Here is a 144,179-nt window from a genome sequence, read left to right as displayed (position 1 = left end):
TTGTATAGTTCACTGCTTAAATTTAGTTTAAACTCCAGCTACCGCTTTTCAAAAGTTTGTGGTTGGAAGCTGCTGACATAATTCAGTCCTGCAATTACTGCAACATGAATCAAATCACATACACTTGTTATTTTGCAACTCAACTCTCAATTCAGGACTGTGTCCTCGCTGCAGTATGTCAAGATTTAAGGCTTAAAATAAATATATGTATGATTCAAAATGTGGCCAAAGTATCTGGACACCTAATCAAAGCATGTGTAACCGCTCTCTGCACGTCAATTAGTGCTTCTTGAACGAAAGCCGTGCTATTCTGGACTTATGCCTCCGTCATCTCTCCTGGCTTTTCACGAACCTGTGAATAGAGAGCTTTTTCTTTTCCATTCAGCCGCACAATTATAAGTGAGGTCAGACGCTGATGTCGAGCGATAAGGTCTGTCTCGCAGTCGACGTTTCACATTCACCCCGAGAGGTGCTGGAGGGAGTCGAGATGAGGGCTCTGAACAGTCCAGTCAAGTTCTTCTGTGTCAGACCTGTAAAACTCTTTGTTAGAGGACTTCTATTTTTGCAGAGGCGTGTTGAAAAAGCGTTGGCATGATGATGGCAGTGCCTTAGTGTTTGAAATATCATCATCTTCTATGAAATTAAGTGGAAATAAGGAAAGTGTATGAACTCTTGTGGCTGTAGTTCCCTCCTTCTTCATATAGTCTATGCAAAGATGGAAGTAAAAATGGCTGATCCCGTATAATTCTTTACAGTAGTGGATGTTGGTTGCATTTTTATATGATCTGAAATCATCATTAATCAAAATGAAATCAAAATTATGTTTGAGGGCTGTCCTCAAAGCCCAAGGGATAAACCCATATCGTCAGCAAATATATCTGTTGGTCTCTTGGTTCCATAAAACCTAGACACAAGAATTAAAATGTGATTTTGAGAGATAAAGAAGAAGAAAATAAAGGACGCTTTGATCTTGAATTTGAGACACTTTTCTCTGAGACAGTCTTCAAAGAAACCCTACATCCATATCCTGTCTTGCCCACAGGCTACAGTCGCGGTTGGAACCCTCTCGGATCATATTTCTCCCCTTTATAGTGCAATATAACCAAAAATAATTCAGCCAGTGCTGCACCAAAAGGTCAACATTTGTCTCGGGATAATTAAGCTGCTCCCACTGAACCTCCAGCAAAACCTTTCTCATCTCACCAGAGAAAAACAATTGGGCTGCTTTTGTGTGTGTGCACGCACGCATCCGTGCACGTGCGCGCACACATGCCCACATCCACACGCACCCCCGTGCGCGCTCAGAGAACGAACGAACTGAACATCAAAAGGAAAGAAATAGGCTTTTTGCTAAATAAAACCATCACTCCGTAATGGCTGTAATAAGACGATAAACAGTGCAGGAGCTATCTTAAAGCTGTGGCATATCTTTCTGCCCCCTTTTTCTTCTGTTTTGCAACTTCCTTCAGTGTGCACTTTAAAAAAAATAGGCTTAGAGCTTCCCTTTTCCCCCCATAAGGGGGTATTTTTAATTCTAAAGCGAGGGATTGGTCACACTTCGTCTCATTAGCATGAGGAGCTGTATAAACCCCGCCACTGCAGAATTTTGAGCTGTGTTGAAGGCGAGGCAACAAGCGTATCTGACTGGCTGCGCGTAAAAGAGCGAGTAACTTTCACTTTTCAGCACAGTTCAGTTCATAAAAGCGGGAGCTGTATGGAGAGCTCGCTCCAGAGGTGAACCGCTCTCAACTGTTCGGCACACAATGAGGCTGCTTACCGAGGGGAAGATAACAAGGAAGATGATAACTTATTGGCACCGGTGGATTTTTATATTCTCAATCCATCTGTTTTTATTTTCCTCATGGGCTCAGTCTGAAGGAAATACTATACGATACCAAACCAGAGAGGAGGACGCACCAGGTACGGTCATCGGGAACCTTGCCAAGGACATGTCCTTGAGTCTGTCTCATTCCTCCAAGACCAATTTCAGGATGATGAAACAATTCAACGATTCATTCATCAGGGTAAGAGAAAGCGACGGGGAACTCACTGTCGGGGAACGAATTGACAGGGAGAGAATCTGCAGACACACTCCACAGTGTCTGATTACTTTTGACGCGGTTAATTTCTCCAAAGATCGCTACAAATTGATTCACGTTGAGGTGGAAATAAAGGACATCAATGACAACTCTCCCGAGTTCCCAAACAAGGAATCTGTAGTGGAAATCTCGGAGAGCGCAGCGGTTGGGTCCCGTATCCCTTTGGACCCAGCTGTGGACGCAGATGTCGGCTCAAACTACATCCAAAGCTATCAAATTTCTGTAAACAGTCATTTTACCATTGATGTGCTCCTGAGAGCGGATGGGGTTAAATATGCGGAATTGGTTCTAATGAAAGAGCTAGACAGGGAGACTCAGTCATCATACACTGTGGAGCTGATCGCCACAGACGGAGGAAACCCACACAGATCGGGGTCAACAAAGATAACTATCAGGGTGTCAGACTTTAATGACAATAGTCCTGTTTTTGACCAGAACAGTTTCTCAGTCAGTCTGCCCGAGGACGCACCGGCTGGCACTGTTATACTGGACTTAAACGCAGTTGATGCCGATGAGGGTTTAAACGGAGAGGTCGTCTACGGGTTCGGAAAACAGGTTTCTCATGAGATCCGAGAACTTTTCCAAGTGGATAATAAATCAGGTCGTCTGACTCTCAGGAGTCCTGTGGATTTTGAGGACAAAAGGACCTATGAGCTAGACGTGCAGGCGACTGATCTGGGACCCAACCCGACCCCCTCCGTGTGCAAAATCATAATTCACGTCACAGACGTTAATGACAATGCCCCAGAAATCAGTATCACCCCGATGACCTCCATCACGACGGGCATTGCATACATCAGCGAGGCGGCAGACAAGGACAGTCTGGTCGCGCTGATCAGCACCTTGGACAGAGACTCTGGTGTTAACAGCCAGGTCCACTGCACATTATACGGCCACGACCATTTCAAACTCCGTCAGGCTTACGAGGACAGCTACATGATAGTTACAGCAGCAGCCCTAGACAGGGAGAGGATTAGTGAGTATAACTTGACTGTCATGGCTGAGGATTTTGGGTCACCACCGCAGAGAAAAATCACCCAGTACACCATTAGACTCAGCGACGAGAATGACAACGCCCCTCACTTTGCCAAAGCTGTCTACGAAGTTTCAGTGCTGGAAAACAACGCCCCGGGCGCTTACATCACCACAGTCGAGGCCAGCGACGCGGATCTGGGCAACAATGGGAAAATCACTTACAGACTAATGGACGGTGTTATTATGGGATCCCCAGTTAACACATTTGTGTCTCTCAATTCGGTGTCTGGCTCCATATACGCGCTGAGAAGTTTTAATTATGAAGTCATGAAACATCTAGATGTGCACGTTCAAGCAAGTGACGGTGGGTCACCACAGCTGCAGAGCACGGTTGTCATCAGATTAAAAATAGTAGATCAGAATGACAACCAGCCTTCCATCATAGAGCCCCCACTCTACAAGGGATCTGCCGAGGTTTTCCTGCCCAAAGATGCACCTGCAGGTTATGTGGTAACCCAGATAAAGGCCACAGATGCTGATGAAGGCATAAATGCACAGCTGTCCTATAAAATCACCGAGGGGGGACACCTGGGTTTCTCGATCAACAAAGACTCGGGGAAGGTGCACGTCAGTCGACAGCTGACGTATGATCTCACAGACAGTGTCAAAGTCACAGTGTCGGTCGTCGACCATGGATCCCCCGCGCTCACCTCCACAGCCATTATACACTTCAGTTTCATAGAAGGTACTCTACCAAGTTTGCCTTCCTCTGCTCAGAATGGCAATGAGGAGCTCTTTGAATGGGACATGTCTATAGCCATAATTATCGTCCTGGCAGGGAGCTGCTCTCTCCTCCTGCTGGCTATCATTCTCATCACAACCATATGCAGCCGCCGGAAAAAAGAGACAAGGGAGGGGGGCTTTGATGACAAAGACGACGTACCGAATGTGGACAAAGTGGAAGGTGGTCATATTGATTCGGTGATTGTCAACCACAAAGGCAAAGCGTTTGATGCCCACCCTTTTCCCGAGAAACCCCCACTGGCCGGCAGCAGCACGACAGAGACAGGCTGTGAGGATGGCAGGCAGACAGCAGGCATCTTCGAGTCAAACAACAGAGTGATGGAGGGTAAATTAAAGGTACGCCAATAGTCCCAGACATTACAGCACACTGACTTTGTTGTCTTTTGACTCAAAATGTGCATGTGTTTGTGCCTTTTGCAGGGTTATTCCACTCTACCAGGATATGGGAAAGAAACCGTCAGACCAATAACAATATGGAAGGGCAATTCCTTCACAACCATCTCAGCCAGAGATCCCCACATCAGCGGCAAGGACAGTGGCAAAGGGGACAGCGACTTCAATGACAGCGATTCTGACATAAGTGGAGATGTGCACAAAAAAGAGTCGCCACCAACGAACAGTGAGTGTCAGGAAAATATGATGATACATTTATACTGAAAAGAAGTCAAATAAGAGTATTTGCGGGTCAAATCCATGCAGTGATGCATGATTTATTTATGAATACAGTGCAAATTCTAAACCGTGCGCAGAACAGACTGTATCAAGATACAGCTATATATTTTCCAATACACTGGATACGTTATGATTGATTTAGCTCACTGGGATTTATTTTTTTTTTCTTTCATCAAACATCCTAAAACAGCTGAGCTAGCAACCGTATTCGTGTTACATCCTGACAGCGCTGCTGTTTTCCACAGGTCTCTGGGCATGTACAAGCGAGTGCAAAGTGTTGGGACACTCGGACCGATGCTGGAGCCCTTCAGCTACCAGGCCCAACACGAGCCTGGCCTCTGGACCGCAACTGTCAACGTTCTCCAAGACAGCTTCACTTCCCCGGGACGCCAGAAGGGAAAACTACTACCCAGCTCACATACCAAAAACCAACGGCCTGCAAAGTGTGTACGAAAAAGTTCAACACCAGGAATTTGATTATATTCTCGTCGGCCCACCGACGCCAGCCAGAATACAGGAAACAGATGAAATATCCATCCCAGAGTATACAAACTCTTAAGACAGCGTTAAACAAAACATTAGTCATTAAAAACAAAAAAATCACTTTGTCTTTATACTGTACAGTACCTTTATCTCAATTGACTCTATGTTGGATTGTTGCTGTGTTTTGTAATGTGTCACGTGTCTTTTGGCTCATTTAAGACTGTTCATTGTATCATGTGTAATATGCAAGATTTTCTACATTGATAATATATTTTTCATAATGATTCAATGTATAAAAGACTTTTATTATGAATTTTTAAGAGCATGTGTTACTATTTAAGGGGCATGACCTATGAACATTTGGGCTGAAAATGGCCTTTCTGCTGTGGAAAACAATCAATATGAAAAGATTCCAATGCCATGTTCGTGGTAGATTTTATCACATTGTTGCACAAATAAACATTTAAAAGGAATACTGCTTTGCCGTTCCATGACAGTTCAAAATGGACCAGCGTGTAAGCTTACAGGAAGCAACCGTAATATTATAAGCAGAGTACAACCTATTGTCCTGAGGAAATATCCACAGAGCACACAGCAACCTCAATTAGCCAACTGAATGCATTTCATTTGCCTTAAAGGCTTATAAACCGCAGTAAATACAATCTGCTCCTCCAACCATCACAGCTAAATTGATAGCAAGCATTAGCCAATCCCATTGTCTTCTCACTGTACACAGCGTTGCTGCCGCTGCCTTGATTTGCATGCAAATGTTGCATCGCTGATCAAATTCTCCCACAATTACATGTTTTTCAAAGGTCAAAGAATCCTCTCACCTTTTGTGATTGCCTCCCAGCTTACCAGAATCCAAAAAAAACAGGATTTAATCTGTTTCCAAGCAACAGCAGCACTGAGCATTTGAATCGCTTTTCTTAGTGTTTCTTCTTTTTAAGTTACGATCAAGACCTGGTAACCTTGACCACAAAACTCGCTTTCTCCTGCTGTCAAATTAGAAAATTCATAATGAAGCAAAGGTTATGTCTGTGTGGCTGTGTTTGTGTGTGTGTGTGTGCCTGTGATTGTGTCCAGTATTGCAGTATCTTGTAGCGTGTTGTAGGAATATGAAGACGTCACTGAGACCACAGGGTTTTAGAGGTGGTTATTGAAGATATAAAATAGCCTCTGAAAGTCTATTTGACCTAAGGTTATGTATTTGCCTTCAAAGAATCAACATCAACATCATTTTTACTGCACCTCTGTCTGCGACACAAGACACCAGACACCAGACACCAGACAATCTCTGGTGAGGCACAAAAGTCTAATTATAGATCGGTACCACAGGGTGGCCACCTTGCTTTGGGCAACTTGGAGACACAGGTAACATTCAGACGAAGAATTTAGCCAAAGTAATTTATATCAACTGTACGTCATTCACACTGAAGTGTCAGGGAGCCTTCAGGTGAATAACCAGACTCTCCAAAAAGAGAAGCAGTTAGAGAAGGAATCACAGAGGACATCATGAGGGAGATTATGGAAAAAGTCCCAAATCCAGCTCACGGATCTTCCTGTTTTGAACACTGCAGGCCTCCGGTAAGACAGCCTTACTAAGTGTTTGATCGGAAATGCAGCTGACACCCGTGAAATGTTAATAAAGCCGTACACTTGCTGAGCTTTCCAGGTTATGTTTAACGCCTCGCCTTACCCTGTCTGCGTTGAACTTTAGGGACAAAGCGCATCGAACACGCCGACCTCTGCTACAGTCGGTCGTCTCTTGAGATCAGGAGCTGTGGTTCTTATTGTCGGTGCGGTCTTAATGCTGTGTGCATCCATGGCTGCTCTCTACCTGTGGAAAGTCAGCGATAAAAATGTAAGTGTCCACGGAGGACTGCTGAGGTTATTGCAGTGCCTGTTCAATAACAAATATCTGAAAGTGAATGTGAGGGCAATGCTTTCAGTGGGAAACTAAGATGAGAAAATCCTCTAATTATAAGATTTTTTTACAGGTATTGTTATTTTTTTTTTGCTATTTCTTGAGAATATCATCCGAATACATGTGATACTGTCTGCCTTCTCAGCTATCAGTAATTCAGACTATAAAACTACATCTTTAACCCAACAACACACACAAACTACATCCATTTACCCTCCAACTCTACGTCATCTTATAAGAAAGCATGTGTAATGTGTTCATTTGTGTTCTAATGAGCTCACCTGTAGGGCAAACATCCCCATCAAGGCCTGCAATAGCATCTCCTGCGGTGCTTTACTCTAATTCTCAGTGTGGTAACACAACAGAGGATTTACTTCAACACAAAATGACTGCGCGAGGGAGCAGAACAAGCGACGAGAACCTCGTTTTCTGTCCCGCTCTTCTTTTGTGTTGTGATTTACATAACTCGACTAATCAGTCATTTTAACGTCCCGCTTTGAATGTTGCCAGGTTTATAATGTTCGTTACAGTGTGAACATCAATGGGGAGGTGAGGCAGGGCTCCATGGAAATTGATTCTGACAACAATCTGGAGAGATTTAAAACCGGGAGTGGAGCGGAGGAAGCTGTGGAGATTCATGACTTTCAAATTGTGAGTGAGTTCGTCCTTGTTCTCTCTCTTCCTCCTGAGGTAGTTGAGCTGAGACCTTCTGTGTGCTCAGCAAAGTAGCAAAGCCGTGAGTGTAAACATGGCATCTCTGTGATTTGGTGCAGGGAATAACCGGAATCCGCTTCTTTGGAGGAGACAAGTGCTATATAAAATCCCAAATCAAAGCCAGCCTTCCACACATGGGAGTTCACAACAAAGAGACGCCGATGCTAGACCTGGTATGCGCACACTACTTGATACAGAACGCTGCAAATGTGAAAGATGTAGAAAAAGAAAGAGATTACAGCATTAATTTATTTTCCCATCTGAGTAATTCAAGGACACTGTCTTATCTTTCTCCTTTCAGACAGAAGAATTAACGGCGGTGAGGTTTGATGAAGAGTTCCTCATATGGGTGGCAGCAGAGCAGCCTCTGACGGAGACCAAGTTTCTGAGTAAAAAAATTCTGGATCTTTGCGGGAAACTTCCTATTTACTGGCTCCAACCTGCGTATTCTAAAGGTTGCCTTCTACTTTTCTTTCTAGCTAGTGTTTCACACCACACCACAAGGAAAACTGACCTTCTGTCAAGCAGGGCGCTCTGTCCCGTGAGAAATATTCCGCTTTTTCCGCAGCTTACAAAAAAATCTTAGCTGCGATTGCCCTTCTTATCTGCTGACACACTTGTAAAATTTACAGCCTTGTCTAAGAAGTTAGTGAAACGCTTCTCAAACAGCCACTACATTTAGAAAAAAGAAAAAACACGCTCACAAAGTCTTGTATTAAAAAAGAATGATCTTGAAATATGCAAGGCTGCTTGATATCTCTGCTGCTAATTGAATTATTCAGGACATCTGAGACAGCTCCAGCTATGTAGGATTGAGCTCTGAGGACATGTATGGCATCTTGTGGATGTTGACCCAATACTCTCGCCTCTTGTGGCTGCTGGAACAGATGGGGAGAGGAAAAAGAGAGACGTGCGGCAAGCCGAACGGCAGCCCAGCGTGGAGGAGTCGGAGGCAGCTGCCGAGGAGAGGGACCCGGTGAGTCACGCGGAGCCCGGCACCTCCAGAGCGCCGGTAGAAGAAGAGGAGGGGTCACAGTCGGCTGCGGGGTCAGCTTTCAACCCTGAGAACCCCTACCACGTGAGTGCCAACTTCACCAACAACGCTGTTTATGATAAACAAGACTGCGGAGTTGGCGCATTTTCGATAAACTATCGTGAGGCATTTAGGCCCTGAAGGAACCCTTAAAGTAACGTTGCTAACTTCAACTTGGTCCTTAAGGTGCCAGCCTTGTTAAAAATGTATTCTCGCACAAATAGAAGTGGTTTGGAAGCGTGTTAACCTCTTACAGCTTTCAGTCAGCTGTGAAGGTGTCATACTGGCAGCTTTAATTGCAGGTCACTCTCTGCCATTCAAACCAAGATGAACTCATGAACTGAAGTGAAAACTCCCACTGGTTATAAAAATTCATTTTGCCTTAAGGAGCCCGAGTCACATGTTTGGGAAGATGAGAAGTTTTCTTTTTTTTTTTTTCACAAAACATTTGAATTGCAGATGAGGATACATTTGAAAAAAAAATAAATAAATAAAGAAAGTATTTGCTGTCGAAAATTAACATCGCTTCTCATAACTGCAGCGCAGCGGCGGGACCACGGAGGAAGGCGCCATGACCTTTGACACCATGTTAGACCACCAGGGAATCTGCTGCTCTGAATGCCAACGCAGCTACACTCACTGTCAGAGAATATGCGAGCCCCTCCGCGGCTACTGGCCCTGGCCTTACAACTACAGAGGGTGCCAGGTAGCTTGTCGGGTTATTATGCCCTGTCGCTGGTGGGTGGCGCGCATTTTGGGTGTTGTGTAAAGAGAACACGCTTACATTTCTGAAAGGTCTCTAAATGTTCAGCTACTGTTCGGGTAGAATTCATTTTCTAAAAGCTACGCCGTGATATGCACGCTGTGGAATATGATTACTTAGAGTGTAACAACTAACTTTAGATGCAAACTTCATTTCATACATTAACGCTATAATGCATACATGTCACGTTCTTGTTTGGAGCTCACAAATGAGCACATTCATTTTCCTGCCATGTGATGCTAAGGCTTTATGCGCTGTACGGCGTTTAATGGAAGGTATGGGACTGAATCCAAAGGCTCAGCAGATGATGTACCTTTTTTTTTTTTCTGCCAGGCTGAACAGGCTTCAATAAATTCTAATTACAGTACATGCTGGCTCGGCTGTGGATGTTTTTTTGTGTCACATGTTGTTTCCATGGTTCCACCGGGTGTTTTTCTGATAAAACTGAAGTGACAGCGATGGTTGCCATAACTTCCATTCACAGCTCGGAATCGGTTCGAGGGCAATACAATTTGTGCACACTGACGTCTGCATTGATGTGAACTAATGTGAGATGAGTGTCATGGCGATGATGGAAAATATTTCCATAAAAGTGACATTCTTATTTTATAAATAAATCTTTTTCTTTTTTTTTTTTTCGACAAAAAGACAAGAGTGTGAACACGAAGCTACCAAATAACATGAGCACAGGGAAGGGCTTTTGGTGTTATTGGGGCTTGTGGTGTAGGCTATTCTGAAAAAATAAAAAACTAAATCAAAAGAAATCAGATTACTATCTCTAAAGCCATATGCCAACTTTCTAAATAATTGAAAGGAGCCATGTTGTGATCAAGACGATTTCACAGAGGGTGATCCAGGCACATCAAATTACAACAGATGTGAAATTGCACCATATCTGCCACTAAAGCTGCATTGAAACTCGGAGGCAGTGTGAGGAAACAACACAAAGAGATGCTTGTCTTTTTTGCTCTGAGATTTTTCCTGGTTTTCATGGGGGTAGAGGTGCTTATCACATCTGCAGTGCTGATAAGACGGCCTCTGTGCTTCCGTAGGCTATATAATATTAATCCCTCTCCCACGTCTGCAGATACACTTAAAGGAAGGTGACAAGCATGACATATCCAGGACCTCCTGATGGCTCGTGCTCTGGAGTGCAGCCGCTAAAAGAGCCCCAAGTACCCTCAAGTGATGTAAATTTGCAGGGGGAGTCCAATTTCCATCACAGTGCTGTCACTGCCATGGTCATTAAACTAAATCATCCCGCTGTGTGTCACACAGCTCCCATTTTAAAGTCCCCTCAATAATGGAGTTATACTTGGAGTGCAGATTGCAGCACAACAGTGAATGTCTGACCTGACAGCAGCTGTAAGACTATCCTGCACATTATTTCATATTTCGAAATCACAGGCAGACAGCTTGTATGGCTGCATGAGAAACCATGGAGTTATTAATTAATTGGGAAACCTTTTTGTGTACTAGTTGCACCTGCCTGCGGTCCAACAGGGCTATCTAACAATATACCGAATATACATTTATATAGATATGTATATAAACACAATCAGGCATAACATTAAGACCACCTTCCTAATATTGTGTAGGTCTCCCTTGTGCCTCCAAAACAGTTGTGACTCATCAGAGAATGGACATGGGCCTTCTGAGGGTGTCCTGTGGTGTCTGGCAACAGAATGTTGTTAGTGGGGTCCTATGGGTCTTATGGGTTGAGGGGAGGGACCTCTGTGGATCAAGTTTGTTCCAATGCATCCCACAGATACTTGATCAGTTTGGGATCTAGTGAATTTGGGTTGTTCCTAAACCGTTGTTGTGATGGCTGCTGCCATCAAGGAGTGTCATTGCTATGGGGTGGGGGTGCCTGGTCTGGTCTAGGTGGGCGGTACATGTAAGAGTTTCCCAACAGAACACTGAATTGTCACAAGATGGTCAATGTTATTAACGTCTCTTCGCAGTGGTCATAATGTTATGCTTGATTGATGTGTTCATACATATACAAACAAACTGTGCAATTTCTAACTCTGCAACTGAAATTTAAATAGGGCGTCTTACGTTCATGTTGTTGTTGGCGGCTTTCTCGGGTTTCACTCTGAATGTTGATACAGCAGCACAAGACAAAGGGCTCTGAGTTAAAGCTAGACAAAAGGAGGTAAGAAACACAAAGCAAAGAGAGAAAAAAAAGACACATCACCACAAGCAACGACTCAAAATGGCGTTTAAACTGAGAAAAGATACATAGCTCAGAACAACAGCGGTTTTGTTATCCTGAGGCCCTGTTTCTAAAGAACTTGTTTCCCTTTGCCCCTCCTCTCCTAAGAAGAGAAATGTACCCCCGTTGAGTAGAAAAGACAAATGTGTCGGAGATCAGCTTCAGCGCGCGAGACAGTGGTGCCTTTTTGTTTGTTTCCCCTCTGGAGCCAAGCTTACCCTGGGAGCCCTGCAGGCCAGGGAACAAACAGAGCTTTGTGAGCACTGACCCACTGTGCCCAGCAGCCAGACTGCAAACCTCCACTCCACTGTGCTAATAGGAAACCGCAGATGAGGAGTCCGTTGCCGACGAGGGAGGGGAGCTTTCTCGCATCCACCTGTGCTTTCATCATTGCCCATCAAAACAAGCATAGGCGGGCGGGGTGCAGAGGCACTCTGGTGATCACTGAATTGAAAGCATTTTTATTTTTTTTTATTTTTTTTACCGGTGGCACCAAACCCGAACACAATGCATTTGTGAAACCTGGTGATTTATTTTGTGGCATGGATTTGTACCAATCAAGCCCACGCACTCACTGGGGCCGCCTGTAAATATGTCAATAGGCTGTCATAAATTTGCCTGTTGTTGCCCAAGAGACATTAGAAGTGTGAACGGGAGTGTGAAGTGAACCACTCTAGCCAACGTGTCCTACATTTGATTGCATGTTTTCCATTACATCCAGACATGAATGAAATAAACAGTAGTGACAGTCCATTTTGCACCTTAACCAGAACACAGAAACCCTTTTAGGCTAGCTCATTATGTTTTTCTGCAAGAGAGCACTGCAGTACATTCATGGACGCTGGCGTGGTGGAAAACCTGTAACCCACAGTTTTGCACCAGCCGTAACAACCCAGGCTCCCAACGTTTGTCTTTTCTTTTCTCCTGAATGGTCAGAAATATATGGCTGGATGAAGCTGGGTCCGGGTACAAGGCTTAAATGCTTTTTAATCCCATGGTTGAGTGACCACTTGCAGTTTTGCCCAGTAGCATGCCATTTGCAGGTCTCTCTGAAGTTTCTTTGCCATTGGCCAGAGACTCTCTCTTTCTCTCTCTCTCTCAACACAACCCGCTATTTTGTATGCAAGCTCCAAATGACCATTAATTAAATGCCTGCTAGTACTGTATAATGAAGTCTGCCTTGTTTATTTCATGATGTTAAGACACCAAATAATGCCTATAGACCTGCCTGCATTCGGTGAATTACTCTCTATGTAATGAAACATAGCAATTCTCCTGGGTCACTCAATTACTCTGCACACACTGCAGGGTTTTTTCTCCCCCCGTCTATTGCACTTGGTTGCATGGTGTCCTTGTTACACTCAAATAGAAAACCTGTAGTGTGGTGTAGGTCTAAATTGGACACAGTGCTGGAATTTGCACCACTGTTTTCCCGGGGACACACTGTATACGTGACAGTTAGTGTCGCGGAGGCATCCAGCTCCGCAGTGGCTGTCAAGAGTTTGCTCCACAAGACGTGGGCAGTTATCTTTAAATCACAGCAAGCACAAGCTCTCCGAGAGGATGCTGTATAATCAACAACATAAATTACACTACCTCGCCCATATCATCGCTTTTTATTTATTTATTTATTTATTTCCCACAGCCCGTCTGTGAAATTTAATTTGAAAAGCCGCGCCGACGGGATCAATATTAAAAGATCCTCCATCAAAATTTGTATAAACTTCAGTCACTGAAGGAAACACCCCACGCACACACACACACACACATGCTCTGTTGCTTAAAAGGAACTATAGATAGCTCAAAGCGGAATCAAATCAAGACTTCACATCTGCAAACTGCAAAAAGAAAGAAAAAAAAGATCCTCCACAAAGCAATGTCAGGAGGCTTGCCACATGAAAGCAGAAGTAGTCTGAAGAGTTGTGGGAAGTACTGACAAAGTTTATGAAGAAAAAAAAGTAAATGTGTTTTTTAATCCTCAGCAGCACGTGCAACAATGACAGAGCCTGAGTGCTTAGATATGCCACCCCGGGGGCAGGCTCTATACTTAAGGCTTACAACAGCCTCATTATCTCCCTCAACTCACATCAGATCCTAGCAGTAGTTTGTCACAGGCAGGCTCCTCACTGCCAGTAGGCATCAGACCAATCCTCCTGCAACACTACTGTACATAATTGCCATATGGACAGCATTTTGAGCCAGACTGAAGACTAAAAAGCCCTCCAGGCAGATTCCCCAGATAACTAAATGAATATTTTATCTCATTTCCATCTAATTTGCACAGCATTATTATACAGAACTGAAAATTTTAATTAATTGATAGAACACATCAAACACAGGTTTACACTTTGATTTTCGGGAGCTGTTATTTTGATAATTTGCATGACTTTTCTCCCATGCCAAGCTGCTTTTTAATCACTCAGAATTACAGCATCTCTATATAGAAACGCTATAATAAAACATACAGCAAATTAATAACTGTCAGCGTACATGAAATGCCTGTCTCGGTTGTGTGAGCGGTTCCAGTGAGAAGTTCTTTTACCTGCCACCCCACTGATTAATTAATTTCACACTGTTTAATTAAATCCACAGTCTGGGGAGTCTGGGCAGCACCGTGGGGAGCCGCATTTGAGCCTTGTGTGCGTACAGAGATTACCAAAGAAGGTTTGAGACTCCTGCTCGCTGATGTTGACGCTGACGTCACCCTCCTCTGGATACCCGAGCCGGGTTGTGTCAGTGTCATCTGGCAGTTGCGAGCTTTTACTGCTGGGGACACGATAGCACTGAGCCATTTGTTGATTATCTGCTGGCATTTACATTAACAAAGGACAGTTGAGCATTTGACAGCACTGGACAAATTAGCATGTGACAGGAGAGTCTGATGAAGTGTGCAGCTGCAGTATGCAAACCTTAGATTTCCCTGAAGCCAGTTAACTGTGCAAATACAAATTAAAGCCATCTAATTTGTCATAGAAAAGAAAACGCAGGAGATTAAAAAAAAGAAAAGAAGTAGGAGCACACAACAGAGCTGATTCGAAAATAAAATATGTGGACCATATTCTAGATCAAAAACAGTACAAATTGGCTTCAGAGTAAGTGAGCATATTGAACTCCCGTATCCTGTCCAACGTATCCAACAGGCAGAGCCTCAGAGGCACAGTTTCTCTTATGTCAGAACAGAAAGAGGTGCACGAGTGTGTGTGCACAGCAGGCAACACAACTGTGTGGGCTGGAGAAGCACGCATGTTACTTCTCTGTTCTCCTGAAATGTATTTTTGGCACCTCTAATCACACAAACAAACATATTTTGAGTCAGGTGGCTCAAATTTGTGGTTACGACGCAACTTAGAAATGCCATTTAGAGGCTGCACGTTTCAAGACCAATTTTTGAGGAGTGCCACATGTGCGCACAGACAAATTTGAAAGGATTATAGTGATTCACACCCCCTCCTTAACACCTCAACCTGATTCTAACTTTGGTTTGCTCAATCTTAGTTATTTGACATAATAATGGCAGATCTGATTTGATGCGATGTGCCAACAGACCATCTTTGTGCTTTTTACTTGAGGTGCAAAGAACTATTAAAGGGGAACTACTGTTTTTACAACCTGGACCTTATTTTTGGCATAAAATATGATCGTTTACTCACCGATATAACTTTTGTGTAATTTGTATTGGTTCGGGAGATTATTAGATCAGCATATATCCATATAGTGGGAGTGAATGGGGCACCGAAACTCAGCCTCTAAATAACGCATTATCTGCCACGAAACTTGTCCATTTCACCAATATTTTGTTATCGTACGCTAGTGCTATTCCCTGTTGAGTCCAGAGTTACCTGTTATCATCATCCGGGGTCTGTAGGTCAATCTACAGACCCCGGATGATGTCTTCTGACCTCGATGGTGTCATCTCTGAGCGCCGCGCGCACGCGTCGGTCGGCTTGTTTACCTGTAAATGGCTACTGCTATTTTTTTGCAACATGGCTGAACATTTTTCCGATTCTGAGGTTGTGGACGAACCATAGCAGTAGGTAATTTAGAGGCTGCGTTTCGGTGCCCCAGTCACTCCCACTATATGGATATACGCTGATCTAATTATCTCCCGAACCAATACAAATTACACAAAAGTTATATGGGTGAGTAAACGACCATATTTTATGCCAGAAATAAGGTCCAGGTTGTAAAAAAAACAGTAATACAGCAAATGTATTACAACCTGTAGCCAATATTTATATGGCAAGGTTGTATTGCACATTTAACTATATTTTTATCCAACTCCTTGAAAATAATAGAAAGCATTATTAAATTGATCGCTTATCAAAAGTATATAATCTAATGTAATATACTGTGCATATAATATATCTTAGCAACATCATAAAGTTATGTCTTTATTTTATAACAGCATTTTCAAAAGCGTTGCACACATTCACACACTTTTGTTCAACAAACGACTCGATTTTTACAAACCGTTGAGTTTACTTAGACGGTATAAAGTTTTAATAGGCATTCCAGAGCACAGCATCAAGACAGTTTTGCAGACTGATACAGCATTCGCTGGAAGAACAGCGCTCTATTTGTGCTTGCCTTGTCCTGTGACAGGAAGACCTATCAGGTGCCCCCCCTCCACACAGACACTCACACACACACACACACACACACACGCATATATACACACGCAGACGCACACCCACACACACACACTCCCCCCCATCCCTCTCTCCTCCTGACCTCATTCTGTCATCTTCGTTTTCTTTCTTCCCCACTCTCAGGTCTTTTATAAAGTGTCTCCATGCATTACACATTTAACAATGCATTAAAAATAGGCCACCATCAATCAGTCATTCAGTGGTGGAGACAGAATCTACTTGTGGCACCAATTTGATATGTTTCTCAAGGTTCAAGGGGGAAGGGAACGCTGCAAACTCTTAAGATGCTGCGTATGAAACTTAACAGAGATGAAAATAACATTTATGTGCTAATAATACACCTTACCCCATAAAACCCCACCGTAATAATTTGGAATTCGCTCCATTTCCTTGCGGCACGGTGTCTTTCCACAATTCCAGAAGCAGAATTAAAATAATATATATATATATATCTATGCAGGCAGTTGGCTGTGACAAGATTTTTGTTGATGGATGCCAGGTTAACATCGTGCTCAAAACAGTGATTTGGGAACTGTGATGCATGATACAGGATAGGTACGAGGTAAAAATCTGATGTAATGTTTGGGAGTGAGTCAAGCCTCGAGGGCAAATAGTCTGACTCCAGGTTGCTCATGCCAAAGCAGATGTTCAACTGACGACAGCATTACAAAAGACAGTGCTCCCTGTTATTCAGAAGGTATTTTATATTATTAGGATGGCATGTCAAGGTTGCTGAGCAACGGACAGAGCGGCTTTGGTAGTTGTTTTGATAGCCCTATAAGAAATATTGACAATCTCACAAAGTCTATTCACCGTTCCATGGTAGTTTTGTTAACACGGCGAGGTGTTCTCCGACTAAGGTAGAGGTGATGAAGACTGCTTGTGAGCTTTGATGTTGCAGCTCTGCTCTGAGGCTTGATCCTGCATTCTGGACTTCAAAACAGACTGCACCTCGTCACGGGTAACAGCTTGAAGAGGTAGACACCAACTGCACAGACATGCCTGAAGGACCACACACAGAAATTTGGTCAGGGGGCAAAACAGAAAAATCTCCTACCGGCTTCACATTAACAGAATGTTAAAAAAAATCTTATTTAAATGTGGGAGTATCCATAATTTAATCTATAATAGAGCAGTCTTGTTTTTGTTGCCTGTCTTTTAATAATGATCCACAGTATGAGCCTTCATTAACTCGGAGAGGGCATGCCAGGAGAAGCCTCACAGAAAATAGCTGTGTTTTATTACCCTGCGAAGTATTTGTTAAAAGTGAGTTTTTTATTTTAACTGAAATAGAACTGATGACTTAAAGCAAAAGGCATATGATTTTCTTTTACATAAATATTACATAAAACCTGAGGAGGAATAGTTCTTCATGCACTGAAACATGATGTTTGCCAAGACAAATAACGGTGTTTTAGATATTGTCTTCTGAGCTTGTAATACAATAAAGGCTTTTAAATTTCCTCCTTTGGAAACTGCCTTGGGGCTATGTTTCCTTCTTCACTGCAACACATCACTTTGATTCAGTGACCAGCTATCTGGTAGATTGCCAAATGTCTGGTGGGTTTTTTTTCCCGGTGATGTTTTTCCAGACCATTTTCACTCATTACCCCCTCGGGTCATCACTTGCTGCTGTCTGGTTATTTTACAGACGTGTCTCCATATGTCATTAATGACGCACGTGACAGCTCATCAAACGCGGACCGCAATGTTTTCAACATAAAGCCAATCTGTATAAAACTGAATCTACATTAATGTTGCCTGGGCAAAGGCACTCACCTTGAAGCATCTTTTGAATCTTTTGCTGACTATGTACAGTGCGATGGGGTTGATGCAAGAGTTCAGCGATGCCATATTAATGCCAAAATAGTCAAGGACGAGGAAGACACTGAAAAGAGGGAAGCGAGAGAGAGAGAGAGAGAGATAAGGAAAAATTATATAAAAAAAATCACAGGATGAGTAGGAAAGAGTTAAGAACAAGGTTCATGCTCACCTCAGTAGCTGACATCTATTAGGATCTTTCTGATCATAAATAGTTAATTTCAAGATTCTGCTGAGGTACAGAGGCATCCAGCAGACTGCAAACACAATCACCAGGCAGAATACAGTTTTTGCAACTTCTCGTCTCTTTAAAAGAAAAAGAAAAACATCACGTTAATATTAACAATATATGGACTTGTTGATTGCTGCGAAATGTACTTTGAAATGGAATGGTTATCTTGCAACCTGCTTGATGTGCTCAGTTAATGTATTCTCGGTGTTCCTCAGCATTTTCCTGGCCATCAGCGTGTAGAAGACTGCGGTCCAAGCCAGGGGCATGCAAAAGTAGAATCCGAAGAGCCACCAGTCTTTTACCTCTTTGTAAAACTGTTGATTAAAAATGACAGAGGCCCCCGGTCAGTCAGTGCTCTGGGCGACATGATGCTCGGCGGTTGCTATGATACAGCATCCATGAAATCATTGTTAACACAAACATATGTACGTTTACCGGCACATCAGTGAGAATGTGGATGACATCTGTGCACTAATCTAAGATCCATCATTTCGCTTCCTTTCAACACAAACAGTATTGCAGTGGCGGATATTTAAATATAACCAAGCAAAACACATGTTGATGAGCTGATTTCAGCCTGTTGCGCCGAGGAGGGTGCACAATTACATTTACCTGCATGAAGTGCGTGGTTTGCACAGGATGAAGCAGACATATTCTCAGATGCCTTTCTTTATAGTCCATCGTTATCATATCAAAGCCGACAACTTCAGGCACAGCCAGCAGGAGAGAAGTAACCCATATCAGAGTTATTTCGATTGCCGTCCACACCGAAACCCAGATGCCTTTGATTTGATTCCAGGATACTACGGCTCGGTATCTGCTAAATCAATGAGAAAATGTTATGGCTCGGGGAACTTTTTGTCTGTAACAATGATGTGTTTTTTTCCCCCCCTCAGTTTAAGAACATTTCAAGGGCTAATGCTAAATAAATCTGTCTGCACAATGAAATACAGATAGCAGCAGATACTATTTTCCTGGAGGGCACGGGACAGCGCCGCTTATCTCCTTACCTGTCAACACTCAGAGCACACAAGCTCAACACAGTAATTCCAACAGAGGTTTTTTGTATGAAGGGGACCAGTTTGCATAGGGCTAAACCAAAGGGCCAATCTTCCGCCATGAGCTGCAACAGAGACAACAGAAAACACCCAATCAGTTCAAGCTAAGATTGAACTTTTAGAATAGATAGGGTGCATTGCCTTCTCATTTTAACTGCGCACCATGAGGCAAATAACTCACCCTGTATGCGTTGATTGGAATGTCTATCACGATGTGGATTAGATCCCCCAAAGCGAGACTTGCGATGAGAATGTTGGGTCCGCTTCTCATGCTTTTGTTTACGTATATGATTTTAAGCAAGGCCGAGTTCCCCACTATTCCAACGACGAACACGAGCACCGACACCATAATATTGACATATTTGAAGGTGTCTCTGATTCCAGCCGACTCTAAGCACATGGGAGGGTGGGATGTTTTTGGTCCTGCTACCCGGGGTGGATGAATTGAGCTGTTGGATTTCTCTTCTTCCGGCGTTAGGAAACCGGGGGAGGCCGTTTCAAAGAGTCCAATCGCAGGGGATGGCTGTGAATGCTGATCGGTGGCCTCTCCCATGACGAGAACATTCCCCAAGCACAGAACGAGTGCCACGGTCCACATTGTTGACGATTTCCTCTGAGGATCCTGAAATGTTTTTGTCAGAGGAGAATGAGAATTGCCATCGTTAGCACAGAACATCGGCCTTGCACTTTACAGTATTTAGAGGTACAGATTAATTCAATTAACTGATCAAAAGGCAAGAAGAAAACTGCACGGACACAGTATGATACGCCAGCTTACCTCTAGATGTATATATACAAACTCTGTGTGAAGTGAGTCTGTTGTTATACCTGGAGAAAAAAAAGTGTTTCATATAAAGGACCACTCTTTGTTGCAGTGTCTGCTATAAATGCTAGAACCCAGCTGAGGGAAATCCAGGTTTTATAGACTGAGGCTTTGTTGTCAGCATTAGTCATCGATCTGTCTGTAGTGACTGTAATTACTTCCCTTGATGCATCACCGCGAATGAAAGGACGGCGTTGAAGTGTACTGTCTGTTATCGCAGTGAGATCATTTTATGGGCCTCAGTGGGGGTATTATGCTCCAGCGTACCCCCCGCCCCCCTTTACTAAAATTTGGCCATTATCTTGTTTGACATAAAGGTTCCTCACAAAGTCTAAAAGTAGCGAAATGTCTTTTTTTTAGAGAATGGAGAGATTTTTTTCTTTTGTGCGCGCAAAGTCGCAAAAGCCTCTATTACTCTAAGACACTCTATCAAGTCATGACTAATGAATGTAAGTGTTAAGCTATCTTCTGCAACTACACGGCATTGTAGCTGTGCACGTGCCTGATGCACAAATACTGCTGGAAAAATTATACAAATGGAACTGCAATATTCAAGCGAGTTTCCTCCAGAGCTTTTGCTTCGGCTGACATTATCACGTTTTGAAAATATGAGTCGTCTCCCGCCTACCAGAGAGATACTGCCTCTGCATCTCCTGAGAGCCCCGGAGAAGGTGACTTCTCCCCTCGACAGCTTTATGACAACGTGAAGAGCCTGGAGGAAAACGAGACATGTGACAACGAGAGAGATCCCATTGTTAATAACGCGGCTCTCCTTTGAACCGTCGAATCTGCGCTTCACTAGTGACAAATGACCTTGGGAAACTGTGTGCTGGCATGTTTCCACAAGAACTACAGATTAAGAAAAGCGAGCTGGAAATGAAAAACTATGACGACTGTTCACGGCCAGGATGCTGGTATTTGAAACATTAGCACAACTTTTTGTTTCTTTTCCATGCAGGTTGCTGGAGAGGAATGAAACTGAACTGTAGGAACTATTATTTAACTGGCTAAACACAGGTAGAAATCTTTTATTTTCAGACCATCTTTCATTTTAATCTCCAGCAGTAAACCTGATCTGAAACAAGTCAGTGGATGCATGGCCTTTGGTCTGTCAGATTTTTGTGTAATTGCTTACTAAAGCCACCATTGTTACGGTGGTATAGATGCTGTGAACACAGTTTCATCTGAAAACGTGAATGGTTTGGTGTGTTGCATTTTATAATATCAATGTTCATGGTCTGTTATGTAGATCCCTAAATACTGGTACATGGTAGCGGGTTGCAAAGCATTTGCAACAGTACGAAGCCACGAGGGGATGATTTAGCAAAAACACTTAACCCTTTGTAGGGCACTCATTGAAATACTTCAAAATTTCAAAATTTCATAATGAGACTTTTTTACTGTCGGACATTTTGCCAACCTTTTTAACTTTCATGTGGAATACCAAGGTCATTAAAGTTACCATATATGATTCCTTGCCTTTAAAGGGGAACTACTGTTTTTTACAACCTGGACTTTAATTCTGGCATAAAATACGATTGTTTATTCATCCATATAACTTTTGTGTCATTTGTATTACTTCGGGAGATATTTAGATCTGCGTATGTCCATATAGTGGGAGTGACTGGGGCACCAAAATGCAGCCTCTAAATAACGCATTATCTGCCGCAAAACTCGTACATTTCACCAATATTTTGTTATAAATATTTTTGTTAATGTCATCTCTGAGCGTCGCGCGTACCTGCGACGGTCAGCTTGTTTACCAGTAATTTGCTACTGCTGTTTTTTTGCAACATGGCTGAATATTTTTCCGATTCTGAGGTTGTGGACGAACCAGGGTTATCCAGGGTTTGTAGGTCAATTTACAGACCCCGGATGATGATGGCAGCTAACTCCGGACTCAACGTGGAACAGCACTAGCGTACGATAACAAAATATTGGTGAAATGAACGAGTTTCGTGGCAGATAATGCGTTATTTAGAGCCTGCGATTCGGTGCCCCAGTCACTCTCACTATATGGATATACGAAGATCTAAATCTCTCCCGAAGGACTACAAATGACCCAAAAGTTATATGGGTGAGTAAACGATAGTTTTTTTTATGCCAGAAATAAGGTCCAGGTTGTAAAAAACAGTAGTTCCCCTTTAAGTGGTAAAAAAAGAAAGTATTTTAGACCATTAAAACATAAGTGCTGATTCAGGCGTCAACATACACATTATCACATTAGACAACATTAGGCCACTTCTTCGTGGTACCTAATAAAGGAGTTACGCTCAGCGTTGATGACCACCTCGATCTTCGCTGATTGGCTGGGTGAAAACCACATGCTTCTCGAGCTCACTCAGATCCCAGGGGATGCAATTTAAAATGTGTGCAAGATACCAAGCATGGTTCCTCACCCCACAAAGGGTTAATAATTACATTTATATAATAATACTATAATATTAGGGACCATGTCTGCCTGTCTGAAGCTGCACCTTTGCTCATCGCAAGGAGGAGCTCACTGTCCAGGGTTTCTGAGCTGCTACAGGTACTTCCTTCAGAGGAAAAAGTCACCACTGTCACCACAGTGGAATGGATACTAAAACTCAATTACCTGTGTCACTTCTGTGACTTGCTCAATGAACTCAATTTGTCACTTCATGGGAGAATGACAACCGGCTTCAAGTTGCCAGATAAGAAACGTTGTGCGTTCAAAGCCAAGTTGCAACTGTCGGGACGGGCGCATATGTGACATGTTCCCGACATTAGCAGGCTGGATCATTCTTACACCTGGCTCAGACTGTGGACAGAATTTGCAGCTGACCCAAGGAAGGCAAAGGAACAGATCTGTGACTCACTTTTGAATTTATGTCCAGGAAACATTCACGTCAGCGCGGGAAGATGATCAGCTCAGTGTTGAGCTTGCAAATGACAGTTGGCTGAAAAGTATATATGAGAGCACTGAAAACATTGCAGGGTCAATCTAGTTGGCGAGGGGGGGGGGGGGGGGGGGGGGCACAGTGACATTTATGGGTTGCAATGTATTTATGTCATATGTTCATGTATTCATTAAAACTACTCTGCTAGTAAAGCATTGGCGAAACTCTTTGTCTTCTGCGTCCTCTGAGGAGACCAGTCTCACCAGAGTTCAGGGGGGTTCGTGTGGTCGATGGAAGATTAATGACTTCGGCGAGAGCTCGAACACAGACAGATTGGGAGTGGGTGGAGCAGAGCCCCTCTTTCAGCTGTCAAGGTAAGCTGTGTCATCAGTTTGGGTGCGAACGGGTCACCTGCTCCTGCCCCCTCTTGTCTCTCATGACTTAGACATCTGTCAAATTCTTAATTATTTCTCTCGCTTGTAGTTCAAAGGGAAATTGAATATCCCCAGTTGTTGCAAGCCGAGGTTAACATGGACACCATGCCCGAGTCTGAGATAGCCTGCTTGTAGCAAAAAAATGTGCATTATGACAAGTCTTTTTATATATATATATATACAAAATCTGATTGAGTAATTAAGTATATTTACAGTTTTTAGGTACAAGTAATTACATTTTCTTCTACTTTTTCTTTTATCTCATCCACTATATCTCAAATAAGTCAATAATTGATCTTTTAACTCTCCTTATGTGACGACTTTGAATACTTTGGAAATTCATATAGCACAATTCAAAAGAATAACCAAGCAATAATTCAATTCAATTCAATTTTATTTATATAGCGTCAATAACAATACAAATCGTCTCAAGACGCTTTACAAAAACCCGGCCTGAAACCCCCAGAGCAAGCCTGAAGGCAACAGTGGCAAGGAAAAACTCCCTTTTAACAGGAAGAAACCTCGAGCAGAACCCAGCTCATATGGAGGGACCCATCTGCCTAAGGCCAGCCGGGTACAGACAGAAGAAAGAGAGAAGAGAACAGCAAAGAGAGAAGAGAAGAGAACAGCAAGATAAACATACATCTGTCATAGATACACATATCTGACTAAAGTGTACATGTGGAATCTTATGATACAAACTGATGATGTTACATGACAGTTTGAAAATGTAAGAGGAATCATAGGCAGGTTGGAGAATTGTTCATTCAGGTAGGAGTGGATAACTGCAGGATTCCATGAAGACTGGGCAGGCTGATGAGACCACGACAACAGATGTAGTATAGAGCTCCACGGGAAACACACCACTCCAGGCCAGAGATACTCACAAGAAGAGGGGGGAAGGGGGGGAAGGGGGGTGGGACACACACAGCAGTAAACATTCTACATAGTAATAGCACAGAATTGTATGACTAGTAGTATATAGGAAATTAGAGGGCAAGAGCTCTGTGCCAGAGAAAAGAAAGTGGAGGATGTGAGAGAGGAGAGAGAAGAAAGAAGGAGGACATGTGTTTGGTGCATCGTCCCCCAGCAGCCTAGGCCTATAGCAGCATAACTAAGGGATGGTTTAGTCCAGCCCTAACTATAAGCCTGATCAAAAAGGAAAGTCTTAAGCCTGACCTTAAAAATAGAGAGAGTGTCTGCCTCCCGAACCCAAACTGGGAGCTGGTTCCACAGGAGAGGAGCCTGATAGCTGAAAGCTCTACCTCCCATTCTACTTTTTGAAATTCTAGGAACCACAAGTAGGCCTGCACTTTCAGACCGAAGTGATCTGCTGGGATGATATGGTACAATAAGGTCTTTAAGATACGATGGAGCTAGGCCTTTAAGGGCCTTGTATGTAAGGAGGAGGTTTTTAAATTCTATTCTAGACTTTAAAGGGAGCCAGTGAAGAGAAGCTAAAACTGGAGTAATATGATCTCTCTTGCTAATTCCTGTCAATGCTCTTGCTGCGGCATTTTGAATCAACTGGAGGCTTTTTAAAGAGCTATTTGGACAGCCAGACAGTAATGAATTACAATAATCCAGTCTGGACGACACAAATGCATGAACTAGTTTTTCAGCATCACTCTGAGACAGGATGTTCCTAATTTTGACGATATTACGCAGGTGAAAGAAGGCAGTCCTGGTCACTTGCTTTATGTGACATTTAAAGGACATATCCTCCTCAAATATAACACCAAGGTTTTTTACAGTAGTACTGGAGGCCAAGGTAATGCCATCCAAAGACACCATGTGATTAGATAATGAATCTCTGAGATGCTTAGGACCGAATACAATAACTTCTGTTTTGTCTGAGTTTAAGAGGAGGAAATTACAGGTCATCCAAGCCTTTATGTCTTTAAGGCATGCTTGGAGTTTAACCAACTGATTAGTTTCATCTGGTTTCATAGATAAATATAGCTGGGTGTCGTCTGCATAGCAATGAAAGTTTATGCCATGTTTTCTAATAATCTTGCCTAATGGCAACATGTATAACGTGAAGAGTATTGGTCCTAGCACAGAACCCTGAGGAACTCCATAACTTACTTTTGTATAAGTAGAGGAATCATTATTGACATGAACAAACTGGAATCTGTCAGATAGATAGGATTCAAACCAGTCTAATGCAGTTCCTTTAATCTTGACCTCACTTTCAAGTCTCTGTAGTAAAATATTATGATCAATAGTGTCAAATGCAGCACTAAGATCTAGCAGAACAAGTATAGAGACAAGTCCACTGTCTGAAGCCATGAGGAGATCATTGGTAACTTTAAGAGGTGATGAATTATTTTAATCTACCCAGCACTGCACAGAATTAGCCAAAATTAGTCTCACTTGTACCGGCAATATCAAAGCGCTACTTAAACAGTAAATGAATTAAAATCCAATAATGTAATATGGAGTCTGCAAAATGTATATGATTAGTTACATTACTCCATATGTCGACGGTAATATTTATGTTATGTTTATCTTTGTAAGAGGATTCTCAGACATAATGACAATAAAAACTCCTTGAATCCTTGAATATACAGGCAGAGGCATATAGATGCAGATTACATGTAGCTCACATCCAACAATTGTACACAAGTCTTGGTTTGTAATGCACACATCAGGCGAGAGAAGATGGAAAGACGTCATGGAAAGAGCATGATAGACTTCGGGTTAACCTCATCTCATAACACTCAAGCCAGAGCCAAAACAAACTCCTCACGCTGAAAAGGTAGTTCCAGTGCCTGGAAATGACAGTGATGGCCTTTTTTCATTTTCCCACAGTAATAGCAGCGTGCAGCAGCTATAATATCAGAGGTGGAGAGGTGATTGTGAATCTGTTTTTTTTTTTTTTTTTTCCTGCAGGTTCCAGAGGTTGAATTTAAAAAGGATGTTCATCTTGCTCAGTGTTTGGCTATTGCCAGCAGCTCTATGAGCCCTTCACATAGAGTGAACCACGGGAAAATGAAAACCCACTTTGTGAGCGCAGTTTTATTTTACTGAACGTCAATTCATTAGACAGAATGTTAAGATAACCTTTACAGAATGACAGAATCACCCCCATTTGTGGCTGGAAAGGGTTTAGAACTGAGGAGGGACTTTATGTAAAGATAAATTTGAAATGTTGACAGCCTTTTATTTCTCTCTTTTGATGTGAGCAAGCTAAACAAATGAGAAAAGCTTATCCAGGAAGAGACAGACAGATTGATGTGAACCCTCAGCACCTGTCATGAGTGACAAGGAGGGGGAAGCTGCTCAAGAACAGACGAGGGTTAGTAAAATGCACACCCTATGCAAATTTTCCCCACTCGTGCAGAAAAGAACTTGTATACAGACTTAAGTATTCATTCAACCTGGAGCCTTGTCTTGACAAATTAGCACAAATAATGAAGATATTAAGTATGCAATCTTTCATGGCTCTCATTTAGAGGACATGAATAAATGGATATTATTCCTTCTTTACTCAGACCGTATTGAAATCACACATAAAACCTCCCACAGGCTGTCAGAGAAATCTGTGATGAGCCTGAGATAAACATTGCAAATATGCACAGATTTTTACACCACAACAAGAGGCAGCTGATGAGCCAAATGTATGCTTTTGCAATGACATTGCTGTTTTTGTGGTCTCTCCCAAACCATAATCAGTGTTGGATTATCCATCAAAGAAGGTAGAAAGATAGCACTGCTAAATTGAGAAAGCATTATCAGCATCCAAAGGAGAGGACAGACAAAAGTGTCAGTTGTATTTATGATAAATAATAAATAGCTTTTGTGTAACAGCTAAAGTAATTGTGAAAATCTACCTAACTGGGAAATGTTTTGTGACCTTATGTCCAAATGAAACGGGTAGCGTTTGAAGCAGCACATGCAGTGGCTGATCTAGGTCAAAGTACAAACTGAAGGCAACACTGGTTCCCTTTGATGAAAGGTTTGCACAATGTTAATGATCCCTAATAGACAAAGTTGTCCTTCTGGTAAAGCAGCCATTAAATTAACATGTACAGGAGGTGCTGATTTCACTTACATAATCTTTGAGGACAAGGACGTAGCGGCTGGCATCAAAGGCATTTTCACCAATAAAGGTTGCTCAGCATGCTTCCATCCCAGCGGAATAATATGGTAATTACTCCATAAAGTTACGACTTTAATTTTAGAAAAGGCATTAGGCAGTGGTTTGACATTTTGAGGAAATATGCTTGTTCACTTTGTGGTGGAGAATTAGAATGAAGATTGATACCACTTTCTGGGTTATGGTGGTATGCGGCAATTTAGCTTAGCTTAGCAGGAGGCTAACTGTCTGAAGGCATCAAAACCTACAACGCGAAATTAGCTACCAGAAAATAGAGGTTAAACTTTAGGGGGATATGTGTTTTATTACTCCCAAGCACAGGCTAGCTGTTTGCTTTGTTTAGTCTTTAAAGGAGCAGCTTGTACAATTTAGTGACATCTAGTGGTGAATTTGCATATTGCAACTCCCTTTTCAAATGTGTTGGAGAAACTTTATCGTAAAAAAAAAAAAAAAATCATCAGCATTTGATGTGTCCATTCTGGGCAACCATAGAAACAAGGCAGTGCAACATGACAGACTCCGAGGAACAGGATCCACACCCTATACGGATATGAAGGGCTCGTTCTAGGCTAAAAAAGACAAAAACAAGACAAAACCTAACAATGAGTAGTTATGGGTGATTATACACCGATGAAAGTATAATTATAAATACTACATTTATCTTCTGCTCACAGATGCCCCTAAATCCTACACCATGGACCTTCAATCTAAGCAAAAAGCAGCTGATATGCCCTATATTTAGCTGATTAAACAAAAACGAACAATTATAAATAACACTGTATTCCATGCACTGGCCAATTTTTGAGATTCTGGCCCTATTTTGCTTCCGTAACATGTCCACATTCAGACTGGGGGAAGGACGACATCCAAAATACACGTTCACATGTTTAATCTACTACTGCTTCTACTGGAAATATATGCAAATTACCCCATAGTTAATTAGATGAGCCCCAATTTGCATATTTAAACACAACATGTTGCCTACGTGTAATACAAAAAAAAAATAAAAATAAATAATGTCTGAATGTAAGTAATCAGCTGGGGATGTTTCACATTAGTTAAAAAAATTACGGTTTTTCTGAAGTGTCTTTTTGTAGACAATTTTTGAAGTTTTTGTATCTTCACCAACAAATGGTTTCTTGAGAGACTTTTTTTTCGACCAGCTATATCATTAATCTCTGAAGTGTGTCCAAAGGTTGAATCTGACCCCTTGTGGAGGTCTCTGCTTCAGAGAGACTGGAGATTTAAGAAGGCGGTGGAACTGGTTGTGTTTTGACCCCCATGTACGTAACCTTCGTTTCAAGCTTCTCACTATTACCCAGGGGCCACACATCACCATGCACATACACTCAAAAGAACGCGTGTATGCCACTTTTGCACATCAGGAAAACACTGTGCGCTCCAGCGTGGGGTCAAAGCTGGAGGTAGGTAATGATAAATGCACTTCAAATTGAGCATGCTGTGATTTAATGTGTTGCTCTTATGTAGCACATGACAAATATAGGAGCCTCCGTGGTAAAGTTTGTGCAGCAAATTACCGCAGCCATTAATGATAATCAGTATGTGCCCTGGAAAAAAATAGAATACATTTGAAAAAGGGACAATGTGTTGTTTCTCTCTTAATATAGCTAATTTGTCCGGAGGGCCAAGAGAGGCCAGGACAAGGCGTTCTGGAGAGATATATAATGAAGAGCAGAGATTTGTTCTCTCTGCTTGGCCAGATAAAGACCTGTGTGTCCTGCCATTCCGCAAATATGCGCATTATGCAACATTACAGATTCATTGCCCAGATGCAGAAGCTTAGCAAACAAATGAGGGAGAAGAAGTCACCCGAAAAGATAAAGGCCCATGTAAATTAAGTTGGAACGGCAGTGCCAAAGTTTACAACAATGTGTTATTTTAATCCTCTGGAGTATCTACTGCTCATTGTCACTCACAGTTATAATCAGCCTGCAAAGAGTTGTGAGCTTTGTAGAAGAAAAAAGATTCACGGTTCACTTGTTGTGATAATGCACATGTTTCAGTGAACACCCGAAATAAGTTCATATGAGAAAATAAAAAGATATCTTTGGGAGGAATGCCAGCTTGTTGAATAAAGACCAAAAATGTGTTGAAATATGGGTAATCATTGTTCCTCTGACATCTTGACCAAGACCATAGGCATTTAAGGGGAGCAAAGTTAATATTTAGATCACTTGTAGCTAATTCTCATCAATTTCCTGAAACAACTCCACCTCTCATCTCCAAATAACACCCTACCTTCCCCTTATTTAACTAGGGGTGACTTGCCATTTACAGTATATTAAATATATAGTGTGTTACCATTCAGTTGGACACAATCACAGCACCAACCTGAAGTAATTACCAAGGTTTTCTTAAGGATTTCAGACTCAACCAAACATGTGATCATGTGGGAACTCACGTTGCCTTGGGAAGAAAATATGGAGGAAAGTGAGCAAATGCCACAAGCTCATGAAGGAGTGCAGAAACCATGACTGGCCGACTCGCTGTGACGCCATCGAGGTGGGCTACCGAGGCTTCTCGGGTCGGTCTCTCTGCAAGACTCTGATGGTGCTGGGAGTGACTGGAGCAGAAAAAAAAAGGTGAGCCATACAGTCCATCACTGAAACCGCAAGGTGGGTTTGGATTACGAGGGGAGACCCGTGGCTTGTTGCTGCTGGGATGCAAGCCGGGACTTGATCAACCTTTGCAAGTTCAACTGAGTGTGGGGGTCGGATAGTGAAAGATCTGAAACCCCTGATGACTGCAGGAACATTACTGATTCATCACACAGAGATGTATCTTAAAACCAAACCTTGAATAAAAATGGCATGGACTAAGGAGGTACGTGTCAGAGACAATGCTTCGGGGCTCCAAAACTTCCCAATAATCATTTGAAGATATATGGTCCATGCAATTCAGTGTTTAATTGGTCTTGTTTTCTAGTCTGTTAGAATTTCTTTCATATTGATAACAAAAAAGAAACAACTGTACGTTGAACTTTCATAAATAATTATTTTCCAGTCAGTTTCCTCCGTTACTCTAACGATATTTGTTCTTCTCTACCAGAAGTTTGGCGCTTTTGTTCTCCTCTGTTAGATATTCTTGAAAGGGGTAAAGGAACACGTATCAACACGAATCCCTCACATTCTTGTGATAAATAAACCATCTTTGCAGGATCCTTTAATAATATAAATCAGATACATCATGAAGAACATAACACAGGCCTTTCGGTCTCGATACATATTCATCAAAAGGTTCCTGCGCATGTATACTGATAGATTTAGACAGATCCGTCTGAAACCCATTTCAATGGATTTCCAATTCACTTGCAGCTTAATTTACTCCACTGCAACCAGCCTAGTCTTCTGGTCAGTTGCAGGCTTTGGTAGCGATTTATTTCCATTATCAACTTTCTATATATGGCGCCTGGGACACTGTTAATTAGGCGTTATTCCCAGACCTTTAAATTATACAGCCACTGAGTGTATAGCTGATTTAGACTCACACTTCTATGGGACTTGCAGATTTTTGAGAACACACTCCTGGGATGGGAATATTTTATCCGCTTCTCTTGCTTTCACTCAGTCAAATTTACATTTGCACGAGAATAACAAAGTGCAGTATTTCCAGAGTAGGTTCCCAGAGCTTTGCAAAAAACTGTATATTATTATATTTTCAAAAGACAACAAATTACTATTACTTTAGTAGCACTAAAATATAACCAAGTACACGCCTATGCAGCATCATTAAAAGTGTCAATGATTTAAAATTGTACTCTTAGTTTTGTGCGCGTTTGATCTTTTAGGGTCGTTTTAGTCGTTTTTAATTATACATAAGATATAATTGCCTTCGCTTGAACTTTAATATCATACGATTATATACACTTGCACGGTTTTTGCTGAAAGTAGGTTGTTTGGTTGCCGTGGATTTCGTCTGTTTTTTGTTTTCTGTGTCTTCATGTAATCCCACACTTATTGAGATCAGGACTCTGTGTGGGCCATACCATCTGTTGCAGGGTTCATTGTTCTTCTTCTCTACCGTGGATGGTTCTTTATGTCTCTTTATGGCTGTATGCTCGTGCTCACTGTCAGGCTATAGAATAGATTGGGAGCCAATCAAACGCCTCTGTGATGGCACTCTTTGATAGATAAGAATCTAAACACCTAAAGAGCTCTGTACTGTATACAGTACATGCATTAAATACTGTGTGCAGCGCTGCAGAATAATGGCTGTGGTAAGTACTACAGAAGAAAAGATATCAAATAAAAGAGGGGGTGGATTTTATTTTTTTCAACTACACTTTCCTCTCTTTGTATTACGTCTGCTGAAGATATGGTTACTTACCTTTCTATGGTTGCTATGGTACACTAGTAGGAGCAAAGCATGCTGCTTTTATATAACTGTTTTTGTATCTCATTCTTCTTTGTGGATTCTCTGCTCAACCCCTTTTCAAAAAAAAAAAAAAAAAAAAAAGTCAAGGATATCACGAAGATGATGCAAACACCTGACTATTCGGGCAAATCAACTGAGATGGATTCAACAACAAATGCTGGTTTTGTAGACAACATGAAACTAAAGGAGGTCAGACTAAAAAAAAGAAAAAACATATATATAAAAAATCTAGCCTGCGTCAGATGAAGTCACGTTTCACCAAAAGAAACACTGCAAACACACTGTGTCTGTTGATCTGTAGCAAGTTTAGTTTGAATAGCCACGCAAGGCTGCTCAGTTTTAACGCAACCATGTAAATAAATCTAGCTTCAACAAACTGACACCTGTTTACTTGAAGCGAAAATAATTGAACATTATGTTTACGCCTTTCTGCATCCCCACCAGCCTTTCAGTGGCAGTGCAAGTGTCTCTGGGCGGTGCACAGGCTTGATTACCTTGTAATCAAAGCCACCCTTGTTAACATGCGGATACAAGACGGGAGACACGAAGGAGTCACCACTCTCAACTCAACTCTGATGTCTTGTCTACACCTTATGTCACGCCAGCTCATGACAAGTATCAGAAGTCCCATAAATAATTCTTAAAGCTGGCGTGTGGGACTTTCACATGTAAATGAATGTTCATTACATTCAAGCCCATGCCAAACATGCTCACGCATCCTTGATAGAGCCTGTCAAAGGCTGGTATATCAGAGTTCTAACTCTAGGTAGCCAGGAGTATGACAAAGCTAACGGCAGCATCTGAGGAAAGGATTACAGCCTGGAAAAAGAAAGCGATCAAAAAGAGGGCGAGGACAAATCCAGAATACCACAGGGGTGGCTTTTGGTTTCTTGTCAATCGAGAGCACTAGAAGAGGAAAACAAAAATTCTCTGCCGCAGCTTTAATGCAGAGAAGTCGCATTGGATTAGATTGTAATGTACTGGTGTTTGAATACGTAACAATCCATGCACTTGTCAGGAGAGTTGTCACCAGAATCGGCGTTGGTGCACACAGACTGGAGATGGGAGAACGAGAGCAGTGTCTTCACATTTCATTCTTAAGAGTCTCTGACCTTGGTTGTTGAATGACTGAGATTATTTTATTCATAATCTGTAGACAACAATCAAATGACTGAACCACAAAGATCTGAGGCTGCTATTTGACCATGTAAGTGTGTTTCAGTAGGGGTGTATGTCACGGAGAATGAATAAGTTATTTCGGCTTTCTGAATTACAGCAATGTTATGTCCTTGCTAGGACACCAAGAGGGTAGAAGAGACTATTTTTTTTTTTATATTATTAAACCCCTTTACATTTGTAATGCACTTTTAGAGAAGCCTGTGAAATGGTGAATAGACACAATTAGCATATATGAAGCTCTCTCTGTGTGTTTTAGAGATAATTTTCCTATTGCCCAAGAAATGCTGGATTTGGGTTTTCACAGCCTTGTCTATCCTTGTCACAGTGTAAGTTTTATCTTGTGAAAGACGGTATGACATGGTATCCAGAGACATGGAGTTTCACCGTTTTGATTTATTCATGAAGCGCGAGTTAAAGAACCTCAAAGAATTTAATAAATTATGAAGTGCCTTTGTTTTTTCTCCTCAGAGTCTTCCTAAAAACATGAAGTCTGACTTGGAGATATCCCCAGATAATGAAGTGTTGGATTTGCTCAGCAAGGAAACTCCCCGAACTCCTGCAGGCTGCCAAGGATAAACTGAAGAGTCTTTAACAAATCTGGACAAGGTACGGAAGAAGCTGCCACTTTCAAACTGCTCCTTTTCCTCTTCCTCTTTTCATTTACGGAACATGCAATTAGTCTGCATTTGTTTTGTATCCAAACTGTCACTGCTGCTGCTTCTTTTATAACGTGTCAGACTTTGACTGTTTCTGAATGCCTCATTAACTGCAGGAATATTTAGATGCTATGCATTTCCAACCGAGCGTCGCTTCGCGGGGGAGAGAGTAAAGAAAGAATTAAAAGCATCCAGTCCGATAATGTTTTCAGATCCCAGCCTCAAGTGGATCAGAGGCGATGCTCCAGACTGTGTTGAACATTTGCTGTGAGTGCTGCCAGCAGTTGAAGGAACCCCCAGAGACCAGCGATCAGATAGCCGACAGTGTTGACCCAAAAGAGGTGAGAGACAAAGTGTGCTGCTAAAACCACAGTTAATATGGTGACACAGTCATGTTCAATAAAAACCGAGTGAACTCAAAAAAAGTGCGATATTGCTCATTCTCACTAGCTACAGTGTGTAGGAGTTGGAGGCATCATGGAAACCCACCAACATCTCAGAACTGAACCGCTGTTCAGCAGACGACTGTTCAGCAATTACCGGAAATGTTTACTTGCCGTTATTGCTGCACAAGGGTGTCACACCAGATACCGAAAACAAGGGTTCAAATGCATTTGCAACTCGCAGATTTGTAAAGTGGTACATTTCTTGCATAAATAAATGCACAAGTATAGTATTTATCTTTCATTTGATTGATTTGGTTCTTTGTCTGCTTTCAAGACTTCAAAATCCGCTGATGCTTTGAATCGTTATTATGCAGAAATGCAGAAATTCCTGAGAGGCACAAAAACTTTTCAGCAGCTATAACCCTGTGTGCCTCAATTTAAGTGGTTTGCCATTCCTCTCCAACATTTCTAAATAGTAATTTTGAGCAGTGCGGTTTCAATACTTGCACCGCAGCTCAGGAGATAGTAATGTGTTGGTTTGTTAACCACTTTGATTCAGGCTGAAATGTCTCCAGGAGATAAGCTTAAGGGCTTTTGAAGATCCTGACTGTCATTAAACTGCATGCAGATATCCACTGGGCAGACCGGACTAATCCTAATGACTCTGGAACCAAAAGGCAGGTTAAATTTGTTATCTCATATTTTAGTTTGAGGCAAAAATACCAGCAAAACTAATCATATTCCAATCAACCTTAGCTGTAGTTCAAACACTGGAGCTGGGGAATATGTTCAAAATTGTATGTGTGCAACATTTAGCTCAAAGCGTTTGAGAGCATCAGCCGCTCAATTTTTTTGGGAGATTGCAAATTCATCCGTTCAATAGCAAGTGGTTCGGGATAAGCAACCACGGCGGAATTGACAGACTCAAATCTTGCCTATCAGGCTACAACCTTTCAGTCACACTGAATTTTCCAAACATCCAACCTGTCGAAAGCACAAGAAGGAAAAATCACGAGGAGCCCAGATGTTGGAGTCTGAAACCAGTTTGACCATCTGATTATTTATCGCTTTGGTTCTTACATCACTCCTGAGAAACACTTTTCTATCTGAATTATTAAAGTATGTCAGTAACCCCTATTGAAGCAAACTGAGTCCAGACAGACGGCTTACAAAAACAAAATATATGCTTTAAATCCTGATTAACTTTAAAATTAGGACATTAGCTTCGTTAGCAGACGAGTGATAATAACTAAAGGTGAATAAATAATGACTGCATGTGTGCTTGAAATTTCTTCAGTGAAAATAGATGGAAGATATCAAGAGACTTTGCCGAAGGGTGTAGCGGTTATCACTACAGAAACTGTGACTAATGGGAACCCAGCGATGCAGACAGATCAAAAGGTCAGAATTGTCAGTGTATATTGCTGGCTTCCACCATTAAATGTTTTTTTTTTTCTCCTTCAAATTAAATGTCTGTGCTATTGAATCTGTGACGCTACATTTTTCCACGACACACCGCACGATGAAAGGTTTGGAGTCCAAAGGGGGTTCAGATCGTCAGACAGAAAAAAAAAAAGCAGATTACACACACCATCGACCACAGGCGGATATCTCACGCAGATCAAATTTGCTTTTCCTTTCCTTTTGTTTGGCCGTGTCCTGACACCTTTAACTACATCGCGGGACACAAACAAAGTACATGCCACAGCACATAATCGACTCTCAGATGCTGCCTCGACTGCCAGGGAGGAAGCTTCATTCCCTGAAATAGAAATCATGGACAACAGAAAAGAAAATGTGATTCCAGTGTAAAAAAACAAAAAACAAATGCTGGATTATAGGTACCATCCAATGTTTTTTACGACTTACGGTTTATGCGCTATAGAATATCCCACATTACTCTACGCTACAGCAGTTTAAAGCAGCAGCACATCTGGAAAAGGGCAGATTTGGCATCCTTTAAGGCGAATCTGACAATTTACTGACAAGACATCAATTCAACTTGATGTTTGACTGTTCATCTCAATCATACTTGAAATCTATGTAAGGGGGGAAGGCTGCTATTCTGCAGACTGGATTCGCGTGATGGTCCTGGAAGACAAACCTCGTTACCACGAAAACGTCTCTACTGGTTAGGAGTGACGGTTTCATCGGTAGTAATACTTCATACCGTAAATATAATTGGCATAAAATCTGCATTTTATTTTATAATTAAAATCTATTTTATTATCTACAGCTCCCTGTAGCAGCATTTTTGAGATTAGTTTTTCAATTATTGACTAAATTGGCAGGATACAGAATTGACAGAGTATCTTGGTGAGACAATAAAACCCTGAGGGGCTTATTGTTCTCAAGCTGCTTGTCTTTATTAGTGTGAATCTGACTTCGTGGGAGGGCACCTACCGCGGTGACATAAGAGAATTTAAGGAACAGTGGAGCTTGCTAGACAATAGGCATCATGTTCCCTGCCCTCCCCCTGCCTGACACATTCAATCCCGAGAGCACATCCGCATCACTTTCACCTCTGAACAGTACAGCTTTAAGCAGGGGCACAACTTAAGTAAGTTACTGATGTCGGTGGCATTAACACACATTCGTAGCAGCAACAGAAACACAAGAGATGGGGCAAATTTAATCATCCATTTTACTCTGCGTTTCCTTGCTGTCGCTGATGAATCGCTGCAGAGGTTTGACACTGGCAGGGCCTGACATGCTTCAACAGTGTCTGCATCAGAAGAGCGCAGAGATCAATGTCCAGCTCGAGAACCTCCAGTCCCTCATCGCCTATCAAAAGACTGTCAGTCCAAAGAAGGTCAAGCCCCGGCAAAGCCTCATCTCACAGATGGGAAGACGGCAGCTGCCAGTGAAACAGCAACGGTCTGCCAAGAAGACCCCCTAAAGCTGAGGATGTCCTTGAATGGCAGGTTCTCATTTGTGTGTTCCGACTGCAGCGGATCCCTGGATTTGAATTCGATTTTTGGAAATAAAACCAAAAAGCCTTAGCAACCTTTTTTTTCTTTTTTAATCAGAATGTCCATAAATAGTATACCTGTACACATCATTTTACATGGGACACACCAAAGCAAGAGTCAATGGTCTGTTATTTTGCCAGAGTATGTTTGTTTCAATCAACCCAGTCGTAAAAGAAAAAAGTATAAAACATAATCTTTCAATCGCTCTTCTTTTTTTTTCTTTTTTCTATTTTTTTTACACATTTGCAACGGGAAAACATTTGCAAAGAGACGGTGGATGAATTTCAGAAAAAAGCGGCTGTGTGGATTTTGTCAGAAGGGAGAGCCTTCAGGACCCGAGACACCCTGTCACAGGTCATCACTGGGCTTTAATGAGCGCGTTACAAAGACATTTTTTAAAATAGAGGAATAAAATATTTTGCAGCGTTTTTCTCTCGTCGCCCTTCCAAACCTCTCAGGGGACTCTAGGCGATGCAGACCCCTTTACTGCCCATTAGCTACCTGGCTGATGAGGAGCAACAGTTTAGTGCTTCTTTTTTGTGCACCTCAAGTGTGCTTGTGTGAACTCCCCCCTCACCCCTCACCCCCCGAGCCTCACATAGTGTGCCAATTCCTTTTATCCTAAACCATTTGGTGTTAATAGAGATGCAACTATGAACACAAATCCACCCTGGCCGAAAATGGAATTCTCCTACGTGAAAGCAACCGTAACCACACCACCACAAACAAAATGATCAAGTCAGAACCCCAAAGAAGTTACTCTCCGCCTCCCATTTGTTGTTGCAGACTTCACTGAATACCTGAAACTCTTCATACTTGTAGCGCTGTTGAAAAATCTTTGGCCTTGTGCAGGATTTTTTATTTTTCCTTCAGTTCAGAGTTCCTGGTCCAGCATGTAGCTCAGGTGTGTTTTTCTTTTTTTCTCTCTAGTCATCTTGCTTACTCAACCTCACGGCTCCTGGTCATGGCTGGAATTGCAGCATCATACTTCTATCCGGAGGGCGTTCACCACAACTGAACATTACTTATTCACAGACAGCAGCAGGTTGATCTGAAAGAGAGCCGTGGAAAATGATGAGCGCTTATTGTGCTTTGGCCGGTATATGTTATTTAATGTTTATTCGAAGTTGCTCTCAGCAGCTTTGGACGCTACAGGAGTGTTATTAAAATGACGGCGTGCCCCTTTAGGCTCTCAGTGCTATACCTGCTCCATAGATGGGCATGCAATGATTTGAAGGTCTTCTCCGCTGTATTCCTCCTGAAGCAAGGCGTGCAGTCTTTGGAATATCTGCTGGATGTTATTCTGTTGGAAAGAAAAAAAGCCATCCTATTACCGAGCGCTGGAAGGAAATTAATACTGCATTTCCATCTGGCCTATGTCCCCTCACTATCTTGTTTCCATGTCAACCACAAAATTTTGTTTCTCTCTCCCATTCAGGCTCACCTGGGACCTTGATGAACAGTACACAGGCAGCACAAAGATTTCTCTATTAGAGTTCAATCACGCTGACAATTTACCGCTAAAGGCACAACCTCTGAGCCAAATTTAAACAAAGGCACCCAGTGAGCACATTTCAGATATAGGTTTGAAAACTCGCCCAAATTTCACAGACAGACCTTTCCCTACAGTATCCCAACGTTCTCTGATTAATAGATTTATGTCAAAGATGAGCTCCGACTCTGCAAGACGTTTGTTTACATGGTAGCATAAGCAAACACCTCAGTACAAAAGCGACAGTAGCGACTCTACGGTGCATAGAAGATAAATGAAAAGGCTCCGAGTTTAGATCTTCAGTGATATGTGTGCATAAGGATTGCAACAACAAGGTGTCCGCACTTTGAAAAACGGATAATTGGTTTCTTTTGAGGTTTAACAATGACTTAAAAAGAAAGTGAGCCACACAGCGCATCGCTACACCCTAGCTTTTCTGCCACCCACCCGGACAGGCTTGAAAAGGATGAACTCCGTGTCTCTGTTGGCTAGGTACAAGGACATGCTCTGTAAAGTGCTTGGCAGCTTGCTCTTCATCACCCGGTAGGTAGCCATCACTATATCGTTGATCTTTGCTGAAAAGAGGGAGGAAAAAAAAATATTACCAAAAAAAAAAAAAAAAAAAAACAAAAAAAAAAAGCATTGACGTGCCCTCTAGCTTCTGCCGTACAGGTTTTGATGAATTACACTATGATGCTTGTGGCGGTTCCTGAGACAAATCTTACCTGGCTGGGCCCAAGGTTGCTGAGACAGACTGTACGTGGGACCACCTTGGATAGCCATAGTTTTGAGAGCCGCAACCTGAATGCAGACAAACAAGAACATTACAATTCGGGGGAAAAAAATGTTTTGAGATGTAATAAGACATGCAAAAAAGCACAAGACACTGTGCTTTCACTTCAGCCAATTCAGCTTTGTCTAGAATTAGTAGTAGTAGTAGTAGAAAGCTAAGTGTAGTGGGCAGAAAAGAGCAAAGGCGGTCAGTACTAACAACCAGCACCTGAATCACACATCCTCAAAGAAAAACAACCTTTTTATCTTCACTTGTCAGTTACAATCAGTGATATGTGAATAAGCAAATTATATTTTTTAAAAAGATTTTTAAAAGGTAAACGCAGAAAAAAATGAAGGTCAGGACGAGCCGCCACTGCCTGAGGCTAAGTATGCCTCCGCTCTAACAGTTACCTTGGTGAGAAACTCCTCAAGGTTCCCCACAAAGATCTGAGTCTGCTGCTGGATAAACTGCTCACAGCTGAACTTCAGGTGTCGGTCCACATCCTTCTTTGAGTCAATGTAGTGCTCCTTTATCTCTGGTGTTCCCTGGGGGCCACAGAGGAAAGGGGTTTTAGCACTAGCGAGTGGTTTCCCTTAGGCTGGGAGCTATCAAAGTACATAAAATGTATGGTATGTGTAGTTTAAAGGAAAAGGTGAAGAGAAAAAACGCTACCTCCAACAGGAATTCAAGTATGGCGTTGTGACTGTTGAGTCTGAAGAATTTGGGAACAGCCTTGGGGTTGAGGATTTTGAAGGCAGCATCTTAACACAAAGCAGAGAGGAGATTAAATCTGGACTGGTGTAGAATTAGAGTGCCCTCTAGTGCTGCAAAGTTTAACATGTCCTTGACTGAGATGGGGGCGATGGGAGGAGCGACTCTGCCCTGTGAGCCATCGGTTAATGTACATTATGGTGTTGGATTACAATTTCCACATTAATTGTTGCCACCGGTGCATGTGATAGGCACAAGTTGCTTAATGAGCATGAAAATGTAATGACTGGCTTTATGAAGCTGAACGCCAATGTTCCCTCCACCTTTAATTATCTTACCTCGTGTTTTTTTCAGGTCCAGTGAGATTTCCTTGATGGCAAAATCAGTGTGAAATGGGGCAATCTGTTCACGCATTATCAGCAGGTGCTTGATCAGGAAAAGTTGCCCGTCTATTTGTGTCTACGGAAAGCGAAAGCACACTGTTAAATCCACTCTGCAGGCTGCCAACCCAAAAGGGCATCTGCTGAGTAGCCAAACTACAGAGAACAAAAAAAAAAAAAAGCACAGGCTCTGTGACGATAAGGAAATACGTCTAATTAATAACTGCTGATTAACCATAGCCAGAAAGGGACGTGTTACTGTGACAAATAAGGCAGCTGAAATCATTTATTGCTCAGCTAGAGGCCAAAACGTTGGAAGAAGATGTCGTCATCAACGCGGGAGGAGGGCACGTATCCTCTGAGATTGATGCGGCCGCTGCTGCTGCTTTAATTTGAAGTGTTAGGTTGAAGCGGGCCAGTTAGCACAGATATTGACAGCAAATCTGAAGGTGAGAGAAGCCCGTAAATAGAGAATGGTGTGCTGAACACTCTGTAGAGAGTAATAAAGCATGTATTAAAATAAATTTTAAATGACATCCCTGCTGCTTTAGCTGAGGATCCTGTAGCCTGAACGATTTCTTTTTCTTTTTCAAAGAGGGAACAGATCTTATTTAAGATCTTAAAAGAAAGGCACTTTTCTGGCTATTTTGATAATAATACATTTTTGAACAGTCTGGAAGAGAGACACAACCACAGTCTTTACTTAACCAAGAGTGCCAACCTTGTTTTTAAGGATGATATCAGATGCTTTAAGCAGCGACTGGATGCAGGCAGATAAGGCTTCTTGAGATAAACCCTGGAAGACCGCTCTCTGCAAACAGACCAAAAAAAACAAAACAAGAAAACACACGAATAAGGAACGGAAAAGTGGTAAAACTTTGTCCTCCACGTCTCGCCGCTCGTACGATAAATTAGCCACCAAGAAAAACTGTAAACTCACATCTATGCACCTGTAGAGCTTGGACAGACAAACAAGTGTTCGCCTGACAGTAGGGTACCACATGCCGTGCAGATCAGCGGGAGACACAGACGTTTGTAGGCGAGACGCTTCCACGCCGCCTGCATTCGTCGCACAAAGGAGAAGACGCCATCAGGCAAATGACAATAACACCAAACACAAAAAAGCAACTGTCAAAATCTGGAAACACAAACCGGCATTACTGTTTCTTCTACCGTCGGGATCTTCAAGCTCTACATCAGAAAACACGGGGCCTTGTGACGCCTGCTTCATCTGCTCTTCCTTCAAGCTCTGAGCGATTTTCTATTGACGACATGAAAAGTAAAAGAGTCGGCAGAGAGGAAAGACAATATTAAGATTCTGGGAAGTCGTGTCTTTTTTTCCCCGTTATTGCTTCAACAGGTTTACGAACTTATAAAACAAGTTTGTTTACAGCAAAACAGTCAGATCTGAAGAAATATCAAGAGCATCGAGGAGATTAAGATTAAGAAAATAGATGCAACACGTTGAAAAAGCTGTTAAATATAGGTTAAGACTCAAAGGCATATTTAACAACATATGCAGATATTCACAAGACCAAAGAGCTTCCGCGGCTGCAAATTAGCATAATTCAGCTTAAAACATAACAACTTTTTTATGGAGCTGCGGAAAGAACGTGTTAGATGTTGGAAAGATGCTTTTTTTTTTTCTTCTGCTACAGAAGAAGTCTACAAGTCTTTGAAAGCTTAACATAAAATAAAATGAAAAAAAAAAAAGTCAAAAGAGGCAGACAAAAAAAAAACATATATAAAGAAATGCTGGAGAATATGCCTGCATTGTCAGGGTGTTTTGGAGAACGTAGTGTGTATGTACAACACATTTAAGAGCTTTAAATATATTAGTCCAGACCAGACTCTGGCATATTCAATAACATGTGCAGACATTCACAAGACCAAAGGACTCCTGAGGATTAAATTCACACTTAAAGCGTTGAGCGTTTTCAAGGACCTGCAGAGTGTTTGAAATGCTGTGGTTGAAAACATTGCCATGGGAACATTTGATGGCCACTTTAACATCCATTTATGATATTTTACCGACTAAAAAATTATCAGCTTATAAGAAATATCCAGGTTATATCCAGGTTGACATGTATAGTATGTAACTGTGACACAAACAACAGCGTTTGTAGTTTGGCAATATATTAAATAAAAAGCCTATATACCTATATATCAGCATACACGACTTACCTCCATCATCTCCAGTTTTTCAGGGTAGGCCAGATCTCCCGGAGCTGGGTTGTAACCCGAGATGTCAGTCTGGATGTAAATGTGAGTCCTGTAGACCAGCCTCTCCTGAACATCCTCCAGCATCTGCTTCACTAATACATCAAAGGCCCCCAGCTGCGCAGCTACATAAAAGCACACAGAGGTCGGTTTACAGCTCAACCAATAGTTTGTGGCGAATACATTCAGCACATACAAGCCCTTTAGGGTCACGACTATACACTTGTATATTCTGTACGTGATGTGCAAGGATGTCGAATATGATGGGAAATCAAGGGATTCGGTGCCACGAAAACATCCTTGACCTCAATCTTTTCAGAAACAAATATTGTGCTGCCTTTCTTTTTTCCAAAGTTTCATTGGAGGTTGTCTTGCTGCGCTTGCTCTACCAACGGGAAAGCAACAGGAAACATGTCTCATTGTGTGGTTGTCCATAAATATACATAACGTGTTATTTCGGATGAACTTAATACATACACATAGTTCAGGCATAACATTATGACCACTGACAGGAGAAGTAAATAACATTCACCATCTTGTGATAATACAATATTCTGCTGGGAAACTTTTGGACCTGACATCCATGTGGATGTTACTTAGACATGAAGCACCCACCTAGACCAGATCAGGCACCCCCACCCCATAGCAATGACACTCCTTGATGGCAGCAGCCATCCCCAGCAGGATGCAGTCTGACGCAGGCACACACACAAAAACGGTTTAGGAACAACTAAAAAAAACATGAAGAACAGCACAAGGTGTTGACCTGGCCTCTAAATTCACTAGATCCCAAACAGATCAAGCATCTGTGGGATGTTCCACAGAGGCCCCTCCCCTCAACCCATTAACCCCCACTAACAACATTCTGTTGCCAGGCACCACAGGACAACCTCAGAAGGCCCATGTCCATTCTCTGATGAGTCAAAATTGATTTGGAGGCACAAGGGAGACCTACACAATATTAGGAAGGTGGTCATAATGTTATGCCTGATTATCCCAGTATTTCTGAAATACTTCCTCCGTCTCAGGTGCTTTATCACTTTGTTTTGTCCAAACTTATGCATATCTATTACCGAGCTCCAACAACTCTGCACAGCTGCAACCTCATAACTCAATTCTAACCACACACATGCCATAGGAGAAGCTCTGCTGAGAACAACAACCTCTGACCTACCATTGTTTTGAACGTGGTCCTCCAGCATCTCATTCTTGAGGATGCTGCAGAGCTCGGACAGGGTCTCCAGGTGGATGATGTGGATGATGAGAGGCCGGAGGACATCATACAGTGACAGACACAACTTCTCTAGCAGCTCACTGCATTGAGATAAAAGTGATTTCAATGCTTTATGGAGCTGAGAGACTAAACAAAATCGGATTAAATTGTATTCAAGTTAAAGAATAAAGGAAACAAACCAAAAAAACACGCTCTTAGATAGTTATACTACTGCCCATAGTGTGAGAATTGGTATTTCCAACACGAGTAAACACAATAAAAAAATAAAAAAATTGGCTGTTGTGTATTTCAAAATGTCACATCCCTAACAAGCACAGTGTGCTTATATAAGTGCAGCAAGACGACGGCTCTCTGTGTGTTCTAAGATCATGTTACCAGCGAGGCGGGTGCCACTCACTCTAGTTTAGGTGTAGGTTTGGAGAAGAACTCGTTGTACAGCTGGTGCTCATCCTGGCACACATGAACCATGAAGGCACAGCCACTGCGTACCTGCACAAATGCACATAAAAAAAAAAAAGCTGCAGAGCCAGCAAATACTTCCCCAACATGAATGATGCAGGCGCCTATTACAGCAATCATTAAAGAGGTGCAAAGCCTTTGATTAAAAGAACGATCTGGACAGGTGTCATTAAGTTTCATTGCAGAATTCTGACCTTTAATTACAGCTTCAAGCCAATTAGTGCGAAGTATAAAATGCTACAAGCTCATCAAAATATAGTATTGGTGCAAAAAAATGGAATAGATTTCTCTGAAGTATCACATTAAAAAATAAAATATAATATTTTGCCATTAATTATTCTGCCAACCTTTAGGTGTATTAGATTTTCAAAAAGGAGACGAGTGAAATAACTCACAGTTTTATAGATGACTGAAACTAACAGCACCCAGTCTCTGCGCGGCAATTCAATTGCGAACAAAACAGGAGAAATCGCCTGCTGTACACAATCTCAGCTTGTGCTCATTTATCATGTGCACAGCTTTGTGTCTCTACCAAACACTGCAGCAAAATGCCCCAGAGGGCCCACGCTGTCCATTCTCTGCAAGCTCAAATGTCACCTTACTCTATTCTAAAGGGCAGCTGCAGCTTTGAACTAGTCGTGCCTTACCAGGGCGCAGTGGTCTTTGCTGTTTTGGTTGGTCAGGTCAGAAATGGTGGATGTAATGCAGGGGCTGAGGAGTTGCTGTCTCTGGTCAAGATAGCACTGATGGACTTCATCTAAGAGCTGATGGTATCTGCTCAATATGAAGAGAGATGAGTTCATTTAGCACAAGAGCTGCGGGAAAATATATTGATAGAACGGACCATATGCTGCTGCTGCTTTGTTGTGGGAGAAAAAAAAAAAACACTCACTCTGGAATCTTCGCCGCTCGCTGCTCAATCTGTTCAATCAGTGACTACAGGGGGAAAAAAAGTCAGTAATAAAAACAACTAAATAATAGCTGCAGAATTATTATTTGCATAAATTTAGCCTGCAACAAACAAGCGTTATACTCACTCTAACTTTCGGTGCAGCCGCTCTGAACTTAACATAGTAAAGTGTAAAGGCGTTGTCTGCGTTAGTTAAACCCATCGGGTCCTGGAGGAGACAAGAAGAAATAAAACCAAACATTATTATCGGCCTCACCACATACGGCGTGTCTCTATTCATAGTCGTTTGTTAGAAAGAGATATTTGACATCTTCTCACCCTTTTTGTTAACTGGCTGGTGAGACTCTGCATAGTGTTCACAATGTGGATCTTCATGAAGTGCATAGCTTTAGAGAGGCATTGTTTAAACTTGGTCAAATAAACCGGGTAGTCCTTGAAACTGGGCTGTAATCAACAGAGATTGCCAAGTGTTAGACAGCTTTGAAAGACATGCATATAATGTATTAAAAGAGTAGCACAATTCCGCTGTAACTACAGGTCACCGACCCGGTTTCAATTACCAATTTAAAATAAAAAAACTAAACACAAAACTCTTACAAACTCAAAATATGAATCAACTACACACAAAGGCATTAAACACTTTTACTGGCTGCAAACATGTTCCACCACTGATTTCTCTGCCTCTATTCACCGTTGCAAAAGAGGCTGCATTGCCAAAATTCATCATTTAAAAGCTCAAACTACTTACGTGTGAAGAAACATATTCAATGCAGTCGTCCAATTTGGACAGCATCGGTATGAAGCCTTCGCTATTTACAGACAAGGTTGGTGAGTTCAGTTTCTGCAAAGAAAAACTCAGGTTTGAAGCAATTCTACACACGGAAACACTGTCTGTTGATCTCTATAATCAAAACATATTTTACAAGTCAGCATGGTCACAAACATGCTGCTTTTACTTTGAAATAAGAAAAAAAAAACTCTACTTAGAAACTTATTTGTGATTTGATTTATAGAAATATGCTCTAAATGTAGCTGGCATCCAAGCTCTTTAGAAATGTTCTTAATCTAAGACACTGCTGCCCAAGCCTTAAGAATAACTACAATTACAGTATATCTGATTAACTGGCATAAAGCTTACAGTGCATACTTTTAGTTATCAGTTCCTCCAAGATCTACACAATAAGAAACCCAGCCTACCGTGTTTATGGTCTCCAACTCGTTAAAATATGATAGTTTCTGCTGTATGCTCTCGGCCAGGTCAACAAGCTCTGACTGTTAAGGGAGAAAACAACAAACCACAGTTAAATCAATGTGGCATGGCGGTTTAATTTCAGTTCAGTTCAAGCTCCTGACAAATTTGCAAATATATGCGAGAAGCTATCCACAGGAGTTGGGAAAAAAATCAAGAGAAGGGCTGCATTAATACGTTATGTAATATGCCACAGGAGGTGAAAACAACAGTAGTGCTGTCAAATATTTAAAAAACATATATGTTCAATTAATTCAATTATGCATTCAAATATAACAGCCCTGCACTAAAGCTTTTCTTCGTGAAGGTTGTGCTATTTTCCAGCTGCTAAAAGTAAAAATAAGAGCTGTTGATTTAACTATGTTTCATACTGGAAGCTGCGGTTGCCATGTTTCTGTTATATTCATAACCCCGTCAGTGGGCTAGGCTACACGATAGAAACACTTTTCTGTTTAATTAAACCCAGTTTGGCAGCACCACAAACTGCATCCTCCAAAATTATCAAACAGTTGAATTACCATCTTTCTTACACTGTTTCAACATAAACTGAACATTATAAGACATTAAGAAGGATTTACTGCAGGACTGGTGTCTGGTGGTGTACCTAATATTTTGCCAAGTGAGTACAGACCTGATATTAAGTCTTAAAAAAAAAAGCAGTGTTATTAAACAAGGAACAATAAGTATATTTCCCTCGAGATGAAACAGAAATTCATTAAGCTTCTTTCCCTAGCTTATTCATTGTTCAATATCTATTCCGTCAGCAAAGACGTTTAAACTTTTGAAAAGTGTTGATTCAAACAAAACTGAGCTGAACTGAACTATAGCATACAACTTCATCTTTTGAACTGTTCATCTATCAGGTAAGTTCTGATCACACAAGCAGAACAACCACTTCTTGCTTTTGGTGGCAGTGCTCACAAATAGTAAACAATCTAATAAGTGTTACCTTTACTGTAAGAAAAAAAATAATATTTTTGTGAATCACATTTGCACAGATCAGCCATCTGCTTGTCAATAAAGCTCTTAGGACGGCATGCACCTTACCTGTTCTTTCAGGAGCTGCTCACAGGCCTCATGCAGGGCTCCGGTTTTATTGGACACAAACAGATATTGTTTCTGAAGGGAGTCCAAGTGCTCAAGGGCTGCACTGACGTCTTTCAGAATAGCATCGCACTGCTCCTGGTAGCAGTAAAGATCGTCTCTGGTGTTTCTAAAGGAGCGGAGCAGCAGAGACGTTATACATCCATCTGATTTCCAAAACAAATGACACAGAGAGGCTACCTACTAGTTAGACATAGCAGAGTAAAGCATTCATTTATGGTTTCACATTGCAAACGAAACTGTTGATGTACTGTTCTCTGGTGGATAACAATCTGGATCAACACCTTAAAGAGGGATGTTTTGGGAGATATTTAGCATGAGCTGTCAAAGGCGAAACACCTGCTGTGACATCCCAATTCAGAGATGTGGGTAATTCTCAAATATGGGTCAAGTGTTGTAGTGTGTTTCTGATTTCAAGACCAACTTCCTCTGAACAACCACCCAACAACAAACACAGAATGACAACATAATCTATGGTAAAGCAAATAGTGTAAGATTTTAGCACCTGTATTTTGCGTTCTCATCCTGGTCCATGTTTGCCTGTAACTTGGCAAACCAGGCAAAAAACTGCAAGACAACACGGCATTACATTACAATCATGCATCTTATTTTGCTGTGAGTCTGACTGGCTGCAGCACTGTTCACTGCTGACAATGACAGTCACCTGCTGTGCAGTTTCTATCCTGTCATTTTGCATTTCCAGCATCTGGAAACCCTTGAGCAACACGTCCTCTGTTGACGCGGGCACAGTGGCTGTGAACGGGGACTGCAAGGATCGAGACGACAGGCTGCACAGGTCTTCAATGGGCAACTGCAAAACAAAACAGGGCTCCTGTTTCTTTAGACTGAATGAGCCTTCATTAGGAGCTAAGTAGCTGGATAGCTTAACTTAGCAAGGCTAAGCACACATGCAACCCTTCTGAATAACCCTCACAATGACATTCCGTTATAAATTAACTTTTTTACAAGCTTAACAAAGTAGATACGTCAATAATTCACACGTCGGTAGTTTTTTACAATTAGTTAACCCCACTTGCGTTTAGAAAGTAAGTTAGCAACCCTGCTAGCTAGCTAGCTGACTCCAGAGTCTCATCTCACCTCTGATGGCACAGACAGCGTTTCAGATGCAGCTCGGATCTCCAGGACCGAGTCCATCTGTTTCTCCGAGAGGGGAGCCGTGGCATCGGTGCGGCGATCCCATAACGCCAGTTTCTCCCTGGTTTCCTTATCTGTTAGGTCCAGCAGGGACTGTTCTGTGGACGCCATCGTCACTTTAGACAGCAACAACGTCAGCAGCATAGACTGTAGGTACTTCCTGTTCCGGGAGTGTGGGCGGGGCTTGACGAAGTGAAAGATCAGTTGAGTTTAACTCTGGTGTAACTGCCAGATCGCAAAAATACTTTCATCGTGTATATGTATTAAACTTGATATCAGCAGTATTATAAACAACATTTTTATTTTCTCCCGCTTTAAAAAGAATAAAGTCGTGTTATTAAAAGGAATGAGGAAAAAAGAGTTACGTAGTTCTTGTCCTGCGACATGTCTGAATTTAACGCCTTCTTTGTATTAAATGTTGTTGTTTTTTATGATTTATGGGTTCCTTTATTTTACTTTATTGAATATATTTTGTTTAATTTAATTTCTTTTTTGTAGATTTCCTTCATAACTTTCATTTTCCTTCATTTTAATTTATCTTTCTTCTCATTTCTTATTTTTTTATGGTATTATATGGTAAAGTATGCAGGTTATCATAGCAAAATATATTAAAGTGTAAAAATTGATTTAGGGGGCTTAAAAAAAAATGTGTGCTTAAAAAAGTTTCATGATGTTTTCTATGCTTTGTGTATCATAACCATAAAGGGTTTTGCGAAGCAGTAGCTAAACCGAGTTAATTATCCTTCTGTTTATTGCGGTATTAGTTGAAGTGGGACTTATATTTTATTCTCTACTTGCCTTAAGCTTTTTTTTTTTTTTACCTCAGATACTGCCTCTATTGTTGCTTCAGACGAAGTCCATAATAGCGTTATGACAAAGCAAACAGCACAAGACAAATAGACCAAAGGCCACCCATGGCAAATTGATTTTATAGGGTGTGACAGATATGTTATCTAGATGAACATTAATCTATCCAAAAATAAAAAAAATAATCCAGCAGGTGGAGCCCTGGGGAGCATTTAAATACTCTAAACTGAGATTTGTGGCTTATTCCGCAGAGTTACTGTTGCACTCGAAAACTTAAAGGAGAGTTTTCTTGTCTCCAAACAGACAGAGACTTAAATATAACAGCCAGAAGCCAACTCAAGTACGTCTGTCTTTGCTTAGTCATGTAGAAGACAGACAACAAATAGTTTGTTCAGATGTGGCTTTCATGCCCTAACATGTTTTCTACTTCTTAATGGCAAGCAGATACTGATTATGTGTACATGTCCTATGAAAAACATCTTATTTCTTACCCATACTTATGTTTATAGCACCACACACCAAAGACAAATTCCTTGTATATGTGACGATACGTGGCAATTAACCCCAATATGTATAAAAAGTGTTAAATGATAATCTTACTATTTAACAGAGGTATCCTGAACTCATGCCACCAACTAAGAATTTGTATATATTATTTTTGTATATATTAATGTCTGGTCATAAAACACAACCAGAAATCTCTGCCATTTACCATTTTTCACTAACACAAATAGCCTGCAGTATCTCTTTTTTGAACACATCTTAAAATCCCCTCCTGGTGGCATTACACGGAGGAGGCAGCAGTTCACATATTACGGCTTTGTCTCCAGGGTGTCTCATGGGAAGGTCACAGAGAGTTCAGATTTTTTTTTTTTTTTATAATTTATTTTTTATTTTTTTCCTTTTTTGCTCTTGTCTTCTTCGCTGAAAGGAGACGCTACAGAATTCAAGCCACGTTACTCTGGTACAAAAAGAGATGTCAGAGCAAATCTCGTCAAAGGTTGCATTTTGGGTCAGCGCGGGTCAGAGTGAGATTTATCATCTCACTGAGGTGCATTTGAAGCTCACAGTGCATCATAAAACAAGAATAAAACAAGTCACGCGGGTCGTCATGTGATTTATTAGGACTTGTCAAAGAAAACTTAAGTGTGAAAACTGTGATGAAGATCCGTTTTAAAACTGCTACAACGAGGAGATGAGATGTCCTGTAATATTACAACATTGACAGACAATAAATACTTGGATTGAATTCAAATGATACTTTCTAAGTGAAGCTGCTCGTATGTATTGTTACCGCAGTTACTTAAGTGCCTTTTCTGTAGAATGCAGTAACAAGTAAACCTTTGTTTCACCATAGAAGTGCTTAAGGAATGCATTTTATAGTGTCAACCGTGTCTTCTCAAAGTGCTACGACGTTAAAAACCTTTCAAAAAAGTTGTCTGAAATGTACTTACAGAGAGAGAGATCACCATATAAACCATCTTTCCCGCATTTGGGTCAAATAAACCTTTTCACTTGCACTTAACATTAACAGGACATGAATGGAAAATATGTGTGTAATATGAAACATGTAAAAAAAAAAATTAAAAAATGAGTTAATTTGAAATTCTGAAGGTATTTGAAAATATGAAAATGTAAGCAAACCCTTAAAACCACCCAGCAGAGTTATAAACATAAATGTGCAAAGCAAAAGAAATACATTTACAAATGCCAGAAAAATAAAGTCTTAAATAAATCCAATTAATTTCCACAGATGCTCCCAAGGCCGTTTCATGTTTTGTGGTTACTTTTCTCTTTGCCGTCTTTAACAGCGTGGTCATCACAGTTACAAAGGTGCAGGCGGTCCGGTCTCCTTTTGGATGCAAAGAGAAAATCAAGCAAAACAGGTTTTGTCAGTTGTTGTAGTCTGTCCCCTCTAAGTGATCGGGGATGGGCAGTCCGCTGAGGATTGTTAAACACCTGTTCCACACGTTGAACACGGGGCACACGGGCTGAGCAAAGGCAATGTCAAACGTGTACAAGTGCTGAGAGCCGACGGCGTCGTAGAAAGACAGAGATCCGGAGTCGTAGTCCAGCAACACCCCGAGGCGCCGCAGGTGGGGCGACGGCTCAATGGGTATCTCCTTGCTGTTGTGACGCGCCGCCCACGAGTTGTTGCAGCGAGACAGTACCCAGGAGGAGGAGTTCTTGCCAACCCACTCGTGTTTTGGCGCCGACTTGTAAGCAATGCCCACTGCGAACCTGCGTGCCAAAAATTTTAAAATAGGATTGGTGATGATGGAATAAATACAGCTAAAAGTCTTCAGACATGTTAGTAGCTCTGTAATGCTGTAAAGAAATCAGTAGTGGAGGACAAGTAAACACACTCAATGTAGAAAAACATCCTCTCTGACTGAGTTTGTGTAGAATAGTAAAAAATAATTCTTTCTATTATGGATTAATCTGCTGTTTATTGTCTCCAGCTGATACTAAAAGTGAGACATATCATCAGAAGTACTTTAAACAGCCATCAAAATTGTCACCATTCTCTTCAGTCTTGCCTCAAATTTGTCATTAAGAACAGTATTGAGCAGAGTAAATGTGAATAGTTATATTCCATTGTGGAAGCATTGCATGATTGTGCCACATTTAATGGAAATGGATCCAATACGTCTTGTGTGTCTGGACTAAAGTGGCGAATCAGCCAACCGTCCAGCACACCTACAGTACAATGTCACACCGCTGACGCCATATCTGAAAATATGTAAATGTCTTTACCACGTGCTTCCTCCTATCAGAGCCTCCCAGTAATGGCGGCCGCTGTCGATGTAGACGTTTCCTGTGACGCCGTAGCTGCTGTGACTGGAGAAGCGGTCCTGACTGTGGCTCTTCTTGGACGACGTCTCGTCCCTCTCCACCGTCAGGTTGTCGTGGGACAACCTCAGCTTCCGGTGCGCAGACTTTGGATCCAGCTTAAATGGCTGACCTTAAAGTAAAGCAGGAAGCGTTTAAGACGATAAACCACACTCATGGAAACTCTTTCTGGACGGAAGATGACTTACTGTTGGTTTTGAGCTTCCCTGGTTCACTGCTGCGGCTTCCAGCTTGGTTTATGGCCTTCACTATGAAAATGTACTTGGTGCCGCACTGGAGCCCGTGCACAGTGTAGTGGTTTTGCTTGATGTTTGGCACTATCATCCAGCTATCAGCTGAATTACACAAACCTGCAACAACAACAACAGCAGAAAGTCAATGACAAGGAACAATTTACCATAAAGGATTAGTCAAAATGAAGGGGCATGTGACTATATGCAATTATTCAGTCTATAGCTGCTAATTTGTGACTCATCGAATATTGCTGCATTACCACTCGACCAAATGTGCTGGAGCACTGAGGCAGATGAGAATAAATTGCTTAATCAAGCATGTTGTGACCGTATTAGGGCGATCAGCTCAAACAGCTTCTCATCTCAGCCCTGAGATAATATCGAGCTTATGATGACTTATTTTTTTCTTATTTTCTCTATCCCTTCTGAGACACTGCAAAACTGACGGCGTGTTTTGGTAACATCTCATTACCCCCAAGAGCCAGGACAAAGCTATCCTCTCTTGCTGCTGCAACACAGTATTAGGTTTGGATATTGTGGCCGTAGCCTCCAAACAATCAGGTCCTTCACAGAAATCCCTTTCAAATCCCTCCATCAGTCCCTCGATCATTGTCATGTCCTCTATCATAAGCCCTAAGCTTTACTCCCACAAGAGAACCACATGTGGACTTACTGACGACATTAGACTGGCTGGTGAAGATGGCGTACTGAAGTTCATATGATACAACAGAGAATTCATCATCTGATGTCCAGTGAACTGTGATCGTGTCATATGAAGCTGTACACAGTTCCTCGCGGATTGCTGGTGGGTCCGGTGCTGCAAAGAGAAGGCGGAAGGAAAAAGGACAGCAATGAAAGTAGAGCCGATTTCACTCTGTACACAATAACATTTAAAAATCGAACAAACAAACCACCAAAAAATATATATATACACTATATTACCAAAAGTATTCGCTCACCTGCCTTTACTCATTCTATGAACTGAAGTGCCATCCCATTCCTAACTCATAGAATTCAATATGATGTCGGTCCACCTTTTGCAGCTATTACAGCTTCAACTCTTCTGGGAAGACTGTCCACAAGGTTGAGGAGAGTGTTTATAGGAATTTTTGACCATTCTTCCAAAAGCGCATTGGTGAGGTCACACACTGATGTTGGTCGAGAAGGCCTGGCTCTCAGTCTCCGCTCTAATTCATCCCAAAGGTGTTCTATCGGGTTCAGGTCAGGACTCTGTGCAGGCCAGTCAAGTTCATCCACACCAGACTCTGTCATCCACGTCTTTATGGACCTTGCTTTGTGCACTGGTGCACAGTCATGTTGAAAGAGGAAGGGGCCCGCTCCAAACTGTTCCCACAAGGTTGGGAGCATGGAATTGTCCAAAATGTTTTGGTATCCTGAAGCATTCAATGTTCCTTTCACTGGAACTAAGGGGCCAAGCCCAGCTCCTGAAAAACAACCCCATACCATAATTCCTCCTCCACCAAATTTCACAGTTGGCACAATGCAATCTGAAATGTACCGTTCTCCTGGCAACCTCCAAACCCAGACTCGTCCATCAGATTGCCAGATGGAAAAGCGTGATTCATCACTCCAGAGAACGCGTCTCCACTGCTCTAGAGGCCAGTGGCGGCGTGCTTTACACCATTGCATCCGACGCCTTGCATTGCACTTGGTGATGTGTGGCTTGGCTGCAGCTGCTCGGCCATGGAAACCCATTCCATGAAGCTCTCTGCGTACTGTACTTGGGCTAATCTGAAGGTCACATGAAGTTTGTAGCTCTGTAGCAATTGACTGTGCAGAAAGTCGGCGACCTCTTTGCACTATGCGCTTCAGCATCCGCTGACCCCTCTCCGTCACTTTACGTGGCCTACCACTTCGTGGCTGAGTTGCTGTTTTTCCCAAACGCTTCCATTTTGTTATAATAGAGCTGACAGTTGACTGTGGAATATTTAGGAGCAAGGAAATTTCACGACTGGATTTGTTGCACAAGTGGCATCCTATGACAGTTCCACGCTGGAATTCACTGAGCTCCTGAGAGCGGCCCATTCTTTCACAAATGTCTTGTTTCACAGTCTGCATGCCTGAGTGCTTGAATTTATACACCTGGGGCCAGGCCAAGTGATTAGAACACCTGATTCTGATCATTTGAATGGGTGAGCGAATACTTTTGGTAATATAGTGTATATACGTGTGTGTGTATGTTGTAGAAGGCAGTGGTGGATAAATAGCACCATCCGTTTGTGTTCTTTATTCTGACAAGTGTAATTAATCTTTGTTGGAGTTCCTCCAGCTACATCCCCCATGCAGAGTTAAATTCTCCCTGCACAACAGGAGCTGAGCATAAACAATCAAACCTGTTTCATTCGGGCAGGAAATAAAACCGCTGCTGCCTAAAATATGTGAGCTTTTGAGTTTCCTGCCACTCGCTAACAAGCATGTGAAATATAAACTCCCTGCCTCTGCTCAAGCCAAAGCCTTTAAGTTGTCTAAATCCATCAGTCGGGGATAAGGTGTGGATCATTTTAAGTACTTTTGTTGGAGAAAGGAACCTGACAAATCACATGAAAATAAAGTCTGAAGATTTATGGAGTGGACAACAACAATCTCATCAAGCACTATACACTAAACAAGCAGTAGATTGTGGTAATTCACAGACAGACTTTATGCCAAACGATAAATTGTCGAACTGACTGACCTGTTAGGTAATCCAAGCTTTCAAGCATTTTCTTCTCCCTTGAGAAGTCCAGCGCAAAAGTATCAAAGTTATCATTCAGGTTAATTTCTGGTAACAGGATTTGTGAGGACGCCGTTGCCATAGACACTCTATGATGAAAAAAAAGGACATGTATTAAGAGATGACTTCATACGCTGCATGTGTAGTTTGACGTGATGTTCACCGTTTCCTTACCTCTCACAGACACTTTTAGCCGTCTGTAGGAAGCGAGTGTGGTCTGTCTCCTTGAGGGTTTGGTCAGCCTGAGTGATGAGGGAGGAGGACCTTTCGATGCACTGCTTGCAGCTGGCTATCTGCTGGGCTAGCTTCCGCATCCTCATGGACTGGGCAGAAAATTGGATACATGGCTAGATGAATAGCTTCGAAAATAACCAACTGATTTATAACCTACAGCCTGCCAGGCGCCAGATTCGGTTTTACCGTACCAATTATAAAATCCTGCTGGAGAAAGATCTGATATACACCTCTGACAATCAGATTTTTCCCATCACTCTCACAAGACGGAGCTGCAACCCGCTCTGTAAGCTACACATTCATTGGAGGTGTACTTATGAAACATCCCTCATTACACTGCCATAGTAACCAGACTCCCCCAACCCCCCTCTGTGTCTCAGTGGCTTAGCGGCACAAAGCAACCTCGCGACCTGACATGAGGCACGGGGTGAGGAAGGAAAGAGCTCTCCTCCAGTGAAGGCCATCACGGGAAGCAGGGCTGATCTTATTCTGACACTGAACATGGCACAGCATGCCAGCACCTCTCTAAGGGCACCGAACAGGGGAAAAGGAAGGGAAACTATTCACGAAGCGTAGCACGTCACATTGAATGAATCGGCACTGCGTCAGAGGTGCTCCAGCGAGGATTACTGATACCGAAAAAAAAGAAACAAACACGCCTGAGTGTCTCAGGAGCAGTTTACGAGTATGTGGAAACCAGAAGCATACCAATGGGTCGTTATGTTATTTTCATTTCAAACCAAACGTCAATGTTTCGTTTAACTATGACATTTCATAATCCCCTATACACCGATTAGGCATAACATTATGACCTGTAATGACCTAATATTGTGTATTTGGGTCAAGTGGGTTGAGGGGAGTGGCCTCTGTGGATCAGGCTTGCTTCAGTGCACCCCACAGACACTTGATCAGTTTGGGATCTAGTGAATTTGGAGGCCAGGTCAACACCTTGTGCTGTTCTCCATGTTTTTTTGTGTGTGTGTCTGTGTCAGGCTGCATCCTGCTGGGGATGGCTGCTGCCATCAAGGAGTGTCATTGCTATGGGGTGGGGGTGCCTGGTCTGGTCTAGGTGGGTGGTACATGTCTTAGTAACATCCATATGAATGCAAGGTCCAAAGGTTTCCCAGCAGAACACTGAATTGTCACAAGATGGTCAATCTTATTTACTTCTCCTGTCAGTGGTTTTAATGTTGTGGCATATATTGTAATCACAATGGTCCACTATTTTAAACTAAAACCTGGTCTTTTCCTAAACCCTACAAATATGTTGTTGTGCCTTAAAGCAGCCAGACCATTTTTGTGTAGCCAAACGTACGTAATATTCAGAGGGCGGGGACAAACGGGTGGTGCAGGTTGGAGGACTTACGTGTGACCAGACGTGGCTTAAATTCATTAATTTCACAATAAGATTTGCTGCATTCAGTAGCTTTAAAAACATGAACATTGGGCAGCCTGACTGAAAGCTAATGAGACGTAAAGCAGGAAATAGGTAGGTATTTGTCTCAGGTAGGCCTATGACGTGTTTTTGCTTTCGTAATAACGTCAAAATGTTTACTGGAGACTTGCTAAAAGTAGAGTGGTACAATTAGTAAACTGTTATCAATGACTTAATGTCACTTACAAAAAATCATCTATCTAGAGTTTGCTAACATTAGCTTATATTAGCCACCAGGCGATGATAGCATTGGCGCATTGTTGTGATGAGGCAATAATTGGAAACATGAGGTCCAGACTGGGAAAATGCTCCCCCAAGTCAGATCAAAAACATTGCGAAATGTTTTTTCTGCACATGTTGTCGAGTTGTTGGCATCATTTGTGCTGAAATATGGCCAACATACGTAACCCTAGCCCATACTTGGAAAATGTTGCACTTTTGTCGCTTGCAAGTTGCATGTCCATCACTCACGAGCACCTAACGCCATACTTTTGAGGAACTACAGATGTTGAAATTAATCATAGCTGCCTTGATCTGTTTCCTTCCCACACCAATACTCAAGACATTAATCAACATTTTGTTTATACACTTTCCCCACATTCCGACTTAAAAGCACATGAACGCCACAAAGTCGGGGACTTCCCAACTCCGGAAACGAGAAATGCATGTGAATGCGCCATAGGACTGTTGCACCAAAACCCCTGAGTCTAAGGGAAGGCGCATTTTATTTTATGAATTCAGCTTCCCATTTGTAAGAAGACAAATGGTGCCTTTCAAACATTACATGCTCTTTGAGAAAAAAAAAAACATGTTCGAAGATATATATTTTACTCGACAACAGTGATTTGTTATTGCTCCGTTCGCATTGGGACAGAGCGGCCGGGTGCGCGTATGAGGACGCAAGGGGCAAGGTTATCATCACGGGCAAGGTGACAAACAAACAAACAAACAAACAAACAAAATTATCAAGATACAAAAGGCGATAAGCAATACCTTTCCCTCCTTTATCTTGGTAGCTATGATTTGTCTTCGCTGCTGTATGATATTAATCAGCAGGTCACACTCTTCCAGCAGCTTGTTTTCTTGCCGCGATGCGTTTACCTAGAAGGAACAGAAGCACAGATAAGAAACGGTAAAGTAGTGGGTGTTTTTTCTTTTATTATTATTATTAATTTGCTTTGACAAAATGTTGCTCTGCCCTGGCACCCGTGTGAAATTTGAAGTCATTACTGCACGCATTACAAACTGCACAATTAATGCAAACCCAGTGCGACAGAAAACTAGATTAGAGCATAATTCTGTCTTCTCATGCGGGACTGAGAGGCAATCAGCTGACCTTGTTCACAGTTTCTCCTTTTATCCCTCACACATTTGCGACCACAAGCCATGCATTTAAGAGGGCACATTTACCAAAACAAGACATTTAAAATCAGTATGGAGCAACTGTAATTAGACGCCTGGTGATGAGAAATAGTTGATATGATACGATACACCATAATCACTGTAAGTGGATCGGCTACTAGAGGCTATTTCATATAAATGTTTACCTTGTATGTAAATGATTGAATGAATGAACCTGCTCTGAAAGGAAGCCATTAGCCAGCAGAAACTATTGATGTATAGACTAATGAGCACTCAATCTTGTTGACGTGATAAAACGCAGCCTTCAGATACAGTCATTCATCACGGTGTTAATAATTTAATGAGTTGTTGCCCATGAAATGCCACGGAGGCCGGCGGAGCCCCCACCTGAAGGGGAACAGATAAACAACCTCACCTCCACATGTTGGCAGGTTTGGATAAGTTTGCCCATCAGAGTTTCCAACTCACTGGTCCTCTTGATTAGACTGCTGAGGTTAGAATCCAAGGCTTGCTGCAAAACAAGATTGAAAGGGAATATTTTATTACACACGGTCACCCCCATCAAACTGTAAGCAGCTGAATAAATCTTGGAGGAGAGTTTGGGTGAATGGGAACATGGGGAGCGCGTCGGGGGCCCGAGCGTAATGAGCACAGGGGAGGACGTGCGAGGCTGCCGGTGGATTTGACTGGCCGCGCTGGGGGTCTGATGAGTCTTCCCCCGTGTGCCGCGGATCCCATCGTACGTCCTGCTAAGGCCACGGAGCTTAGCGGAGCATCTGCCAGTGATTTGGACAACTAAACCCTGGCTGTGTTAATCACTGACTCAGATCAAAGGCTTATGTTTCAAACTTAATCTCCTACTGTAATTGGGGAGCGCGATAATTGTGCCAGTACAAAATGTCTTTTCAGTGTTTTTATCTTCTTAAATATAAAAGATTGTTTTAGTGACGATCTGAATTAAAATAAAACCAAAAGCAGATAACTGACAGGCAGTTTACGAAGTATTAAACTAGAAGGCCGTATTTTCAACTGGATCAGATAAAACAAAGCTTGTTTTAGTCTATTACTGAATGCCTTTAATAAAACATGTGAATGAATCTTTAATTTCCATGGTTAGAGTTACAGAGCCTCTCTTTGAGATGCACAATGCTTGAAAATATAACGTTTCAGAAAGCATAAATACTATAAGAATTACAAAAATGCCAAAAGGTAATTGGAGATTTTCCTTTTTCGAAAAAGAAAAAAGCCATAGATCAGAGAAAACAGGTGAGAGAAGCCTGCAAAGACCTTGAATGGGGAATCAAACAGTGGGGAGAACTTTCTCATGTTAGATGTTTCACATTGTGATTTTATAAGGGTCGTGCGTCACTGTGCACTAAAATAGCAAAGGCTTTATTTTACTGCTCTCATAAATATGATTTATTCATATGGAAAGGAAAGCGATGAAAGCCATTTCGGATACTGTGCTGCAGGTACAGGTGAGGGCAGTTCAATAATTCAAAACTGGCTCCTGAAACAAAACATATTAAAGAAACCGATGCAGAAAAAATGCACGGGCTTTAACGAGCGTTTGATCATAACACGTGTAACGCCAACAAGTTCATGTCTGCTCACGCTTCGGTTTGCACCTAAAATACAGCTTCTCCTGCAGCGTTAATATTCCTCGCATGTTTAGACAGCTCTCTCTAATGGAGGTCTCTTTCCTAAAATCATTGAAACCTGATGAGAGGAAAGAATAGGGGCTTCCTTTTGTATGTGAATGCTTCTGGTCCCACACCTTTGCTTTGGCCAGTCTCTCTTCCTTCCTCTCAGAGCCCCGACAGGTCACTGTCAGGACTTGGACTTTTATCCTGTGTCAACATTCGAAATTTTATCCCCTGGCTGCCGCTCCATCCTGTGTCCTGTTACACGTCTAAGATTTTTGCTTTGTTGGAAGGCAGTAATAGCTCCAAACTGAATCGGAATCACGCATCAAAGTGTTATACTAGCGGTATCTAGCAGACACATATACCGTCCACCTATGCATTTTACTCAGAACTGCAATTGTGCTGCATTAATTGTCCAATTATTTAGATTTTCAAGCACATGCTGTATAGATATTCACAAGTTGTACATGGTTTACGTTCGGTTTGCATCTGTAAAGACAAATCACTTAGATGTTTATTGCATGTTATCTGGTGTTCTACAGTACAGCCCTTTTTAACACCAGGAACTTTGATGTTTCACATTAATGCATTAATGCCGCTTACACCAATGTTTTCCCAGCTTTGACTATAAAAATGTCAGCTTTAAAGAAGGCCTTTTAACAGACTCGTCAGTCACGGTCGAAGCGAAAGCAGATTCCAAACCCGTTTCAGATTTAAAAGCTTAAATAAGAATGAGAGATTGCAGCTAAATAACCAGCATAGAGTGTGTTTCATACTGTATGTCCTTCAGAACATTCCTACAACGTGGACAACACAATGTTCTATTAAACGTATAAGGCAACTACTGCATATATTCTCTTTTATTTCCACACTTCTGAAGACGTGAATGCCGTAACACACAAGCGGCCTTCTGCTAAAAAGGGTTTGGCAACAAAGGATGTTGTGTATGATGTGCACAAGGTCTATTGACCTTTGAATGAAATTGTAAGAGAAAATTGAGTGTTTTCAGTTAAAAAAAAAAAATCGTTATTGGAAATGTTAACTGACAGGCTGACCCTGCAGGATAAAGGCACAGGTCAGAGAGTCTTTGTTGCCTTTCAAACACAACGTATTGTGCTGCTGTCCCGCACAATATATCAGCGCAATCTTTTTAAACAAGCTTATAAAAGCTTCAAATGGTGTGTTGCGCCATTATTTTCACGGCTACATCTCTACTTTCTTTAGAGCATCACTGATATTAAATATGTCAGCTCGGTGGATGAATGTTTTGCATTGTTGAATCTTTTCAGAACGGGCTCTGGGTCTTAATTGCATTCTTCCGACCTTGTAGCTGCGCCTGCACATGTTCTCCACATGTGTTTATGTGTTTAAGTTTTTATGACACAAAATCAGTTCAAACTTCAAACTGAACGCGAGTGTGACAGTTTTGAATGTTTGCAGTGACTGACTTACTTCAGTCAGTCGGGTGATGATAAATATGAATGTACGGACATTAAAGTATGTATCACGGATTGATGAGTGCAGATATGCAAGCCAGAAACATATCCCGTATTCATATATATATGCCCAAATCGGGATAAAGAAGTCGCACTGCATCACACACACACACACACCCGCGTGCCTTTACAGTGTCACACAATCCCTTTGTGTGAGACTTTCTGAGAAATGCGAACGCTGTAAACATGCGCTTGAAAAAAGCCAACAACTATCAACAAGCTCAGCTGCAGGCCACCTGGGTCCTGTCCCGCATGCCATGAGGAAAAAAACATAAAAAATCGTCTCTCTCTAAGATGGGAATTGCCGTTTCCTCTTTCACTTCTAACAATGCAACTGACTGCACGTACTCTAACGCGAGGTCAGCGAGGTACAAAACTAAATAAATACATGGATTAGGGGAATAGAGGGCACTTTGAGAGCTCACGAAGCAGCTGAACGCTGAGCATGAGCACTTGGTTCATATTGTTCGTCACCGGATCATAACTGGGAGCGGCCTAATGTGATGAAGATGACTCAGTCTGCCTTAATTCCCTCAAGGTTCTAATGCGATAATTAATCTCGAGGATGTTGTCCTTGTTGAAAGAGAAGCAACAATTTCAGAGCGCACATTAACTACTATGTGAAATATTGAAAACACAACAGATTCACAACGCTGGCACATCATTAACAACCGCCAAGGCCACATGCATGTCTCGTTACTTGAGTTGCAGCTAATGTATTTTAATTTAATTTCACTAATTTCGCATCGGGGAAAAGAGGGATGTTCGGGTTCAGGCGGATCCATACAGTAAATCTGTATGTGTAATTAAAAAAAAACAAAAAAACAAAATGATGCTGATCACCTGGTCTGCCTCCTGATGTGAATGATCACGCCCCACACAGAGAAAGCGGCCAGGAGATTTCTGCACAATGACAGCATGATCAAACAAAAGGAGAGAGGTTAAGACTGGTCGTCTGACCTACCTTCCCTAAAAAAAAAAAAAGAAAAAAAAAGAAAAATGCTGCAAAAAGATTGTTTGCATCCCAATTCCACCGTGACCAAGCATTGTGAAAGGAAAGGAGTGGACACAAAAGTCGGTTTGTGCGTTGCTTGTGTTACTTAAAACCATTCTTTTGTGAGTCATGCATGAAAACTGTGAGTGTTTTGGGGGAAAAAGTAGGACGCTTGCTTTTTTTTTTCCTTTTTTTTCATGCAGTTTAAGGCCATGCAGTTCTTTGGACAAACTGTAGGAGAAGGTTTTTTAAGTGAAGTGAAGGGATTTAGTCAGCTGAGTTTAAGATTTAAGCCAAATTAAAACAGTCGATGTTTGAGGTTCTGAAAGTCTAAATCTCCACGGCACAATATAATATGAACCTATGATGTTCCCGAAGCCGCGATTCACACCTCCTCGCCTCAAGATGCTGACCTGCCGAGTCAAAACTTTCTTATCATAGCCGATTCGAGTTTACAGTGAAAAGGGAGCCGAGCCACCTTTTTATATGCTCCAGCTAACACCATCTTCTCATGTCTTATTGATGTCAGCCCATCAGCTGAAAGTGAGCACTTCCACTTAACCTAAAACTGTGAAAGCCGTCTCTGGCCCCTGTGCCATTGCATTTAAGATGGGCAAAGTGAGAGACAGCTTCCCGCCTTCACACTGACACGTTATTGTAAAATCTAATAGAGTAAGAAGGAAGTGATTTCGTGGAGCTATTTATTTCGCACTGGTGATCATAGGAAGTGCCACTGTAGATTTGTGGAAAGATAGCACTCGCTTCACAACTGATTAACAGCGAAGAATGCAGATCTCTGTTGCCGTGACATTACGCCGAATTAACGTACTTGTACTTGAAAGGAGAATCACATATTCTTTCAATTAGCGGGCTGTTCATAGAGTAGCTGCTTATTGAGCATCTGTTTGACATAAATGACATAAAAAAGTAATTAAGATGTTTTACGATTTGCAGATGAGCTGGGATTTAACACAGCTAATAAATAAGCCGTGCGAAAGCTCATCTATGATATTCTAAAATCCACTTGCACGTGCACCTTTAATACTGAAATATGACTTAATTCAGTGGGGCTAACATTAGTGGGAGGGTTTCCTTATAAATCCTCAAGCATTCCTCAAACTTCAAATCTTTCCTTACCTTGAGTTTGTCAAATCGATCACTGAGGGCTGCTACTTGGTGATCTCGGTGTCGGCCAACCAGCTTACACAATGCACAGATCAACTGTTCGTCCGTCACACAGTACATGTTGATCTTCTCATCCTCGTGCTCCAGACACATGAGCCCTCGCAGATGGGAGTCCATCAAGGGCTCGATCAGACGGTGGCCCGTGAAGGGCTTCTTGTTGGGATGCGTGGCCTTGAGACACTCCTCGCAGTACGACACCTCGCATGTGACGCAGGTCTTCACCGCATCCTGCGGAGGGTCCTGCTCGCAGAACTGACACTGCACCCTGTCACTGGGAGATGTCATGGCTTTGCTGTTGGGGGCGGCTCGCTCGCGCCGGGTCTCGTTAGGAGAGTTCGGTCCGCTCAGTGAAGCTTTCTGGTAGCGGTCAATGATGTTCTGCAGGGTCACGTTGCGTTTGAGTCCCTCTAGGCCTCTCTGGCTGAGGGTGATGACATAGCGACAGGTCGGGCACTGAAAGGCGCTGATGGACTGAATTGGCTCGCTGGGGGTGCAGTGGGAGACCAGTATTCTGTGGGCGCAGTTGAAACAAAGGCTGTGTGCGCAAGGCAAGAGCAGTGGGTCCTCAAAAAGCTCCAGACAGATTGGACAGGTCAGCTCAGACTCCAGTGTTTCCATCTTCAGGCAAAACAAAGAAGGATTGTCAGCGAAATCCAGGGAAGCCGATCAGCTATCTGTAAAGATGACAGAGAAACAGCTCAGAAAGTCTGACAGCGAGGAAAGAAGTTAAACAGCGGGAGGCAGCAAGCACTCCTTGCAAAAGTATTTGAAGAGATCACCTTTGGCGTTTAGGAATTTGTAACAAGAAATTTCACTTTATTCTGGGACCAAAGAATAAACTGGTTCATCAGGAAAATAATCAGATAACGAATCATAAAGGAACCGTAGCAGAGATGAAGTGCTCATGTCCACATTTAGACGTGACGCATACTTTATAAAGTAAATAAAACCGATAAAAGCAAAGCTGAGTTTCATTTGATTCCCGCTGCATGCTGAATATGAAAACATGGACACAAACGCTGCGTGAAAATTTGTGAGGGATTATGTAAATGAAGCTAACTGCAGACAAGCTAGCAGGGGGATACATGTGTTTTCTTACACCAAACTTACATGCGGACCATTTGGCTGAACTTACGACTTAAAGAATGCAGCACCAGCTTATTTTAATTTGGCAAAGGAATTGTCTAGCCTGTCTGCATGTGTTCTTCTCTACGCCGTAGTCCGCGGGCCAGCAGGCCAGTGAGGACTGACAACTCAGCCAAGCAGAAGTCTATTGGCCTGCTTGCGGATGGCTGGGGCTCCACACCATCACAGACACTAAGCCTTTGTTCCAGACACCCCAGCTGCGAGCGGACACACTGTGCTCACAGCGTCCCTCTATGTGAACTCCCTACCTCCACTCATTATGTGTGAAGAAGGCAAAAGCTCATTATGAGGACAGTAGCCACAAGTATCCTTTTGAAGCTGCGAGGACAGAGCAATTACCTCTGAGCCACAGACCTGGGTTTGTTCTTTCCATTCTACTCAAATCTTCACAGACACTGTGTGTTGTCCCGCCGAACTGTACAAGACAAGAAGCAATTGTTGCACTTGTCTCTTCTGACTGCGAATCGTCTGTGGGCCTTTGTTCCTTTTGCTATTGCTCGAAACGGAGGATTAAAGACGACCTCTGCGCTATCCAGCCCTAAAAATAAAACATCAAGCCTTGTGGAACGATTTTGTTTTAAAGTCATTCTGTTCAAAAATGTCAGACAGCTTAAACTGTTCTAAGTTGTGTTTGCACTTAATAATGCCGAACTCATCCGTGCATACTTAAGTGTCCTAAAACTAAATGAATCTCCAAAGAGTAAAGAAACTGTGGCACCCTGTTAATCCATTTGTCTGAGACACAAAACAGCATCACATCATTTTCAATAAAGCTACAAGCTGCGACATACTGCCTTTTTCAGGGCTCATCAGACAGGTCAAGTTGGTGATGACCTACATACTACACAAAACGAATAAAGAGCTCCGTATAATAAACACAAGCCTAAGATGCTAATCCTCTGATGTCATGGCCTGTGGTATAAAATATCCTGAAGTTACAAAAAGCTTGTAAAACAAGACCGTGGCAAAGAGCTCCTGCAAACTGCGTTACAGCCTCGAGTACATTACGCACTCATGAAACCTCTCCCATTCATACACAGTTTACTTTACCCACCGATGGATTTCGCCCCACTTTGCGCTGCCGAGACATTTTTGCCGGAGGGAAACTTCTGACCTGAATCATGGAAATATGTTTATAACAACAAATGCACCGGTCATAAATTCCAGCATGCTGCAGAGATACGCATCCAGAAGTCTTCACGGCCCCAGGAATCCTGCAGCAGAGCTGTCATTAGGCAGGGGATTGAGCAAGAGGTAGCAAGCACAACAGGAAAAGTTGCCCGACAATTCCAGGAAAGCCAGCTCCACCTACAGCTGGAGCTCTGGCCAGTACTGGAAGAAGAGAGAGAGAGAGAGAGGGGGAGAGAGCAGGAGAGAGAGAGAGAGAGAGAGAAAGAGAGAGAGAGGGGGGAATAGAGAGAGAGAGCAGACAACAGTAAGAGAGGGAGTCTGCGTGGACGAGAGAGAGACTAAATCGGCAAATAGGCAGAGGCACAGGATCATGCCTCACAGGCAGGTCAGTGTCCTCTCAGCCCTGCCCATTCAGAAATTCAAAGCATTAGGATCAGTTTCAGCTTTCCTTGTGTGACTGTCCCTCTGCTTCAAGTGGCACAATGGATTGGAACTTTTCTTGGCAACGCCACCAGGGATTCAAAGAGAAAGGCTGAAGACACAAACACACATGAGAAGGAGCCTGGGAGGCAGCAGGGCTCATCTGTAATGTGGGGCAGAGGTCTGTGACTCCCCCTGCGTCCGACAAACAAGGTGATGTGGAATCAATGAATTACGTAACGGTCTCGGGGGCTTATAAGAACAATTGGGCTCGGCTTTAAACTAACTGTAACGCTCCTCTGCTGAAATCCCTCAGCACAAATTGAAGGACGCTAAGCATCTGTAGAAAGACTAAAAATAAAGACAGATACTACATCAACATCGTCCGCTACATCAGAGTCTGTCCCAGCTGGCCCTCATGGGGGAATCACCGACGTACCATCTGCCTAGCATGTGCCTCTATTTCCAGACACACCCCTGCTGCGCTCCGTTTGAATTCTCCTGTCATTCAAAGGAGTCCCCAGAGTGACTATCCTCACCGAGAGTCACAGTAAATATTAAATATGTGCTAAAGTTCAGACAAAGCCGTGGATACAAGTTGCATTGCTTCAGATGTACACGAGGGAATATGACGGGCATTCCCCGGCTTCCTTCTGTACGGTCTCCAAATGGGAAGGAATTCAGTAACGAGAGATCGGAGTCTGAGAACTGATCAGTCTGAATAAACGCGTTTTAGGGAAACCAGTAGAAATGATTCTCCTCGGATTTAAACACAAATTATTCGCGTTGTTTCTTAAAAGGTTCTGACTTGCAATGTGGGTTTGTGCTGCTGAGTGCAGATGAGGAAGAGGAAGAGAAGAGCTGTCCTCACTGGGTGATAAATAGTGCCTGTCTATGCAATTCAAGATGTTACATTAAGGGAGTTGGAATTCTGTGCACATAAAGTTTGATTACCTTTCAGGACAGACAGCCACAGAGACAGTAGCCAAATCAATTAGACCAAACATCAATAATGATATAATGATGCTATGAGATGTAACCAGACCTGTATGCAGAACTTGTTATGATCAAAAATGATTAAATGCAACGACCGCAACAATCTGGTAAGCTAACAACTGTAACGCAGCATTTAAGACAAGAGTCACACAAGATGTATCATGGTGATTCTCAAACAACATATAGTATCATGTCATAAAATCAATATTACACCAATGCAACAGCCGTCTTTGTCTGAAAATTGCCTCCGTTTAGAGCACGGCTTTCATTTGCATTTGATCGCAGGTTGCTGTTGCACAGCAGATATAACAACTTAAAGAAACTTAAACTTAAAGATGCTTAAGGCTGAGTATTAGCAGATAGACAGGTGTGTGACAAATGCACTTAACTGTGTGGCTCTGTCACATGATGAACTTGAGTACTAGCTTAACATCTGTAGTTTTACTTTAATAGGAAGTAATGGCTCGTTTAGAAATGGAACAATTACAATGTCTCACAAATGAAGACAATTTCCTGCTCAAGCACTTTCTAATCCTTTAGGTTATGGTCTTTTATCAGCCTTAATGATAGCTCTGAACCACGTATTCAGAGACTGGAAGAGTGTGATTGCTCTTTGTCTTCTTTCCCGGGGCAGACACCTAACATATTTATCTGTAATCCTGTCTTCACAGCGTAGCTGTGACCAATGTGTGGCCTGTTGCTGCTCCCTAAAGCAGCCAGCTCAGCAGCAGCCCACTAAGACCTAATGTGATTTACAGCTGTAACTGCACAAGCCAGCTGATTAGACTGACAAATCTACCTGATCTGCAGCTGCACACATTACTGAGATTAGCTTAATGGAGCCTGGCCCTGACCAGCAACCACTGATACTGTTATTTAAATCATCGTAGCAGACAAGTCAATTACAAACCTAAACGTTTAGGCTACTGAATTTAAAGTGCATCTGTCAAACAAACTGCATGGAGAAGAATAACAGCGCCATAAGTTTTTGCTGTTGTAATGGAAGCTTTGGCTTTAGCCTCTTTCCAGGGCGAAGAGGTGGTTGTATAATGAGATTCAGCTCTGAAAACCTGTAATGTAGCCACATAATGGTAGTAATGAGTTTCTTACAGACTTCGAAATGGAAGCAGAGGTCGACAAGAGGTCAGTTTAACAAGTTCATTTGCTCCTGTTTTCCATCTCTCTGCACGCTTACTGTCTGTGCTGCACAGGTCATGCTGGTCAGCATGAGAAGTTGCACCAAACTCTCATTTCCTCTCTGCGGCTTGGCAGGTGGCATCAGAGGGAAAACACCGTGTCCTCTCCACAACCACAGGAACTTCACTGAATGTGACTTTCCAAGCATGCGGCCGTAGCCTGTTACTCCTGAGGTCCTGACTGGAAAAAAATAAAATAAAAAATAGCCTCTCACTGAGCTCAAAATGATCAAAGTATGAAGGATATGTCAATGTTCAAACCTTTTATCGGCCGTGCTCCATGTGGGAATAAGAATTTGCAAACGTCATTCAACAAGAATGAGGCTTTACTGTGGAAAACACTCGAAGAGCGACATCGTGTGGCCGACTAGTGAAGTACACCCATCTGTCTTTAACTCAGATGACATCCCAAAATCACATGATGACATTTTGCAATCTACAAAATAACTCCAATTCAAACTATTGTGCAAATTTAATTCAGCTTATCATTTTTTCTTTTGCTCTCTTCGCAGCCCGGCCCCCGATAAACCCAACCTAATCTCCACTTCACTTTTAATTACATGCTATAAATACCTCCACATGTGTTGCCATGGTGACAGTTTTACATCTATTTGTCACAGCAGTGATCAGAGGCAGTGCTCGGGTGGGAAGATGTCAAACATTACTCCTCTCAAGAACAAGATAAGTTACTAATTAATGGAGGGCAACCGCAGACCCAAGTGCAATGTCCCAGTTTTACTCTTCATTAGCTCCAGTATGCTTACACATATTGTCACAGGCTGCAGCTGCACTGCCAGGACATATATGGATGTTACAGGGGAGAAATCTTATCACAGGAATAAATGGCATTTTGTAGGTCACGGGGCCGACAGATTGCGGATGAAAGGGTGCTTTTATCTCCCTCAGTGCTGCAGTGGATCTTTAAGTTGAAGTAAAAGCAGAGACACACTTTTATTAAGACCAAGAAAAGATGGCAGAAAAGGTAAAGAGCGGCCTGTACTGCAACCGTACCTTCAGAAATAATGTTTCAAGGTGTGCTACAGTGATTTCTCCAACGAACTATTGCAAAACCAGAATTTTAGACAGTTTGGAAACGCTACAGAGCACACACCTAATAGATGTTTCGACACCGGAAATCTGCTTAGTCTACTCCCACTCTCTTTAACGCTTTTTAATTATGAAATCCCCCTCGTTCCTCTCACTTAGTCATCCCAGCCTTTAAGTATTATCCACAGGAATCTGATAGCACGACAACTTCAGCTCTTGAACGGATCTGCGCCCTGGAGGCTTGGAAACATATGATGACTAACTGTTTTGGAAGAAAAGCGGTAACACACAGTTCAGACCGAGTTAAGAATGACCCGGTGACTTACCTGCCACATGTTTACAGCCATAAAAAAAAAAAGGGAGAAGGAGCAGGAGAAGGAAAGTGCCACCTTTAAAGCTCAGTCACAGCTGATATACAGGCTCTGCAACTCTGATCCACTGCAGCGCTCTGAACTTTAAGCAAAGTGACTCGTCTCTTTTGCTCTCTGCGAGCTTCTGACCCTCTAACCCTCTTCCTCTAAGTCTACTGAAAAGCAGCAGGAGGATCTAAACTTGCCACCCTTTTTCTTCTCCTCTCAACTGAGAGCTGTACCTATCCCATCTAGATGTAGTGGGCTGCAAATTGTTGCATTAGCCAATCGTATGAAAGGGGCAGGACTTCTGCTGGTTTGGTCTATCACTCGGGGCTATCGGAGCATGGCGTGTTGCCATAACTCTTGACAGAGCTTTGTTGTCCTCCTCAAATAAACATCTTCCGAATAGCTGTGCGCCACAAAAACAACATTGCAGCGCATTGATAATATGTCTGATTTTTTCCTCTCCATAATTGATGACGGCTTTTAGAAGTAATATCAACCATATTCAAGCTAAGTTTGAACTTCTTTTTAGTTCTCCTCTGCAACTTAGTATACATTATTGATGTTGGAAATGTGATTCATGCTTAAGGCAAGATTCGATACGGCCTAATGAAACAGCACAAAAACAAACACGGAAATCAATTCTGATGATACTCTACAGAAAATACAAGAGCGCTGCTTTGTCGGTGGCTTAGTGGAAACTCATCCTGGTTAAACTGAGGTATATTAACAGAGCTCCAATAGATAATGCCACGCAACACTATTGGCGAGTGACGTGTTCATTATCGCAGACGCCGATCAAGGCGGTTGCACCCGGCGGGTAACCCGTCTTAGCTTTTATCAGACTGCGTAGCATGTTCTTAAAACAATCACACCCTGTTATTCTTCAGTGCGGACACACTCCCTGAAATGTTAGCACACAGGAATGCACTGCGGCTGCGACAGCTGACTTAGATAGTGTTGAAAGTTGTTGGCATCTGTTCACCAGTCTTGCAGGGAAAACGCTCCCACAACAAACATGTGCTGGCTAACGCGGGCGGCATCCAAACGGGTCACAAAAATGTGTCTCTTTGCTCTGGATCGGGGGTTACTGTTTAACTGAGGTACGCAGCTAGGCGCCGTTAACCTGGGATGACCTTGTCAGCAACGCCAGGTTAGAGTTTTTTGGGGTGTGTCGTTTGTGTTTTACATCTCTGCTTGAAGCATAGTATGGAGAAAACCCACACTGCACAAGGCATGGATTGATTTGGACTAGTAGTAAGCCATGTGTTTCAGTTTATCCTGCAGAGTTCAAAAAAGAATGAAAAGTAATGCGAATGAAAGTAAAACAACTTAGATTTTAAGGCAAGTTAAGGGAAATAATGACTTGAAAAGAAACCTAAACACATTAACATCTCTGTGATTGCAGGAGAACTGATGCAAATCCAATTGTTAGGTCCGCAAAATGTGCAGTGTGGCAACGCACGCAATGAAGCGTAAAAACATTTTAATTGAGCTGCAGAGATATTTTGGTGGAAGGAAAACAGACCATAACCAACCATAACATAACCACTGCTCTTTGTTTGTATTGTGGTCGACAGTTTCCCGTAAATCAAAAAGTATGCAGAATACTGTGAAGCGTGTCACATTTAGGGCACCCCAAACTCTCTCAAAGCCAAACTTAAAAGTCTTAAGGAGACTCAGAGGGGACTTTTAAAGTGTGATATACAGATCATGCCTTACCTCGCAGTCTGTTAGTCAGTCAACCAGGCAGTCCGCAGTCAGGGTGACAGATGAATGCAGAAATAAAGCCCAGGAAGAGATTTTTCTGAGAGCACCGGCTTTCCTCAGAAGCCTCCCTTTAGCTCCTTCTTTCTGTCTGGGTTCTGCTGCTTCATCTGTCTCACTGCTATCTCTGAAATTCTCCTCACACAGCCTCCACTTCTCTAATCCTTTCTAAAGGAAGCCGAAACGGCTCCAAATGGTTCAACCAGGCGCCGACTTCTCAGGCTTTTTCCCTCTTTGTATTATTTTGTTGGCTGGGATCATTAACTTAGTCCCATGAGAACATAAGGAGGTAAATAACCCCCCCCTCCTTCGTGTGGGAGGCTGTCAATCACGTGTGATGATGAGGTGTGGAGGGGGTGCTTTCAGCCGCCAAGGAAGCACTCCTGATTGGTCACCAGGGAACAGAGGTGCCCTGCATGACAAATGAGAGCTCTGGGATAGATGGAATTGTAGGGATGCTCGGCTCGGGATACATGCACATTTATAATAGACTTTTAGGCATTTACATGTCATTTGAAAGACTATAAAGCCATGGAAATGAGTGAGTAATCAAAGACGACAGCAAATGTCTATTTCACGCAGCTGAACTCAACAAAATGTAATTTATTTTGCGCATGACGAACTGGGTAAATGTTAGGGTCAGCATGAATAATCACAGGATCTTTAAATGACTCTTTGGTACAGTCTGGACACTTAGTGGGGGGACTTCGAGCTAAGCATAATGCCTCCGTTGCCATGGCAGTGTGGCAAGAGCAACGATGCATCTTGGCACTCTAGCCAAATGCCACTCTAATCTTTTCACTGGCAAGCCTTCAGCTCTCTCTTCACAGCTTGTTTGTTTCTCAGTCAAGCCTACGGCTGTCTGTCACTGTCCAGTTCCTTCCAACAGCCCATGCCAATCGAAGGTCTGCTGAGTTTTGTAAGGAGAACAAATCTGCAAAGACACTCTTCGCGAGACAACAACGCCTGAAAGAGGTCACTCTCCGCCCCGCGACCGCGACTAAACTCTCGAAGCAATGTGAGACAATGGGCGAATCAAGCATGACTTCCAGTGTGACTCCCATGCTCGGCTCATTCTGGACACGTTACCAACACACTAATGGATTTGTAAAGAGCACAGATCAATTGTCTATGCAAAACAGACGTTATTCTCACACCGCTGCTTAGACGTACACAACCTCTCCAGTCGTTGACGGCAGCACGGAAACCAACAAGCAAGTGCTGTTCCCCCTGCTCAAAGCCGTGCTTATCTTCTCAGTCTCACACTGAGATTCGTTTCAGTGCAATAAATAGCCACAAACTGCACTTGTACTGCTTTTACAGTGACTCTGACATTTGAGGTCAGCGCCTTTCAAAGGTGAAAACGGTGTCCGGGGCAATCCAAAGCCACGCCCCTTTCTGAACTGCAATAAACATTAAGTGGAAAAAATGTCTGCTTCTGTTTTAAGGATTCCATAAAAGACAACTTGTCTGGCCTGTGGTTTTAGCAAGTGTCCCCGCCTCACCCACTGGAAAATCCAACCTGACCCAAGATCCAAACTAACACACAAAGCTTCTGTGGCTCTCGGTACGGAAAATTGATCAAAAATGTTCATTTTTCTTCCCTGGTATTTCTGTTACTTAGTAGCTTAACTTCTCATTCAAAACAAATGTGAATTACCGTTTAAATCCAACTATTTCCCATCAAACATGTCATGATGTATCAACTTTGACAAAACAGAAACAGTTCCAGCAAAGCAAACTGATAAAGTAGGCCTCCAGATGTTGCTGAGCTAACAAAAACCTTTTTTTTTTTTGCATTTGTATAAGTGGCTATCAAGATGCTGACATGTGTTTGGTGTAATCCTCCTAAAATTACTTCTAGAAAAATATGCTGCATTATACTGTACATATATTCCCTTATCAATAAATAACAGCACTGGCAGAATAATTATTCAAAACAAATGAATATTCATCCCCACTAAATAAGGCCGTTTGCTGCCTGAGGCCGTCCTCTTGGTGACGCTTGGCACATCAAGCAGCATTAACAGGAAAAAGACCTGAAAAGGGCCAGAAACGCCCATTGTGAAAAAGCAGATAAGAAGTTGCAAGAAAATAAGCTGTGAAATTGAATATTGCACAAACTTTTATGGTTGAGGAAAAAAAAAACAAAAAAAAAACAAAAACAGGATTGGTTTCCTTAAGGAAACACGCGAGCAGACATGTGCAAACTGCAGCCTCATCATAATGTCACAAGGTATTGCCTCACCTTTGTGTTCGGACGAGTGCAAATTAGTTTCACACCGAACAAAGAAATCCTGAAATATGCATGCAATCTGCAATAGGTGCGCACAGCACGCACAAAGGAGAACATAAGGTGTGACACCCACATGACTATTTGATCAGCAGGAGGACAAGCTGCACATGGTCACAACAACCTCACTACAACCAGAGCTGCTCACTGAACGCAAACGCCGAAAGAAAAGTAGTGAATCTGACTTACATGTTGTAGTCCAAAGTGATCTTCTAAAACACAGACGCACCACTCATAGACAGCGCAGCTCTCTGTTTGAGTAGCACATGGGTGACAGATTAAACAAAACATACAGAAGCATCCTAGCGGGTCCCTTTGCACACTCCCTCCTTCATTATCAAAGCCCTCCACCCTACCCCAACCCCAGCAGTGTGCTCATGCGAGCGTAAAACATGCCCAGGAAGCGTCACTTCCACTGGGCCATCCCATGGATACTGTCTCCATTAATGCTCCGGGCCCGTCGCCCCCCCCCCCCCCCCTCCCCGCCCCTTCTGGGGTCGAGCTCCTGCCCCTGGCTCCCCACCCTCTCAACAATAAGACAAAGAGGTAACAAATGGAGGGACAAAGGGGGGGGGGTGCGTAAACCTTGGGGACCACGATTTGATGAGTTCCTAACCACACGGGCGGCCATTGAACAGATGGGATCGGTCTCCAGGGCTAGGCTGCATCGTTGCATTTAATACGCAGCTCCATACATCCTCACAATAAATGCCGTGTTCTTCTGCCCGCTAAACGGCACTCATCAGATCAATGAGCGCACACAAAGGCAGCGCAGGACAAAATGTCCACAATGTTATCCATTAAGCCCTCAGAAATGAGGGCACTTAAAGTCTGAATGTACATGCCTAATTAAGTTATCCGAGTGCAAACACTGATCTAAGCTGCAATAATTATTTTCTTAACCAGGACAATCCCAAAAACGCTCCTCATATTGCCATAAAAGAATAAGATGAAAGCACGGCCTGCCCCGACTGTGGCAAAGGTTCAAGATTTTAATTGCTTTCATCCCCAAGGCATGCTGCCCACAACTGAGCAACGCACAATCAATCCAGACATCAACCGAACGGACGCGCACACGCTAGCGCCGAGCCAATTAACTCTTAGCGCAATTTATCTTCAACTTTCACGTGTCCGAGCGCTTCACACGTGCAAATTTAAGACGATCCTCATCCTCTTGATTGCCTGAGCTATTTATTTTGCATGTCGCATATGAATGCTGTGCACAAGCGTTCAGTGTGCTGTATGATTAGCTGGCAGAACATATAGGAGCGTTGTGGGCAGTGACCTGGAATTGATTTCCTTCCTTTCCACTTCCTCTGATCTCGCTGCAGCTTTATTGGCGCCCGTGTTCACGGATTTGCCAACAGCAGGATCAATTGTCACCCTTGTTCACCTCGCTAATATGGTGCATCAAACTAGTACATGCAGTGACCTTAAATGGTGTGACAGGATTTAATGGGAAATTGTGGATATAAACCAAACAGGAGGGTGTCATATTCTTCTTCGGCACGTATAAAAGCTGTGTAATCATTTATTATATTCATTCATACAATGGTTAATGTATAATGTAAGAACTGTGACGGGACATCAAAAGGAAAAGAGAAGGCCAAAGGACACATTCATATATCATTTACCGAGAAAGCAGTTATACTTTTACGGCGAAAGAAGCACAATGAAATACTGTTTTTCGCTGAGATGAATCAGTGAAGCAGTTTTGGAAAAGTAAGGTCATCCGTTATGTTTAGTCCTCCACCACACAGCCTCATCGCCTGAAAGTCTTGGCTTTTATTTTTTCCCGAAGAAGAAAGAAGAAAAAAAAAAAAAAGTATCTTTTGAAAGGGTGCGGTGAACGCCTGCTACATTCTTTGCTGCTTGGAGAAGTCTGTAATTGCTTCCAGCTTCTGAAGAATCTACTGTAGAAAACTAGTGTCACATCTTTATCTTGACTTTAGCAGACAACACTGGACCTATCAGAGATGGTGCTAGTGAAGAACTCCAGCGTATCTTACCTCCGGTAACTCCGCCCAGCCCTCAAATGCGGTCTCGTTTTACAAGCAGCAGCAGCGGCAGCAGCAGCAATTAAACAATAGCACCTATCTAACACAGGCAGGTATAAAAGCCACCAGTGACGAGGGTTTTGTTCCTCCGCTCTCAGAGAGAATGAGTCACTATCCCTCTAACCTCAAACCTCCTACACCAAGATCGCTGGAGGAGATATGAACATCTGTTGTGGTGTGTCGTGTTCATGTGTCCAAGGAGACTGTCGGAGCCAGAGGCAGAAGCCCAGCTGTTGGGATCTGGGTCGGCTACATCTGGGCTGGGGGATTATTTTCACAACACTATCTTCACAACACTGAGCCTTTTTCCTGCACCGCTGTCACTGTCGAAGTTAGCACCACCAGCCGCGGCGCTAATGTTTAGAACACGCAGAGACATGAGAGGCCCATCACTGCCGCGTTACAGACACCCCGAATGTTGAAAGCTCGTCAGAACGATCGCTTTGCAGCTTTCGCTGTGAATGTTGGCTCGGTGTGCAGAAACGCAAACTGTCCTCACTTACACCCCATCTGCAGTGCATGTCAACAACAGCATTCCTCCAAGACATTGAGGGCCTCATTTCTCAATCTTGGCATGTGAAAGAAACTCTTTGGTGTTTAGAATGGATGAAACCTTTGCAGAGGTATCGCTGATAAAATAATATTGAGAGTGCGGTGAGTGCACACACACACACACACACACACACAGTCTTTGTTTAGGCATCTTGGTGACATTGTGCTTTCTCTGGCTCATTATCTTCAAATAATTCTAACCCTAAGCTTAAAGCCGAGTCTTAACCTCCAGCAACCCTTTGAAGTGGTGTAAAAAATGTCCTGGCTCTGATCGTCTGAAGCTCAAACTGGTCCTCTTAACGATAGCTAAACAGCAAAACCCCCGTTTCCCCCCACAGGACCCCGTGTCCATGGACAGTTATTAGCTCTGACAATGAGAGAGACCCAGCGTCAGCTCCCGGCCCAGAGAACTCACAGCTGTGGATGGAGCTGGCGCTGCCGATCCAGTGGACATAGTTTTGTTTATCACTTGGAGTGAAGCCTGAAGAATTAATGCTTTGTAATGAGAACACGAGTGAGATTTAAATTAGACATCCAAAGCACGCTGTCTTCTTTGGACGGTTTACAATATGAAAAAAGCATGACTGGATGAATATTAGTCAATGTTAAGACAGAATACCAGAGTTAAGTCTCTTAGAACTAAACCAAAGAGGTTGTTTGAGAGCAGCAGCAGCAGCAGCAGCAGCAGCAGATCCTGATGCGTGCATGAAGGAAAGTACTGAAAACCTAAATGAATTCACCAGAGTTCCCACTCCGCAGTTATTTGGCACAATTACGCATTCTGTTCTCTCCTAGAACAACATGTCATTGCTTCAGTTCCCACCAAAACAACAGTTAGGAAGAGAGCAACGGGCCTCATTGAAATTCATAAGCTTGCACAAATACACGAAAACGAAAATCTTGGACGCCGAAAGCATGACAACAGATTCCTCCCGGTGCTCAGGAAATTTTAATTTTTTTTTACCAGTTCAACTGTTTGCCGGATTTGTTTTTACGAGGAAGCCGATACATCAGCGCCGCGCTCGGCTGTCAGCAGATGTGACGCATGTGCAAACAAGAGAGAACTCGTTATTAAGTCAACATGTCTGACTCCTCTCTAAATGAACTGTCATACGGAGAAACATGCACAGGACCCAGCGCTCCTTTAAAAGGCACTGAAAAGTGCGGCGCTCTGTTTGTGCAATCCCGCCCGTGCACCCCTGTGCACCCGTGCATGTGATGGTTCAATATTTTCCTGACTGTGCGGGCTGCAGTGTGTGAAATAGATAATATGACTCCTAATGTGCTGTGATTGATGTGTGATACTTTAAAATCATTAAACAGCTTTTCGAAGAAGATTTAAACTTTACCTGAAACCTTATGAGCACTGATTTAGACCCTTGCAGTCACCTTTTCTTTCTCAACACACTGCTAATCAGCCAGTCCGCTGTGTTTAATTTGCCACTTTATGCAATAGAAATAAAAGTTTTCCTTTTCCATACTTTCCACTAATTAAATTCCCTTTACATAAAACCACTAAATATTTCTTTATCAGATCTTACCTGCTTCCCCATGACTGCGGTGGTGTGTGTGTGTGTCTCTCCCTGGTGAATAAATACCAGTCTAAAACTGAGTATTACTGTTAGGCAGCTGCTACTTCCCCTGAGGTTAAACAGACAGGAGACAGAAGGCTGAAGGTGTTCTGCCTGCACGTACACTCCCCTTCTCTGGGGTGTGTGCCCACACATACCTCTCTGACACACACTCTGCTTCTCATCTGCTTTACAGGTTCACACAGGAGCACGGGAACCTCCTGAGAAGAACACTTAACCCTTTGATGAGCTGGCGAGGAAGGAGGAAGAGGCTCGTTATCCCCCGACGCAGCGTTTTGGAGCAGATGCAGTTAATGAACACCTCTCTGAATTGTTTGAGGCCAAACAGAACAGATGGATAATACAAAAAAAAAAAGTGACTGCGAGGTGGGACCTGATATATTGTGAGTCAGCATCAGATAAAACCGATAAAGGGCTTTTCTTCATCTCCACGGGCCGCTCCACTGTGTCGCCGAGCGAAGAAAAATAAGGCTCAAGCTCGAGGATTCATAGCAGCCGGCAGGCAGAAAGAAGAAAAAAATTCCGCTATTAAGCAAGAGAGAATTAGTTTTCTCCGTCCTAATGAGAATTCATCCCGCGAGATGGATGAGTCAGTCCGAAAACACAATTCCATACTTGCCATAATGAGATCATATTTAAGGAATTGGGTGTACATCCCTCAAATGGAAAATAAAAAGTAAAAAAAAAAAACTTCAGCCAGACCTGATCTTATCTGGAGAAATGTTTGCTTTTTCAACTCATAATGAAACAGAACTGCTGCATGTTAACATTCACACCACGTACATGTCAACCAAGGTGCTGTAAGGCAGAAAAAGAAAATAAAAAACGACAGGGATGAAAAACAGAGGGGGAACTTTGCTGTTCTTAAATCAACTCTTTCTGGGGAACAACTGCTGAAGCTTGTGTGGCCAGAGTCTGGTCAAGTAATAGCAGGGCCACACACTGAAAAACAAGAGGGAAATATGCACGGGAAAGTACTGGAAGCAGACAACACCACATGGGGAGAAATCAGAAACCTAAAGACTAGACCCGGGCTGGTTATTTTGGATCAGAGAAATGGAGTCTGCAAGTCATGCAGAGGAGCTCAGATTAATAAAGATAAAGGCATGTTATTATAAAAATAATAGAAAAGAGAGAGAGAGAGGCACATCATGAGCTTGTGCATCATGCACAAAAACTCATGGGAAAACTCTGTATAAATGATGCTGGCATTTACACAGGATAAACATCTGTCTACATAACCAGATGTTGTCTATGAGAAAACATGTGCTCCATAGAATTACTGAACCTTTTACTGAGCTGCCACACAATGGTGTCTCAGACCGTGACATGGCAGCGTCTCTTGACGTCTTCCAGTCTTCTTACCTGAGGTTTCTTCTGCACAAAAAGGAGACCAGTTCTTGCTCAGATCACTGAATCTGATCAAGGATACCACACTGGGGTTTGGTCGGGAGAGGAGGTCTCCCTTGATCTGCTTGTGCAGGAAACACACAAATATTCTGAAGCACATAGCACCCTGTAGCTGCTTCACGGAGGCTTGGTGTGGTTTATAACCCAACATTGTGATCTAAAGCAACTTTTTGCCCCAGATATACACTTATCAGCCACAACTTTATGACCACTGAGACGTGAAGTAAATAACATTGACCATCTTGTGACAATATAATGTTCTGCTGGGAAACTTTTGGACCTGGCATTCGTGTGGATGTTACTTAGACATGTACCACCCACCTAGACCAGACCAGGCACCCCCACCCCATAGCAATGACACTCCTTGATGGCAGCAGCCATCCCCAGCAGGATGCAGCCTGACACAGACACACACACACAAAAACGGTTTAGGAACAACTCAAAAAAACGTGAAGAACAGCACAAGGTGTTGACCTGGCCTCCAAATTCACTAGATCCCAAACTGATCAAGTATCTGTGGGATGATCCACAACCCATAGGCCCCAAAGGCCCCCACTAACAACATCCTGTTGCCAGACACCACAGGACACCCTTAGAAGGCCCATGTCCATTCTCTGATCTGACTGTTTTGGAGGCACAAGGGAGACCTACACAATATTAGGTCATAATGTTATGCCAGATTGGTGTAAATGTTGCTTTCAAATGCAGTTGTATTTAGCGTGTTCTTCAGGAAAGTTGAAATGCACTGACCCCTGAGTTCCTGTCCAATTAGCCAGTTGTTAACCTCTTCTACACTCCAATATTTGCCTAGCAGCTGTGTTCTCAAGACTCAATGTTACCACTTGAATTTCAAGCATTTTGCGTACACAACCTCCCATATTGTAACCACAAGATTACAAGTTTCATTCGAAATCAACAAAAGCTAGACATGTTTGAATTCTTCCCAAAGTCGACCCGGTCATAGTCTGCAATCTGAAATGCCTCTGATGAGGTTTTCATGCGGCATCTTGTCTCTGTAACCCGTACTGACGTTGTGCTTTCGAAGCTGCTGCGTATGTGCAGCCTATAGGTTAATGCTGATGAAAGCTGATGAGGTGATGAACTCGATCAGAGTTGGCGAACTCAGGGGTGGCCACGGTGGAGGCCGCTTATCTGAGCCCGAATCCGTCAGGCAGGATTTAACGAAGCGGCTGAACGAGCAACGTGAGTACACAGTAGATGTTTCCTCCTCCCCCTGAAGAATCCAGACTTTAAATGTACTCTCGTCTGTTATTGTTGCTCCTATCTCCTGATTAACGCCTTAATCTCTCACAATTACCCTTCCTGTAAGAACCTAAAAGAGGTGGAAGGGTTCACTTCGCTGGCGCTTGAACAGGAGACTTGCTCCATCTTGCTGAGTGTTAATGAGTTTTAATTGGAGGCTCATAACACATTGTTTGAAACTAAACTTGGAGTGTTAAATGTATCCGATCTAGCCTGAAGGACGAATAGACTACTGGATCACTGGACTTAAAGGTTCAGTTTCAATATTTTACTACAGGAGTAGTTTGTGTTGTTTTTTAACTACTCGTAACACAATTATTATCAAAAGGTAAAAGGTGAGATCTACATGTTGCTTGTTTAAGGGAGATTTTTCCACAGCTTTCCAGATCTTTCTAAATAAAAAAATGACTGGGATCGGAAGGGACTTTTCACACACCTGTTGAGCGGCGGATGATTACACCTTTACGATTCCTTTGAGCATAATAGAGTTTGATGACTTCAAATTTCCAGCAAAAAGCAGCTAACCCCTAATTTAGACCAGCTCAACACATGTGGGTGTGCACAGGTTTGAAGCGTTCGCTGCGGGTGTGAAGCATCAAGCCAGGGCAGCCAAGAGTGTCGGAAGTATGTCGTCAGGAAAATTACTGCAAGACTCCTACCGATAATGTGGATGCAGGCTGGAGCACACAGCACACAGACTGAGCATCTGTACTCAGAAGTGTGAGATTGTTTTTCATGCTGCTGAGACTGATGAAACATTTTCAGACAATTTGCATTCAACAAATGTTCTGCTGGGTCTTGCACAAGAGATAGGCGGCTCTTTGGCCTTCTGGGAAGAAAAACGCAGAAAGAAAGTTTCAGAAAGATCCCAAATCTGATTTTTGGTGAGACTAATTCAGTGCTTTTGGTTCCAAATATGCAAATCCTCATAACATCCGTTGAAATTCACATAAAAATCCTTGGTGATTTTTGGGGTATTTATACAAACCCGTACAGAGTAAAGCTCTCGCTCCAAGGTTCACCCCCCTCTGTTAGAAACACTATCTGTTTTTTATTAATAAGTTCCCCTAGTTGAATTCTCCGTGGTTACACACAGGACATTCAGAGGGCTTTGATTCGTCCGCCTACGTTGTGTTCATTCAGCTGCAGCTATTGTTTGATTGCACTTCTCTGCAACTCTGCAATTTAGTAGTAGCTTCCAAATAGGCTATATGTTTATGTCTGTTTTCATTACGTTCTCAGGAACTTACACGAAGCAGGGGGAAATCAACTCTAAGTGTGCATGCTGACAAAAATCATGCAGACTCTTTCCTTCTGGTGATTTTCTAAGCTGTTGGTAGCTTTGCTCAGCAGTTGCCATGGGATTATTGATTGTTGTTAGCCGTCGCTATGACACTCGGGGTGGTTGCCGCGGTGTTTTCACAAATTCCATGCATCAGATCACGACCAAATTAATAGCATATTTCTTTTGAAAAGACACATTTCCAACGGGTTGCATATAAGCAGCGCGTGCATCAAAGAAAGGGTTTTTAGAATTGGCTAAATCTGCTTTTTTTTTTTGATGAAAACGTATGAAAATGAAGGCCAGTGGGAACAATGATGCAGCCAAGATAGTTAGAAGGCGAAGAACAGCTGGGAGGAAACGGTGCAGATTTAGTGAGGTGCTCATGTTTGTGTCACCAGGTGTTTTCGTGTTTAGATTTGAACTTTCGATCATGAGAAAGCATGTTTTTATGAAGCGTGTTTCGAGGAACAGTTCGACATTGTTGTTAGCTCCAACCTTAGTCCTGAAATGACCGAAACAAGGACTGTGCTTGATATACTGGTCTACTGTTGCATCAGTTGCTCAACAGACTTATTAAAGCGTCGTATTTCTTTCTGACAGAAATATTCTCACAGAACATATGTTGTGAAATATCACAGCTGAGACCATATGCTAATCGACTGCTAAATGACGTGCTGTCGGCCTCGACTAGACTCTCGGCGAGAAAATAAATAATGGAGAAGATTCTAATAATTATGCCGCAGACAGGATCACTATGTGTTCATTGCTGACCCATAAAACAAGCTTGATAACAGCAAGCTTTAGAGGAAAACATCTGGTAGCTCCAGTTCCTGATGCTGCATGGGAGTCATTTTGTCAGCTACATAGTTTTCAGTTTGTTGCGCAAGATTGAAGACTGAAATAAAAAGCTGCTCGTTGAAAACTGCCTTTCGGTTGTTGTCCTGAAGGGTCCCGCTAATGCAATTTAAACAGCGAGGCATTCACTGCCCAGCACTGCCAAATAACTGACATATTGAGGTTGACCTGACTTGATCCTCCGTCCCACCCTTCCACACAGCCTGCATCCCAGCCGAACCGCTTTGTTGTATCATGCAGGCTCAAAGAGAGAGGAGGAAAACACTGCTGGCAAATTAACTCTAAAAGCTATGGTGGATTTTGAATATCGCAAACCACATGTTGGTCCGCACACTTGTTCCATTTCTAGCATGTGCACTGAGCGTTTTAACACAAACATCAAAATAAACGAATTTTAACATATTTTCTATCGGTTTACTGGGTGCGACGCGGCCCCCTGTTTCAAAAACGAGAAATATTAATCACGTTTGTCCCGATTGGAGCGAGAGGCAGAACAGATGGCGCGAATGAAATGAGATTTTGTGGGCTGCAGGAACACAGGGCTTGTGTCGCTTCACAGGGATTGTTGCAATTGAAAGAGGAGAAAATGTTTCTCAGGGAACTGGCCTAGTAATCTCAAACAGATATGATTTAATTGATTTGGAATGCCGTAAAAAAATTAAATTAAAATTTCAAAAAAAAATTCTGACTAGAAAGCACTAATTCAAAGTCTGCTTTCCAGAGAAGAAGAGAGGAGGGAGTGGTGCTCAGAATCCAAATCCAAGCAAAAAAAATAAATAAAAGTGCACAAAATAGCTTAAAGCTATAGTGCAAAACTGAATGTCAGATACATTCAAGTTAAAGTAACACTAAAGCACATCTCTGTGTGGAGTTTTATGCACCAGTAGCAATGTGTTTTATGTCAACTAGCAAAGACTGTCTGCCAGAACTGAAAAGAGGAGCCACTGTAGAAATGAATGGAGCATGCCACGTGCCAAGAAAAAGTTTGTGATGCTCCAGATAGAAAAAAAAGGGGAAAAGGGAGGGATTGAAATCTAAAAAAGATCTGTCTTGGGCAATCAGATCACAAGTGACCAGCCTAAAGTACAGGTGTGAACACCCAGGACACATTGAGGTCACATTTGAGTGATCTGACCATTCGGATGCGGTCTGCGACATATTTAACTGCATTCCTTTGATAGGTAGTGTGAACACACGATGCATAATGCCGGGTCACATTAGAGGACCTCTTAAGTGGCGCTCTGCCTCATTAATTCAGAAAAAAAGCACTCAACCACTATTAGAAATTAAAGGACAAAAGCACTGTAAGTGGTGTCTTTTAAAATATTCTGTCCTTGTAGCTGTTAACTGAACTAACCATGCGGAGTTTAGTTACATATTTCATCAATGACCAGGCTATTGAACTTTATTACTGGAGATTCTTCTGTCACTGCCTCAAACAGCACAAGTTCAAGTTGTATTATTTGGAAGCTTTGTGCAGGTCTCCAAGCTAAGTAATGTAAGATCAACAACATAATATGAATCATTTCCCAACTGATTCAGATGCCGTGGTAGCGACCCCCCCCCCCCCCAAATGATGTTGGTGTTTATTTGCATAGAGAACACGAAACCGAGGTCAGATTCCAAGTGCTGGCTGAAGACCAGTGGAGACGGATTTCACTGCCAGGTGTGACCACAGGTATTTAAAGAAGCTGGCCACTTGCGATGGGATCGCCCAGGATGGGTGTTAATGCGAGGTCTGAACGGGGGGGGGCCCCCGCAGATTACAGTTGGCGAGGCTTCGTCACATTGGAGACCCCTGGGAGAAGTCTGATAACCTCTGGGAACAACAGGCGATGTTTCCGAGGGGGGGAGTTTCCGGTGTAGCCAGAGGATATCCAGATAACAGATAACGGAAATCCAGGCCAAGACTTCCTGTTCCGCGTGGCTATCATCATTCACAGTCCTGATTGGAGCTGAGAGACAATATCAACCAAAAAATGAACTGTTTACACTCAGCTCGCAGTCTTTGTTTGAGGCATTCGCTTTACAAGTGTGACGTGTTTGAGCACAGAAGGAGTAAGACTGGGTGTTCTGCTTCGTATGAACTGAGTGGGGGAGACAAAAGTTCAGTAATGTAACTTTAAACTTAATTCATCAGCGACAGACTTAATATCTGAAACATCACATTTTTAAGCAGTGCTGAAGTGGACTAAGCTAAGAGGCTTAATGCAATCACCGCTAATCCTCTAATCTTGGACTTTTTCTTTTTTTTTATTGCTTGAAATAAACTCCATCACCCAGTCATGACATGACTCTCATAAGCCACTCTTATTGACATCTGGGTATTGTGTCAATCTTGCGTTTGTTAATAGGCTGCTGCCAACTATTGTGTTACACATTGTTCCGTTTGCCAAATGACAGGTATTGTGTTCACCGTCGTGTCATCGCCGCCTGTATCGTGTTCGGCGTCGGCGGAGTCCACGGAAATACGTTTTCAGGCGGTCAATGAGGCACAAGTGGAGTCATCAATCAGCGTGAAACAGCTTCGTCACTCAACTTTTGAAAAATCTGAATGCAACCCATTAACTTGGGCGATTAATGGTAAGAACTGTATTGTACTGCACTTAGAGATACGCTCCCTCATTTGAGGTTATATTTCAAAACATCAAAAAAAAAAGAAAGAAAAAAAATAGTCTGGAAGGAACTGTTTGTATTTAGTCTCCTCATATGGGGCTTTTACAAATCATTAGCAAGTAAGTCATTGAGGTCAGTAAGCACTCAAGATGCACAGCAAGTTATTGAAAAGCAGTCGGCATAAAGCCGCCCATTAATGGTACCTCAAATGACAGAAAGGGATAGAGGCTGTGCAGCATTTGATTCAAAAGTGATTGTGCATGACTAACACCTTAATGAGCTCCGCCGAGCTTCTATATTTCTCCCCTGCAGAGATTTGTGTATCAATCTCGACCTTGAAACCGCAGGGCCGGGGCTCTTTTGTTTCTGAACATTCAGTCTCATTTTAGCTGTGACCTTCCTCTGTCCTCCCCGCAGCTGCGCCTGATGCTAGGGAGCGGACTCAGGCAGGATGGACCTCCTGCTGGGAAACAGCAGCAACGCTCTGCCAAAAGATCAATTTACATCCATCAGCACTCCAAAGATAAGGCATGAAATTAAATATCTGATCTCAGTCTCGGGCCTCGAGAAGAGAGCATCTCCGCCGCTGTGTTTTTGTTTTCCCCCCACAGCTTGGCCTGTTAACGTTTAGAACAATGTATGGCTCCATTATGCCAGTGAGGCTTTATTCTGTGTTAAAACACATCCAGACATCCTGTTCTGTCTCTTTGGTCTAGTCAGAGTGGGACTGTGCGGAGGCCAGTGCAGCCCCGCTCACACAGCTGGGGAGCTCTGGAAGTTTAACCACAAATCACGGTGTCGAGGAAGTACGCAGTCTTTGCTCGGCGTGCGAAGAGTTTATTATCTGGGTGAGAAATTACCTATCCCCGCGTTTTCATAATTCAGAACCAAATTACACAGCAATCACAATCATTTCCATCACGTTACGGAGAGCGATCACACTCGAGCATCCCCAAATATGCTTTCCCAGATTTATAAACTGATCTGTAATCTGAGTACGGCTTTAATGGCAGACATTTTTAGCGCCATTACACACTTGTGTGATGTTGTATTTATTGTTTATTGTTGCCAGTTTTTATCTCAGCTCGGCACCCAAGGACATCGGTGCATCACAGAAGGTAAAATTGCATCTCTCCAAACATAAAAACTGTCACCATCCTTCTCACGTGAAATCACCAGCATCCCAAACATGGTGGGAAACTGAGTCTGATAGTGATTAAATCTAACAAACAGCTGCCCGGTACTTAATGAGGTGTTAATGAAGCCATAGATGTGTCCTGTTCACTGGTTTGAGTCTGAAGAAGCAAAGAAGGGGAAGGGAAGCTGTTTCCTGGTCTCATGGTGCCCCCTTGTGGCCACTTTAAACAACTGTTTCATCATGTTCTGAACTATTGCAGAGTCACAATCACAGCTAACCATGTTAGTTCTGGATTAACTCTTAGAGTAAAGGGTCAGGTTACATTAATCAAGCTCTAAAAAACATATTTTTTAAAAAGGAACTTAGCTTTCATCGTTATAGCAGTACCAGGTCACAAATATGCCCCTAATCATCCTTAATCATCAAGTAACCACCCCTAATTTAATCTTAGAGAGCTTCAGGAGGTGTATGAGTGCAATCTTCACATTTTAAATTCTATTTACACCGGTTACATCAAGGGATAATATCTAAAGTAAATCTGAAGGAAATAAACTGATTAGATTTGCCTAGTTGGCTCACTGGTAAATATTGGATGCACAAAGGTCACAAAGTCTTTAAATTCATTCATTCAGTCATCTTCTGTAACCGCTTATTTCTGTTAAGGGTCGCGGGGGTCTGCTGGAGCCTATCCCAGCTGTCATCGGGCGAGAAGCGGGGCACACCCTGGACAGGTCTCCAGTCCATCGCAGGGCTAACACAGAGAGACAGACAACCATTCACACTCACATGCACACCTACGGCCATTTTAGAATCACCAGTTAACCTAACCAGGGTGTCTTTGGATGGTGGGAGGAAGCCGGAGTGTCTTTAGATTATTTCTTTAGATTATTCACATAAACTCTCTTTTCTGCAGATTAAAAGGACTCATTTACTGTATTTATTTTGCAGCACTCTCAGGCTTTTATCAAATACACCAACCTGCCACACCCTCGACACGATAGCACAAATGAACTCTGTTGTTTTACTCTTCTAACGTCTTTAGCTGAGATTGCCAGCATCACACGTCACTCCACAAAACTAAAGACCCCATACTACGATTTTCTTTTAAGAAAAATGACGTCTACAGTGTGGAAGACTTGTTCGTCTCGCATCCAGCTATGTCCTCTGTGGTCTGGAGCGGTCAACAGTGAAGACTGATGCCAATGAAAGCACCGTTCATAAGACACAACAGGCTAGGATTAACACAGACAAGCGTGAAACATATAAAAATCTGTTTATTAAAGTGGCACCTACAAAAAAGAATGGATAGCTGTTTTTTCATTAAATTACAATACAGTCAATTTACAAATAAAATACAGTATGTTCATCTCTGTAAATGATGCTCCTTAAAAAGTTGTTTCTTTGCACTGAACGCAAAAATTAGAGGCGTGGGAAGGCAGAGAATGAGCGCTGAAAAGCAGCAATTTAATGAAAAGTGCCGTCACGAGCCCTCTCCAAAACGTATCATTGAGCTTTAATAATATGGACAAACTACAAAACACTTCCCACAACTGAGATTATAGTCTACCTGTAACAAAACTCAGTGTTAGAGTAGCTAAGGTACTTTTTAAGGTGGCGCTATGCTATTTGAGGCGATATCACGATAGATTTTTTTTTTATTTACATTCATAAAAAAACTAAAACATTCAAGTCTAATTGTAACATTCAAGTGTAAATACGAGTTTTGGATGTTCGCAAATAATTTCTCTGTATTCACAACATATTATAATGAAGTACAAAAGAATAAAAACATTCAGTATCATGCTTCAAATATATTAAACACCCCTGCAAATTACCAATAATAATTAAAATAATGATACAGTTGATAATAATCATCAGCATATTAAATACAACACTGAACTGCAGTTACAGATGATGATATTTCAGGCGATGTGACGGCAAAACTGGTTATCTGCAGGTTAGTTATCTTAAAGGTGCATCAGACCAAAGTTTCCGACAGAGATTCTGGATTTTCTTTTGACAGCATCTTCCATATATGCCACCGCTCTGTCTGACAGTTTGAGGTACCAGGACTACTTTCTTCTGCAGGCCCAGAGGCATGTGTAGTATCTACAGTCTGGAGGGCGGGGCTCTGCTGGGACTGTTGGATGGTCCGGGGGTCAGGTTGATATGTGAAGAGGGACGGTGTGGAGTGAGAAATATGAGTGTCTCTTAGAGGTCTGTCTGTCCTCGCATTAAGTAATGGACATGCAGGGCGTCCTGTCCTTTGTGCTAAGTCGTCTGAGCTATTAGCTCCTGATTGGCTGCCCAGTGCCTGATGCAACGATGATTCTCCCTGTCTCTGCCTTCTCTGGTCATGAGGACCACTGCTGCTGCGAGTCACGGGGAGGTGTGGCCTGCTTTCCAGAACGCCCAATGACATTTGTGTCGGTCTGACAGGCAGCTTGTTGTTACCTTGGTGACTGCTCTGCCCTTCTGATGATCCACAGGAGTCGCATTCCGACACGTCTCCAGCGGAGCCTGGGAGAAAAACCGCTCATTAACATCCAGCATTCATTTCACATCCAGAGATCACCTGGAGAAACGTAATGTAAAGAGGATTCTGTTACCTGTGACGTGATAACCAGTGAAATCCTTCCTGAACAGCTCATGCCAGGTGTCCCAGAAACTGTCATCGGAAGCCTCTAATATAACAAAAGAATAAAGAGGATCACTTAATTTGGTTTAATATATCATTATATCGCTGCAAAACTACAACAGAACCACAGTCATGCCCCATTTTTATGCTAGCTTCTTCTGCTTCCGTCCGGTCTTGGCAAAGTTACAATAACTACAGTATTTAGATTACTGTCTAAGAAGCTAGCGTTTGAAACATTGACTGTATATATATATATATATATATATATATATATATATAGACCTAAGCCTTGGTATAATTTAAACGGATGAGTTATATAAAAATTCACCTTCTGAATGAACTATAGAGACTAAAAGCATTTTTTGTACCAGGCTGTAAACATGTTTATTTCTGCTGTAAAGTTGGACATTTTAACATGGCGGTCTACAGGGACTGACTTTCTTTTTGGAGCAGCGTGGTCCCAGAGGTTGCCGCTTAATTTGAACAAAGCCAATTTAACTATGCCCCCTGTTTCCAGCCTTCAAGCTGAGCTATACTAACCAGCTGTTGGCTCCAGCTGCCTACATTTACATCTAATAAATAAATAAATAAGCACATTACTTGAATGTCTCAACATTTTCTAATAATATGAAACCAGGTTCACCTTTGTCGGTAGAAAAAGTAGGAGAGGTGCTGCCAGATCCATCTTTTGACTGACCACTGAGTTTGTACTGCTCAGAAAGTCTGGAGACGCTGTCTGAGAGCGGACTGTTGCTCTCCGGGTATTTAAACAACCGCCGACCCGACAGCACAGGGGAGTTGTTGTCGTAGGGAGACACCTCCCCACTAGACGCTTTGAGGGAGTCAGTGGACAAGCATCTCTCGGTCAAAGAGAAGGACTCGTCTGGTCTAAGAAGGCCCGAGTCTCTATAAAAAAAATAAAATAAATAAAGCAGAGAAAAAACATAAGCAGCATTCTACTTAGTTATGCGCCAGGGATAAAAGAAGTCTTGCAAAGAGAAAACAGTAAGTTTTACTTAAATATATGCACAGCGGGCAATCAACCACACACAAAAAAAATTAGCCAAAAGGCAGAAACTCACGAGCACTGAGAGGCCTTCCTCCGCAGTAAATAATCCACCACGTCAGGATCTGTCTCTAGCAAACTCATCAGCACCTCATTCTGCAGGTCAGCAGGAACCTAGGAGAACCAAGTCCGTTTTACTGATGATCATTAATAATTAATCACTTATCAAATAGCTAAAGTCTTAGGAAGGAGGGCGGTTATACAGTATGTGTAGTGCAATGTATACTACAGTAGTTGTGTGGATGGTATTAATGATGCGGAGCAAATGTTTTGCTGACGTTTTGCCTCCCAATTTTTCTGATTCTTCAATTAACTGCCTCTGCACTGAGGTGTCAGGTGAAAGGCAGATGAGAAGCTTCCCCTTGCTAATGTTGTCTATAAACAAAGCAGAGGCTGGCACGACACTCACTGACCCGTCTAATGAGGCTTCTCATTCGTCTAGCTTTGAAAAGATTCAATTTTACAAGGTTCCAGGAAAAACACAAACGACTTTACTTTGATGAAACTTGGTTTTAAATGTGACTATAAAACCCTCCTAGTCCTTCTGAAAACCTATGAAATTAATGTCTACATTTCATTAGGAGGCTTCACTCTGTTAAGCTTGAGTTTTCCTCATAAATACCTTTTGAGCTGACTTGAGAAAAGCTGACTAAGACCTTGAGATTGTTTAATTAAATCCTGTCTTGTCTGTAACAGCCCCGGTGTCTTTTGTTTTTCCAGTAAGAGCGGCTCACCACAAATAGTGTATCGTATGTATCGATCATCCTTTGGACCACGCCGATGATGGCTGTACTCTCCTCTGCACGGGCGAAGCTCTGGACCGCAAACTCTTTGTCTGAGCTCTTCTGCTTGTGCAAGAGGTTGGGTCCGAAGATGGTGGCTAAATTAAGTGACGTCATCTTGTTTCCTGTCATCTGAACAAAGCAGAACATGGGTTTTATAAACTGTATCTTAACAGACTTTATTCAGTTTCTTTCAGGTTTGCCAGTAACTCTCTGAAATCACACATGGATCATTACATTGCCCGTATCTGACCGCTGCTATTATAAAAAATTTAAGTATCTGGCAACCAGAAAATGCTGGGAATGTGCACCTACCACCGGCCTGCCACCATCAATAAGTCCAGCTCTGTCCTGTTTTGTTCAAAGAAACTCAGCGGACCTCTTGTTCACAGTTACAGTATGTACTGTATGTTCTAGGACCAGAGCCAAGAGTAAACCGGTTTATATCCGTGGGAAAAAAAAAATCTGTATTGTGGTGATTAAGAGTCAAAAACGAAGATTAACATAAAAGACGAGAAATATTGAATTAAGGAACTTTGAGCCCAGATTTAAAAACAGAAGGACATGTGCATAAGGACAGGACAGTGAGTTCATTTTCCAAACACATGTACTTATATGCACTTAAAAAAAATATATCTATATTTGTATCTGGACATGATGACTAATAATTCTCGGCCCGTCCCATTACTTATCTCAAATCCAGAGACTGGAATTATAGACGAGTAAAACAGTATTATCTGCGGGGTGCAGAGTGGCAAGACGCAAATGTATAGATGCTGAGATAAATTGTGTTTACAGAAAGTAAACCATAATGTCACAGGTTCCCACAAGTAATGGAAATACAGGCAAAGCAGATTAAGACAGAACATAAGGATGTTCACAGAAACAGTACTACAGTGTGCTATTGGGCAGTATTGCCATGTACACCGAACAGGCATAACATTATCGCCACCTTCCTAATATTGTGTAGGTCTCACTTGTGCCTCCAAAACAGTTGTGACTCATCAGAGAATGGACATGCGCCTTCTGAAGGTGTCCTGTGGTGCCTGGCAACAGGATGTTGTTAGTGGGGGCCTATGAGTCTTATGGGTTGAGCGGAGGGGCCTCAGTGGATCATCCCACAGATACTTGATCAGTTTGGGATCTTGTGAATTTGGAGGCCAGGTCAACACCTTGTGCTGCTCTTCACGTTTTTTAAGGTTTTCCTGAACTGTTTTTTGTGTGTGTGTCTGTGTCGTGCTACATCCTGCTGGGGGTGGCTGCTGCAATCAAGGAGTGTCATTGCTACAGGGTGGGGGTGCCTGGTCTGGTGTAGGTGGGTGGTACATCTCTAAGAAACATCCACATGAATGCCAGGTCCAACAGTTTCCCAGCAGAACACTGCATTGTCACAATGGTCGATGTTATTTACTTCTCCTGTCAGTGGTTTTAATGTTGTGGCTGATCACAATGCTGCTGCCCTTTGGCACTTTCTTTCTTTGACAGATGTAGCACACATAGAGGTGGTGTAGCAATCTGAGTTAAGAATTAGGTTCAGAAACGTTGATGCCTGTCTTCACACTGTCACAGAAAAAAGGGCTCGCACAGTTTCTTTACCTCCTGACCCCCATTGTCCAGGCTGTCTTCAGCATGTGCGGACACAGTGGACAACAAGCAGAGGAGGCGCTGCAGCGTGTCGCTGTTACAAGGAGGAAGCAAAAATATCAGGAGCTGGATGGCGTTCTCTTGGTCTGAATAATCCAGCACTGCAGGAAAAAAAGAAGCTCAAGCTCAAATAAATCAAAAAAGAAACACAAGAATTCATCAGGCAGCAACAAGAATAACTGTATTCAGCGTGGGTTTGTGTGCCGTACTCACGCATTGTGTTGATGAAGGCGGTGTAGAGTTCTTTCGTCAGGAGGGGGTCAGGCATGTCTCTGAGGAATTCTTTCAGCAAGGCGGCTACGTCATGGACACTGTGCTCCTCATCCATGTGGACCTCCCATCCTTGGTCAAACTCCTCACGGAGCTGGATAACGCATTGCGACAGTTAATACCATAAAATAGTTGCTCAGCGTAAAGGCAATTTATTGAAACGCTAAAGGTAACTAGCTGAAGTCTCACCTGTCGTACTCTCTTCTTGGAACTCCCAACACGGAAAATTCCAACTGTTTGTAGACCTGAACACAGACAAAGATTCATGAGGTGTTCAAAGGGTCCACAGAGATATGCTGCACATTATTATATATATTATCTGCAATGCGCTTTTGAAAATAGTACCATATTTTTCCAGGTGCTGGCAGCAGAGATCCACTACCCTGGGCACCTGTCTGTAGATAGGGTTAAGGCTGAGCTTTTTGTCGTGGTGCTTCTTCCTGTTTCCAGCTGCCTCTTCTGGCAGAGACAGCTGGAGGGCCTCCAAGAGCCGAGACTGGTTATCGTCAAGGTCAGTGATGCAATCCACGGACACCCCGCCCTGTCGAGCAGTTAGTGACAACCATACATTGACTGGAAAAACCACTGATGCTTGGCAGCGAATGAACAAAATGAGGTGCGGTGCATACATAAAAAGGTCACAAATTCCCAGAGAAGTCTAGCGAGATCAGACAAACTCCCCGTCGCTCTACGTCGGCGTGTCACGGGTGTATAGAGAGAAAAGCCTACCCTCCTGCGTGTCCGTGGGGCTGTTTCTGGCGTGCTGGGCATGGGCGATTCGTTGGGGGTCTCAGAAGTGGAGCTCAGGGACGAGTTGCTGCTGGAGAGCTCTTTGTTTGCCCTTTTGAGGCTGGAGGTCAGGTGAAGGAAGGATAGCATCAGTTCGGTGGGGTCGCTGTGCTCCTCCCGCGGGTGATCTTGCCGCAGCTTGTGCATGCGGTCGTTGGATATGACATGCGACAGCGGTATGCCAAAAGCCTGTGGCGTGGTTTCTGTGCGAGGGGAAAGAGCAGGGCAGGGTGACTTGAAGTTCACACACATAGCTCTAAGTCAGCAGCGGGATTCTGAATTACTCTTTAGATGTATGTATTATACCCTTTGAAATATGTTCTGCAGAAAGCAAAGATTTGCGATGGATTCATTTATTATATTCAAACCCGAATTTGAACAACAGTAAGTTGCAGAACAACAGTTTTCTGCAGCGCACACTCAATATTCAGAGTGAGAGAGCACATACTTACGCAAGTGCCTTTTTAAACAAAAGGGGAAAAGAGGAAAGAGGGGCCCGGGCTTGCCAGAGGATAGGCTGTAACGAATGAGCCACCACTTAAGATTGTTTTAGTTATTTCCCTCGACTGCCCGTCTGACAGAGAACATCACTTTCCTGCCAGATTTTTGCAGTGGGCGGGGCAGCGTGGCGGCGGCGGCGGCGGTGGAAGATCACAGCTCCCTCTGTACTGTAAGATTCTGATCAGTCAGTGGGTATAAACAGCTGAGAGCGCCTGCTTCATCGAGCTTATACAGCTTCAGCCAAAAGGATATAAAAGTATTCTTTAAAGTGTCAGAGGCTGACGAGGCCACAGACTGGAGGGGAATAACAGGCTGACAAGCCCCCGCAGAGCTCAAAGATGGCTGTGTTTATCTTTGTTAGAAAAGAGTCGGAAGTTCGGGTCATACTGTAACAGGAAATCTTCTAATAAACAGCACATTAAAAAAAAAAAAAAAAAAAAAAAAAGCTACCCTGCAATTTAACATTGTTGTGTACACCAATCAGCATTAAACATTAAAACCACTGACAGGAGAAGTAAATAACAGTGACCATCTTGGAACAATGTTCTAGGGGGGAAAACTTTTGGACCTGGCATTCATGTGGATGTTAGACGTGTACCACCCACCTAGACCAGACCAGGCACCCCCACCCCATAGTAATTGATAGCAGCAGCCATCCCCAGTAGGATGCAGTCCGACACACAAAAACGGTTTAGGAACATGAAGAACAGCACAAGGTGTTGACCTGGCCTCCAAATTCACTAGATCCCAAACTGATCAAGTGTCTGTGGGATGATCCACAGAGGCCCCTCCCCTCAACCTATAGGACCCAAAGAAACCCACTAACAACATTCTGTTGCCAGACACCACAGGACACCCTCAGAAGGCCCACGTCCATTCTCTGATATGAGTCACAGCTGTTTTGGAGGCACAAGTGAGACCTACACAATATTAAGTCATAATGTTATGCTTGATCGGTGTATGGCTACAAATTACACTTCATCCTGAGGAACTTTACCTTTGTCTTTACTCCTCTCTTTTGATAATGAATCCAGCTTCTTCCTGAGTGACTTCTTGTGCTTGTGGCCATCTGAAAAGAGAGCCACAGATGGATAAAGAAACCTCATCAATATGCTCCTGCTCATGCATGCTCCACTTGATATTCTCAGGCTCATTTGGCAAACAGTTGCACGACTCAAAAGAGCCATCAAACACGGATAAACTGTGCAGGGAGTGTCGAGACAAAGATAGGCAATGAATCTTAATTCGTAAGCCCTTCATAAAACTATGACAGCACAAGTTTCAAACAGTATGTTCCTTTGTTCATGTTCCCAATTAATCATATTCTCAAGGCGGGGCATGTAATGACATATCCAAAGAAGGTAAACACGTCCCAATATAAATCAAGGAGCAAGATTGTATCAATAACATGGCCTCACACAAAAGAGGGGAACATTTGCCATCAGCTGCATGTTTCACAAGCGATATTGTGACAAGCTTTTGCCAGGGACAGAGTAGCAACTTGGTGGACAAGACTGGGCCTGCAAGTGTGTATCTGTGTGCGCGCGTGTGTTTGTTTATACATTTAGGGATGGCGATGTGGCAGCCCAGGTCGTGACCCCGAAGCAATCGTCTGAAGGCCACATCCTGGAGACGAACCCTCTCCAACTCGGAGAGGCTTTGCAGGTGGACGGGCTTCAGGCCAACGCTGTGTCCCGACACGCTGTTCCAGGTGAAGTCACCCTGCGGAGACACGCACACACACGTTCATATGTAACACATCGACTATACGCACAGCTGGTGTCACATTTCCCGTCCGTGACTTGTCACACTTTCTACCAGACTCCGGCATGCGTGAGCTGACAACCATTTCTGCTCCACTTGTCAGCTGAAAATGGCAGCGTTTCCCATGACAGGAACTGACAGACTGTAAAGAGTTTGTCCGTGATGCATAAATGACATTAGCTTCTCGCTCGCATGCTGCGTTTGTAGCGAATACTTCATGTAAAACTTTTTTATTTTTCTGATTGTAGGAGCAAGTATGGGGAGGTGCTCATTCTTTAGTAATACTATCCGGCTTCGAATTTATGACCCATTAAGGAATTCCTTTTGCCAAAAAAAACAAAACCATCTGAACTGGATCAGACGTTGCATCACAAACACTGAATCACTGTGCAGATTGTCCAAAAATGAAAGAAGCATAAATATTAATAATAATGCACACTTAACCATAAGCCCACTCAATATAGCACATGATGCAGCATTTTAGTTTTGGTGCGGACTCCACAGATGTTTTTGAATAATCTATCATCCAAACTAATCCAAAAACCATTTCACAAATCATAGAAGCCATTGATACAGACATTCTGAAGGTTGAGTACAGTAGCAAATAATCTGATCTAAAATCCTCAACCTTTGAGCATCTCTATGCTGGAGATTACAGTGCTTTGATCCAGTACAGTCAAGCCAATCATATGAGCCATGTTCCAAAGAGGCTTAGTAACTCATTATCAGGATAAGGCTTACACTAAAGTGGCTAACTCCCATTAAATGAGAATTTAGGGCCGTGCTACAGTAGCATATTATCATCCGGTACACTTGCAGTATGACGTAAAAATTTTAACACACGTGCATGTGATTAGGGGAGGCCTATGAGGCATCCAGCCAGCCATACGGACTCATTTTCAGTGACAGGAAATACAAGGAGCCTTGATGACGGCATCATCAGGTCAGTATGGGATTTAATGGAGCAAGAGAAGACGGCGAGACAGACAGCTAAACAGAGGAGCTACCTGAAAAGTAGCTTGAAAAACTCAGTGTTGTATACACTCACTTGCCAGTTCATTAGGTACACTATAGTGAAAACAAATTTCACGGTAATTTAACAGTCTTGCTTCACGGAGGCTGTGGTAGTCATCATTTGTTATTAATAACTGTGCTGTTATTCTGGAGGCTGTAGTCTGTAGAACTACTGAATTGTGCCGTGTTGTACCCACACGCGTGTCTATAGTTTTTGTGGGTGCACTAGGCTAAATTACAGAAACACTTTTGTGTTCAATTCAATACAGTTTCACCACAAACTACATGCTCCAAAACGAGTTGAATTACTACAATTCTTGCGCTATTTCAACATAAAGTGTCATTATAACAATCATGAAGGGGGATTTATTGCAGGACTGATATATTAGACTAACGGATTCGTTTTCACTAATGTGCCTAATGAACTGGCAAGTGAGCGTATTTTCCCCTTGGCCACATGTTTACTGCACAAAGACAGGGGTTTACCAAAATGTACTTGAGTTGTATTTGGGAACCAAGTGGGAAAAAAAACACTTTTTCTCATTTTGTGGCAGCATCTTATAATATTATAGGGAATAATAACAAATCCTAGTAATAGTTCATAGTCTTTTGACTATTTCAAAAAGTCTGCATATTGTTTCAGCTCTCATTTTTGCTAGACAAATATTACAACTCATGAACAATTATGTCCTTTACAACTGAAGACTTTCAAAATGACACAATAGCTTTAGACAAGACAATGGCATCCTTTCTTAATTGTTAAATATCACATAGTTTTTCCACTAATCTCTCAGTTGTGTCTTAGCTTGGTTGTCTGGCTGCTAGTTGTATGGTGCTTGTATTATACAAGGCTTTGTGGCACACTTAAATGACAGAAAGCGACACAGACTGGTTAGTACACAAAGCACCTTTTTCTATATGACAACAGACGATCAGGTCATCGGGCAAATAATAAGCTACGCTGTTTTATATGTCACTCTTTCTTTTGCAATTATGTGAAATGCGGCAAGCGAGTCACATTCTCGGTTATCTGCCCATTTCGTCCAGACATTCCTCTCGTGTGACTATATGGGAGTGGAAACCTTGTCCATATCTGATGTTAGCGTGAGCTGGGTTCCCACAGTTCCTCTCCGTCAGTGACATGACGTCCACAAGTAACAGAAAATTACTTTATTCCTAGAAGGATCCGAGTATTGCGCTCATTTTGATGCAATACCCCTTTAGCAATTCCATAATAACAGCATTTAGTGTTGCAGGCCAAGGCTTGTCATTTGAGAGCAGCTCTTATTCAATATTTCTTCATATCGTGAACACGTTATGAAGCTTACAGTTAGGCTTTTGCTAGCAACCTCTTACAAATCTGTAAATCTGTCGGATGTTCCCAGATTTACAAAGAAACAGTCACTGTTAAAGCTGAATGAAGTTATTGCTTCTTATCACACTAAGCTCACAGGGTGTGGTGGTCCCCCAGAATGAAAACGCCACCTTTGTCTTGTCAAACAACCACTTTTATGGTCTTTTGATAGTGACATTTGAACCACACTGCAGGCCTATGTACTGGCACCAAACCAGCTGTAAAGTAGAAGTTCTTCTTAAAATGTATCGACCATTAGTCCATCTAAACCTTCTCCTGTTCCAGTAAATACATGCCCCTTAAATACAGGTGCACTTGGTTGAGCAGAAGCTAATTTTAATTCAAAGCCGTGCTGAAACACAATAGCGCTTCCTAGAATACAATGAGAGGAAACGTGCAAGGTAGTTCATACAATATAGCTAGATTGAGAGCTCAGATTACACTAATCAAGCACACTTGAGCAAGATCCAGCGAGGTGATGAATATTCCTCGGTGCTCAGGAAGCCATTCAATGGGGCTTTGCAGGAAGGGTTTACCACAAAGAGCTTACACTCACTTCCACAGCGAATACGGCACTGGATTTTTTTTTTTTTTTGTTGTTGTGTTTAAAACTGCATTCACTTGCTGACATATCGCCCTCATGGGCAACAGTGTTGACAAAACTCAAATAATGCTAGGGCGTCTTGTAATACCTGGAAACTGTCAGTTCCAAAACAAAAACCTCTCTCAGTTGTTCACATCCTGTTCTTCTAATAAGTCAATAAATGCTCCTGGCAGTCGACTGCAGACTTTAAAATGCATAAAAGTCTCATGCATGCATGCAACACATACTTTGCATGAGGAGTGGGAAGGAGAGGTGCATTAGTGGAAATCTCATTTGTGTGCCGAAACACAGAAAAGCGGGTTTCAATTACATTATGTTTAAAAATAAAGATATTGATTTATTCCAAGCTTACTTATGTTTCCATACTGAAACAGAGTAGATACAGAGTGTGGCTGGTACATATTAACATAGGTACATGTCTTGAGTTAACATTCTTCTGTGCCTGTAACTATTTAATCTAGTTTTGTTTCTAATACACAGAACCATTCAAAAAGCCAATGCTACGTTCAAGAGACAAACCAACAGCAACATCAGTTACTTACAAGGTAAGTGATACTTCGCCCGAGAAGGGGATCCCCCATTACGAAAAGTGATCTCCACGGATGAGAAGTCCCCCCTCAAATGCGTACACCGGGTCTTACTGGCAAGCACACCGACGCTTTCGCCCACATAAACACAACCCACATGTCTATGCCTGGATGCAAGTGTCGCTACACTGGAAACTGGAGCAAGTTCGGGGACTGATTAACATCGCGCGGTGAGAGGCGACCTCCATGAATAACATTACCACTAATAGGGAGGGGTTGACGGGAAGGGCCAGTGGTCTTTGTCAGGATGGCAAAACAAACTCATGTGCGCAGGCAAAGAGGAATACGCTTGGTAGACATCACACACACACACACACACACATAAGTTGGAATAGTCATGCAAAAAAAAGAAACTGTTTATCGACTGGGAGTAGCACAGTATAACGCGGTGGTACAACCATAGACATAATAAACTACAATCAGATCTGACTCAGAGGGTTTAATTGGTGCGATTTGAGCGAGTCATTAGACTTGCTGAGAGCAGTTTAGAACTTTTAGGGCCAAATACTACAATACCCATGAGTCTCAGCCACCGTTGCTATGGAGAGGTTTGAGGTGCGCACTGTAGTAGCTACGGTAGACGTTAGCTAGCTAAATGATCTCTAATTAACGTTTTGAGCATATTTTATTTTACTGCTGGCAACCAAACAGTCAAACATTTAGTTCAGTGAGTGGTATTTATGCTTCTTTATCCGTAAGGTGGAAAGTATTTTGGACAGACCGGCACATCCGGGAACTACAATGAAAACTACAAAACCGAAGTCCACCGGAAGTTGTCTACAAATTACCCAAACAAGACCTCACAGCTTAGATAGAAACAGCTTAATATATGTATTTTTTTAAAACTTATCTTAAATGAAATCAATTGTGAAATATTTTACTTACTACTGCACAAATAGTATGCTAGCTAGCAATAGCACTTTACTTTGACAACTGACCTGGCTACAGTACGTTATAGCGTATACCTGTGCCCAGTTTGTCGAGCCCGAACCATTACCGTCCCTTGAACGTATTGAGCTGAAACGGGACGCACTTTGTCCCGTATTACCCTGCGAATCAAAAATAGCGAGTACAACGTCAATGGAATTAATGAATAACAGGGCGCTTTATATCAACATTTACGGTAAACGTATTCCCAGGCCGTCTCCTGCTCTGTGACCAATGAGCAGACAGCTGGAATTCAGCTCATCTCATTGGTTGAGGTACTGTCGCTTGCGAAGAAGATACCGGAAGACAACAAAGCAACAACTTTTCCTCACGCTTTTGCACTTTTCTTATTGCACTATTACAAGAGGAATGTTCTGCTTTCTATTGTTTCATATCAATTTATACAGTTTTAAGTTAAGCAGGACAGGTTTCCGTTTAAGAAAGATATTTATTTTATTCTGTTAACAGGCCCTGCCAATGAGGTGTCCCTTATTTATTTTTCAGGGAGTTGGCAACCCTACCTGAACCCCAATCACTAACTGTTAACAGCCTACAAAGAAGCTACTACAACCTATTCTTTATACATATAACATCGTTTCAGGATGCTATGGGTTTTTGTACAATTGTTAGCTACCTTTCTTCTGTAAAGCCAGTTAAAGGTAGCACACAGAATTGCTGCCACTGGCCTCCACTTGCAGTATGACCTGTGGCTGACACAAATTTGCAAGACATGATGCTACAGGTGTTAAAAATATGCCCCCCTATGAGCTAAATTCAGAGCTTACAGGGTGAAGTAAGACAAGTGACTCGTCTCACACACTGGCAAATGAGCAGCATGTAGCTGCCAACACGCTGTAGTGGTGAGAAGACCATTAGTGCCCTCTTCTCAGCCTTCTTGTCAACAATTCCTCCTACCTGAGTTTAGCAAAGTGAAAATTCACTCAAGGCCCCCAAAGTAAAAAGTAGCGATGCTGCTTTTTACAACTGAAGACATTTTCACAAGACACACAAGGAAAAGCGCTGGTGTACGTAATAAAATGACTACAGCTGAATTCCATTGATATGCTTCAGTTTCAGCTTCCTGGTACTGTGCATGCAAGCTCACTGACAGCCATAAGTAGTGTTATTTTAAGTCAAAACAGATTATGTGTGTTGCATATGTGAGAGTTGTCTGCATTGACAAGTGGAACATGACAACAGCAGGAACAATCCACCACCTACGCAGTTCTGAGAAGTGGTCTGATCTGGTAAATTTAAAGGAAAACACCTGTGCAGACAAGCCTGATTTGGAGTGTCAGCAACTGCAGTGACAAGACAAAGTATGCGAACCCAGTTTGGAATGCTTTAATTGGTCATTAAATGCGATGTGATCTCCATCCAAGTAGACAAATGCAATGTGCTTAAGCTAATCATACATAAACAGTTATAATGTTTCGTGTCTTGAGCTTAACCTGGCAGACTGCCATCCTGACATTATCCTTTAAGAAACCTTGATAGATTTGGAAATTAATTTCCTCCTTAATACTGGTCGGGTATCCCAGCCCTGAGGCAGCAAAGCAGCCCAAAATCATTTAAAATCACGGGACAGGTTATTCATGTCTTTTTTAACGCCATACACACAGTAGTACTGCATGTTATTCCCCAACAGTTCAACCCGGACACCATGTTTGTTCAGTGTTTTGGGTGTGATAGCCTTAAGCCGTCACTTTGGGCTTAAGTTTTACCGCATTGAACTTTCTGCATTGGGCCTTTGGTGTCATAGAGCAACAACTTCCAGGCAATAAAGCCACAGTACTAAATTGTTTCCCCTTACAGATAATTTGGCTAACTGATGAATATCTAAACTCTTTGAGATTACTAAATAACTTTTTGCAGCAAATCAACAGTTGTCTGTAGTATGTCTTGGTCTTATTGGTAACAAACACAAAATGTGTTTTAGTTTAGTAAGGTTCGAAACCACAACAAGTAGACAATGATTTGGGTTTTTTTTTATTTGTTAAAATGAATTGTACCACAGAGACTTAGATGTCTTAGTAAACAAGACAGATTTCAAAGGTTCACCCATTCTATTCACGAAAACCTTCATAAATAAAGACATGACGCCTAAATCTGCTTGCTCTTGCCTGATTCATGTGCCTTAATTGTATATATTCTGGTAAGACCACTGAGACTTCTGGGATTTTCTGGAAATGAGGTTTCTTAATGCTGCGCAGGGTGATGATAAACAGGAAGCAGCATGCCAGACAAATAGAAAACATTTTGAAGGAGATCTTGGGTGGAGAAATCCTCTTTTGCTTTGAGAGCTCTGCAGAAAACACAGTATCTTTAGTAACAACTGAAAACACTGAAGTCCTTCAGTGAAGTCTGAGAAACACTTGAGTTACATGTATATTGAATTTACCATATAACCTAATATCAGTATATTAACAGCTTAAGGCTGGAGCCCATTTATAATGCTGTATATGCCAAATGAATACACATACTGAGTGGATACAGATATGTAAAAGTAAAAAATAAACAAGCAGCTTTTATCGAGTTCTGTTACACTTGTTTTAGAAAATAGCAAGAAACCCATTCAAAGGCCATTTGCACAACAGCTGGGGCAGGTGGTGACTGTTACCACATTGTCATCATCATCAGATTGCAGATAGGATTAATGTCCATTCTGTCGACTACAATAATACCATATGTCCATTTTTGCACAGCATTGTGAGGGTCGTCTCTAACATATTGATTCACAATAGCAGTCAAGTTCTACATGCATGTCTATTATGCAGACATCATTTCTTCCTTTTATTGATTACTGTAGTCACTGAAAATCCACTGGCATTGGTTTTAGTTGTGGTGATTTAGTATTCAGTATTGGACTGTACGATGCTTTGGAGCACAATGATAGACACACCAATGAAGTTTGTTAAGTCACAGTTGAAAATATTTGTATATTTCTATTATCATCGACATTTAGAAACCTTCATTTGAGTCCTGCGTTGAGCACTATTGTTACGTTTTCAGCTTGATGATTATTGAGCGCAAGAGAGCAGAAGCTAAGTGTAATGACTCTCCCATCGTAACTCTTTCAGAAGATAAGCTATAGATTTCAATTTAAGCGTGCATTTAACAAAGCTAATCCCCTTTTGTGAGATCCTTGAGAGCGGTTTTCAGCTTCCTGCTAGCTCTTTCTCCTTCAGGCCATCTCTCTTCAGTGGTGCTCAGAGGAATGCAAATGATCCTCTGCCTAAACACTCCAGCAGCACAGTGCTCTCAAACTTCTCTTTCCCTGCATCAAATTATTCCAACAATATATCCAGAGAGCTTCGTGGCATTCAGATGAGCTTTTGGGTGCACTTCATGAATCCTCATTTTGAAATTGAACGTCTCATATGATTCTACTTCAGAATTAAGCTTGATTGCTGGCATACGAAATGAGGCGGCACGTCTGTGGCTATGTAAAAATAATGTCTGCGTAGATTAAAAAGATCCTCAAAGAAAATGTATAGTATAGGTGAAAGCTATATTATGACCACTCCTTCTAAATTTAGTCTCCTCTGTTCTCTACACAGTGGCGCTTTTGCAAACAACACAACTTGATTATCTTGGACATGCACAATGTTTAAAATGCTGCGCACTTGTGGATAACCTGACAGGATAATTGTGTGCAATTTACAATTCAAGCATTTTACTTTGCGCACGACGAATATGCTTCAACCCCTTATCAACCCTCAATCTTTCTCCCCCTGATTAATGCCCTCGTTTATCTCCATCGAACAGAATGACAGATGGCTCCCTCTAAAGGCTTTATAACTTCATGCAATTTACCGGGTTCCTAAGAGAAACCGGAGTAAATGGAGACATATTTCATTGCCGCGGATCTAATCTGGCTGTTTTGAGAGTCATACAAAAAGCATTTCTCTAAAGCATTGCGTGTTTTATCCAGCGAATGAAAATTACACCGCCTGGGGTCCTTCCAAAATCGCCGTCTTCCACGGACAAGATTTAATTTCGACGATATTAAAACAGAATGTATGAAAAGAAGAGAAAAAGACGTTGAACGACAGTTATTAAGTTTGATTTCTGTATCAAGGGTCTAACCAAAGGGAAACATAACCAGAGGCTAGTCCATAATGAAAATATAAATCAGCTCAAATTAATCTTAAACATGACTGTAACCAATGCGAGGCACTCATGTGGAACTGAGAGAGGATCCACCACAGTCATATCAAACCATAATTGACTTGGACTAGGGTGCTCGTGGCTTCTGTCACAATATTTAAAAGGGTGCAGAATACTTCCAAGGCCAGTGCAATATGATAGGAAGGTATACACGGGAGATAAAAGTAGTAAAATTCCAGCGCTCAATGTTCTCTCTCCTCTCCGTATGTCTATTGTTTTTTTTAAACCTTGAATACTTTTCCCCTGACAGTAACATGTTGTTCTCATATGCCCGTTTGCGCTCGATACACAGAGGAGAACAGGCTAAGAGCAAAGATTGACACTTTAACTATCTATTAACCAATGCCAGATTGGTTCATATGACCTTCTTCTGTTAGCTTCTTGCAGTGCCAGACATAACAAATACACTTTTACGACACATTATGGCACCAATATCTTATGGTATTCTTTGGCTGACGATACCCTTTGAGTTGATCTTCGCAGATCATATCTGTCAGTTATGCAACCACACAAAGATAGCTGAAAGTGAGATTTAAACAAAGTGATTTAAAACAATGATTTCACATCTATGCTCACAACTAACCCGCTGTGTATTTTTACCATTTGTCAGAAATAAACTCGATGCTGCTGTGCTGCAGTTGCAAGCCGGCGCATCGAGCCCCGTGCCATGCAAACGGACAGTCTCCTGTGGGAAGAAATATGTGCCTGAGGGACTGTAGCCAAGGATCAGGTCATGCTGCTGTACTGTGAGAAATAAGAGTTGAGGCTGTCTTCATGTAAACCAGATGTCTCTGCTTTCCATCTCAGCTTAGACCGCTGTTATCCTGAGTGAGTACACCACTAATAAAGCACAATGATATTCAACCTATGGAAAATCAAGGGCGGTTATAACATAGATCAAACATACCACTGTGACACTCCTTCTTTAAACAAGGGAAGGGACGTGTCAGGATCGTGCAAGTTGCAACTTGCCGGACATCTGAATCATGTACATCACAAAAATATAACAAATGCACCTAAGGCTCGGCGACATACCTTCTTTAGGATTTAACCAGTCTGACGTATTGCAGTGATATAATACTTCCTGTGGTTGCCTGCTGAATTTACTTTTACAAGATTGCAATGGATGGCATTCAAGAAACTAAATGCCACACAATATGTTTTTAGTTTTACAAGAGTCCTGGACAGTTTGCGTTGTAAGACATACAGCACACCTCGTGAAAGCCGAGCCTTGCAGAGTCGGGGACATTACTGGGTGGAGGTGCAGCAGTATTTTGTGGAAATGGGGAAACACTGTCAACCTGGCTCCACTGGTGTTGTTGCAACAGTCTCCTGGATACTACTGTCCCTGAATGAACCACGGCTTGGATATTTACACACCCAGAAAATGTGACTTTGATTACTGACTCAGAGTGAGGTTTGCATACGGAAAGGCAGTTAGTTATTGTCACTATAAACTATCTCAAGTTTTGGCTCAAGTGGCCAGTTTTTGGTTTTTGGTGTTATGTCAGAACTTTAAAGAAGTACTAGAAGTAGTAGTAACAGCAGTAAAGCCATGTTGTGCACAAATACCCCAAAAAGGTCTTGTAAAATCATTTCCACATTTTCTAGTTGAAAATAAATAAATCTGGGCTGACGTTAACGCAAGCACATTGCTCAACAAAGTCATACGTCGCATTGCATGCCCTTCTCTGACGCGGTGCAGTGGTTTTCAACATTAATCAGCTTCTTTCAGATTTACTCATTACATTTCCAAGGGCTCTGGCTGCAGGTTCTGGGCTTTTGCTAACGACTGTAAGGGAGACCAGATACCTGGCATTCATTACGAGCCTACTATAAGGTCACGTCTGCAATACATTTCCATTATACTAAACAAACAGTGTTGCCATGTGGACCGATTTAAGTGCAAGAGTGCAGATTGGCTCAGTCTCGGGCCCTAGTAGTCAGTTTTTGTTTTTTTTATTAGGAACAGAAATGTTGTCTTTTACCTGTGCACTTACTGCACTGATACTGTTGCTTTACACGTTGTGTTAATAGAAGTCTGTGAAGTTGTGAATCTGTGAATTAATATAGAAAAACTGCATTCCTCAACTCACTCCTGTGGTGGTTCCCGAGGTTTAGTAACAATCATTTAAGCACAGACTTACAATGCATTGATTTAAAGAGATAATTTGACAATATCATTGTTCGCAATACTGGTTTTGTCAGTTTGGAAGCGTGATGCTGCAAGCGAATTATTAAAACAACACCTACCGTAACACAGACCTAATTTTTTTTCCCATGTTACAGGGAGATAAGGTGTACTATGATGTGAGCTTATAGAGCTTAGCCTTGGTTTTTCCTGACACACCTCTGTCTGTAAGTTAGTGTAAGCAAAGGCTGGCATTATTTCGTCAGAGGAATGAATGGGATGTCTTATGACGCAGCATCAAAAGGTATTACGCATACTGTAACAGTATTAGTCACAGACATGGTGGTGGTGGTGGTGGTGCAATAGCAATGTCTTGGAATTTTCTCACCTGACCGCGTAGTAAATGTACCAAATGTGCAGGGAGTCATGTTTTTTTTAACTTGTTTTTTTTTATTTTTTATGCAAGATAAAAAGAATGACCGACAGTCTCTACATCATTCAAGGGAATTCCGAGCACTTCCGGAATTTGGAAACAAGCATGTCCAAAGCTGCACAATATTACAGCTGTTCAAAAGCATCCAAATCACTGTGTGAGCTTTAGGACACTTGCAGCTTTACAGTTAAAACAATACCTTGCCATTATGTCTTCATCAAAGTCACCAACTAAATCTCAACATCACTTTCTGCAACTTTATTTAATTTCTATAAAAGAGTGCAGAAAGGGAGCACGAAAACAAAAACGACCGCCCGTGCCCTCTGTCACTGCATTAAAACAACTTTTCAACTTTTTTAGGGCCACTGACCTTATACGAAGTGTCCTCAGATTCGGTACCATAATGCCGCATCAACGCCGAGTCCAAGCTCCTGGTCTGCCTCAGACTCCGCTTGGCAATACTTTTGGGGCTCAGCGAGCAGGAGAAAACGCTGCTCAGCAATCCATGAGCGGACATGTCTCCCTTTTGGTCAGTCGGGGGGGTAAAAGACGCGCGAAGACAGATTCGTATCTCGGGGTCCAGACGATCGCGAGCGAGAGGGGACCGTTTCAGAGCAGCACCAGGTCCCGGGCGCGTCACCATAACCTCAGTATTATGAAATACGCGCCCGTGGTCCCAGGGAACCTCCTCCTCCTCCTCCTCCTCCTCCTCGATCCCAACTCTCTGACTCAGTGTTTCCTGCTTTCATCCTTTCTAATGACGATTTGAAGAATTATGTTAATGTCCCCCGGAACACCAAAGCAAACAATACACAGAGGCATTAGGTTTGTAATTTGTGCGTGGGCATGACTCATTTAAAGCCTGTTTGAGTTGCTCCTGCTGGTAAACTGAAAATAATAATTACTGTGCGCACCAGCAGTGTAAGCACATTAAGCCTTCAAATATGATCAGTTCTTATTGTACACTGCAAAAAGGACCCGCTCAAAGAAATGCAATATTTTAGTCGTCTTAGAGGACAATTTTTAACTTTTTTTTTCTTTGTAGATATAGATGTTTTATAGGTGTAAATGTAGGAGATATTTACGTTCATTCAATTCGTTTTGCTTGTCATAAATCTGTCATTGAATGGGCTCAAAATAATATATTAGAAAGATTTTACAACTAATTATAATACATATTTATATCTCAGTCTCATTAAACACATTATACATTTTATTATATCAACTAAATACTCAATGCTGTGAGTATTTAGTTGATTTCTGGGACCTGAAGAGTACAGTATATATGCTGTTGCTGCTTTCACTATCAGTTTTAAGTTCAGTGTCAATTAAACTGAAATTAAAATGTCAATAAGTAGCCGAGTATAAGATAATTGCTCAGCGATAAGAATATCCAGTATCTGATTTTCCTGTCGAGCAGTGTCAAGAAGCAGAATGCAAAAGCCAAACTTCGACTAAAACTCTTCGCCCTTTCCTGAACAGGCTCCATCTTCCCCTCCACCCCCACCCCCTTCACCATAAGGCACTTGAGATACATGGCATGCAGCGCCCTCGGAACAGGCTCTTCCTGTGGGAGCCCCGGGGAAGGGACCTGTGTGATAACGTGACATGTGAACTAGCACTGTATGGCCACGATAAGGACTCATCAGATAACCAGAGCCCACCAAACAGACAGGGGAAGTGGTGATAAGAGGCCGGCCCCTGCGTTTGATCCACTTATTTGGTGGTGGCGAGGTTTGGAGCGAGACTCCCAGCAGATTCCCATCAGACTTCCCGTTATGTCATTTCTCAGAGGGGTAGGTGCAGCTCTCATCCACTAGTGAAGGATGTCAGAGGAAACGGTTCACGCAGGTCCTCTGTGTGGGATCTTAAAACATAGATTCACATTCAAAGTGTTAAATATTCGGACTTTGAACATGAATGATGGAAGAGTGTAGTGCAGAATTATACTGTAGGAATATAATGAGCCGTACAACTTGCAGCCTGCCGGTAGTGATACTGCTGATACTGCTGTCTCTCTAGAACTATACAGGTTTCTGGGGATGTATGTGGGAGGTATTTTTTTTTCAAGTGATTTATAAGGTCAGTTCTCTAGTGTCATTAGATTTTGAGAGGGCTATTAAATGAAAGCAAAACACATCTCTGCGCCAGCATTTAGGTTCTCTTCTCAGATGTGTGATGTGGGTATAATGACCACACATTTAAAATAACTACCACGTTTTTCACCTCTCGGGGGAATTTCCTCGCCGGCTATTACACGTACACGGTGAGAGGTCGCACTGCAGGGCTTATTGGTTGTCTTAAGAGGTTAACACTAAATGTGAAGCACTCTAATTTCGTGTGCGCCGACTGAACGTGTAAGACTGTATGACTCATCGTTGCGCTGAGAGACAGTGGCTTCTGTTCGAGCTCGATGATCAGCCACCAGATGGCATTAGTGCTTGATTCTCATGCACCAGCTGAGTCAAGGCACGACGTGTAATTCTAATTATTCATTTGCGGAATTTACCTTGGATTAATCCCCCTTTGGGGCACATGATCAAAATTAGCTTTCAGGCTCCTATTAACACCCCTCTCGCCTCTCTCTGTGCACCCTTTATGATATTGCTATGCTGCAATATTACATAGCCCAAGGTTTGCTGCAGGTAATTTGATTAAACACAAGCGCATTCATCATAAAATGTAGTTTGACACGGTACCTCTCTTCATGGCGTCAAAGTCAGGAAATACAGCGGTATGATGCCGATGGATATTAGATCGTGATGCATATGATATCCTCCTGTTCCAAACTAAATTATAGTCAACTCACAGGGGATTCAGACGTATACAAAGCAATACCTCTACAGTACAATGCAGTACAAAAGCAGCAAAATTCACCCTTGCAGGCATTGCATTATGTTAACTGCAATATATTTCCAGTGGCATATTTTAAAGTTTACGGTTTACCTTGTTTCAAAGTCATCAAAATGAATTTTGAGGACAAACTAACTGCTGTTAACAATGCAGTCTCGCAGGTAATCGAATGCAGGAACGTTTTATATCAACACTTGTCTTGTGAAAAATGAAATAGGGGAACATAAAGGTGATTTTTAGCATGGCCTTTGTATTCAATGAAGCCTGAAATGTGCCATAAATATGCCATGAAGCAAAAATCTGTATTAAAATTAAGTAGACAGACCTTGAGGTCAAACCGTGTAGCTACTGTACACCATCCAGATGCACGTTCTGCTGACAGAGCATATTTCTATAGAATAACAACTGTAACAGCTATACAAGAAAACTAAATGGAGGAACATTGCATCTCGAGCCTAACTCGGCTCATTGCAGTGCCTCCTTTCTGTCACTGGTCTGTGCTGGTGCACTGTCAGATTTCGTGCAAGCGGCCCATGGCTTTGCAGCGTTATGATCATTTCACTAATACACATTGTTATGAGAGTCTGTCTAACAGTGCCACGGAAAGAGAGTGACTTGGCACCTTTGGAAATGTTGCCCTTGTTTTGTTTTTTTTTCCTGTTTATGATAGGTATTTCTCAGCCATTAGTGAGCAGAGAGTGAAAAACAACTCTTAGAAAACAGAAATTGACAGGTTCTGTCTCAAATTGTAACTCTATGACTCCATGTGGACAGGAGATACAGTTTAATAGTGCCAACAAAATGGTAGGGTTCCCTTTAACACAGACGAGATGCAAAATTTTAACTCGGTGAGTCACCTCAGACACCTCATCACTTCCAGGAGACTGTACACTTTGATAGTCAAACACGCACATGGCTCGCGTGTGTGTGTGCGTGCGCGTGCAGCCGTGGTGTTGATGCCTTTGGCGCGGAATTGAAACGCGATGCATTTATCTTTTGAAAACTGAGAACTAAAGACAAAACATCATCTTCCATCTCCTTAGAAGAGTGCATCTCTATCAAATTGGTGGCTGCCGTTATTACTCTGATTGCCATCTCTTACATTTGATATCGCATCATCTCTACAGCGAAGGGGGGAAAATGGGAGTAATGGTGAGAGGAAAATGCAATCGAGATGTCAGACAAGCACTTGATTAACCACTTACAGGAGCAGGCTCTGCGTCAGGGCCGGGCCGTGCCGTCTCACTTTTCCACTAAGCCCAATCCTTCAAACATTACTGGCCACAAGATATTGATTTTTCATTCTTCTCAATATCCTCTTGCCGTTAATAGAATTTACACCAGACTATCAATGTTTCAAGGAGGACTCCCCTCCCCTTACTCCACTTCCAGGATCTTCTGAGCCAGAACGAGGACACAGTCTAAGCTTGACCGCCATCAGATCCAGTTGTGAGTTTCTTACCAGAGAGAGAAGCCATGGAAATTGACAGCACAGGCAATAATGAAATTTGCATTGGCAGCAGTTTGGACAAAAACCAAGAGCAGCAGAGGTGAGTCTGAGGATGTCTCGTGTCTTGTTTTTGTTTGAAAATGAGTTAAAAATGATTGACGAACGAGACACCCGTCAAGGAGCGTTAATCATTGTTTAGGGTTGAGGTATCTGATTGTGTATCAAATCCAATCTACTACCACACCAGTTTAGATTATTGATAGGGAATTTTATTGCAACTACAAAAAGATGCATACTTTCTTTAGGTGCTGACGTATCAAAGATAAACTAAAATAAATTCTTACTTAAGTGATAATTCTAAAATGTCTTTGAAAATACAGTTAAAAATAAACTTTCTTTAGAGGAAACAAAATGAACTAAGTTGTGCATGAAATGATTATGTATATAGTATTCATAGATGACTGACATATGTGGCGATTTTCCATTCTGCCATGATCACACACAAAAACCAATTATCTTCCATGTTGTCAAGCTAATAATCGCCATAATCCATGGCATTAGAAATGATGCATGCTCTCACAGAGGCTTGGAGCCCGTCCCGCAGCAACGCAGAGCTTCTGATTCAAGTGACAGCGTCGACTTGGTGACCTTAGCAGCTTTCCATGGGCGCATTGATTTTTCTCCCACATTACAGATAATTGCTGGATGCTGTGAATCCTATCCTCCCAGGGCAGCAGGGAGGGGCTTCTGTAGTGTGTTGACACAAGAGTGGCTATCTGATTTGAGGAATGTGATATCCTGGCATCTCATTGACTGCCATTGACTTCTGTGTACTTCCTGTCTGTGCTATGAGTATATCTAACAGCTTGTTTTTTAATGCTTGCTTGGGTTGTTAGTGTTCTGTATTATTGGCGGTTAATTGGAGCCGAGAAGCGATCGCGACGAGCGATTTTCTGAGCGGGCCCTTTCATTAAATAGTGCACTTTAATGTTAATGTTTGGTTTAAACAGTAAGCACACCTTCCAGACTTAATGAGCGCGAGAGCTTTGTCCAACTCCCTTTAATAGATTTCCAACTTGTATAATTAATTATGATTAATTACCTATTCGGCATTCTTCTGTGGTTGCAGCAAAGATAATTATCCAGATTCAGATTTGTAGATAGATAGTGTAAATCACATTATTGGAATGAATTCAGTGGACAGGTTTTACAAATAGATCTGCAACCTTTAGTCTGGTCCAAGCAGTGACTCTTATTATATTAATAGGAGTTTTCCTGTTCTGCATGGAGCTACTCTCATCATTTTATGCAAATGACCGCATCTACTGTTTGTTCTGCTCCATAAAGTAATGGAAAAGTCACTTCTACTGTTATTATGTGAGGCACAAATGTGCTCTGATGGACTGAAAATCAACTTATTGCTTTATTTCAATACTCAAGTGCATTTTTCTTGCTTTCGGTGGGTTGGTTTTAGCTTATAACTTATTTGGAAGAATCGTGGTGTTTTTGTTCATGTATATATGACTAATTAATCAGATTCTTAAAACTGTGCTTTGCAGTCAAGCTGTCAAAGCAATTTGCAAAGGAGGATGGCACTTCACATTGTTCTAAGAAAACAAATGAGCTATCCACCCACACTCAGGGAGCAGCACATTAAATCAGATGAGTCTCAGAACACACACTGCCTATCACCGCCGTCTTAAATCATCACTGTTGTGACCCCAAGACAACGTGCTAAATTTGATTCTTCGTCGTGTACGTCGTGCGGGGTCGTTGCACTTTGCACATTCCCTGTCCCCGCTCTAAGTGCCGCGGTCCGTGTGTCACGGAAAAAAACAGGCCACTGATGCAGCGCGCTGTGGCCCAGGGGCGAGTGTTAGGCCACATGATTGGATGGATTCATGCAGAGTATTTATCTCACAGAAAGGTCTGCTTTTGTCTGCTTCAACCTCACAGAGCGCTCCACTGTGGCCATATGGTCATGCCTAGCTACTGGATATGCATAAACAGAAGCCGCGTGCACGATTTGCCCAGCACACGAATTACTGTTATCGTGCCGCTACACGTACAGTGTACGGCAAGAAATGATTGGGTGAAAAACAGACTCTGTTCCGCTGTGCTGTTGTTAAAAGGGAAGGTGAGTTTTCACTTGGAAAAGTATGCCGTGTGTACATGCCATGGGATGTGTTATGCAAGCAGCTCCATTTGCTTGCAGAGGCAAAGACACGTGCCTCTGTTCATAACTAATGGAAGACTGTGTATGCCATTCATGCATGAGAGAATATGCATGGTATAATCCGCCGGGAACTATCATGATGTTAAAATGCCGTGGCATTATGGGGGTAAAAAATAAAAATCCCAAAATGTGGACAAATATGTACATATATACATGTATATAAACATACATTTATTAGATTAAGAACACTGTGGCAAGCTGCATTATTTGACAATATAATGCATGTATGCAAAAATAATGAAATAATCAAAATAATGCATAAAAACAATACCTGATGCCACTGTATAACATTAAGGTTAAGATCTAATTCTGTGCTTTATATGGGATTTAGGTTAGGCTCTGTTAAGGGTGACAGTTGGCAGGCAGATAGTGATAGAGTTTGGATTATGTCTGAAGCTTAATTTTTTAAGCTCTCGTGGATGATAAAACACATGGCATTTCCAAATGCCCCATACAAGAATAAGATACATGTTTCAGACGCTGTAATTTGGTTGTGTACTGAAGTACTGTAATAATACCACAAACAGTGATGTTTATATCAGTCTGTGCCCCAACTGGGAGCACTCAAAAATATTTTAATTCTCCTGCTATGTCCAGTAGAATCAGGCTGAAATATGAATGCACCACAGGTGAAGTTACCCAAACAGAACATGTTTTCCTGAGAGGCACTGAGGCAGCCTTAACCAGCACAGCAACCCATTGGAGTCCAGCTGTTCAGCATTGATCTCTCTGTGTTTTCTGATGCACTGGCCCGGAATGTGATGTTATTTCATTACTGAGGCAGAAGCGACAAGCTCGGTCTCCTCCCCCAGGGCACTGGCCACTCACTTGGACAGGGGCACTGTATGTAATAATGACTGAATGGCTTAGTCAGACAAGCTCAGTTGACTATAGCAAGTCCAAATCAAGCGTTGAGAAACTTTTGAGTCAGGACAAAAGGACGTGAGCGCACATCAGTGGAGAAGGCTTGAAAGGCCTGGATGGAAAAACAGAAACAAGCGCTGCTCTAAACTTGACTAGACTTGTCATCAACGATGGACCCAGATGACAATGAACTCGGCGTCTTCACTGTCATTCAGTGAGTAGTTTGCTGTGCTTATTTTAAAATTCAGTTAAACTCATACTGTAACTGCCATGTCTACACTAACGGTAGTTATTGAGTGTTTTGAATGTAAAGACATGTATTTGTTAGAAGGTACCTTTTCTTAAATTTGTTTTAGCATTCCACTTCAGTGTTACATCGACCATTTTGACAAAAATTAATTGTGCTTTGATTGGAGACTTGGGGTCGTGGGTTACCCAAATGTAACCGAAGTATGTTTATGCGGGAGTGGTGAGGTTGAAACCAAATGGTGTTTCACAACTTTCACAGAACTCTTATTTTGTGTTTTCACACAACACATGAGCGACGGTTAGAAGCAGAAAGCAGCGTACAGTTTTAGACGCATTTAATTATGCCTCTGCGGGACTAAACATTGTAACCTACGCATGTAGCCAACACCGGTCTGGCTCACTCTGTAACAACGCCGCCCAAACGCTAGTCGGCACAGTGTCTTTTTTGCCAGTGGGGTTAGTTTTTGTTTCTATTTCCTGCTTCACTTTCAACAATGGCAACTGAAACTTTCAGTGAGTCATACAAATGTTTCTCCAAACCTCCTCAGTTAACCTTTCCTCAATGTGTTCCATCTTTATTGACGCAAAACAATCGATTCGAAAATTGCAGAGATGGAGAGGCAGGCGGAAATACTTTAGTTATGCAATCATGCCACCAAAACACTAGGTGGCGAAATTAATTTTGCTGAGATATTGTGTTCTCAAGAATGGGATGGACAGGAAGACGCAGTGACCTTGGTTTCTGACTTTTGACCAGTCCAAATGAACATTTGTGCCAAACTGTAAGAAACTCTGTTTAGATGTTCACAGGTTTTGTGTAAACTAGTTGATGTATGGCCAAAAATACACCTTTGACCTTTGATACCCAAAATCTATTCCGTTCATCCTTTCAGTCCAAATGAACATTTGTGCCAAAGTTGGAGACATTCCGGTGAGACGTTCCTGAGATATCATGTTCACAAGAAAGGGTTGGACGGCTGTAGAGACATGGGGACAACCTGAAAGCATCCTGCCATAGCTGAGCCATAAAAATAATGCTGATAAGAACCGTAAAAAATGACAACAGCTGTGATAGATTGGCAAACGTCCACGGTGTACCTAACCATTTGCCCTGTGCATGCTGGGAGAAATTCTACCCACATCCACCCTGGACAGGATAAGTGCCTGTAGAAGATGAATGGATGTACCAAACATGACCTGCCGAGGACCCATATGGGCACGTTTAATAACCTGCAGGTTAACCATGAACGCGGTAACTACAGCGTCAAGCATCTTGACAGTGTCCCCATTATGTTGTTTTATGCACTCCACACCGACTAGGCTACAGCCTCCCAGTGCTACTTTGAACTTTATCAGCAGGTGTAGTGAAACTGGAGAAACCAAAACCATAATCTTTTTCAAAGCACAGCACAACTCAGCCAGGTAGCACTTCACTTGTTATTCCAATTAGTCACACCACTGAATATTCATAGCGAAACAGCGTTCCGATCTTTAAACTCTCTCCCTAAAAGCTGTTTAATTCACTGTATAAATCAGCCGCAGCCCAAGCCCAAGCATAATTAGTGTCGCGCTGATACGGGATGAGGGAAGTTGGGGTACTCAGGTGGCTCACAGGCAGGTATATGTAACGCAAAACAAAACTTTGCAGAGGTCTGTGGGCAGTTTCTTGTAGTGGGTGCTCACACGCATTTGGTCTGGATCCAGCCAGGAGCTATTAATGTTTAATTCAGGCCTCAGCAAAATCTACAAAGTGCCACCACTGTACTGTAAAATCAGTTTATGATGTTTTACAATCTCCAGTGTAAGACTTTATAAGAAAAGCAAGACTTTTACATAAACATTTCTGAATAAAACCTCAGCGTTCTGATGTCTCTGAGCAAAGCTTTGTCGTCCGCCACTGTTTAGCAACTGTGAAAAAGTGGTTACACTCTGCTTATTATTTTTTTAAAGCGAGCAACGTGATCCAAAGGCAGCACTTGCAAAATTTAAGCACGGCTGAGTTTTAAATGGCAGAGTGTGGCGGAATGACTGAAATCAGCTGTTTTAAAAGGGACTCGGGGAGAGGAGAGCCGGGGATCAGCAGGGCAGCAGGGTTTTATCGGTCAAAGCTTCAGCCGTAGTCGCCTTAGATCACGCTTCTGTCTGACCCTAATATCCTCTGCCACTCACGTTGGCCTCTGGGCCACAAACCCAAATGGACAAACATAACTGTCCAGAATACGCTGAGTCTCTCAGTCCCGCTGCCACGGGACACTGCGGTTGCGTTTGAAGCAAATCGTCGGACATGTTCTCCCGCTCTTCGGCGCGTGTCCGAAAAAGACTGCCGGCTTGTGCCCTTCTGGACATGTGTCGTCAGCTGTTTCTGAATGGTGTTTAAATAAAGCTTCGAAAAAATCCGATCACTTAAAAAAATTCAGGCGCAATTAGTTCCTTGCCCATCTTGTTGTGTCTTTTCTGTGGCGGCAAACCAATTCTCAGCCTGATCGTGAGTGGAAGTGACAACATTCTTTATTCTATGTATCACTCTCAGCAAAGGCACATTGAGTCACTCTGCAGAGCCTTACAGGTTGTGGCATTTTAATATGGGGTGGATGCTACTCGACTCTTTGAACAGTCACAAATTGTAGTTTGAAAGTCCTCAACTAGAATCAGCCGGTATTCGTATTCTACGTATTTGTCTTTATTTGTCCATGACCACCTGACATTTTTATTGATTGGACTGTTTATCATTCCGCCCCTGCTCCCAGCGGAGATTCAACCTGATATGCAATTTTCACCTTTTAACCTCGCTATGCTAGAAATGAACAGGTTGAGTATTACAGCTGTGCAGTTTCCCCAGTTCACTGATTATTATTGTTATTTTTTTCATTAGTTCCTTTTCTTTATGACCATAAGCAGCTGCATTCAGCCGCGCTTAACAGGTGGAGCAGATGCCTAATGTATTCGATGCTATTTCTGTCTGTGCGTTCGCTGATCAGCATAACAGAGGAAATTGCCTGTGTTTCCGTGAGAAGTTCCTTTCATCCAAACTGTCTGAGGCACATGAAGAAGTATCAGACCGCCCCGGATCAGAGACGGGGCTAATTGGCTCTTGGTGGTTTTCCACGGAGGTGCCTCATCTGTGGTGTGTTTGATTTATGAAGGGAGATTCTTCCTCTTCGGAAACAATGGACCTACTGTGATTCTTCATCTGGATATTGGTCTGAAATCGAGTTATCCTGTGCCGGCTGTTTGTTAACATCAGATTTGCAAATTATGAGGATTTAAAAACCATACGTTCAACAGAGAATTGTAAGCAAACTGAAACAGCCCCGCGTCGTTAATGATCAAATTAATTTAGATGCTTTGTGAGCCACGAGGAAGTCTTTATCTCCCCGCTGTTCGTTTATCGTATTAATCACACAAACCGGGTTCCCATTATCCTTTGTAGAATTCCCCAATGCGTACAGCAGTATAGCACAGAGCGTTGCACCAGCTCTGTGTCGGTTCCTGTTTGGCGGATTGCTAAAATGTTTGGAGGCCTCTCGTGAATGGCGTCCCTGAAAGTGAGCATTTAGCAGCTGAACTGTTTGAAAGGTCAAAACAAATGCACTGTACAGTATGGGCATCCTAATGTGCAGCTGTGAGGCAGAGACCTCAGCTGGGGAGGGGACACATTAGGTCCTCCTGTCTCCCCAGCTGCTGCTGCTGTTGCTTTTGCACCCGCATTTCGTGCGCGCGATGCTCTGTCGTTTCACCCTTCTCCATCCACATGACTGAGGACTGATCCGCCTGCCCTTTTGGGGAATTCTTGGAAGCTGGCTGCATCCTTCAGTAGTAATTCTTGTGCCACCACACACACACACACACACACACACACACAAGAGACAGCATCCTCTCGCATTCCTCGTTTTTCTCTCCTCCACTCTCATCTCCCACCACCGCCGCCACCTCCACCACCCCTGTCCCTCCCTCCCTCCCTCGCTGCCCCTCGCTCTGGCTCTCTCTCTGCCTCTCTCCAAAGCTGTTGTTACTGTGCGGCTCCCGCACATCATTCCACCGCGATGGAAATTAAATGAAGGTGGCTTAATGCAGCTAACAGAGGCATGCTTTGAAGGATGTAACCAGGGGAAGCTGCGCTGCCAGATCCTTTTCCATGGGCTGTGGATTTGCGCTGCTGAGGCGAGGACACAGCAATCACTCAGCCATGCAGAAGCCCAGACAACAGGACTAATCTCTCCACCTGACTTGTGGAAGCTCCACTTTTTTTTCTGAATTATTTATTCCCCCTTGCCAGAGACAGTGTGGGACAATGGAGCCGGAGTGAAGTAGAATTTGTAGCCCTGTCTGCAGTCTGCAGCACACATGGATGTGTTCAGCTTTGTGAAGATGCCAAAGCTGCCAGGGTGAGTCTGACGGACCCTGCCATGTATTTGCCTATCAGTGGATGTGCCTGTACGTTCTCTTGTAGACGCCGTCTCGTGTGTTCAGAGCCATGATTTAGAGAGTGACACGGGGAATCACACGGGGAACGGTGGGATTAAAAATGCTGAGTTATTGATTGTTCAGGGGAGCAAGTTGTGCAGTCACGTATGATGTGAAAAGAATGTGCAAGTGAGGGAGATGGGAGTGGGGGTGGATGCGAAGGCTGATACGCCGTTCATGAATCTAAACTGTAAGTTCATGTAGTTCTCATGCTGCAGACAGTGGCTGTGGTTATGTTGCATGTGATTTCATGTAACCACGCATATTTTGAAACATTAGAAAAATGAGCTGTCGATGTTGCAGATTTCAAATCACTCCAGCTAATGGGGCATGGGAAATAACTGCATAACATCATATTTCAGCGCTGTAACAAAAAAACATCTTCATACAAGAATATCTCGACATTATTAGAGTCATTATACTCTCTATATTTATTTATCTATTTATTTATTAATTATTAATTACAAGAACTAATGTGATATGTGAGTCCTGAAGAATTCATTCATTCGTTCAGGCCTGGCACCTCACCTCCTGCTCCCATGGGTCTGCTAGATTGTGTTGATCTGCCCCAGTGGACATTAATCCTCCTAGAGGATTTGGCTCCATCGGAAGCACCACAGACCACTGGTGGGGAGAACAGCTGATCAACAACAGGAGATATTAAATAACATAATATATGTGTCACAGGAATGCCCGTTCAGTGCGTATCATCTCCCTTATGAGTCATAAATAACCTGAACTGGAAGTTTTTTCATTTAGTTTTAGTTTGAACACAGAAACAAAAGGCACATCTGTTTTTAAGGACATTTGCGATGCATGCAAATAGAAGCCCCCCCCCCTTTTTCATGATGCTCCTGGAGCAAATCGAACAGGATACAATGATATTCTATCAGATGATAGGGACATGGTTCTCCTGTTATCCCTCCATGGCAGCATTTGTGAAGCAACTCCCAGTGGACCAGCACCGTCACTGCACCCTGTCACTGTTAATAATGCCCCACGGTTCCATCCCTGATTACGAGTTACCACCGCTACTCTGGCATTATTTTTGTTTTTCTTCCTCTCAGCTGCCAGCAAGAATTTAAGTCAGCCCGATGCTGTTTTGCGAAGGTTGGTAGAACATTTTGCAGAGAGGGCCCACTGCACTGCACGCATTCAGAGAGCTGCAAGAAAGGGAACGATTCCCCTCATTGTCTCTCGCTCCTGCCTTGCAACGCCCCCAGATGTTTCTGCTGCCAGAAACAAAAGCACGCTCTTGCTTTCATTTTCTTCTGTCTTTGTTGTGTCAAAAACTAGTCGGCGGCTCCTGATGTTTGAAGTCCTTTTATTGGAAGATAACAACCTCGCCCTCTGTGTGTTTTCTCCCCTTTTTTTTTAAAAAAAAAGCAAGTTTGACCAAAGTTGTTTGAGTTGTTTTGATCTCTCTACGTCGAACTTTAGCTTAACTTACCTCTAAGAACTGTTACACAGACAATCAGTGGGTGTCATAAATGGTTTGTCAGCAGCAGCCCCGTGGAGATAATGAGCATGAACCTCATGGATTCGCGTAGAAGTTGTCAATTATCGCTCAATCACAGGGTTTGCCTGACTCAATAGGGTTGCCAAGAAGTGTTTGTATGCGTAGGTGATTGCTGAGTGTGCCTACAATGTATGTATTTAAAAGATCTAGCTTCTTCATTGTGTCTTGCCGAAGCTATTTTTACTCACCGTTATATAAATGATAGCTATTTTGATTGAATGTGTGTGGAGCTCTGTTTGGGCAATAGTGTTTACTTGAACATAAATAACATGTAAGAACAGGACTGGAGGACGTTCTGCTGCTGCTGCTGCTTCTTTGGGTCATTGCCCTCTTAGTTCCTTAAAAAATCTATTACATGGAGCCATTGTTCAACATGTTTTGACCGCAGAGTTTTTGCACAGGAAATCACTGGTCTGGACGCAAATTGATTAGCCTAAATGCTCATCAGAGTACATACAGACCAAAGGATCTGTCATACGTAGCTGTTCAAGTCAGAAACTCTCAGGGTGGAGCAGATCAGAAATGACTCTGGGTCTGAAACGGGAGCCAGCTGGCCGGTGGATGAGGTCTTAGGCAAGCACTCATTTAGTTCTGTCCTTTAGAGGTTTTCGCATAAAAGCCGTGAGTGGTGCAACGAGGTGCAGGAGAATCCATGTCGAGTTCAGTGCCTGCAGGGTAAGTTCCTCACTATATTTGGTTAATGTTTTACATAGAGCAAAGAAGGCCTGGGGGAAATGCAGCGTAACACAGAAATAACAAAGAGAACGAAGATCTCTTCTTGGTTGTGCATTTCTATTACAGCTGGATATGAAAACATCAAACCGCTGTCAGTTGAATGAGAGAAGTTTTCAAATGAGAAATCCACAGTGTGCATGCAATCATGCCCATTGAGGTTCTGATTTAATATTTACGTGCTATGCATTTCCTATGTATGTATCCAGCTTTTAAAAGCCACTGCTTTTATAAGGCGACAGTGTTGTGCTATTTAACATGTACACTAGAGACAGCAGGACACTAACCCCTTACTCACTGTAAGAAAGCAGGAAATAGCAGAGGGATCATTTAGCGGGTGGTCTGTTTCCCAGATGCTGTTTTTCTTCCCACCCAGAAAAGATTAACTAACCAAAAACCCTTTCTATATAGAAGCGCCAGAGAGCTGCTCAGGATAGTGCGGTTGCCCATGGCAACAATATCAGTGCTTACAAAGACAAACATAGAAATAAATGGGGAAAACAGACTCTTCTGGATTGAGTGTTGTTGTTGTGCAGAAAATTTCAATATTATTGGACAATGCCAATATGTGAGGCGGGTTACAAAATCTTGTCACTCATACCGTCTGATTCTGTTGGGGTAACGTGTCGGGGGCCATATAATCAATGTCTGCTTTGTATCAAAGAGTTTATTTTTTTCTGCATATCCGGAAAACGCAGCTTTTTCTTTTTTTGATGACAAGTCACAATGAATGCATGAGAACTGCAACATAAAACTGAGCAATTTAGTGCAACTACGTGGTCGGGAATATCTCAGAAATCTCTAAAGGCCCTCACTTTAACAGTGACGTATAAACAGCATTGCACAATATAAATAGCAGATTGGACCGTGTTCTCTTGTGCCCCTGTGCTGACCAGAGAATGGTGGTTGGAGAAGTCAAGGAGAGGGCAAATGTTTTCTGAAACAACAGGCAGTGCGTTTGTGCCCTCAACAGGATGGAGGCAGTATTTATAGGTGGAGCAGAGGAATAAGGCCTTTAATCAGGGAGGTTCCTCTCTGTCTGAGCCTCTTCTCTCCTGCAATCCCCCGGCCTCTTCCCAGGAGATGATCATCTCGTCTGCTGTCTCTCCGCAGATTTCATATCCAAACAGAATCACATTAGTGGTTCATCTCTGCATAGATGTCTGTTTAATTCGAGAGCCTCACGGCCTCTTCACCATGCATCTCAAGTCATGCTTGTTGAGCTCCATATCACACAAAAGGACAAAAAAAAAATATGTTTTATTTTGTAGCTTTGTGTGTGGATTTTGAATTACAGGTAATGTAATTGTGACAATGCAATTGTATGAAGTGTGTGTCTGTGCAGCAGAAACTGTGCTAAACGTTGGGCTGGATCATAAGGGAATGGCTTGTTGATACCTGGTCCCTGAGTTCAGTCACACCAATCTGGCTGCATTGACTGAAAATAATGTGATGTTTCATTCATGACGCTGTATGCAAAATAACACTGAAATTATTATGGCATTCGCAACCTGGGGATACTCCTCCTGTCTTTTGCCCGATGCATACTGGGAAAGCGGCAAGAATCAAAAGAGTCCGGTCCTCTGGCAATCAGCACATAAACGTCAGTAAAATTTTGCAACCACGTTCAAATGGGAGTCAGTGACGCAAAGCGCTTGTCAGAGGAAATCATGTTCTATATATCTCGTGTAAAAATACATTTCTGTTATTCCCAATATGCGTAATGACACGTGGTAACAGCGTGTGGCTTCGTATAGCCAGCCCTCGTGGAGACTGTCAGTGTAAATTATTCAAACTAACTTGAGCGTCTGCGTTGGAATGCGCTCTTCTTGGCTGCGGCTTGACTGTAACGCGCGGCTACTCCCTACATTAACAGGATTTAAACCTTCTTACGACATCACAATGCTTCTTCTTTGTGTCCGGGCTTGTGTGCAGTGACATGAAAGCGAAAGTGAACTACTGTGATAAAGCAAGGATCACATTGTCCATGCAATTTTTATGAAGGACTGAAAAGTGATCTTTACTCCATCTCCGCAATTGAATTAAGCTATAAACCGCGATATCTGTTCATCTCGGTAATAAAACTATCGAGATACAAGAGGAAAAGAAGAAAATTGTGCTGTAATCGTCCAATTTAGATTATTTAGACCTTGATGATGGTTGCTATGGTAGCTAAGGCTTAGTGCCGATGTACTTTATTGACGGTTCATTTTGCAAGCTGTGTCTGGTCCTTTTGGCGTTAATGTCTTTTAAGGATTACAGTTTGGTTGCTGATGAAGAGTAAATTTATCAGAATCCAAAGAGATGTGCCAATTACAAAAAGCTCCTCATGAATTTTGTGGTCTCAGTGTAATTCATGCAGAATTAAATCCTCGGGGAATCTACATTTGCCTCCAACTTCTTCTTCTAATCGTCCTCACTCTGACTCTTGGGTAACCTGTTCATGAATTGTGCAGCGCGGCTTGCCTACTTGGCGCTTGATTACTTAGTCCGATGTGACTGTGCAGGCATTATTTATTAATGCTTGCTGAGGAAGATCAGTTTCACTGTCCACCAGCGGGTGAACCTTTTCAGCCTCTCTGTTTAGTCGGAATGCTGCGACTCAGTGGAATAATGCACCTCCCGTCCGCGGACAAAAGAAATCAAAGATCACAGTATCGGTGGCTGTGCTGTTAACGCGGCTGCTCGGGGACAGATAAATGGATTTTTTGGAAAAAGTTGTCAGTTCAGAAACACACTTTGAAAGCACAGCATCTGAAACTGTAAGTAAACATGCTTTATTATGCCGTAGACCTTTGGAGAGAAATGTCAAACGTGTCCTCTGACCAAGACGTGATCCTGGAAAGCGCTGTCATTATGAAGTTATCGAAAGTAGTTTGACCTTTTATGCAAAATGTGTAAACGTGCAACATCAGACGCCGCTCGAGTTATTGTTGTTGGTGTAATGGCGGCGGAATCGTCCGGTGAAGTGGACATGGCCCCGACGGTGTCAGACAATATCCAGTTATGTCCGCACACATCATTTGAGCTGCAGGAAATGTTCTAAATATACACCATCGAGGCTCGCTCCAAGCTAATGTACTGTAGGTCAAATAAATCCATATCCATGTGGAAAGACTAATATCCCCCAAACACAACCGAGTATTGGGAAAAAAATCAGATTGCTTCCTGTGTTCGGAGGCCAACTTTAAAAGTAGTACAGCCATTTTTGGCAACTTGTTTTTTTTTATGAATTAATTATGATTTAACGCATCCAGTAGCTGTGTTTTGTGGCTTCAGAGCTGTTCTTTAGCTTAGGCTGCGTTATGTCGTTGCTGACTGCAACATAGAGAATAGCTTCACCTTCACCTTACACACCGCCTCGATAAAGTGGCGGCATTTTATTCGGATCTCATGAAAAGGGACACGTGCGCCCTTATAGACACACTTTCACGCAGATACAAGCGCGCTGCACACAATATATTATCATCAGTACAGTAACTGGGGAAACATTTAGAAGGAAAGAAAGAGGGGCTTTGAATAATGAATGCGAAGAGCCCTGTTACACGGCAGACAAGCCTTTGAAGTGACATAACTTACTGCCACCGCTTTCATAGCATCACCAGTGTGCAGACACAAAGACTGAGATAAAGGGAACAAAGGGGGGGGGGGGGGGGGTGCAGGCAAAAAGACAGGTTGAAACATTTTAACCAATTACAGCTCTCCTGAATTCCCGCAGTCTGCCAACTTGTGACACGGCGCAATGACTATGCAGAACGGCGTTTTGTTGGCGAAATCAGAAAATCAGCTGAAAGCGTGATTTGGACAATTCCCTGTCTTTCACACAATGGGCCGCAATTTGCGGATGTCCGTCATAGGCGGTTACGTTCTCTGATAAACTTGATCAAATTGCCTCGGCGCCGAGCAAACCAAATAAGTACTTTGAGAGAGAATTCCTCTGGGCTTCTTTTAGAAAGTATGTGCTGACATCTAGAAATAAAAGCAATTTCATGCCTCTCAAAGCACAAGAGTGAAGCATGACAACTCCGCCTGTGTGTGTCTAGCTTACGTAATTAATTTGATTTGTATTCACTGAGTGAACCGTGGCTTCGGAACATTGTTTATCACGCTGGAATCGGACAACCTCTTATCACTTGGGTTGAGTCAGCTTCATATCAGGACAATTTATTCATGATTTGAAAATCTGTCTTATAATATTTTGCTGTTAATCTCATCTGGAGCCATGTTTTTTGTTTGTTTTTTAGCAGAAAGTAGGTTTTAATGAAACCACAAGTCATGGTATTAAGTTGCTTGATTCCTCCCCCCTTTCTGCCCCTGCAGCCACAGGACCAAAGCCTCCGGTTGGCCGCCCCCTTCAGGGACCTGGAGTTCTTCACAGGGACCCCCAAATGGATGGGACATGGGCACCAATAGAGAGGGGCGTGACTGCTACATCAAGTAAGTGCCCTGTGTTTAAGGAAACTGAGGGGGAGCTCTTTCTGTCCCAGATGTTTTCGACGCTTTGCCAACCTGTGATTATTCCAGCCACGTCACTGCCTCCACACTGTCTCCATCTGTGCATTCAGAATACTGATTCTTCTCCGCTCCCTCCGCTGCTGCGCACACTCTGCCTACTCTCACTCTCTCTCGCGCTCTCACACACCCACAGTACGCCTCACGCAGTCTCCCAAATGCAGAAGAGGGCTTCTGAGAGCATGAAAGTGTGTGTTCGCGGCTGCTGCTGCTGCTGCTGCTGCCGCCGCTGCAGATGATAATGAAGAAATGCACCTGCACGGGGGTTTGTTCTGAGCTGAGAGGCTGCACGTTCCTCACAAGGATGCTGGGTTATAGTGTTATCAGCGTAATTGATCCTTCGTAACTGGCACCTCTGGAAGTCTGCACGGACAGGTAAAAGGAAACTGGCTCCTTATGTGTTTGTGTGTGCGGCAGCGTAACAAGTGAGCTTGTTTTATCTGTCCTGTTGATTTGGCTAGGCGGTCTGCTGTTTCCTCACAGCACAATGTGCTATCCCTAAACCACTGCTGCTTTTATCAGGCTCTGTGCATGCTTGCAGTTTTTTCACGAGTTCACTAGATTGTTAATTATTTTCACTGATTATTTTGACATGCAGCAGGTAATGGTGATTTTTGCATTACTGATTCATTTATGTCAGTGCAAAAACGCACAACTGTGTGAATTGCGTACAGAATAGGAGGTAAGCACTTGTCACACATGGGTTATAGCATGAGAAGCGTGATGTCAGAGGAGTTATATAAGAACTAAGGAGCACAGTGAAAGTGCTGGATGCAGAGTGTGTCGGCACACTGAGGCAGATCACGAAGGCTGTTTTGGGCTCCAGCTTTTCCTTTCCTAAATTCGAGAAAGGTTCATGAATAATCAAATGTCTGTTTCGGCGACCGTCCGTTGCCACCGGAGTTTGGTCGAGGCTCCAGGGCGCCGACACTAAACTGTTTCTCCACGGAACACATGCCGAGTCTGCGTGACGGGGGCGCATGAATAAAGTAGCAGGCATTTAATATTTACAGTCTGGCATTTAATGCAATGTAATGTCGAGAGGCCGCTGTAACAATGCAACGGACAAATGCTGAGCAGAGTGGATTCGTATTATCAGACAATTGACAGATTTTAAGAGTTGTACTAAATGAGCTAATTAAATCATCCTCAAGACTGAGCTTCCTGAAGTCATGGTAGCAATCTCTTTTCACGGTGCACAAAATATGTTCAGTGAATCATAGCGCATCACTTAAACTGACTTCATCAAAGCATTTACCGCGTTAAGAGGTTTAAAATTTTCATAGTGGCCTTGCGTCAAATGGAAAAGTCGGTGACACAGCGGAGATAGAGATAATGGTTGTTATTGCATCATTTTTATAAAGGTTTTATTCCAGGCAGGACAAAATACCATAACCTCTTCAGCACCAACAAGTTGTGAGCCTTGCCAAAGCAGGCTTTCACAACAAGAGCTACAGGATATTGCTTTTGGTAATGAGCTTACTCTACTCTACCCCGAGTATGCTGCAGGAAAACACAGCGAAAGTCGGGCCAGCGTTCCTTGCCGCTCGTTTGTGTTCGCCGCGTTCGCTGTAAAGCTCACAGCGCGGCCTGCGATTGCCGTATAGACCGTCGTACAGCTACACTAGCAGCTAATGGGTATGATTAGGGACCATTAGATGCATGGCTGTCTGCACAATGGGAATCTAGCCATGTTTAGCAGGTGGCCGCGCAAGGGGAGGAGACCGCATTCTTCCTGAATGCACAGGTCCATATGGTTTTGATTTGCGCGCAATCTGTTCGGTTTGTCTTTGGAGAGATAAAGCTGACACACAAATCCAAACAAGATGCGCCTTAGAGCGCCCTTCCAAAAATCTAAGGGGGATGCGGTTCGCCACGCAGTGATTGTTTGACGACTGAAGCAGTGTTTTACATGGTTTTCGTTCAATGTGAGACGGGGTCCACGTTTTTTTCCTGCTGGCACCGTGAAGGGGAGGAGAAGCGTGTCACTTTAAAAGCAAACTTGGTTAATTTTTAAAAAGCTAAGAAAGCCAAAAGCTTGGCTCATAAGTCTTGCATGTAAATTATGAAGTTTGAAATGAGTTTGTCTGGATGCTTTTCAGATTGAAACTTTAATTATGTATGTGATATTTTCATCTACAGTGTTAGGTTAGTAAACTGCAGTTAATTTGTTACACAAGATGTATCTGGAAAATAGTTTATACAATAAGCCACCTAAGATGCCTATATCTAATGTACTAATTAACAGCGAAGAAGACAAGTTTCCTAACATAAACACAGTATGTTTGCGCAGGGGCTGATAGATCTCTGTAAAATCTGGTTAAACTGTGGCGATTTTCTCGATAACAGTAGTAGGCCCGGTGGTGCAGGGACTCATTATTTTTAACTAGCTCCGACTTTCCAGCCTTGTTGCATCAGACTTTGCACATTCTGTCCACAGTCTCCCTGCTTGCAGCGCACCACTGTGACTGGAGCTCTCCGTGTATATTTGACCAATTAATCATTTTACAAAACGCGTACGAAGAGCGGCTGGGCATGTGTTCACTAACGAATCATTTCTACCACTATCATTATGTCCACCATGTCAGAATGCATTTCTGTAATGTGTTTTCGCACGTGTTTGATGTGAAGTCATTGGAGCAGGCTAGAATCCTGACTTTAACCAAGGCCTTCCTGACTGAGTGACTGAAAGCTACAGCCTCTAATTTCTCTTCACATCTGTATGCAGAAAAGAGAGAAGATGCTGTTTTTGTCTTTTCATTAATGTAGTTCTAATCTTACCAGTGGCACACTTGTGACTGTATCATTGTTAACTGAAACAAAGCAGATAATCTCTTAATTGCAATTACACGCATTATAGAATCTGTGTAATACTCACACAGCAACACACATTATCATTTAAACACCCATCAGCCACAACATTAAAACCACTGACAGGAGAAGTAAATAACATTGACCATCTGGGAAACCTCTGGACCTGGCATTCCTTCGTGCAGATGTTATTTAGACCTGTACCACCCACCTAGACCAGACCAGGCACCCCCAACCCATAGTAATGACACTCCTTGATGGCAGCAGCCATCCCCAGCAGGATGCAGCCTGACACAGGCACGCACACAAAAACAGCTTTAGGAAAAAGTCAAAAAAACATGAAGAACAGCACAAGGTGTTGACCTGGCCTCCAAATTCACTAGATCTCAAACTGATCAAGTGTCTGTGGGATGATCCACAGAGGCCCCTCCAATCAACCCATAGGACCAGACACCACAGGACAGCCTCAGAAGGCCCATGTCCATTCTCTGATGAGTCACAACTGTTTTGGAGGCACAAGGGAGACCTACACAATATTAGGAAGGCGGTCATAATGTTGTGGCTGATTGGTGTGTTGTGTTGCACATTACATTTGAAGCATTTGTTCATTTGCTGTAAAAAAAAAAAAGTCACTACCCCTGTTTTTTTGTTATGGTAGTCTGATGTACTTCGACAGAGTGTCGTCCCTTTGAGTTAGATAATATCAGCAGCATTTGTTTTCTCCTCTCCAGGTTAGCGCAGCAGCTCCTTTTAAATCTTGCCAGATGGAATTTATTCCACTTGTACTAAAATCTATTTCTTTGATTTTATCTGGAACCAAAGGAGGACGCCATTTGGTTCACTCAAAGCATCCTTGTCCTGTCGGACATGGGTTATGGAATGAGATTTAAATGGTTATTTGACAGAATATACAAAGAGTCCTAGGTTCTGCAGTAGTTATGAGCTTTTAACCCGACTTTAAAACTGCAGAGACCCAGATTTACTAGAACTGGCTTGTAAAATCGGTTTAGGGACTGGTATTATCTGTTTTACTTTGTCTTTTTTTGTTGTTTCCTGTTCTTTTGGATTAGGGTATTTGAGCTTTGGATTTATTTGTCTGTTATGGACAAAGATCCTCTATATGAAAATCTAAGCTTCAGTAAAAGTGAGAGCTTCACAGAGATTGGGTTCAGTTCTAGTTCAAGGATGGACATTATCAGAAAAATAAAGTCTGTAAAGGGTTCTTTACACCTTCTGTTATCTGTTTCGGAGCTATATTTTTACATCTTGGTGGAGGATCAGATATTTATTGGTCTGCAAAGGAACTGTTGAAACCTCCTCCAGAATATTACCCAACAGTCAATCAACATCTCTGAACTTGTTGCCTTTGTTGTTGCTGTTTTTTTTTTCACAGTGCTGGGAATGCGACTGACAGATCTCACTGCGTCTTTGTGCCGTGAATGATTAATTGTTAGTATTTAGTGGTGAATAGTACATGTGTCAAGTATAACTGTGAATTACACACTGTCTGCCCACGGCTTTAATTAACCAACATTGTTGGCACCGTGCAGAGTCACTGCTGCTGCTGCTGCTGCTGCTTTTGCAGCCAGGGAGGGTAAAGAAAGACTGGGAACGCTGATCACGGACTATGTGAATCTTACATGTAGTTTTTGCACATCTATTGAGATCAAAAAAAGCTGAAAGAGCAATAATTGTGTTGCAGGGATTAAGGGATCAATGCATTGAGAGTCAAATAAGGTTTAAACCCTGGCGAATTGGTTTCAGACAGCTATTTCTGTCTCAGAAATAGAAAGTCTCTGGGTTTGAGGAAATTTCAATGATATGACACTCTGCATTATACTAGTCTCACACCTGTATTAATGTGGCAAATGCCTATTATTTAACACATAACAGCGTGAGTAGCACAGCTTCTTGGTAAAGCGCGTACTGGATGTCTGCAGTGTGAGAACACAAACATTGGATCTTGATTACCGTCGCCCACTTGTTCTATTTTTGCAACGCTGTGCAAGTTTCTTTTTCCAAAACAATATCTGGCATCTTGTCTTTAAAAATTCTGGGTATTCGGAGGAAACAACAATGTTGCTGTCTCTAATATTCATTGTTTTAAGTTGTCATATTAGTTCAGCATGCAGAACAACTACGGTTATTATAGAATTGATTATTTTCTCAATTACTCATTTGTCTATTCATTTATCAAGGTTTTTATCAGTTTATCAGTTGGCGGTTTTCAAATGTGCCCAAAGGTGGCAGATATTCAGTTTACAGTAACACAAATTGGAGAAAAGCTCTAATTAAACAAGGTGGTTAATGAATTGTTTCAGGGACACACATGCTCAAAATTTAAATCTAAATATGGTGTTCTATATCCTGCACGTCGAAGGAATTTGCAAGGGCACACTGTCATGGCTAGCTGTGTTCCATACGCAAAATGTATGACAAGCAAGCGGCAGTGACAAAAACAGGAAATATCCTTTTTATCGTTGCCACAGCCACGTCTCCCAGAGCAACTCCCTGGAGGAAGTTCGTCTGGACGGAGACAAGTTTGTGCCACCAGCGCCCCGGAAGGTGGAGATGAGGCGAGACCCGGTGCTCGGCTTCGGATTTGTGGCAGGCAGTGAGAAACCGGTGGTGGTCCGCTCAGTCACTCCAGGTAACGTGACCCGGCTGCGCGGAGAGCTCCGATGCAAAGGTGACTCATTCAATCCATGGCCACTGCTGTGTCAACACACGAGATGAAATCCTAAAATGTAGCTAAAAGGAAAGCCCACCGAGGCTGTGGTTTACGTCGATGATTCATTGATTTCAACAGCCCCTCTATGAGTCAGCATTCGTTAAGAGCTCGGAGCCACCAGGAAAAACAAAAAAATAAAAAAAATAAAAGAAAGAAAAATAAACTGTGCACAGTTTGTACCACTTAAGTCTTGTTTGGTGTGTTTTGGCAGGAGGCCCATCAGAAGGCAAGCTGATCCCAGGGGACGAGATCATCATGATTAATGATGAGCCAGTCAGCTCAGCGCCCAGGGAGCGGGTTATTGACCTTGTCAGGTATGACAACAGGCTAAGGTGAGGTGCCATAAAACTGATGTAGATAACAGAGTGCCACGTTAATGCTAATATTAATGTTTTATTAAGCCACATTAAATCCCCTTTCATCCGGTGTTGTAAAACAATAAAACACTTGAACTTCCAGTGGAGGCGAATACATTATAGCTTTAAGGCTTGTGATGGCCACATACTTACTTTCCAGGTTTAAAAATGCACTTTATAGTCTTTCAGTGTCTTATATTTCTTCTTATGTAATGCTATGAAACCAAACATTTCAGCTGGACAGATATGGCGCGTTATTCTAGCCATCTGCTCCGTTCACCGTGATTTAGCTGTACGCCGGTGCTGATGTTTTTTCAACCGTCTCATTACATTAATTTCACAGACACAGTTGAGTGGCTGGCTGTAAGCATTTGGTCCTTGTGTGACCTGTCGGTTAGTGCAGGGAAAGGTTCTCCTTCACACCTTCTTGCATAGGCTCGGCCTCTGCTGCTGCTTGGAGCACCACTGGATCACGGTGTTTGTCCTGCTACTCTCCGTCTCTCAAAAATCTTAACCACAGTATTTTTTTATTCATCTGTTTTTAAAACAGAATTATTAAATGTTAATCAGTCATTAAATTGTTTTTTGTGTCCTGCAGGAGCTGCAAGGAGTCCATATTGTTGACTGTTGTTCAGCCGTACCCAGTAAGTATCTCCCTCCTCCATGAATGAAGTCGAGTACAATCCACTAGGCTGTTTGGAGCTGATTGTTTTGTTCAATCCATGAGAGCAAGTCAATATTCGTGCCATATGTTTGTGCTGGCGCAGCATCAGTAATGTCGTAACAAAGTGTTAGCAAAGCCAGGCTAACTCAAAGGGAGTCCAATCGCTGCGGTCTTTCCAAGTCTTCTCATGCCGTGGCGTCAGAGCCTCGCGAAACCTCATGTGAACCGGCCACATCAACGTTTACTGGAGTCACAGAGCACCAGATGGTGGTGAACGCACAGTGCCAGGAGCATATATTCGGCCTTTGTTTACAGATCACATAATAAGTCAGTGCAAATGGAATTATGCTTGAATTCCCTCCAAAAATAGATCATCAGTGCATGCTCACAGAAAACAAAATGCAGCCTGTGATACTTTGTGTGTGGCAGGAAACCGACGAACAAATCTGATAATCCTTTATACGCCATAACCGTAATTATAGTGTTTTACACCATCATCAATCATCATGCAATTATTTTGTTGGGTGTCAGGTTTTTCGAAAGCTTAGCAGGCTGAGTGTTGATTGCAGGAAAATCATGGCTACAATACTTCAAGGACCAAGCTCTTACAATTCAGCCTATAATTACTTCTGTATACGGGGAGTTTCTTTGCAGACTCAATGATATAATGGCAGAGAGGGTGTCCTGCCTGTTATGCCCACCTTAATTGCATCAGCATAGAGTGGAGAAATGGGAGACTATCATATTTCAAGAGGGAAACATGTCCTTGAATTGTGTGATGGAGAATAAATACATGACTCATCTCTGAAGGAGCTGATTGTCCTTTAAATCCCTGTTTTTTTTCCCTTCTTTCCCTCTTAAAGTCGCCCAAATCGGCATTCATCAGCGCAGCCAAAAAGGCCAAGTTAAAGACTAATCCTGTTAAAGTCCGCTTCGCCGAAGAGGTCATCATCAATGGACAGGTCCCAGTAAGTCACACTGAACACTGATTCGTTCTGTACGCATCGAGGTTCTGAACAGGAGATGACGGACTTGAACTCCCGGAGCCGGAGCTTAGCGGAAATTTTAGAAATCGCAAAAGAAAGCGTAAAACGAAGGAGCCAAAAACCGCGGCTCTGCCTTTTCATTTCTTTGTATCACTCTCCCGTCACTTGCATTAAAAAGAGAGTACGTGGGTGTGATTGACAGAGGAAGGGCGGGGGGCTCTCACAAAGTGCTTCCCCAAATTATTGGGCGAGTCGCACGGAGAAAAGGTTTTTGAGAAAAAAGTAAGAAGTGATTATTAAAGAGAATGTGTAGGTGCGTCACTTTGTGTTACTGTCAGATAGTGATGACAGTATTGGCTCAAGAAAATGTCACGGAAATTAAATTAAATGTATAAAAAAAATCACAATAGCTCACATACTGTACATGTTACAGCAGTTAGTTTGAGAAATAAGCTAAAATTGCTTACATTCTGAGGATTAGCAAGATGAATTTCTCTTTTTATGGAGGTTAGCCTGTAAAAAAAAAAGGAAAAAATATTACTAACATATTAATTAACATGTTAATCTTTATGTGTTTATTTCATTCAAAAGTATTTTTATGGTGTGCTGTATTCTTTTATGTTTTACTTCCTTTTTGGGTACTGTAACTTCCTCATGTCTAGACAATTAATGAGCTTCAGAAGTAGGTGGACTGTCTTAGCGTTGGACAGAGCCAGGTTCTCTGTTTCCCCCTGTCCACTCGTTATAATAAGCCAAGTGAACCATCTCCTGGCGCTAGTTCCACGAAGTACTCCTCATTATTTCAAAAAAGCCCAAAATGTTGAATAGTCCCTTTGATTTCTTGATTTCCCTTTATTCTTCGGAGTCACCTCTATATTGAATTCTTGAATGTGTCTTCTAATTAGAGAATTTCCCACCCAACTCTCACGGATGCTCTGCAAGTGCAATTAAAAACTTTGACTCAGAAAAACTTTGCTTTGTCGATCACACTATTCTTTTTTTTTTTCCATCCTCAGGAAACTGTGAAGGACAACTCTCTTCTTTTTATGCCAAATGTTCTGAAGGTGTACCTGGAGAACGGGCAGACTAAATCATTTAAATTTGACAGCAACACATCTATTAAGGTAGGCGCTGGGCAGACACTCCCTTCACTATGAAATGCTGTTATGTAATCTGAAGTGATACTCAGTTTAAATGTTGAATGTTATTCACAGAAGGAGTGTACATTAACCCTTCACTGCGGCCTTCAGGCCGACATTCAAACTGGAACTATGATTCAAATCAGTTGGAAGATAATTAACTGGAGCAGGGAGAACTTGTTATCAATTTACATCAATTCTTTCTGTTGTAGTTCTGACTGTAAGCTCAGTAATCGTCATGTTTTTGTGTGTTTGGCTCTGAAAACGGTTTTACGATTATGGCGTAGAGCTGAACACGAGGATGCTGCTGCATCTGCTCGGTTCTCATGTTGTATTAACCGTGACTTTGTCTGTGCGAAAGGACGTCATCTTGACCCTGCAAGAAAAGCTATCCATTAAGAGCATCGAGCACTTCTCTCTAATGCTAGAGCAAAGAGCTGAGGGGTCTGCCAGCAAACTCATGCTCCTGCATGAGCAGGAGATGCTTACTCAGGTGAGCCCGCTCTCTCGAATGCCACTAAACAGAGGCATTATACAGTATGGACTATCTTTGTATTTATACTGTAATACAACAGGAGCACAATTGAAGGATTTTTGTCAGTTTGACCACTTGTACATAAAAATGGTTTTGGGGAAACATGCTACTTAGTTCAATGTATCCAGAGAACTTAGCATAAACCAAAGACTCACTGGTCCAAGACAATTAGTTGTCTTTAATGAAAAATTATTATTCCTTTGTTTATGCGTCGTGTAAATTCTTTTACTGTATTTGACCCATCCATTCATTCACATAGTAGTGTGTGGGCTCTGCGATTAGGGTAGCACCCAGGAAGCAATTTGGTGGTTAGGTTGTTTGGTATGTTAGGTAGGTTAGGTTAGCCATGGACAAACCTGTGACCCCTTGGTCCCAAGCTGCTTCTCTAACCACTACACCATCCCCCGACTCCAGCTACTAACATTACATACAGATATATGGGTGAATTAATCTAACGCTGAAAAAAAATATATATATATTTTCACAAATCTCAAACTGTTCATAGACATATTGCAAATGCTAACACTTTGTGACTGATGAGGCCCTCATTATCTTCGACTTGTCTTCTAGGTGACACAGAGGCCAGGGTCACACAAGATGAAGTGCTTTTTCCGGATTACTTTTGTCCCGAAGGATCCCGTGGACCTGCTTAGGAGAGACGCAGTAGCATTTGAGTACCTCTACGTTCAGGTGAATGCCAGCAGATGTTGTTTATGTTGTGTTTACAGTGTGAGACTGTAAGTCAGAAGACTTTCGTAGGTGTGTTGTCTTCCATGTCATGAGAAGGCTGACGCGTGTAACCACTTCCTGTGCTCCTCCCCTGTCACCCCTCCAGAGCTGTAATGATGTGGTATTGGAGAGATTTGGGTCAGAGCTGAAATACGACACAGCCCTCCGTCTGGCTGCCCTGCAAATGTACATTCTAACCATCAATACCAAGCAGTCGCAGAAAGTTTCCCTGAAGTACATCGAGTAAGTAGATTGGATTTTAGAATACGCTGTGCTCGCCGCATGTGTCCTAATGCAGCAGCATTTTGTTCCAGCGGTAAAGAATAGTCCTGAGTGCTGTTAAACAGAAAAATAATAATGGTCTCACCCGTGTTGTTCTGCTGCAACACCAGAAGATACATCCATGGTTAGCTAATGATTCTGACTGTACCCTGTCATTTAATCAATGCACCGCCTCTGGGTGACGTAAATTGATCACCGCTCAAGAATGATGACTTGACCATTTTTCATAGTGACTGAGCGACCCTTTTTTAATCTTTATGAATTGCCCGTCCGCAGGAAGGAGTGGGGCCTGGCGTTGTTCCTGCCTCCTGCGGTGCTGTCTAGCATGAAAGAGAAGAACATCAAAAAAGCCCTCACTCACATCCTCAAAACCAACCAAAACCTGGTTCCGCCTGGTAAAAAGGTATTGTTAAACCTCTCCCTGTCTCTGTATCTGCATGTGTCTGCAGCTTTCCTTGCACCACATCTGACTCTTGGTTGCCCCCTAGCGGAGAGTGACTTCTCAAACTAACAAGTGAAAATATATATATATTTTTTTTTTCTGATGTGAAAATCTTATTTAAGTATTTTTTATTTTTTTTGTTCTTACCCTGCATCTCTGTTTCTAGCTGACTGCCCTGCAGGCAAAGGTCCATTATTTGAAGTATCTCAGTGACCTGAGGCTTTATGGAGGACGTGTGTTTAAATCCATACTAGTCGTGAGTAAAAGCCATCTCAACATCTCACATTGTATGCCACCAGTGTCACACCTTGTTCATTTACATGCGAACAAATACTTTAATGTGCTGCCGCTCTGTTTCCTTCTACAGCAAGGCGAGAAGCACACTGAAGTGACTTTGCTGGTGGGGCCTAAATATGGCATCAGTCATGTGATCAACACCAAAACAAACCTAGTGGCACTTCTGGCTGATTTTAGCCATGTGAACCGCATTGAGATGTACACAGAAGACGAGAACAGGGTTAGGGTGGAACTACATGTTCTGGACGTAAAGGTAAATAACAAACCTTCAGCTTTTATAAAGTAAAAACAGTGGACTGCCTGTTCAGCAGTCTTTATAACATTATTGTACAGCCTCACTTTCCCATTTATGTTTTGCTCATTGTCATCTGATTGTCTGCCTCTTCACAGCCCATCACTCTCATAATGGAGTCTGTTGATGCAATGAATCTGGCCTGTTTGACTGCTGGCTACTACAGACTGCTGGTGGACTCTCGGCGCTCCATCTTCAATGTGGCCAAAAACAAAGACAGTACGGAAACAAGTACGCAATCACACTGTGACTCATCAGAATGTGCTGTGTTTAAATAGACTTGTTTCATTTCTTGTTCCTCTTTGCAGGCCATGCTGCAAGAGTAAAGCAGAACTACCAGGCCATTGAGTGTACGTACAGCACGCCCCATAAAGGATGTGAAGACAGAAACAACCAGCGGTGCGGCCAAGATTATCCTGACCAAGAGTGTGAATACCTCGACCATGGCCGATGTGAAGGCCAGCCCGTCTACATTACTGAGATCCACCAGGCCCATCACTCAATGCACATGTCAGAGAGAGCAGAGTGCTGCAGAATTCCTTGCTCTCAGACTTATCTCAACATCCCAAGGCCCAAACCCCAGGACTCCTCCAGGAGTGCAAAGGTTTCCTTCATATTTGGAGATCCCCCCTTAGACGGTGTAAACCCCCAAAATCTGGGCTACCAGAGACTTATGGACGAAGGCCCAGACATTCTAGACAATCACAGTCCCATGTACAGGCGCCTCGAAGAGGACTATAAGATGATGGATGCCATAGAAGATGGTTATCAGTACTCCACCAAAATCTTTGGTCCGACTGAGTGCATTGAGGAGCCACTGCTGCATGATATCTGCTATGCAGAGACGACAGATGACGCAGAGGATGAGGATGACATCAGCTGTGAGGAAGACATGGTGATGAGTGACATTGATAAGCCTACACTGCTCTCGCTCTCAGGGTCCAGCGATGACATCATTGACTTGACCTCCCTCCCTCCCCCGCCGGAGGGTAACGACGAGGAGGACAATGACGTACTGCTGCACTCTCTCAACATGGCCATCGCTGCTCCTCCACCCGGTTTCAGGGACAGCTCTGATGAGGAGGAGCAGCAAGGGGCCGGGCAACGGTCCCAGGGGGCCTGCAACGATATCCCAGTGTCTCTCATAGATTCAGTGCCCACCCGCGGAGCAGAGGGCCCCGGGGAGCCTCTGGACGATGCAGTGGTGTCAACCTTGCAGGCACTCGAGGCCCTCGCCGCATCTGAGGAGCAGAGTCCGGCACAGTCAGAGAGTAGCACAGGTTCTCCTTATACTATTGTAACATTCATCCATTAACATCACACATGTTCCAGCCATTCACTTTTGAGTTGTTGCTGTTGATTTTTTTTTTCAATAAAACCCATTTTGTTTCCATTTGTGAGTATTTTTTCATTCATTTGAGAATACAGGCATTTGTGTTCATTACTGAATTATTCATTTTGCCAATATATATGTTCTTGTTTTGTGGTTCATTTTGTTTTCTCACTTTCATATCATACATTGTAAGAGGAAACTCAATAATCCTAAACAGCAATCTACCAAAATAAGACCCATACAAAAAAAAAAACATCTCTCTGAAATTAGTTTTTGTAGCTCTTAATGAGGCTTTTACATTCATCAGCTGCTAGGTTGGCTCTTGTGCTTCACCGCTTTGCATTGATCTTCTGTTGGATTAAGATCAGGATTCTTTAGAACACTTTAGAACAGTCCGGTATTTCTTCTTCATTCATTTGTAGGTGCTTTAAGATGTATGTTTTGGGCCGCTATGTTGGATGAGCAATGACCTGACGGCGCTGTCCGACACTGGGCATGTTTCACTCCAGAGTCCTTGAAAATCATACCGTTTCATTTTGCACTGCACTATATCAAATCAACCATGTGCCAGATGCAGCAACTCCGTCCCACAGCTGAGCCTCTTCCACATTTCACAGTAGTAATGGTGAACTTTTCTTTGAAAGCTCCCAGTCTTTATTTAATTCAGTCCCCCAGAAGCAGGCTGACTTGTCAACACGCCTTTTAGCAAAAGCCAAGGTCTTCTTTTCATGGAGCCCACATTCATTTTTAGAAAATGGTATATGGTGTGACCAAACACACATTCAGACTGCCCTTCTGTAACTTTTCCTCTTGTGGCCAGGTCCAGGGTGGATGGCTGTCCTGATGATATTGGCAGCAGTGGTCACAAGAAGACGGAGACCCTTGGACATGATCTTGTAGTCTTTACTTTGACCACTCTTGGCAGTCTTTTTTTTCCCTTTCCTTTCACGCAACCCTCTGCTTTTCTTTTTCTTGTCCACGCTCAGTGTGGAGTACACAGTGAATGATGAATGAACAATGAGATGAGTGATTTGAAGACTTCTCTGACAGTGACTGGAGCCTAAGATATCACTCCAGTCCATTTATTTATCACCGCTTTGAAGTCAGTCAAAATCGTTTTTATGATTTACATTTGTTTATTATCATTCATCTCTCATTTACATGCAGCATTACATTATCATTACCATTAATTGCATTTTACTAAATCCTTAATCTGTGATATCTTCCATGATGACATTAATGAGGTGTTTGTGTTTCTGTGGTTAACAGGTGTAGAAATATCACGAGCCTTTAGTCCCGAGTCTTCAGATTCTGGCAATGAGACGAACTCCTCTGAGATGACGGAGAGCTCAGAGCTGGCCACTGCCCAGAGACACTCAGACAACCACTTGAGAATGCATGTAACCATGGCAGAAGGCTACCATGCCATGAATGAGGAAAAGGCAGAGGTGAGTGGACCAAGCGATGGTGGAGCAGGAGCTATGCAGTATAACCCCCAGGAGCACCAAGAGGAAGAGGCAAAATCTGCCGTCGCCTCTTCGCAGATATTTCACTCGGATGGCGGCGAGATGGAGCCAGAGACTATGGAAATAAAGTCAGTCAGTGAGTACTTCACTAAAATGCACATGGGCTCGCTAATGAGCCGGCAAAGAGGAAAACAGAGGGAGACGGAAAGCAGAATCCACGGAGATACCTGCGAGACCTCTGATAAGCGGCACATGACTTCCCAAGACTCGCCTAAGGAAGAGGCCCCTCATCTTGTTGGGAAGTTGAACACTTTCACTGTGAGAGATTCCTACTACATGAATCAACTTGATCTGGGGCGGACTCACTTTAAAGACAGGCATCAAAAATGGCAGCAGAGAGCACCCGGAAACAAAATGGCAGAGAATCTCGCTCCAGAATGTGTGAATGACTCACAGGCTTCCCACGCAGACAGGCTGACTGCAAAGGGAGAGAAGCAGGACCTCGACGACAGAAGCCAACAGTTAAATGCCCATCTCCTCTCCCCAGCCAAAGGGCCCGTGCCGGCGGAGGGAGACGCCGCTTCACAGGATAACGAGCAGCAGCACGTGAAGCGCCCACAGTCAGAGCAAGATGTCACGCGGTTATATGAATACCATGTGAGCAAGCGCATGTCATCAATACAAAGTGAAGGCGTTCACTCTCTCCAAAGCTCACAGTGTTCATCCATAGATGCCGGTTGTGGCACAGGCAGCAGCAGCTGTGTCACTCCCATGGATTCCCCCCTCTGTGCCACAGACAATATGCATGTACTGTCAGAGTCCTCGCTCAAGGGGCTGGGTTATGTCTCTGGTGAGGAGAAGGCGTACGGTCAGGGGAAGGCTGGCCACCCCATGGACCCCACCCTGTTGAGGAAGATCCATGCAGCCACCAGCGCCGAGCCTGGGTTCGGGATTGCACGGGACGGCAGTCACAGAATGCCCAAGATAAAAGAAACCACAGGTAAAACTAAACAGGAGGGTGCAAGCAAATGTGTGTATGGATAAAGAGTACATTTACTGACTTGTTGTAGCCATATCTAGCTAAAATACACCTATTTGTTTTCTTGCTGTGAAGCTGGAGCAAACACTGGGTTTGCTTAGCTTGGCAAAACTGAAATGAGGCAAATGTATAAAAGGGACTGGTTGGGATTTTAGGAAGAATTATGTGCAGGGCAAAATAACTTTTTGTCCTTTCATTTTTCATTTCAAACTTACACCGTATGTCTATGCTGAGTCCAGCCAAGAAATAGCCCAGCACACCCAGTGTTAGTGTAGGGCTGTCAGTGTGCTGGTAGGTAGATTTAGTTACTTTTGGACGGAGCTAAGTTAACTGTTTCATCTTATTTTGGTTATGATTTGCACAAATAACAGTAAATAGAAGCATTGTATACTTGTCAGGGAGATGCTTAACAGTTCTCTTTGTTTTCCTACTACCCCTAGTGTAGCTTGCACACAGCTGAAGAAGGCTGGAGAAGAGTCATCTTTAGCTCTCTGTAATGAGACCAGAACCACCGCCACAACCATGTCACCTTCATCATTACGAAGTAGCACAGAGCCCAGCGGGCTAACACAGGCCTGCCCTGAGCCCGACCCACACGCCCTGGCTTTCCCCTCAAGCGGATCTTCATGTGAACCTATGACAAGCAGCCTCAGGAAGCCACGAAGGGTTCGAATGCTCAGGAGGAGCTGGAGCACTTTAATGCCTGCTTCCAGGAGCTTAGAAGCACTGGTAGAAAAAACCAAAGCCACGCTTACGGGGAGGAATGATGGTCAGAATTCTCAAGTTCCCACAAATGTGAGAAGGACATTCTCTGCCAAAACCTTACCCAAGAGCTTGTCCCAGGGTTCAGTCGCCTCTAATTCATCTGGTAGACGGGTGCCAGAGACAGCAGCATCGAGGCTTGATGCAGGTACGTGGAGGTGCCGAGGACCGTTCAGTCACTGCTTCCTCAGGAGAAAGTCAAGCACTTATGGTAGTGATGAAGATAGAGAGATGCCCTCACATGCTCTGTTCTCTGATGGGTCGGTTTCTTTCACTGGGAAGGAAAACACCATCTTGAAAGCAGGCTGTAAAGCCAAGCAGGGCAACACGGCCACATCAATGAATGGCACGAGCCTCAAAGCCAGGCTGGCCCGTATAAATTCAATGAAGGGAAAAACTTACAGCCTTCACACCGGGTTCGCACTTGCACGGAAGGATGCCTTAGAAATGATCGCCGTGTTGCGTTCCAGCGTAGGCCACTTGTCCAGAGGTGACGCACCTGAGGTCAGCGAGGATGACATGGAAACGTTCTCCCAGTTGCTTTTCATGCAGGCCAAAGTGCTGAGCGGCGCCTGCAGCCAGATGGCCACGGAGTACGGCACCCCCGAGGAGTTGCTGCTCACCCTGACGCACAGCTTCCACACACTGTGTTGCTTAACGCAGGCCTGCATGTCACTAGTGGAAGGCCTGAGCATCGAGAGCGAACGGCGAGAGGTGGTAGCCAAGGTGGATGAGGTCGTCATGAACTACGTGTGTCTGCTGAAAGCTGCTGAGGCGGCTTCAGGAGGCTCCCCCGGTGACCAAAGTGTGAATGCATTGACACATTACTCTGCCACCATGTCTGCTATTATAAACACACTAACTCACTCACTGACAACACTGCTCAACAAAAAAACTGTTATTTTGTCCTGATTATTGATTTTAAAGCCATACATAAGAGACGTGGGTTTATCAACCAATGTGAACTGCTGTGAAAAAAAATCTTGCCTTGTGTATACAATATTTTAATATGTAAAGAAAATATTAAATTATATGAATAATCAAAGTTTTAAATAGATTATATTAAGAAGCATATGAGCCTCCCCTCAAGTATATTATCTAATATTACATATTAGGGATTATTTTAATGATTTATTGGTTATATTAGGAGCTTAACATGTAGATGATTAAAACCCTATTAGTACCTTGTTTATAAATTGTAATATATGTTGGAGAATTGCATACTCTATATACGGCTCTAGACAAATCATTGCACAGAACAAAATGTAATAATAGTAAAGTAATGCATATGTTTTTCATTTGTTGAAGTCACTTAATTTAATGAATACTTTACACATGAACACCGAGTACTTTCCTGTTATTTTTGTCAACGTCATTAAAGGAATTAAACCTTGTAAAAAGTCTTATCTCAAATGAGTTACGTCTGTTTCTGTTTCCTCGCACTCAAGCGGAGTTTTGAGGCTCTCATACGATTACCACATTTTCATTTCCATATTTCACTTTGCTTCCAGCTCATGTCTGACATCTAAATGACTGGGTCGGAGACCACATGGCCGCTCTAGACTGTACAAGTTTGTTTTGTAAAACTGCATTACCCATACAGAAAAGCTCCTTGACCTATGTTTAGCTTTGCAACTATGTTTAATAATTCATGATTTTAGCATTCGCACAAGTCTTGAGTGGTGGTAATGCTTTTTGCATTAATGTTGATGTTGGTG

The 144,179-nt window shown here is 42.7% G+C and overlaps 7 protein-coding genes across 10 annotated transcripts; 3 read left to right on the top strand and 4 right to left on the bottom strand.

Moving 5' to 3' along the window:
- Window positions 1–1,694: 1,694 nt before the first annotated feature.
- On the top strand, window positions 1,695–5,109 carry LOC311487815 (protocadherin 8; the record flags this gene model as incomplete). Its single annotated transcript, XM_084544203.1, has 3 exons — window positions 1,695–4,214; window positions 4,299–4,497; window positions 4,796–5,109. The coding sequence occupies exons 1-3, from the start codon at window positions 1,764–1,766 to the stop codon at window positions 5,107–5,109; spliced, it is 2,964 nt and encodes a 987-aa protein (XP_084400329.1). The 5' UTR covers window positions 1,695–1,763.
- Window positions 5,110–7,086: 1,977 nt separating this feature from the next.
- cnmd (chondromodulin) lies at window positions 7,087–9,640 on the top strand. The gene is made up of 5 exons (XM_084544119.1): window positions 7,087–7,611; window positions 7,734–7,847; window positions 7,976–8,129; window positions 8,562–8,752; window positions 9,249–9,640. Exons 1-5 carry the CDS (start codon window positions 7,525–7,527, stop codon window positions 9,474–9,476), a joined length of 774 nt encoding a protein of 257 aa, XP_084400245.1. The 5' UTR covers window positions 7,087–7,524; the 3' UTR covers window positions 9,477–9,640.
- Window positions 9,641–17,192: 7,552 nt separating this feature from the next.
- ednrbb (endothelin receptor type Bb) lies at window positions 17,193–20,046 on the bottom strand (the record flags this gene model as incomplete). Its single annotated transcript, XM_084544118.1, has 7 exons — window positions 17,193–17,339; window positions 18,117–18,225; window positions 18,331–18,464; window positions 18,564–18,704; window positions 19,003–19,207; window positions 19,401–19,513; window positions 19,630–20,046. 7 exons carry the CDS (start codon window positions 20,044–20,046, stop codon window positions 17,193–17,195), a joined length of 1,266 nt encoding a protein of 421 aa, XP_084400244.1.
- Window positions 20,047–37,288: 17,242 nt separating this feature from the next.
- cog3 (component of oligomeric golgi complex 3) lies at window positions 37,289–49,184 on the bottom strand. Its single transcript, XM_084544335.1, has 23 exons — window positions 48,889–49,184; window positions 48,455–48,601; window positions 48,296–48,357; window positions 47,734–47,899; window positions 46,635–46,709; window positions 46,186–46,278; window positions 45,756–45,881; window positions 45,565–45,645; window positions 45,420–45,463; window positions 45,175–45,301; window positions 44,466–44,557; window positions 44,009–44,148; window positions 42,799–42,959; window positions 41,767–41,875; window positions 41,555–41,673; window positions 41,336–41,425; window positions 40,573–40,693; window positions 40,196–40,284; window positions 39,934–40,068; window positions 39,474–39,549; window positions 39,196–39,323; window positions 38,461–38,559; window positions 37,289–38,307 (listed from the first exon to the last, which is right to left on the bottom strand). The coding sequence occupies exons 1-23, from the start codon at window positions 49,087–49,089 to the stop codon at window positions 38,278–38,280; spliced, it is 2,511 nt and encodes an 836-aa protein (XP_084400461.1). The 5' UTR covers window positions 49,090–49,184; the 3' UTR covers window positions 37,289–38,277.
- Window positions 49,185–50,376: 1,192 nt separating this feature from the next.
- Window positions 50,377–78,938, bottom strand: mid1 (midline 1). Of its 4 annotated transcripts, none has more exons than XM_084545241.1 (11): window positions 78,427–78,938; window positions 63,877–64,598; window positions 62,589–62,648; window positions 59,019–59,114; window positions 58,235–58,342; window positions 55,747–55,895; window positions 55,534–55,661; window positions 53,512–53,655; window positions 52,794–52,955; window positions 52,510–52,717; window positions 50,377–51,993 (listed from the first exon to the last, which is right to left on the bottom strand). In XM_084545241.1, exons 2-11 carry the CDS (start codon window positions 64,540–64,542, stop codon window positions 51,645–51,647), a joined length of 2,070 nt encoding a protein of 689 aa, XP_084401367.1. In that variant the 5' UTR covers window positions 64,543–64,598; window positions 78,427–78,938; the 3' UTR covers window positions 50,377–51,644. The 4 variants fall into 4 exon arrangements, with proteins under 4 accessions (XP_084401367.1, XP_084401368.1, XP_084401369.1 ...); XM_084545242.1 differs by lacking the exon at window positions 78,427–78,938 and adding an exon at window positions 70,187–70,421; XM_084545243.1 differs by lacking the exon at window positions 78,427–78,938 and adding an exon at window positions 66,125–66,271.
- Window positions 78,939–88,286: 9,348 nt separating this feature from the next.
- On the bottom strand, window positions 88,287–108,235 carry LOC311488382 (rho GTPase-activating protein 6; the record flags this gene model as incomplete). The annotated part of the gene is made up of 13 exons (XM_084545039.1): window positions 88,287–89,564; window positions 89,654–89,728; window positions 90,326–90,588; window positions 90,765–90,862; window positions 91,483–91,662; window positions 93,127–93,275; window positions 93,388–93,538; window positions 93,634–93,689; window positions 93,790–93,985; window positions 94,174–94,436; window positions 95,732–95,803; window positions 96,297–96,456; window positions 108,089–108,235. 13 exons carry the CDS (start codon window positions 108,233–108,235, stop codon window positions 89,023–89,025), a joined length of 2,352 nt encoding a protein of 783 aa, XP_084401165.1. The 3' UTR covers window positions 88,287–89,022.
- Window positions 108,236–119,631: 11,396 nt separating this feature from the next.
- On the top strand, window positions 119,632–143,373 carry LOC311488082 (FERM and PDZ domain-containing protein 4-like; the record flags this gene model as incomplete). Its single annotated transcript, XM_084544590.1, has 17 exons — window positions 119,632–119,755; window positions 126,406–126,522; window positions 131,898–132,058; window positions 132,351–132,453; window positions 133,094–133,139; window positions 134,023–134,127; window positions 135,162–135,269; window positions 135,646–135,777; window positions 136,390–136,509; window positions 136,655–136,791; window positions 137,107–137,233; window positions 137,439–137,528; window positions 137,640–137,822; window positions 137,960–138,092; window positions 138,170–139,141; window positions 140,464–141,660; window positions 142,145–143,373. Exons 1-17 carry the CDS (start codon window positions 119,715–119,717, stop codon window positions 143,371–143,373), a joined length of 5,001 nt encoding a protein of 1,666 aa, XP_084400716.1. The 5' UTR covers window positions 119,632–119,714.
- Between the last annotated feature and the right edge of the window lie 806 nt (window positions 143,374–144,179).

The sequence above is a fragment of the Chelon labrosus genome (genome assembly GCF_963514085.1).
Source record: "Chelon labrosus genome assembly, chromosome: 5".
Classification (NCBI taxonomy): Eukaryota; Metazoa; Chordata; class Actinopteri; order Mugiliformes; family Mugilidae; genus Chelon; species Chelon labrosus.
This window is presented reverse-complemented; position numbering and strand designations above follow the sequence as displayed.

Coding starts and splice junctions, on each gene's coding strand:
- cnmd (XM_084544119.1), top strand. CDS start 7,525: ATGGAAATTGATTCTGACAACAATCTGGAGAGATTTAAAACCGGGAGT. Junction 8,130..8,561: donor CCAACCTGCGTATTCTAAAG/GTTGCCTTCTAC, acceptor CTGCTGGAACAG/ATGGGGAGAGGAAAAAGAGA. Junction 8,753..9,248: donor ACCCTGAGAACCCCTACCAC/GTGAGTGCCAAC, acceptor TCATAACTGCAG/CGCAGCGGCGGGACCACGGA.
- cog3 (XM_084544335.1), bottom strand. CDS start 49,089: ATGCTGCTGACGTTGTTGCTGTCTAAAGTGACGATGGCGTCCACAGAA. Junction 46,279..46,634: donor AGTTGGAGACCATAAACACG/GTAGGCTGGGTT, acceptor TTTTCTTTGCAG/AAACTGAACTCACCAACCTT. Junction 39,324..39,473: donor GCAACCTTGGGCCCAGCCAG/GTAAGATTTGTC, acceptor CCCTCTTTTCAG/CAAAGATCAACGATATAGTG.
- mid1 (XM_084545241.1), bottom strand. CDS start 64,542: ATGGAAACACTGGAGTCTGAGCTGACCTGTCCAATCTGTCTGGAGCTT. Junction 62,649..63,876: donor ATCGATTTGACAAACTCAAG/GTAAGGAAAGAT, acceptor GTCATTGTGCAG/AAATCTCCTGGCCGCTTTCT. Junction 53,656..55,533: donor AAGCTTGGATTACCTAACAG/GTCAGTCAGTTC, acceptor TTCTCTTTGCAG/CACCGGACCCACCAGCAATC.